This window comes from Rhodamnia argentea, chromosome 6 (assembly GCF_020921035.1).
Source record: "Rhodamnia argentea isolate NSW1041297 chromosome 6, ASM2092103v1, whole genome shotgun sequence".
Classification (NCBI taxonomy): Eukaryota; Viridiplantae; Streptophyta; class Magnoliopsida; order Myrtales; family Myrtaceae; genus Rhodamnia; species Rhodamnia argentea.
In genome coordinates, this window is record NC_063155.1 from 29,324,009 (window position 1) to 29,463,663 (window position 139,655).

Consider the following 139,655-nt stretch of genomic DNA (forward strand, 5'->3'; position numbering starts at 1 on the left):
GTGGAAGGAGACAGTCATGGAAATGGCAAGGTGGCGAGTGATGGTGGTGGGCAGGGATAGGGGAAAATTATCCAAAAAGTCCTAAATCTACCAATTCAGTTCTAAACTTTTTAATTTTATCAATCAAGTCCTAAACATTTTAATATTTTGCCAATTAAGTTTATCCGGTCAATTTTGTTCAGAAATTGCTTATGTTGATGTTGATCGTCCTAATTACCACAGCAAGCGATGATGTAAATAATTTTTTTAAATAATATTTCAATTTTTTTCATTTTTTTTTTGAATTTTTATAATCTTTTTTCTATTTTCCTCCTTTACTTTTTTTTTCTTCCTTTTCTTTTTTCTAGTTCCCTTTTTTCATCTACCGTCTCAAGAGAGGGACGCTTGGGCCGGGGCTGGCAATGGCTGCCCTCATCGGCCCTTGGTTAAGTGACCCCCGCTTGAGGCCCGCAACCTCCGGCGAAGGGTTGAAAAAAAAAGCAAACAAGGAAAACAAATAATAATAATCGACGAAATATTAAAATATGATTAAAAATTATCAACATCCGAGCCAATCGGGCCATGTAAAGACGGTCAACATTCACGTTAGTGATTTTCAATTAAAATTAATCAAATGGGCTCAATTGACAAAATATGAAAAAGTTTAAAACTCAATTGATAAAATTAAAAGGTTTATAATTGAATTAATAAAAGTACAATAGCATGATTGTTTGGAAAATTTTCCCAGAGCCTAGCGGTGGCCCGGTCAGAAATGTACCGAGAGGAGGAGTGGGAGACTGCAGTTACCTACAATGTAGAGGTGAGCAAAATGGACTATCCGGATCGGACCGACGGGTTTGGTCGGGTTCTGATAATCACCGGTCCGATCATCGATTCTTCAAGATGGAATCAAGTGTCCAGACAATCTAGCTCCCAATTCTAAGGGGCATTGGACAGATGGAGCGCCCATTTGGACTGACAAATTTTAATTTTTATATTTTTTAAATACACAATTTAATTCCGAAATTCTGACCACCTTGACGGGTAAATTGATTGAACTAGAAAAGGAAAAAAGAAAAGGGGTTCGAAAATGAGACAAACAGTTTCTGTTGTAATGCAAGTGGGAAGCGATTTAACTGTGTTTTGCTATCTATGTTATTTGAAATTCTGTCTTGTGGGCAGAGAGAATTATGATTGTTTTACTTATTATTTCCCTTCCACCGTTTTCATTGGGCTGCTCAAAAATCAGATCCGACCGATGGTCCGATCCTCAGCTCCTAAAATTAAGAACCAAGACTACCGTTCCCCTCCCCGATTCTTAAGAAAATCGGACAACCCATACCATGCTCACCCTTTTTACAATAGGTGTTGTAACGTGTAGTAAGAGAAGTGGTTCCTAGTTTGAACACATACTTTCTCCAATGATTGCGCTCAAAATCTTCATTAACTGTACGTAATTAACAAACATTCGATTAGAGAAACATTAACCACATATACCACCGAAATAGGGCAAAAGTATACTAGGAGTGTCAACATTTATATACAGCGCTCACTTTAGTACCAATATTTTTTTTATCACTTAAGTACCAAATCAAAGAAAAAATAATCACTTAAGTGTCAATTCCGGCCAAAAACGATTATTTAAGTGTCAATTCCGGCAAAACAGTACACGTAGTTTTTTTTATTAAATTTTTAATAGTATGTGGGATTTTTTTTAAAAAAGTCAGTCCACATGACGTCCACTTGGTAAATTTTTTTAAAATAATCAGTCCCCGTAGACGCCACGTGTAAATTTTTTTTTTTTTTTGCAAAATAAGCTAAAATATTTTAAAAAAAATTAGCTAAATAACTAAAGAAAAGAAAAAACAATAAATAAAAAAACAGAAATTTAAAAACCTCCTGTTGCAGCGGCTAGGGCTTGGAAGCCCTCGCCGCCGCCTCCACCCACCGTCGGGCTTCCAAGCCCTAGCCGCTAGACCACAAGCTTTTCTCTTTTTTTGTGAATTTTTTTAGTTTTTTTAGCTTATTTTTTAGTTTTTTTTTATTTTTTAACTTTTGATTTTTTTTTTTAATGCTGATTTGGAGACTCCGGCGAGCCACGTAGATGCCACGTTAGATTTCCGGCGAAGCTCACAGGAATTGGCATTGAAATAACCATTTTTTTATAAAAATTAGCACTTAAGTGATCTAAAAAAAATATTGATATTAAAATGAGCGCCGTACACAAATATTAGCACTCCTAATGTACTTTTACCCCGAAAATGTAAATGTTTTTGAGGCAGCATTCTAGCAAACTTAAACGTAACTTTGAATAGAAATTGAATAATTTACCGTGATTGCACTTCGAATCTAGAAAATAAGTCCAGAGAAGCACTTATTGCTAATGCTACTTAAAGAACCCTCCTTAAATCGCAAGATTTTATAAATTGCTACAGCTATTAGACAAAACACCATGGGAAATTTGAAGAAAATTGCCCCAATCCCGACAGATGAAAATGTTGATTCCTACACGATGGCTGTAGCTGTGTATGTCGAGACTACTAGTTTCTAAAGCACATTTTTCACACCTCCTACGCAAAAATTATTGAAACGTCAAGGACAATCATTTCAGGTCAAGGACAATCATTCAGACATAACTGGGAGTCGGAGAACAATTGATTAACAAACGCAAAAAAGCAAGCTTTCGTCCTAGCAAAAGAGAAAAGAACGAAACATTGGCAAAAGACTTCACGTGATGACCCGACCATTAACTTCCACTATAATTCAAAAGCTGATGGACTTCTCTTTAAACAGTCGATCTTCCACTCTTCTTCTTCGGCAAGCCAGTCAATTCCCATTCCTTTGGCTAACTATGCACTTAACTATCCTCAGTTTCCCTGGTTTTATCTTTATAAGTCTCCACAAAATTAATGGATTTTGCTCGTTCACACAACAAAAACTTCAGTCAGTTTACACACTTCTTAGGCATGACTTTATCAATAACAAAAAAATAGGTTTAAACAAGGAGATACGCGCTCCTACTGTAAGTTTTATGCTGTGACAGTGACATCAATGGGATATGCCAAGCAGTGATGCCATGCAAATCTTCTGCTTGGTCAAACAGAAAAATTCCCATAGCCAACATTCGTTGCCATACCTTCACAACTAAGATGGGTATCAGTCTTGATAAAGGTTGCTTCCAGAAAATTTTCTTCCCATGCTAATGAATGCAACAAAGAACCTTTCCTCTGGCTTGCATTGACAAGTTCCTAAGAGGAAGTATTCCTAGGTAAGGTTGCAATTTAGTTAATAATAATGCTTGGTCGATTCTCTGGGCAGGAGAAACAAAAGACCTATTGGTTAATGATTCCCATGATAATCCTACATGACATCAGATTGGATTAAGAATCTCCAAGACCTTAAACTCAGAAGTACATTGCAATGCATATTCATGAAGAGAAGGAAAAGCCCACCAGCTGCCTTAACTACTAAAACCTGCTACACCGATTTGAAATAGATTAAAATTCCATGTCCGCGAAAGGAAGTTAATGGAACAAAAGAACTCCATGCTAGAGAAGAAACGTGAATTGCAATATGGCCAACCAAATAGAGCTTAGTAGACACTAAAGAGGGCTTCATTTCGAAAGTATACCGGTAAGTACCTAGTGAATGAACAAGAGGGCACCCAAAGGACAGGAAGTACCTTTTCAGATTGACAACATTACTTCCCCAAACTATGTGGAATGCTACATCGGATGACGGTTCTTGTATGATACAGAAATTATCCTTCAATTGCCAGAAGAACTGGATAGCCCCATGGAGTAGAAACCAGCAAAATACAACATTCAGAACATAGCATAAGATGCAAAGATTCCCAAATGCGGAGATTCCCAGGCTACTCTTTATTGTCAGAATCTTGTTTGAAGATCAATGGGAATTCGTCATCTGCTTCTGAAAAACCATGTCTCTCGCCAATGATCCTCAGCGACTCGTATATTTGGTACATGGAAGGCCTATCCTTAGGCCTAGAAACCACGCAAGAACAAGCAACTTTCAGAAACTGCAGAATTTCGTCATCGTGTCCTCTCCCACTGATAGATCGATCGACTGCATCCTTGCTTCGACCACTGCTAGTTAACTGATTGACCCACTCCACAAGATTTCCCTTGAATACTTCCTCCACATTGCAGATTTCCAATGGCTTCTGCCCAGTCACCAATTCCAAGAGCACCACTCCAAAACCATAGACATCGCCCTTTAGAGATGCAACCATAGTGCTCGAGTACTCAGGAGCCACGTAACCAAACTCACCCAAATCTCCATTGCGAAATGAGCTGTCATTCGAATCCCGAGGATTGACTAGTCTTGCCAACCCAAAGTCAGTGATTCTAGCATCCAAATCATCATCAAGGAGAATCACACAAGAGCTAATATTCTGGAGCAAATATGGGGGCTGGCACCCATGGTGAAGCCAAGCGAGCCCTCTCGCTGCACCCACACCTATTCTAAGCCTGGTAGGCCAATCCAATGCACTATACTGACCGGTCGTGCCATGACCATTCACGTGCAAATGGGAGAACAAAGTCCCACCAGGCATGTGCTTATACACCAAAAGCTTTTCTTCCTCGATAACACAATAACCCAAAAGAGGCACCAAATTGGGATGCCTAAGCTGCCCCAATCTGTTCATCTCTGATTTGAACTGCTTCTCGCCAAGCGAACAGGTGCTAAGCCTCTTCACAGCGAGAGCCGAACCATCAGGCAACACAGCCTTATAAGAAACCCCTGTTCTCGTGGAAATCACAATGTTCTGAGGATCGAAACTATTAGTAGCAGCAAGAAGATCAGCCAATTTGACCTTCACAAGGGGCTTCTGAAACAGAGACACCTGAACAAGCTTATATGCTCTCAACCACTCAATCCAACTGCTATCATCCTTACCAGCAGCAGCGCCGTATCCTCTCTTCTTCCGACTAGCTCCACCAAAGTACCACCACCAGAGCCCAAACCCTAGCAACAAAGATCCTGCAGCTCCAAGAACACCCGCAGCGATAATTATAGCAAGGCTCTTCTTACTCAACCCCCCGCACGACCCAAGAGGCTTACCACACAGACCATCGTTGCCAGAGAAATCTTCGGAACCGAACCTCGACAGCTCCGACGGTATAGATCCAGAGAGATGATTGTCCTTGACAGAGAACTGCTTCAACCGGTCCAAGCGACCCACCTCGTAAGGAATGGAGCCGGACAGCTTGTTATCGCTCAAAATCAAGTAGTTCAAGAACTTACAGTCGGCGATCTGGCTGGGGATGGAGCCGGAGAGCGAGTTCGAGGAGAGATCGAGCCTGACGAGGTAAGGCAACCACTGGCAGATTTGCGTCGGGATGGGGCCATTGAGCTTGTTTTGGGAGAGATCCAGCGTCTGGAGGCTGTGACAGTTCTTGAGCGACTCGGGCAAGCCGCCGGAGAGCTCGAACCCGGTGAGCTGTAGGCTGATGATGCGGTTCTCGTTGAGGTTCCAGCAGGAGACGCCCTCGAGGTTGCAGATGTGGGAGGCGGAGGTGTTGGTGAAGGTCCACGAGCTGAGGGAGCCCTGCGGGTCGGTGAGCGAGCTCTTCACGCCCTCGAGGCAGAGCACGTCGTCCTCGACGGCGGCGGCGAACAGTAGCAACCAGTGGAGGGAGAGGATCGCCGAGGCGGCGGCGGAGGCCGACATGGAGCCGGGAAGGGGGTTCGGGTTTAGCCTGGGATCGGAGGAGAAGTGGGGGATTAAGGGGAGGGTGGGAGGAGTGGTGGTGGAGAATGAGCGGCCATTGACCGAGTCACGCAGAGATAGAGAGAGTTGAAGGAGGAGGAGATGCGACTTTTGACTGCACCCTCCCGTCGTCGTTTTGCTTCGATCGTGTTTTGTTTTTCGTGTCGTTTTACTTGACTTCTTTAAACTTTTTTTTTTTTTGGGGCCAAAAACCCAAGTCGATGGGAAGAAGACGGGAGAGGTGATGAAGAAGGAGGAGCAGGAGGAGGCGATGCGGTGTCGTTTTTCAGTTGCGGTGGCGAGACCGAATTAATTGAAAATTAGTCAAAGTTGCAAATGTTTGACCGAAGGGGAGCCTCGCTTACCAAATATTAAAATTAGCAACTTTGTTCTGTCGCTGTAGATTGGGTGGACAAATGTGACTTGCCCCCACACACATTGATTTCTCGTTATCTATCCCTTTATTTGTTAATTTTTTTTTTTTAGGTGCGCTTGTCAATTATTTTAATATTATCTTATAAGATGAGATGTGACGAAGTACGTGTCGAACAATATTCCTGCTATTGCCCCCTTGAAAAAAAGGGAACAATCGATCACTTTGTGAAATGGATAACGAAGAGTGGACGAAATGATAGCAATGACGTAAAAACGATGTGTGACAACACTTGATACCTTCACTCGGGGAGATCGCAAAAAGAGAGTCTAAGTCTGAGCCCATTACATTCGTTCAAAAGTTTAAGCCAATAATCATGAGCCAATTATGATATATTAACTGTTCCACGCCACATCAATTATCCAATGTAGGTCTTCTCCGAGACAACTCACGTGTGTATTGTAATAATTTCCCCCTCACATGTGAGCTCTGATACCATTTGTTGAGAGCGCGTAATAGAAGCTTTATACTTTCACCGAGAGATCGCCAAGAGAAAGTCCAAGTTTGAGCTCGTCAACATGTCTAATTAAACTCACTTTCACTCAAAAATTTAAGTCAATAAGTCATGGGACATATTAACCGTTCCACACTAGATCATTTTTCCAATGTGGGACTTCTTTAAGACAACTCACACATACATCCTAACATAAAACAAATAGAGTTATTAACAAATTATAAACGATCCATTGTTTTTTTTTTTTTTTACTTTTGTAACTCTTTGCATTAACTCTCTTTTTTTATAAGTTTCCCCACAGCGTATAATAATGACTATTGGAAATCTCTTAATTGTTATCAGTGCCTATGCATGACATTTCAAATTATACTTTACATTAATCTAAAATCTGAACTAAAGAATTCAATCTTAATTTTTCTCAAAATACGAAGATTCGTATGAAATAAAATAGAATTCGACTATTAATTTATACTAATGGACAGAAATTAATACATTCGCGAATGTGCGCAAAAATATATGCACATCTCTACACACACTAGAAGAGCCCGCACGACTTGATAAAATGTCGACGACATTATTTGAGAAATATTTTCCCAACTTATATAAATTATAGTATAAAAATTAATAACTTTTATTCTTGAATTCTCTTAAACAAATCATAGTGCTCACAGGATGGGGAACATTATATAAGAAAGTCGTGTAGAGTTGAAAAGGAAAATTGCGAAAATGTGAAAGAACAATAGCAATAAAAGTGAATCTTTTAACATTCTATATAAAAAAAAAGGGGGAGTTAATACCACAGAATGCTCCAAATTGGTACATTTGTGACAAATTTATCCCAAACTATTTTTTTAACCACAAAAAATTTCAAACCGATACACTTGTGATAATTTTACCCCAAATACCTCAAACTAGTACATTCGTGACAAATTTACCCTTTATTATTTTCCGTTAAATCTAACAGTTAAAGTGCTAAGTTGTGTAACTCGTAACAATTGACGAGTGTACCAGCTTGGGATTTTCACCTTCTATTTGTCACATGTATATCAGTTTATAATTTTTTTATGGTATTAACTTAATTTAATAGAAGGTAAATTTGACACGGGTATACCAGTTTAGGATTTTTCGTGATAAAAAAATTTATTTAAGGATAAATCTATTACAAATATACCAGTTTATGATTTTTTATGGTTAAAAAATATCCGCTACGTACTTATATTAACAGCCGCATGTCAAGCAATACTTCCATTCAATTTAGTGTCAGCTCTTAATTTGCAGGGGAACTGATGAAGGGACCTTTTTATTATGTGGTCCCAATAATTCTTTGGTTGAAGGTCCCAATATTTTTTTTTTTTTTTCGAAGGACTTACTTCATTCATTGCTTTAAGTAATACCATTATTACATGAAAAACGGACCTGTGAACATATTAAATCGCATAAGATTTTTGGGGGATTAGAGATCCAAGAACTAGAGAGCTCGTTTCATCCATGGATTTTAGAGATCCAATCCGCCACTAAGCGCGCTCATGGTAATACTTCTGATTTAGAAATCAACTTTTAACCAAAAGTTGATTTTTTTACTTATATTTAGAAGCATGAGTTGATTTATGATCAGAGAAATTCATTTAGTAACGGTTGAAATTTTCTACCTTTGGAGCATTATTAATACAAAATCTTCTACGACGAATTATTGTCGACAGCCGAAAAATTTCTACTTCATTTTTATTTTTTAAATTTTATTTAAAAATAAATTTGATTATTAAAAATTTAAAAAAATTTATTTATATTTTACTCCGGCGGCCGTAGATGGCGACTTGGTAGCGGAGGCAATGCCCATCAACAACGGTAGAAGGCGACAACGATTGGTAGCGGGTGGGTGTAGTGGGCAATGACGGGCAGTGTCCGCAAGGGGCCGCATGTGGCGATGGGCGGTGGTCGACAGGAGCGGCGGTAGTCGGCAGTGGTCGATGGAGGTCAGGGGGTGGCGGCGGCCAACAAGGGGCAATCGTGGGCGATGGTGGTCGGCGAGTGGGGGTCGTTAAGGAGCAATGGCGGGAGGCCACGGTGGGCGGCAATGGCCCGTGGAGGCCGACATTTAGCAGCGATGGCGGAGGTATGGTTGGGAGAGAGAGGCATAATGAAAAGAGAGTGAGAGCGTAATGAAAAGAGTGTGAGACGAGAAGTGCTTCTTAATTTGTGAAGTAATTTTTTTAACTTTTCGAATTGGAGGAAAAACAACTTTAGAAGTGAAAATTCACTTCAAAATTAAAATTTTCTTTCGAAAATAAAATTTTTACCAAACAAATTTCTACTCCAAAAGAACTTATAAAATAAAAATTTACTTCAGTGTTACCATGCACACCCTAAATTTTCCAATAATTTTTTGGTCGAAGGTCCCAATAATTAGAGATGTTTAAATTGAAAGGTTTGGTCCGGGAGATTTCCCTGACGCCGAGTAGTCAGCTCGGACTGAATGATTCTTAGTTCGGTCGGGGCTAATTGGATCACCGGGCTTTAGCCCGATTTGGTAACTAGGCCCAGTCTTTGGTCCAAGGAAAATGGCGATGGGCTTGGCCATACAAAACATAAGAGCACTTAAAAGTCTAAAAGTCTCTTCTTGTCACGAACTTTCAATTGGGTGGCGCTTTCCCTCGAGCTAGCCGGATCTAATGTGTAGTTGGACCCCCCGATCCGACTTGGCGGACGAGTTTCATCATAAGCAAAGTTTGTAACAAAAAAGTCATAAACCTATTGCATTCATGCTAATTCAATCTATTCGATCAATTGAGGCGTAAAATCGTTTATGTTGAAGCCGATAATCCTATATGCCATGAATGACAAGGGTAGTCGACCGACCTTATCGACGGCCTACGACCCTCGACAATGTTGACTTTTTTTGTTATTTCTTCTTTTTCTTTTTTTTTTACTCGTTTTTTTTTTTTTCGATTGAGGACCAACAAGGGTAGTCAGCCGACCTTGTCGAGAGCCTACGACCCTCGCCAAGATTGTGCATTGGCGCCCTCGCCAAGGCATCGTAAACCTCTTGGAGTTCGGGCGAGGGTGGCGATGCCTAGTGCCAGCGAGGGGTTAGTCGGGGACCCTCGCCGGCACTCAATAAAAATAAAAAATAAAAATAAAAAATATAATAATTTATAAAATATATTAAAAAATTCACGTCGGTAACGATCGTGTCACATAAGACAATCGGCATCCACGATTTTCAATCAAAATTGATTAAATAAACTCAATTGGCACACATGCAAAAGGTTTAAGACTAAATTGGCACGATCAATAAATTTATTACTGAGTTGGCATTAAAGCAATAGGTTAATGGTTTTACTTTATACTTATCTCGAGATTGCGAGAGTCAAATAGAGATGAGAGGCGGAGACGACGAGACCGATTGGTGGTGGTGGCGGCAAGCGAGCAAGAGAGCCCGAGGCAAAGAAAATGTCTGAGAAGGGGGAACAGGAGCTTGCAAATTAGGGTCACCCGGTTCTAATTTGTTGGCCCCGGACCGGCCCGAAGCGAAAGAAACTATTAGGCCAGGCAGTTCGACTCGGTCCCATTTTAGCCCAAAAAAACTAATTCGGGTCAATTGGGTGGTCCGAGTTGTTGGGACACCAAGACTCTTTTAACACTTCCTTCTAGCATAATGTGGGATTTTTAATGAGAAACCTCTGATTTTGAAATTGAAAGTTGTCCCAACGCACGGCCAACTACGCCAGCCCGTAAGGTTCGTGCCTCTTATCTTATGATGATAAAAGAACAATCTTCTTAGAGAGGGGGGTAAACTATGACACTATTTTTGTTTGACTTAGTAAATTAGTCATATAAACGAGTGCCTTTAGAACACTTGACAAACATACTAAATAAGCAGCAGTTTGATTTTCAAAGTATTGATCGCATATAACGTGAAAAAAAAAATCGATACATTAAAAATAGTAAACTGTACTTAGTTAGTTAACAAGTGTTTCGGATGACCTCCTTAGTGAAGTACAGCTGATAGCAGGTCTTTTCTTCTTCAGCTTTTCTATATAAGTGATAGGGTTTGTTGCATGAACAATATAATCTTGAAGACTTCTGATGGTAATAGAAATTAGTGATTACTGCCACTGACTCTCTTCTTCCGACTAGCTCCACCAAAGTACCACCACCAGAACCCAAACCCTAGCAACAAATTTCCTGCAGCTCCAACAACACCCACAGCGATAATTATAGCAAGGCTCTTCTTACTCAACCCCCCGCACGACCCAAGAGGCTTACCACACAGACCATCGTTGCCAGAGAAATCTTCGGAACCGAACCTCGACAGCTCCGACGGTATAGATCCAGAGAGATGATTGTCCTTGACAGAGAACTGCTTCAACCGGTCCAAGCGACCCACCTCGTAAGGAATGGAGCCGGACAGCTTGTTATCGCTCAAAATCAAGTAGTTCAAGAACTTACAGTCGGCGATCTGGCTGGGGATGGAGCCGGAGAGCGAGTTCGAGGAGAGATCGAGCCTGACGAGGTAAGGCAACCACTGGCAGATTTGCGTTGGGATGGGGCCATTGAGCTTGTTTTGGGAGAGATCCAGCGTCTGGAGGCTGTGACAGTTCTTGAGCGACTCGGGCAAGCCGCCGGAGAGCTCCAACCCGGTGAGCTGGAGGCTGATGATGCGGTTCTTGTTCAGGTTCCAGCAGGAGACGCCCTGGAGGTTGCAGATGTGGGAGGCGGAGGTGTTGGTGAAGGTCCACAAGCTGAGGGAGCCCTGCGGGTCGGTGAGCGAGCTCTTCACGCCCTCGAGGCAGAGCACGTCGTCCTCGACGGTGGCGGCGAACAGTAGCAACCAGTGGAGGGAGAGGATCGCCGAGGCGGCGGCGGAGGCCGACATGGAGCCGGGAAGGGGGTTCGGGTTTAGCCTGGGATCGGAGGAGAAGTGGGGGATTAAGGGGAGGGTGGGAGGAGTGGTGGTGGAGAATGAGCGGCCGTTGACCGAGTCACACAGAGATAGAGAGAGTTGAAGGAGGAGGAGATGCGACTTTTGACTACCCCCTCCCCGTCGTCGTTTTGCTTCGATCGTGTTTTGTTTTTCGTGTCGTTTTACTTGACTTCTTTAAACTTTTTTTTTTTTTTTTTTTGGGCCAAAAACCCAAGTCGATGGGAAGAAGACGGGAGAGGTGATGAAGAAGGAGGAGCAGGAGGAGGCGATGCGGTGTCGTTTTTCAGTTGCGGTGGCGAGACCGAATTAATTGAAAATTAGTCAAAGTTGCAAATGTTTGACCGAAGGAGAGCCTCGCTTACCAAATATTAAAATTAGCAACTTTATTCTGTCGCCGTAGATTGGGTGGACAAATGTGGCTTGCCCCCCACACACATTGATTTCTCGTTATCTATCTCTTTATTTGTTATTATTATTATATTTTTTTTAGGTGTGCTTGTCAATTATTTTAATATTATCTTATAAGATGAGATGTGACGAAGTACGTGTCGAACAATATTCCTGCAATTGCCCTCTTGAAAAAAAGGGAACAATCGATCACTTTGTGAAATGGATAACGAAGAGCGGACGAAATGATAGCGGTGACGTAAAAACGATGTGTGACAACACCCGATACCTTCACTCGGGGAGATCGCAAAAAGAGAGTCTAAGTCCGAGCCCATTACATTCGTTCAAAAGTTTAAGCCAATAATCACGAGTCAATTATGATATATTAACTGTTTCACGCCACATCAATTATCCAATGTAGGTCTTCTCCGAGACAACTCACGTGTGCATCGTAATAATTTCCCCCTCACATGTGAACTCTGATACCATTTGTTGAGAGCGCGTAACAGAAGCTTTGTACTTTCACTGGGAGTCGTAGGCCAACTAGAATATATTAACTTCTCCATATCACATCAATTATTCAATGTAGATCTTCTCGGAGACAACTTAATAATTTCCCCCTCACATGTGAGCTCTGATACCATTTGTTGAGAGTGCGCAACGGAAGATCTACACTTTCACCGAGAGATCGCCAAGAGCAAGTCCAAATTTGAGCTCGTCAACATGTCTAATTAAACTCACTTTCACTCAAAAATTTAAGTCAATAAGTCATGGGACATATTAACCGTTCCACACTAGATCATTTTTCCAATGTGGGACTTCTTTAAGACAATTCACACGTACATCCTAACATAAAAAAAATAGAGTTATTAACAAATTATAAACGATCCATTGTTTTTTTTTTTTTTTACTTTTGTAACTCTTTGCATTAACTCTCTTTTTTTATAAGTTTCCCCACAGCGTATAATAATGACTATTGGAAATCTCTTAATTGTTATCGGTGCCTATGCTTGACATTTCAGATTATACTTTACATTAATCTAAAATCCGAACTAAAGAATTCAATCTTAATTTTTCTCAAAATACGAAGATTCGTATGAAATAAAATAGAATTCGACTATTAATTTATACTAATGGACAGAAATTAATACATTCATGACTGTGCGCAAAAATATATGCACATCTCTACACACACTAGAAGAGCCCGCACGACTTGATAAATGTCGACGACATTATTTGAGAAATATTTTCCCAACTTATATAAATTATAGTATAAAAATTAATAACTTTTATTCTTTATTCTCTTAAACAAATCACAGTGCTTGCACGATGGGGAACATTATATAAGAAAGTCACGTGTGGAGTTGAAAAGGAAAATTGCAAAAATGTGAAAGAACAATAGCAATAAAAGTGAATCTTTTAACATTCTATATAAAAAAAGGGGGGGGATTAATACCACGGAATACTTCAAATTGGTACACATGTGACAAATTTATCCCAAACTATTTTTTTAACCATAAAAAATTTCAAACCGATACGCTTGTGATAATTTTACCCCAAATACCCCAAACTAGTACATCCGTGACAAATTTATCCTCCACTAATTTTCGTTAAATCTAACAGTTAAAGTGCTAAGTTGTGTGCCTCGTGACAATTGACGGGTGTACCAGCTTGGGATTTTCACGTTCTATTTGTCACGTGTGTATCGGTTTAGAATTTTTTATGGTATTAACTTAATTTAACGAAAGGTAAATTTGACACGGGTATACCAGTTTAGGATTTTTCGTGATAAAAAAAATTATTTTAGGATAAATCTATCACAGGTATACTAATTTATGATTTTTTATGGTTAAAAAAAATCCGTTACGTACTTATATTAACGGCCGCATGTCAAGCAATGCTTCCATTCAATTTAGTGTCAGCTATTAATTTGCAGGGGAACTGATGAAGGGACCTTTTTATTATGTGGTCCCAATAATTCTTTGGTTGAAGGTCCCAATATTTTTTTTTTTTTCGAAAGACTTACTTCATTCATTGCTTTAAGTAATACCATTATTACATGAAAAGCGGACCTGTGAACATATTAAATCGCATAAGATTTTTGGGGGATTAGAGATCCAAGAACTAGAGAGCTCGTTTCATCCATGGATTTTAGAGATCCAATCCGCCACTAAGCGCGCTCATGGTAATACTTCTGATTTAGAAGTCAACTTTTAACCAAAAGTTGATTTTTTTACTTATATTTAGAAGCGTGAGTTGATTTATGATGAGAGAAATTCATTTAGTAACGGTTGTAATTTTCTAACTTTGGAGCATTATTAATACAAAATCTTCTACGGCGAATTATTGTCGACAATCGAAAAATTTCTACTTCATTTTTATTTTTTAAATTTTATTTAAAAATAAATTTGATTATTAAAATTTAAAAAATTTTATTTATATTTTACTCCGGCGGCCGTAGATGGCGACTTGGTGGCAGAGGCAATGCCCATCAACAACGGTAGAAGGTGACAACGATTGGTAGCGGGTGGCTGTACTGGGCAGCGACAGGCAGTGGTCCGCAAGGGGCCGCATGTGGCGATGGGCGGTGGTCGACAGGAGCGGCGGTAGTCGGCGGTGGTCGATGGAGGTCAGGGGGTGGCGGCGGCCAACGAGGGGCAATCGTGGGCGATGGTGGTCGGCGAGTGGGGGTCGTCAAGGAGCAATGGCGGGAGGCCACGGTGGGCGGCAATGGTCTGCGGAGGCCAACATTTGGCAGCAACGGCGGAGGCATGGTTGGGCGAGAGAGGCATAATGAAAAGAGAATGAGAGCACAATGAAAAGATGGTGAGACGAGAAGCGCTTCTTGATTTGTGAAACAATTTTTTTAACTTCTCAAATTGGAGAAAAAACAACTTCAAAAGTGAAAATTCACTTTAAAATTAAAAATTTCTTTCAAAAATAAAATTTTTACCAAACGAATTTCTACTTAAAAAACACTTACAAAATAGAAACCCACTTCTAGAAGTGTTACCAGGCGCACCCTAAATTTCCCAATAATTTTTTGGTCGAAGGTCCCAATAATTAGAGATGTTTAAATTGAAAGGTTTGGTCCGGGAGATTTCTCTGACGCCGAGTAGTCAGCTCGGACTGAATGATTCTTAGTTCGGTCGGGGCTAATTGGACCACCGGGCTTTAGCCTGATTTGGTAACTAGGCCCAGTCTTTGGTCCAAGGAAAATGGCGATGGGCTTGGCCATACAAAACATAAGAGCACTTAAAAGTCTAAAAGTCTCTTCTTGTCATGAACTTTCAATTGGGTGGCGCTTTCCCCCGAGCTAGCCGGATCTAGTGTGTAGTTGGACCCCCGGATCCGGCTTGGCGGACGAGTTTCGTCACGAGCAAAGTTAGTAACAAAAATTTCATAAATCTATTGCATTCATGCTAATTCAGTCCATTCAATCAATTGAGACGTAAAATCACTTATCTCAAAGCCGATAATCCTATATGCCATGAATGACAAGGGTAGTCAGCCGACCTTATCGACGGCCTATGACTCTCGACAGTGTTGACTTTTTTTTGTTATTTCTTCTTTTTCTTTTTTTTTTTTACTCCTTTTTTTCGATTGAGGACCAGGCAAGGGTAGTCGACCGACCTTGTCGAGGGCCTACGACCCTTGCCAAGATTGTACATTGGCGCCCTCGCCGAGGCATCGTGACCCTCTTGGAGTTTGAGCGAGGGTGGCGATGCCTAGTGCCGGCAAGGGGTTAGTCAAGGACCCTCGCCGGCACTTAATCAAAAAAAAGAACAAAAAAATTAAAAATATATATAAATTTATAAATTTATATTAAAAACATTCACGTCGGTAACGATCGTGTCATATAAGACAATCGGCATCCACGATTTTCAATCAAATTTGACTAAATAAACTCAATTGGCACACATACAAAATGTTTAAGACTAAATTGGCACAATCAAAAAATTTATAACCGAGTTGGCATTAAAGCAATAGGTTAATGATTTTATTTTATACTTATCCCGAGATTGCGAGAGTCAAATAGAGATGAGAGGCGGAGACGACGAGACCGATTGATGGTGGTGGTGGTAAGCGAGTAAGAGAGCCTGAGGCAAAGAAAATGTCTGAGAAGGGGGAACAGGAGCTTGCAAATTAGGGTCAGGTAGTCCGACGTGGTCCCATTTTAGCCCAAAAAAACTAATTCGGGTCAATTGGGTGGTCCGAATTTTTGGGACACCAAGACTCTTAAGGTTCATGCCTCTTATCTTATGATGATAAAAGAACAATCTTCTTAGAGAGGGGGTAGACTATGATACTATTTCGTTAGACTTAGTAAATTAGTCATATAAGCGAGTGCCTTTAGAACACTTGACAAACATACTAAATAAGCAGCAGTTCGATTTTCAAAGTATTGATCACATATAACGTGAAAACAAAAATATTGATAAATTAAAAATAGTAAATTGTACTTAGTTAGTTAACAACTGTTTCGGATGTACCGTTTAATAAATCCTTAATAAAAAAAAATCTTATACACAAAAAGATGCAATAAGGTTCTAAATCTTCGAATCAGCACGCTAGAGTTTTAATCATTTTTCTAAAAATAAGCAATTAACTGTTTTAGTGTTGCCTACGTGGTAGTTCAAATTTTCTTATGGGGCGAACTACCAATCATTTTCAGAAATTAAATGACTAAATTCAACCAAGAAAGGAATCCGTTTCTGTTTGGAGCGCGAATGATAACCACTATGTTTTGGGAATCAATTTCTGGCCAGAAATAGGCTTTTTATTTCTATTTTTTTTACTAGTTTATGAGTAGATAAACGCGTTTAATAACGACATAAAATTTCTATTTCCATTACGTAAACTCGTTTGATAACAACATAAAATTTATACTATTGCCAATGACCGACGGACCAATGGACGACGGAAGGTGGATGGGTGACCAGCAGATTGGCGCACGGCGCAATAGGCAACTAGCACAAGGTGGAACCGGTGACCAACGACAAGGATGCGAGAGAGGGTGTGAGCAATGAGGAGAATTCTTATTTCTCATTTTTGTTCCATAAATAGAAATTTGAAAATTTTAACTTCTCACTTCTATTCCAAACCTATTTTTATAATAAAATTTCGTTATAAAAATTAGAAAAGTGAAATTAAGTTGCCAAATGGATTTCTCTTCCAGGTTTGGAATAGAATGGTTATCATTCACGCCTTTAGTAGTCCCGTTTTCACTGGAGTTGAAATGTTTGACCTTGACTTTCTTGGTTAGGCGCACTTTTCTACTTTCAAATCTAAAATTAGAGATTCTATTAGACACCGAGGACCCTTATATTAAACATTTTGAAGACATTAATAGAAGAAACTATTTACCCGTGATAAATATGGGAAAACAATTTTTTTTTTAGGGGCGAGTTACACTCATTGATTTTTATTTCCAAACACATAAAAGTTGATAAACAAATGCGAACCAATGATTATATGTCTTTGGAGAAATCTTAAGGTTAGATTACATGGTTAATGAAATTCCATTTTTTTTTCCAAACTAAGTATACGATAGCGGGTTGTAAAGATAATAACCCTTACGACGAGTGTTAGACTTTTATTGAATTTTGGGCACAAAATTTAAAAGATATCCTTTCTTTTTGTTTGCTTCTCGAAGAGTTTTATATTTATATTTCGGGAAAAAGCTACTAAAAACCCTAAACTATGCCCGTTGTGACACATTTACCCCAAACTTTTATTTGTGACACAAAAAACCCTAAACTTGTACGCATGTGATACATTTACCCTAAACTTGTGCTTGTGTGACACATTTACCCCAAACTTTTTGTTGTGACACTAAAAACTCCAAACTTATATTCGTGTGACACATTTACCTCAAATTTTTGAAGTAAATGTGTCGCACGAATATAAGTTTAGGATTTTTGATGTCACAAAAAAATATTTTGGGGTAAATATGTCACACGGGTATAAGTTTAGGATTTTCAATGTCACAAAAAAAAGTTTGGGGTAAATATGTCACATGAGTAAAAATTTGAGATTTTTGGTGTCACAAAAAAAAGTTTAGGGTAAATGTGTCACAATTGGCATAGTTCAAAATTTTTGGTGGTTTTTTCCCTTATATTTCACGTGATACAATTTCACTTCTTCTTTTTTCCTGATCCCTCTCCTTTTCTTTCTAAATTCTTCTATATATATTAGGAAGATAAAACCATGGAGATAGATTTCTAATGCCATCATGAAAACAAAACCATGCAAATACACTTATAGAAACATTTAGACAAGAATATTCATGGACAGATAGTTTATTTTCCTAAGTTGAGAGGCTCCCGAAGCAAGCCGGACCAACTGTACACCAATGTGGACCACCACCACGAAAACGACACCGCGTCTTCATTCCCACTTTGGTGTTTCCCTACCATTTTAGCAACGTTGCAGCCCAATGATTTGGTAATTCATGGTTACGTTCTTGAACCGTAATGACTAGACACCGCCTGCCGGTCGTCCGAGGGTATCGCCGCGGCGAGCTTGAGAGACAAAGGCTCTTCTTGGTTCTTACTCAACCCCCCACACGGCCCAAGAGGCTTACCACACAGACCGTCGTTGCCGGAGAAATCGTCGGAACTGAACTTCGACAGCTCCGACGGTATAGATCCAGAGAGATGATTGTCCTTGACAGAGAAGTGCTTCAACCGCTTCAAACGACCCAACTCGTCAGGAATGGAGCCGGACAGCTTGTTGTCGCTCAAAATCAAGATGTTCAAGAACTTGCAGTCGACGATCTGGCTCGGGATGGAGCCGGAGAGCGAGTTCGAGGAGAGATCGAGCCTGACGAGGTAAGGCAACCACCGGCAGATTTGCGTCGGGATCGGGCCGCCGAGCTTGTTTTGGGAGAGATCCAGGGTCTGGAGGCTGCGACAGTTCTTGAGCGACTCGGGTAAGCCGCCGGAGAGCTCGAACCCGGGGAGCTGGAGGCTGATGATGCGGTTCTCGTTCGGGTTCCAGCAGGTGACGCCCTGGAGGTTGCAGATGTGGGAGGCGGAGGTGTTGGTGAAGGTCCACGAGCTGAGGGAGCCATGCGGGTCGGCGAGCGAGCTCTTCACGCCCTCGAGGCAGCGCACGTCGTCCTCGACGGCGGCGGCAAACAGTAGCAGCCAGTGGAGGGAGAGAATCGCGGCAGCGGCGGCGGAGGCCGCCATGGAGGTGGGACGGGGCCTAGGGTTTAGCCTGGGAACGGAGGAGAATTGGGGATTAAGGGGAGGGTAGGAGGCGCGGTGGTAGAGAATGAGCGGCCATTGACCGAGTCAGAAAGAGAGAGAGAGAGAAAGGGTTGAAGGATGAGGAGGAGATGCGACTTTTGACGGCCCTCCAAGCCCCTCATTCTGTTGATTTTCCTCTTGTCGTCGCCATTTTGCTCCGACCGTGTTTTGTTTTTCGTGTCGTTTTTGCTTCGATCGTGCTCTTTGTTTTTTTTATCACAAAAAACTTTAAATCGATATCTGTGATAAATTTATTTAAATTAATATAAACTGATATATCAATGATAAATTTACCTAAATTAATTTTTTTATTACCAAAATTTCAAACCGATACATTTATGACAAATTTACTGTCAGTTAATTTTTCGTTAAAGATGACACATGGTATTTTTTTTTTTTTTGTGAGAACATGTGATAGTTTATTGATATATTAGTTTGAGGTTTTCACTCTTTGTTTGTCACAAGTATATCAGTTTTGAGTTTTTTGTAGTATTAAATCAATTTAACGGAAACTAACCGATGGTAAATTTGTCGCATGATGTCCCGGTTTGACCTTTTTAGTGGTAAAAAAATTAGTTTGAGGAAAATTTATCATAGGTATATCAGTTTGAGAATTTTGATGATTTGTCATAGATATATATTAGTTTAAAATTTTTAATGTTCAAAAAAATAATTAAAGATAAATTTATCATGATTGTACTAGTTTGGCCCGAGTTCGCTTTGAAAGCCGGATTTCCTTTTTCTGGCCAAAATCCCAAATTGATGGGAAGAAGACGAGAGGTGATGCAGGAGGAGGAGGACGCATGCGGCGTCGTTTCTCGGTTTAGTTTAGGTGTTCTCTTTTTTTTTTTGGTCAAACGGTTTGGTTTAGGGTGAAGAGGAATTTTGAGTGGTGGCGATTGAATAATTCAACATTAGTCAAACTTGTAGCCTTGCAAATGTTTGACCGAAGGAGCCCCTCACACCCGGATTTCTTGTTGCCTGTCTCTTTTTTTGTCATTATTTATTATTATCTTTTTGAGTATGCTTATTAATTTTTTCTATATTGTCTCGTAAAATAAGATACGACGAATTATGTGTCAAGCGATGCTCCCAACGATTACACTTGAAAAAAGCGGGGGAACGATTGATCACTTCGTGAAATGTTACTCCCTCTCTTATACGTTGGGAATACGAAGAGCGGACGCAGTGATAATATTGAAATAAAAGCGATGCTTAACAAGCTAATTTACTCTGGTTTGCTGACATGTAAAACTCCAAAATTGAAATATATTAATCAATTTCCTCGCGTGGAATAGTTTTATGCTCCTGCTCGTTTTGCTTCCAATTAAGAGTCATGCTTGGCCCATTTGATAACATAAGTTTTGTCCAATCAAGAACATTGATTTTAATGAGATCCGATGTTGTATATTAGCAGTTGTTGAAAATCTTTTTTGAAAGCACTTCGTATCAACTGTGCCTTTTGAAGTTATTTTTCTCTCGACATCGCGATAACGTATTAAATTTCCCCATGTCATATAACAATGACGATTGTGAATTTTCTAATTCGTATTGGCCCCCATATTTTTACATTGAGATTCAATCTTTATGTTGTTCAAAAAATGAAAGTTCATATGGAATAGAATACAATTCAACGAATATAATTTATACTAAAATATGTGTAATGATTTACAAAAAACGAAAAAGTCCGCGATTGTGCATAAAAATACACTCACGTATGTACACACACTAGACAGAGACCCGTGCCGATTGATAATTGTTATTTGAGAAATATATTCACAAATCAAATAGCTCGGAAATGATTCTCAGTTCGATCGGGACTTGGTGGACCACCGGGCTTAGCCCGATTTGGTAATGAGGCCCACTTTTTGGTCCAAGGAAATGGCGATGGGCCTGTCGATAGTCCAAGGGAACAGCCACAAAACAGTAGAGCACTTAAAATTCTCAAAGTCAATTCTGGTCACGGACTTCCAATTTGGTAACTCTTTCCATCTAGCTAGGCGGATTTAGCGTGTAGTTGCACCCCCGGATCCGGCGTGCCGGACGAGTTTCTTCATGAGCAGACTAAGAGATGTAAGAGCCAACTAGAGATGAGAGGCCGAGACGACAAGACCGATTGGTGGCGGCGGTGGTGAGTAGGCGAGTGAGAAGGCCAGAGGCAAAGAAAATGTCTGAGAAGGGAGAGTGGGGTGTGGTTCATACTCCCTATAGATAGAAAAGCATGCGGGTCCCGCTCACCGATAAGCAGGCGGGGGTCTAAGGGAGCATCATCCCTTATAAGCCGTAGGGCTTTTATAGTTTAAGTTAGTATTGTATTGGTAGTTTGGACTTAGACACATGAATAACTATTATTATATACATATATATACTCATTTAACTTGTAATTGAATGATATAAGAGATGTGTGGGCTACTAACTATAGTATAATCCATTATTTGATATATTCCTAGTTTAAGGGTGAATCAAGAAAAACCTTGTGTTTTGATTTTTTTTTCCTCGTTTTTACTCTTTACTTTGTTGTGGTTTGTACACCGAATCTTAACAAACTTGCAAATTAGAGTTATCCCAAGGCCTAGACCGGCCTGAAGAGAAAGAAACTATTCGGCCGGGTAGCCCCACTTGGTCCAATTTTAGCCCAAAAAAACTAATTCGGGTCAATTGGGTGGTTCGAGTTTTTTGGGATACCATGATTCTTTTAGCACCACAAATGGGGTGGCCCTAACACACAACATTTCCTTCGAGCACAGTTTGTGGGATTTTAACGAGAAACCTCCACTTTTGAATCTGGAATTGTCGCAACGCTCGGCCAACTACACCAGCCCTTAAGGTTCAGGCCTATGCCGTACGATCATATAAAAAAATCTCTTAAAAATGAGGGCAAACTACGGCACTATTTTGTTAGACTCTATAAATTAGTCCTATAAATGAGCGCTTTTAGAACAGTTGATAAGCACGCTAAATAAGGAACGGTTCAATTTTCAAAGTACTAATCACGCGTAACACGAGACCAATTAATACATTAAAAAACAGTAAAATTGTTGAAGTTGTTATTATCTCACATCGGTTGTGAATGGACCTTGTATGCTCAATCCGACTTGTAACGTGAGAGTTGTCCCACATCGGTTGCGAATGAATCTTGTATGCTCAATCCAGCTTACAACGTGAGAGGGGGTGTTAAAGCTGTTGTTGTTGTCCCATATCGGTTGTGAATGGATCTCGTATGCTCTTTATATTTATGTGATCTCCCTCTTTCTATTAGGTTAAGTTAAGGATATGGCTGTTCCAACGGATTTTCTTCTCTCGCATTTCAAAAGGTAGCTCAAAGGATGAGGTTATCCCAACAATCTCTCCCTCAAAAGCGAGGTTTTTCCTCTCACACATTGAGGTTGACAAGTAAAAAAGATGCAATAAGATCTTTAAACCTTTGAATCAGTACACCAAAGTTTTACACTTTTTTCTTAAAAAAGATGCAATTAATTCTTTTAATATTGCCTCCGCGGTACTTCGGCCTTGACTTTCTTGGTTAGGGTCACTTTTGTGCTTTCAAGTCTAAAGCACGAGAACAGTGGGAATTCACTTTTCTATTACACACAGAGGACTCTCGTATTAAAAGCTTTGAAGAGATTAATAAATGACACTATATACCCATGATAAATACGGAAAAACATATTTTTTTTTAAGGGGCGAGTTACACTTATTGGTTTTTAAAACCAGTTATATACGAACTGATAAACAACATGGACTAATCATTATATGTTTCGCGGGAAATGTTAAGGTTATTTTACATGGTTAATAAAATTCCATCTTTTCGCCGGAATAAGTAAATGATAGCGGGTTGTAAACGTAATAACACACTTATGACGAGCGTTGGAAATTTGTTGAACTTTGGGCACAAGATTTAAAAGATTTCCAATGAACGTATCGTCTCTTTTTGTTTGCTTCTCGACGAGTTTTATGTTCACATTCACGTGATAGAGCGCCACCTCTTTTCCTATCTCTCTATCTCCTTTTATTTCAAATTCTTTGAGAGGTCTCTTTCTTACGGACAGACGGATCACAACTTGCGCACATGGTAGAATCGAAACCCTAATAAATAAATAAAATAGAAAGAAGGAAGAAAAAACCATGGAGATAGATTTCTAATGCCATCATGTAACATATTGTACACCCAAAAATATTCTAAATAAAAAGGGAAAGGAAGCAGAGACTTATAGACAAGAATATTCACGGACACATATTTTCTTTTCCTAAGTTTGAGGGTTCCCCAAAGCAAGCCGGACCAATAACGGGACAGTACCGGGTCCTCTCCCATTTACCCAAGAAAGAGCAACCCGGACCAACTGGACCACCACCACGAAAACGACACCGCATCTTCGCTCCCACTTAGACGTTTCCCTAGCTTTAACGACATAAAATCTGTACAAACCAGACAAATTACTCCTACTTAACCCTCTTTTAAGTCTAAATTCTCTACTTTAATCTACGCAAGAAGATCCCCCCGCCGCCCACCATTTAGCGACGTTGCCGCCCAATCATTTGGCAATCTATGGATACCCTCTTGAATGACAATGACCCCGACAAGACATTTTGATTCCTCAGGCGACGCTGATGATGCTGTTGGTTGGGGACGAGTGCGGGGTTGTCGCCGGCGCCGATACCGCCTGCTGGTCGTCGGAGGGTACCGCCGTGGCGAGCTTGAGAGACAGAGGCCAAGGTTCCGCCGACTCCGGAGCCACGGTCGCCTTGTTGAGGTCGAGAGCGGCCATTTTCGAAGACGGAGGGATAGGGAGGACCGGAACCGGACGGATGGGCTTCCATGGGTGGCCCTCTTTTCCCAGCCGCAGATTTTCCAGCAGATTCTCGCCGGTTCCCGGCGAAACCGCCGGAGGCAAGGAAAGAGGGAAGCTTGGTACTTGGTGCGCTTGATGACCCTCCTCCATTGTAGAACTGGAAACCCCAAAGTACTGCAACAGAAATTTCAGGGGAGAAGCAATCTTAAGTTGATAACATACTGTTGATCTTCCTTGTCTTTTATGATCCTTTCCAAACCCTAGAGGAAAGATCGATTATTCCATTTATGGCACTGCCATACCTTTTATGGAAAAGAAAATCCAGAAAAAAAAAAAAATCAAGGATAGGATGTCGCAGCCTCTCATTCGGCATGTTCAACGCAGATAAAGACAACGAATCAAAACAGTTGTGCAAGGATTTGCGGATTTGGGTTGTTCATCAACAGCTAGGAACAACAATTAATGCTCTTGTTACTTCAAGATAGTGCAGATTTTCAGGAGAAAAGCTAGACTATCGAACTATTGATGCTGTGTTTACCGAGTCGGTGGTGATGTCGAAGAGGCTGGACCGCCGGCGGCGGCGGTTCTGGTTGATCCGCCGGAGGAAGTACTTCTGGGCGTGGCTCGCAACCTGGGTCGGCGTCCGCGTCTTCACGAAGTTTCTCGAGATCCCTCTCCAGTCCCCCTTCCCCACCTTCTGGAGCCCCAGCAAGAACAGCCTGTGCTCTTCCTCCGTCCATGGAACTCCTATAAGTCAAGCCCCCGTAATTAAATTAAATCACCTCGAGAATCTTACCAAGACCCCAGTTCACCTAACTAAAAAAAATCGTATAAAATCCGACGACCCAGAAACGGCTCATCGAACTTTGCAGTTTTATGAATCGTAGCGATTCAATTACCTCTCTTCCTCTCACGGCTGCGACCGGAGGGGTGAACGACGTCGTCGGAGGCGTAGCCGGCGTCGACGGCGTTGGAGGTCTCCAGGGTGTGCTCGTACTGAGAGAGGTTGTTCATGCTCGCGCTCTTCCTAAAAGCCGACTCCTCCTCCATCAGACGCACCCCAAATAGCATGATGCCGCCAGCCCCCTCCGCGGCGCCGCCGGCCCCTCCGTCCGCAGCGCAGGTCCGCGAGTTATGCCCGTTGTTCCCGCACTGCGAGCAAGTCCGCGACATCTCCTGGACTGTCCCTCCTTTCCACTCCACTCGCTGATCACACACGCAGACCGAGAGCCTGAGATATAGGGGGGGTGGGGTGGGCTCAAAGTTCCTCAGACCACGAAAGAGGAGGAGAGGGAAGCAGAGCGTTTCTAGAGAGAGAAAATGTGCGGGGAAATTGCATGGCGATGGGCGAAGGATTAAGAGAGTGACGGGGAGTAAATAAACGGTGGGGATGGATTGATGGACGGACGGCGCATGGCGGCCCGTTCGAATATTGAGCGATTCAAACGATGCCAGGTGTCCTCGGAATTTCACTTCTTTGAGGGTTGGAAAATATTCATTTATCGCGCCGTGACGATTGGGGTAACATTATCAAATTCTCGTGTAGATATTGTACAGCATCTGCATATGTATGTCGACATGCACCTTTGAGAATACTTTGCTCACACATTATCCAAATTTTAGCTATAAATCCTAGTAAATAGTTGCGAAAATAATGTTCGCTCCGATCGGTAGTTCGTCGAAGAGGGAAAGTACGGGAAAAGAGAATATCATCCCGAGCCAAAAAAAAGAAAACGAAAAGGGACAGTTTCTATTTAATGCCAATCATAATATAGTCTTCCTAATTATGTGCAAATATGTAAGGGAAGTATTATAACAATTTGACGTGACAAATTATATGGTTTGTTTATATCGGGTACTATAATATATGTCAATAATTTGTTTCGATTATTCAATGATCTCGACAATCATTCTGAACCTCTGACGTGTGCGTGATTAATTAAGTTAATGGCCGTGATTAGAGCTCGAGGAAAAGGTGGAGAAAATTGTCTGCTCGCCAATGGAAAGGCAATGGGAAGTGGAGGGCAAGCAATCTTTTGATTAAGTTATTGGAATGTGGGGTTGGAAATGGAACTGAAAGTAAGAGAGAAAAATTGGAAAAAGAAAAGGGGTGGTGGAGCAGCAAAAGAAGGGGGGGCGGGAACGTCTCCACCGTCGGCTTGGCATATTCGATTGGCCCCTCCTTTTTGGAAAGAGATTTGGTTCGTGTCTGTGTTGACCCCATCGTCCATAGTGAACGGTGACGGTGACGACGGGCGGCGGCGATGGTGGTGGTGGAGATGGTGGTGCGGTCTACCTTCAGCCACGATCCGTCTCCTCTTTTACCTCAGCCTTTCTATGTGGCTGGCTGCGTGTGCGGATTCCTTTTGCTTTTCCATCTTTTTTTTTTGTTTTTCGGCCTTTCTTTATGTAGTTTGAAGGTTTGGTGGGCTGCTGGCCTTTTTCGCTTCCGTTCTTTCCTTCCTTTCGTTCCGCCTTTTTTTACTTTTTTTTCGTTTCCCGGCTTTGACCTTTGGGAGCGAGAGTGGTGAGACGGGGTGGATTCTCCCATCTCCAGAGATCTTCCCTCGATTCGCTTCACATGCATGGGAGCTTTGCCCACAAGCCGACGAAACGCGTCGCCGTCCTGAGGCCATGACACGGATGAAGATAAGGAACGATGCGGTCGCGACAGATTGGGTGGGTGTTCCTACAGTCTTATTCTCGACGGTGATGAGACAAATCCGAACTGATTAGAGCTAGAACAATTATACATCAGGAAAGCGACGCGCTCGTTGCATATACCCCGCAGCAATGCCGTTCCCATTGTCTTTGGTGCCGTTGGACGATAAGGTTAAAATTCGCGGATCATAAGTGCGGGGATGCCTTTAATGTGGATTTGGAATTAGGCGAAGATCTTTTCGATGTTTCGATCTTGTTTATAATCCGTCGATCAGAGATAATCCCAATTGAAAAAAAAATAATAATAATCAAGGTGATTCCGACCCTTTAACAAAGCGTGGTCGGGTTAAAGCGCGAGTCGGCAGAGCTTAGTGAAAAGGAATAATCACGTGCCCGAATGGGGCAGTGTCAATAACAAGGCGAATCCGCGGTTTTCCTTTCCTTCAGGGTGGGTGGTTTGGTGTGGTTCACGTGCGCTAAATGGGCCCTTTTTTTTTTTTGTCCGGAGGGCGGCTTATTGGATCGGCACGTGTGGGAAGCGCGGCGTTTGTCGCGACGCGCGCGACATCGATCCGGCCACCTCGGTTCTCCCGAACTTGTGTGGCGGCTAAGGTTCCGCTCCTCCTCAGCCTACCTCTCTTTCTCTCTCTCTCTCTCTCTCTCTCCCTATCCTCTTTGGTCCTCCTTGCTTTCCTGCCCACCGAATTTTCGTCGCTCCAAAGACCAGAGCGGACAAGGAGGAGAAGTGAGCAAATAAAGAGAGAAGAAAGAGGAAGAAAAAGAGACACTTTGCGAACGTCACCTTGTCTCCCTTTTACTCCACGGAACGGAAAGCACTCGATTTTTTTATCCGAATCGGGCTACAGGCAGAGGGTTTTCACTGTGGTGAAACGGGGCTCGTGTGTAATGACCCGGCACGATCTGCTTGTACCCGACAGCCTGCGAGAGTTGTTCGGACGTGAGTGACCGCTCGAGGCGGTAAGCATTTTGGAAGTGGGCTAGCTCGGACGGACGGATCGAGTCACGGGGTCCTGAAGTCGATATGAGACTCGATGATGTATAACAAAACATTTTACCCACACGAAGTACTGATGGTATCCTCAATAACTCGGTCGGCTCAAAGCCTCGGAGACTCCATAGGTAGCTCTCGTTGTGCATACACGGCGATCCATGCGATCATATGAGCCTTACAAAATGAACCCTCAACTTCGGGGAATATGAGAAATCCAACTCATCCTCTTTCATATGCTCATTCCAGTGAACTTTTTAAGATCTCTTTTAGAATCATCCTAATATGAGAAAGAAAATGCACAACAACCGTATAATGGATCAATCTAGACGGTTAATTTGTGCTCTTGTGGTTTGTCAGCCTTGATGTGAATCTCGGTGCTCGTTCTCATTACTTTTATGGAACTTATTTCGCTATGGAGCAACATTTGCTTCTTAAAGATCATTGTCCATGTAAGTGCGTAGAAACAAAGTCTCAATACCAAAATTTAGGGCTTCGATTTCTTCTTCTTCTTTTTTTTCAATTCGTAGGATCATGTAAACCTCAATCTAATTTTCAAAAACCCCAAAATAATTTGATCCTAATCTCTTTAACCTTGCATCAAAGCAATTTTCCACAAGCACTCTTACTTGGATCTAGATCACAAGAGATAATATAAGTCATAGAACTTTTTATCTTCTGCGGAGTCGATTTAACATTCGCTCAAAGAACTCACTAAATTATTCAATGAGGTCCTGCCTACATCGGGGATAATCCTAAGAGATTCGATATCGATTTCCAGATCATCCCTGGCGGAGATACCCCCGTTATCAATCCTTGTCGTCATCGTCGTAGTCGCTCGAATTTGCTTTGACGTACGAAAATCATCTGTTCGTTCGCTGTTCTCCCACCTAAAGTTAATGGACTAATCAATCACAAATGGTTTTGAAAGGAAGGATAACCCCGTTTGCATTTTATGAGAAGTGGGCTTACTTGGAGTCCTCTTTGAAGGGCCCATGGGCCGAGTTGTCCTTGCCAAGTCCAACGCCTGCCCCGTGGCTGGGCCCGACCTCAGCTTCCTCTCGCAGGTGGAGAGGATCGAATTCCTCATATCCATTTACTAGCACAGATTCCATGCTGCTTTCCTTAGTTTTCCTTAAGGCCAACTCCAACCACCCCCAAAAAAAAATCCACTTACGTGTTCCTGGGATAACAAATATTCTGACTTTTCAAATGATAAAAAAAAAATCCGCGATTTTTATGCGAAGGAGGAATAAGCCCCCGGTCCATGCATTTGATGCGGCACATGACGTGGCTAACGGAGCTGACATGACATGCAGAAAAGGACACGTCGGCCTGAGAGGCACGTTAGCAAAAGAGTCGAAAACACTGTTTCTTACCATTTTCGATTTCTCTTAATTGGGACTAATCTGCCTCATGCGGGTTTCAGGATATCGATGTAACTCTTTTCTCTATTAATCCGACATTTTAAAACGTCGCCACTAGTAAAATGCCACATGCCATCATGCCATCTCGCTTCGATGGAAAGATTTAAAGGGCTAAAAGCTCGTCTGAAAATGAGAAGATTTCGCATTGGGCAAAATTCAGAAACTTGGTTAACCTAGACCTAATTAATTAGATATTATAGAGGAGACATCGACAGAAAGTTTGTGGCCCGATACTGATATTTCCAGCCTCTGCATGTGAATGCTCGAGCCGCGGCAACGTCGTTGTCGTCAATGAATAAGGTGGGGGGAAAGGGTCAAGATGGGCGACGAGTTCATTCACATGCAGAGACCAGATTTTACATGGTCAAGGAAATCGAAATGCAAAGGGTCGTTGCCATTCCATTCATTGGAGCAGGAGTTGCGTGCACCTTTCGACCTTCGAGTCTGAAAAGCATGGGAGCTCGAATGATGAAGAGCCAAGAAAGGAACTGCGCGGGAGGGGCTGAAGATTCTCGACGTCGGTCGCTTTCTTGGCCGCCGTCGTTATCCTCTCTTTGGAAATTGGTTTTTTTAGGGTTCCTTCGCGAAGACAATAACCTCATTCTGCTCCGTGGATGTACCGCAGTTCAGGATGGCGTATGCTCCTAACTCATTAACCCCACCTTCGCCTCATGGAAGGGGACATGGAATTGTTGCATGACGTGCCATTATTTTCCGGCCAAATGCGGGCATCCATCGAATTCAATTATCAGATACCAAAACTTTTTTTCTTGAGCTTATGCAATCGTAGCCCACGATGCAAGTTTTTCTCTACTAAAACCCAGTAAACAGATGATTATGCTCTGTTTTAGAGTTTCCTTTTCATCCCCCTATTTCGATAATAGAACCCGGCGCTAGAGGGAAGTCCACCTTGTTTGGCATGTGGATTTTCTCTATAACCTTTTTTAGTTATTGGAATCACGAGTGACTCTGTCAAAGTTTCTAGGAATTTATGGAGAATCACGAGCAAGCTTTTGTTTATCAGCTCAAGCAGATCGCTGAGAAGCGAGTTATCGCAGGTCAGCAATGTTAATGGCTTGAGAAGATGACCTTCTTTGGTTGCCAAAAGAAGGAACTGGGGGAAACTAGAAAACAGGTGACCTCCTTTGAATTTTTAGGGGTGAGTATGGCATTAGGGTACACACTGAAACATGAAATCGGACCAGGGAATGCTCCTTGCGTGCCATTTTGATTCTGTAGCATTCCGGGTGAGATGCCAAAGCCAAAGAGTGCCCCTTTTGCCTGTCTCTTCATTCGCACGGTGCCTAGTTTTTTTTTTTTTTTTGGTCATAGCACGGTGCCTAGTTGAGGATTTATATATCTAGCTATATCTTGCATCCGATTCAAAAAGCTTTCTCCATTGAAGTATTTAAGACGGGGCTTGAAGCCTTCGGAAAATCTTCTCCTTTTGCTTTTCTTCTTCCTATCGAGGTAGCTTCTCTTCTTACTTTGCTTAATCAGATGAGTGACGACGCACCTCAAAGGGGGCGGGCGCCGGGCCTTCTTTCTTTGAGTCACTCGCTCCGGGGATATCTTCTTTTCTTTCGTATGGATGGGACTAAATTGCCTAACCAAACCACTTCACTAGAGTTGCAAACATAGCTCAGTATTCTGCATCTGCACTGGATTTAGATACAGCATCCTGCTTTTTGCTCTTTTGGGAAAAAAGATAGTCTCAAAGGAAGACAAAAAGTCCAGGCTATTCAAAAAACGAAGTGAAAGGTTACGAACTCACTCTTCTTTACAGATTATTAAATAGAGTTATTACTAATTCTCTTGTTTCAAGAAATCAAGGTTCCAAAGTCACTCCCAATTCCACTTAAAAGAATCAACCTTATTGCCTAGAACCTGTAACAAATTTTTGTGTTTTTGTTGGTATATGTTTTCTCACGACCTCACATTATTCTATGGCGATCGATGAAGAATGTATAATCTGAAACCACTAGTCTAAATTTTTATTTTTTACGATATTTATGACCGATATTTTTTGCTTTCTTAGTTTTTTATAATTAAATGTGATTCACTGCAATCGCTCAGCATAAAATACGGGTGGTGTCTGAATAGATCCTCAAACCTGTGACAAGATAAATTCCATGTTCTAAAAAAATGAAAAATATATTCCAACGAGTAGATTCCATATTCTAGATAGAACATGTACTGAACCTAAAATTTATCACCCCTATGAACTATGATTGCCTAAGTACGCCAAGATGGAGAGAGAACAAAGAGAAAAATGGGATTAGGGTTTTGGTTAGTGAGTACGTAATTTTTTCACAAAAGGCGTGCATTTTGGCTAATTCAAGGTATTCTTGATGGTGTGACTTAATTGGGATCTTCCCGTTGGTTGCTAATGTCATGTGTGAGTAAGAACCTCCAACGTAAAAGTTACCAAATGGAGGAGTCTCCATATGCTATAGGAAAGATGAATCCAGTTCACAAATAATACGAAGAGAAATAATTATAATTAGTGATCATCATGGGACTCAATCTTCAAGAGTTTTCGACTCGCAATATACCATTACTTCAACAGTCACCCAAATACTATTATGCTAGCAAAATCCTAATACAAAATCTTCTTGACATGCTAAGATGACTTCATAGGGATGTCGCATAAAATGCGAGATATGAAACGCAGCACGGGATGTATCAAACTTGATTCTAATGTCATGTTAACCATGTTAAAGTGAGAGAGAATTTTCAATCGAAAGCCTAAATACGTCACATGGAGATTGGAAACATTCTTGAATTTGATCCTTACATGTTCTCTCTATGGAATGGCTTCATCACTCACTTTTGGTAATGTAATACTTTCACGTGGCCGGTGAACAGCACCGCCCAGAGCAGGTCTCACAGGCAGCACAGGCTCTCAGTGTACCTCAGTTACAGTGAGACTTCTTCTTCTGCCCTCGTTCTTCCCACCAAAACGCTTGGGGCCTCTCGTGTTTGTCAGAGAATCCTAAGCACCACCTAAAATTAAACCAACTTCTCACCCTCCTCCCCTATTTTTTTCTCTTTCAAAATCATCTCGATCGCTGTCGTTATCAGCAGTAGCTGACAAGAACATCGGCATGTCGTTCTTGTTTTCTTCTGCTAAAAGAGCTCGTGTTCACCTGCTGTTTTCAACCCACCGCGGGGATGTCGAGGTCACTCCCCGGCCACTTCATACTAAACGATGCCGCAAAGTTTTAAGTCGGACCTGAACAGAAACCCTGATGGAGATTACGTCGATAATCCAGGAAAGAAAAAACGACGGTATCGTGTTTGACAGAAATAATTAAAATGGCAAACCACACTTTCATCTTCCGGCAACTTAAATTATTAAAAAAAATTGACGGCGATTTCACAAAATCTTATATGATATTAGAGCGAGAGGTCATGAATACAAATATTTTCAGGTCTCCATTTATTCACGCTAACATTGTTCAACAAGCACCCGGAAGAGAGTAACTATCGGATACGTACACAACGATACACAAGTATCTCTAATTAGTAATTGCGTCTGATGAACATCGGGTGAACTGAATTTGTCTAAAAAAGATTTGCAGAACCCCCAAAGTTAAAAATTCTCCCCGCAGCTCGAAGTTGACTGTACACACGTGAACAACGCTATTATTGGAAGTTGGAACTTGCTGGTGTGGTCCGTACATCACTGAGCCCAGACAAAACAATCACGTTGAGGGATTTAAAAAAGGTGGCCACTTGCTTCCCGGACAGCAGTTTTTGTATTGGTTTCACTGAAGGATGTGCTCAAAGACCTATTGACTTCTATTTAATTGACAGTGTGGTGCCAAAATTGCTCGAGGCTCCTGTCCTAAAGCCAACAAATATATATATATATATATAGACAGTGTGGTGCCAAAATTACTCGAGGCGCCTGTCCTAAAGCCAACTAATATATATATATATATATATATATATATATATATATATATATATATATATAATATCTTTGCCGCCCTTATTTAATTAACACGCATCATTAAAACCCATCATCAAAATTAAATATAGAAAATGTGACTTTAAGGGTGAGTTCGTCTCGCGAAAAATGAAGGATCTGAAAAATATTTTATCAGAAAAAATGATTGTTTAAATCTTTTAGTATAACTAGTCAACGAAGAATATTTTCATCATTGATAACAATCTATGCCTAATTATTTTTATAGGCGATGAAAATATTTTCGTCTATTTATTTTTCTAAACTTTTCAAATCACTGTTTTTCGCGAAATGAATTTAACATGATTTTTTTTTTTTTTGTGGTTGTTGCTGTTGCTGTTGTTCCAAAGCGAATTCAACTGAATGACCAATTAAAGCAACGACAAATCATAAATAACAATCTATGCTTGATTATTTTCGTAAGCAATGAAAAATTTTCATTTCTTTATTTTCGATATCATCGAAAAATATTTTTTAATTAGTTATTTTTCGCGAAATGAAGGCGCGCTAAATGTGGAGTGATTTTTTTTTTTTCTCTCTCTCTTTCTTTATTATTATTTTGACAGAGTGGATTCAACTCCCAATTAAAGCAGCGAGAAACCTAAGGTGGGGTCTCGTGAAGTGATTAGGCGGAAGTACTCCCAAAAGAACAGGCACGTGCCACGTGGTCACATGGAGTTCTTTTTGGGGTAGTGGAGTGGGGGGAACGGGGGAACCAATCAGGTGTCAGCCCTGTGCCTTCTTCCACGGCCGGTCCCATCTCGGCCGTCCGCATCGATCACAGCTGGACCCTTCTGTACGTACAGCTGGCATTTCACTACTGGGAAGCGGAGGCAAGGCAACGAATCTCGCTCCCTCCGAGACAATCATCCCAACGTAGCAATGACATTTTGTCGTGTCTGAAGTTAATTTTGTAATTTAATTTTTTTTTTCTCGCATGTCAATTACCTCGTGATCAATATGTAAATTTAATTTTTCCGCTGGGCGATGGACTGGCTAAAAAGTCAGTGAAAATAAAATAAAAATTTAAAGAAATACTTAGTTTCATAAGTACGCATTGTCATTATTAGATATGGCCAAATGGAACCGGGAGTCTGGAACTGGCCCTCAAGCGCCTGTTCCAATTTCAACCCGTTTTTTTTTTAAAGGGGGGGGAGAAGGCCTGCTGGAAAAGAGTCGTTAGGGCCCGAAACCGGCAGTTCAGCCTTTTCTAGTAATCGGAACCGCCGATTCGGTCGAATCGGCCACGTCTAGTCGTATGCTTATGCCTTCGCCACTTTCGATTACATATTGTGCATGGGATTTTTAGATGAGTTTGGTGGAAATGAAACTCGACACATGAGGTGTTTCGTGTTTGTTAGAGATAATTAGGAATTATCTTTAGAATATTTAATAATTCTGTTAATTCTATATGTCTTTCAAGATTGCGTGTATTTCTTATTTTGATTGCATGTGTCTTGATTGATTTATATATTATATTATAGTGACATCATAAAGTACATAAATAAACCGATGTAATCTTCATTATGTATATCGAAATATATGCGAATTTCATAATTCTCTCTTCTACTTTATTATTCTCGACTCTGTTGATTGTTTGAAAAATCGGAATTCGCGTAATATGGTAAGTATTGAAGATCCGACTAATAGTTAAGTAATATACATATAGTGGAAAGCAATATATTACCAATTGCACATTTCAAAGCTTCCTAATAAAATTCACTATTCCATGTTTGATAAGAAACAATAGAATTAATTACTTGACATTTTTTATTTTTAATCAAAGGACTTTTCTATATTATGCATGTTTCTCGCTTGATCATTTTCGGCCATACACTTGCCCATCGATCTAACCGTTTGGTTTCGATAAGGAACAAGTCGAGCTACTCGTCACCTGCTCGAGATTGGCCTAGTTATTTCCAAATTTGAGAAGCTCGAGTAGCTTGTCGAGCCGAGTTCGACCCCATAGTATGTGGACTTACGATCGGTGCTCGAACCTAATTGACCGTTTCATTTTTTTACGTGTTTTTTCTATTTTGACGAGGAATGATGTAAAATGTAATATCACTATTCAATTATACGTTTACCCTCTAATATAAATTTAAGCACCAACGAAAAGGGCAAGTGCGAGTATTTCTAGCGGATTTGAGTTCTATTGAGCGAGAAAAGATTACTTAACATGTTTGGTGTTACTTACTTAAAGTAGAGCCAGACTCGAGTGCCCTAAGTTTTGTATCGAGTTGAGCTCAAGCAAAGAAAAGAAGCCCTCGATCAAGTTCGAGTCCAATTTCAAGCTTCAGTTTCATCTGGAGCCCGGTACTGTATCGGCTCGACTCGCCTCCAATTTTTCCGTTCTTTTCTACAATTATCGATTTCGATTGATTTTCCATGAAAGGAGATCACGGCATTGCAACGTTCCAATTCCCGTTTCGTCATCGTTCACGTGTGTTTTTTTTCTCTCTTTCTTTGGGGATTGAAATCGTTCACGTGTCGAAATGTCTAGTCATTTCCGAAATGGACGAGCCAACGAACAGTGGCCCCTTTGCCCATACGAGCTATGACTAAGACGGACCTTTAAATTAATTAATCTCGGGCAAACCAAGAGAAAACTCCAAGTCCCAATAACAATATTATTAATACACCGAAATTACAAACAGTGCACCGCATCTTCATTTTTCCAAAAAGTGCCATTAAGGGGGATTAATCGACTTAATTGATTGATTTGACCAAAAAGAAACTTAACATTGACCTCATTATCATTAATGTGTAAATCCACTTTAATTAACGAATATCTTACTAAACGCGTTCGATCATACGACCCCACATCACGGAAGAGAACTAAATGAAATCTTTTACTTCCATTTCCTCCAATACGAAATTTAATTTTCCTAAAAAAAAGGAAAAAAAAATTCCGGGAATTGCGATTTATCCGAACATTGCCAACCTGGGATTACTACTCATACGGCCAAGACAAGACATGTTGAACCGTCCGAACATTCTTTCCTTGTCCAAATAATAATCCTAAGAGGAAAAATTATAGAGACAAATTTATTCGTGTGGGGGTAAATTAGACATTTACTTGTCACGTATATAAGGAAGTGCCCAATTGGAATATCCAATTGAACCTCATGTCGAATGTTGCTTAAATTGCACGGGACCAAATTTGACAGAGATTTTAATAAAATTAGACCCCTGCAATTCCGGGCAGCATGCCACTATGATATTCAACTTCTTTTTCGCGTCATAATTTCGCTCCGAGAAAGCAAACATCGGTCATAAATTAGAACGAGAAATTTAATTCAACGCACCAAAGTCCGCTCTCGATGTCAAATGCGGGAAGGCAAAATGGGGGAAGTACGGCGCACGCTAAGTACATTATACCTTCGCTTCTAATTCATCCTTCGAGGACATTATAATAACGAATACGTAACATTAAGTCCTTCTCATTTTAGTTCCAAAAAATTTCAAAAACATTAAAAAAAAATCCGCAATTTTTTTTTCCTTTACCCTTTTGTTATTGGGATTTCGAGAGGGACGAGAAGATGCCGATCATCGTGGTTTAATCATGGCTCTAAGTAGAGGCTAAGTAGAATGTAATTTGCCTAATACCATCCGATTAGGCGCATCACACCCACCGCCCGCCAACCCGATAAATTAGAAGCAAGCTTAGGTGAATATTCCCCAAGGGGGGGAAAAAATTTAAAAAAGGGATCTTAATATTCTTTGCTTGCCACCTGTTTCCAAGTCATTTCGTTCTTTCCCCATCGAGAAATACGCACAAATCACCTAACTGGGAAATTAATCCTTTTTTGGGAAATAAATCGGCGAATATTAACATGTCAAAGCGACGCCAATCTTTGATTACATACCATGCTTTTGTCAAATTGCCATAAACCGACTTTTTACCTCGATCTTTACCTTCTCGATCCGATTCGCATTTTACCTCGACCAAGCCCCGATCCCCAAGAATTACTGCGGGCGGAAGGATCGAACCCGACCCGAGACCTCTCCGCTCCAATTTCAACCCGTCTTGGAAAGGAAGGACCATTCATGGCGAAGTAAAAACCTCCCATTTTCACTTCCCCTCGACCTTGCCTGCCCTCGCATTGACTCCATTCTCTCTCTCTCTCTTTTCAATCGAAGCCCATTCTTTAAAAGCCACAACCATCGTTGTCTCCTACCCCAAGAAGACCCTCTCCTCGCCGGCGATTTCTTGATCCCTTCCCCCCCACAACCGTGCCCTTCCATGGGCACTCCTCTCCTCCTCCTCCTCATCCTCCTGACCGTGTCGCCCTTATGCTCCGCCATCCGCTCTTTCCCGGCGGCCGCCGACGTCCCCCGGTTCGCTGAGGCCCCCGAGTACCGTAACGGCCAGGGCTGCCCCGCCGTCTCCCCCGCCTCCTCCTGTGACCCCTCCCTCGTCCACATCGCCATGACCCTCGACTCCGAGTACCTCCGCGGCTCCATCGCTGCCGTCCACTCCGTCCTCCGCCACGCCTCCTGCCCCGAGAACGTCTTCTTCCACTTCGTCGCCGCCGAGTTCGACCCGGCCAGCCCCCGTGTCCTGACTCGGCTCGTCCGCTCCACTTTCCCTTCCCTCAACTTCAAGGTCTACATCTTCCGGGAGGACACCGTCATCAACCTGATCTCCTCCTCCGTCCGCCAGGCCCTCGAGAACCCCCTCAACTACGCCCGCAACTACCTCGGCGACATCCTCGACCCCTGCGTCGACCGGGTCATCTACCTCGACTCGGACCTCGTCGTCGTCGACGACATTCGCCGCCTCTGGGAGACCCCGCTCCGCGGCTCCCGCGTCATCGGGGCCCCAGAGTACTGCCACGCCAACTTCACCAAGTACTTCACCGACGGCTTCTGGTCCGACCCGGTCCTGTCCCGGGCCTTCGGGTCGCGCGAGCCGTGCTACTTCAACACGGGGGTGATGGTGATGGACCTGGCGAGGTGGCGGGAAGGGGGCTACCGGAAGCGGATCGAGGGGTGGATGGAGGTGCAGAGGCGGCGGAGGATATACGAGCTGGGGTCGCTGCCGCCGTTCCTGCTGGTGTTCGGGGGGAACGTGGAGGCGATCGACCACCGGTGGAACCAGCACGGCCTCGGGGGCGACAATGTGAGGGGGAGCTGCAGGTCGCTCCACCCGGGTCCGGTGAGCCTGCTCCACTGGAGCGGGAAGGGAAAGCCGTGGGTGAGGCTGGACGAGAGGAGGCCGTGCCCGCTGGACGGCCTGTGGCATCCTTACGATTTGTACAGCAGGAGGGGCGGCGAATCCGGTCTCGGATCGGGTCCGGGTTCGGGTTCTGGCTCGGGCTCTTCTTGAGGGACGACATTGATCGGGGTACACGAGCTATTTGTTGTGAAGAATTGGAGGATTTTCCGAGAGACTCGATGATGATTCTTCGATCTTATATCTTTTCTTGCTTTCTCTCATACATTGTCCAGATTGATGATTCTTTGATACGTGTTGTACAGATTGGTTTGGCCACAGTAGGAAAGGATGAAGAACAATCTCTCTTTATTTTTTTTTTCCGGTGGGTGGTGGTGGTGGGGATTTCCATTTGTTGTGATCGCTGATCATTATTCTCAATATTTTTTTTTTAAGGGGGGTTGTTTAGGTTGGACAATTGATGATTCTTACAGCACTTTCTTCTTCTTCTTCTTCTTCTGTCATTGTCGTTGTCCAAATTCCATTTCGATTCACAAATTTTAGAGGAGGATGAAGAATAACAAACCATGTTGTTCTTTCTTTCTGCGTTCTCGCTTGTGTTGCCTATTTTCTTTTTTACCTCTTTAATTTTGCGGAATTTTTTTTTTAATTATTTTGGGTTTTCTTTTTTGATGTTTGAGTTAGGTGAAGTCCAATCAATACTGACACACTCCCCATATCTCTATCTCTAGTGGTTGGCTTTTGAGCTTGGCAGCAGCAATTAATCAAAGCTGCACTCTGTTTTGGACAGATCACTACTCTCATTTTCACAATGATCAATGAATGAAACCCCTAAAAAAAGGAGAATAAATTTCGCAAGTTGGAAAAAATCAATTCAATATCTACTTGTCCATGTCCATCGCTCTCCTCATAATTTTTTTTAAAAAAAAAAAAATATAACCCAGAAAAATAAATGAAAAATGATTTGTCCAGCCAGCTCGCACCGCTCGCGGGTTTCCCTTGGGGCCTCGAGGATTCCTAAATCCACACCTCTGCCCCCCCGGACATTAACATCGACTTGATCAAAAATATTCTTCAAAATGTCTTATGAAATTCGTAGCGGTTGCAATGTCCACGGTAATCCTCTGCTTTTCTTGTACGAATTTGCCACGCAAGCGACTGGGTTCTCTCCTCTTCTAGAGAGCTTAGGAGGAGCCTTTTTGTCCTAGGAATCGATTCCACTTAGCCTACGGCTCTGTAGCTTGCCTTGCTAGTTCGAAGTTTCTTCCAGTCTACGTGGCACGTCGAGAGGGTTCCAGCGCCGCCAGATCCAATGGTCGTTTGTACAATTCCGCCGCTGATTGACTAAAATCCGTCGGGTTTGCGACGACACCTAAGAGAAAAGCCGCCAAAAAAAAAAAAAAAGAAAAAGAAGCGAGACACTTTTGGCGGGTCGGCTGGGGACCCAACGTGCCTTAGCGGCTAATCTGGGATCGAAATCGAAGCCATAAATCGGTCGTCTTTTGACTTTTGGCGCTTCGTTACGTGCTTTTCACACAACTTGGGGTTCGATCTCCACATGTCCGCACAGCGCTTTCGCCGGCGCCGAGTGACTCGAACACCGAAATCGAATGATCCGCAGCAGCGATGATTGGGCGTCCGACTGGAGCGGATGATGACGATTCCGCCGTGTTGAATATTAGAGATTTCTGATTCGTTGACCTTGTTTTTTGCTGATTAAAAAAATGGGCAGATTTGGCCTCTTTGTTGGGTTAATTTTTACTTCGTATTCAGCAAGCGGCGGAGGCGGAGCCTTGTTCTCGACTGAACCTGGTTTGACTCCAACCGAAGCTTCGATGAGATCGCCGACGAACCCGAAGCAAAACTTAAATGGCACGTCGGAGACATTAAAAAAAGAAAAAGAAGCGTTTTTCCCGAAAATATAATGATATAAGCGAAGAATCTTTCTTATTTGTTTTTTTCATTTGCTCATCGTGTAGCAGTGAAAAGTCAAACGAGAACTTGCAGAGAAAGCTCCAGGTGAGAATGATACTCCTCTCTGCCGAGTTTCTAGGGCAACAGGAAGAAGAAGCCCGCGTCGACATCGTGTGAGCGTTCAAGATGGATCGGAAACCGCTACATTGGACCGAATGGAGAGTTGCGCCGTGTAAGGTTGTCGAGTTTGCACTGTTTTTTTTTTAAAGTTGCTATGTCCCGGAGAAACTAATTTTAATGAACATTCCAGATGATGCTTTGACAAACTCTACATGTTCTAATTCATGTCTGAAACAAGTGGGCTTTATGACAAGATTGTTGGACATACCTCATATTGTGGTGGATAATGTCAGAAACCAGAACAGAAAAAAAGAAAAAGAAAAAGGAGGAGTTGAAAAAAAAAACATTATTTTTCTTTTTGCAAATTAAATGGGCCCAAACACTCGTCAAGTAAAACACCATGGGCCCACCGCCCATCCAGGGGAAACTTGAGAGAGAGGCGAAAACCACTTTTCCCTTACGTGGAGACAAAATTACAAGAATGACCTCGGAACATGAGAAGCAAAGCGACTCCTGCCCTTAATGGGCTAAAAAATCGGGTTGCCTACTGACTCACTTGTCGGCCCAAATGAATGACAACAGTACGAGTACGGATTTGTTTGGCATGTGTTCGTCAATGGAAGGAGAAACACTCCTAACCACAATACTCACCCTTGATGTGATGAATGGTTAGAGACCGGGTAATGACTGCCGAATCAAATGATTACGAATAGACCTGGTCATGGATCTGGCAATTTGCGGGCTCGCCAAAGCTTAGCCTTAGCCATAAGAGGCTAAGACATTATTGATTGGTTTCGGCAAGGCCATCTAGGGAGAAAGCTTGGCCTAGCCCAGCCCATATTGAATTTGTGGATTATAGACAATTTGTGATGGATGGTCTAGGGCGAGAGTTTAGACCCGAGCTTAATGCTCGGGCAGGCCTCGGACCAACCAATTATCAGTTCCAGTAAAGGAGGCTGCTTGCAAACGATCTTAGCAATGTATGCAATCATCGTCTACAATTGGTGGTTAGTCCCTCGCGCCCAAACCGGACATTTCATAGCAAGAGACAGCAGACGGGTCTAAAGGTGTGCAAAAGCAAAGCCAAGTAGGGTATGAGCCAAAAATTTCGACCGAGGATCGACGATCCCTGAACCCCAACATCAAATAGCAATTAGGATAATAGGATTACCCAAAGAAGTACCTAACCTTGATATGTCTCCGAAGTGGTAGATGATGCTTTGTTAGGGATTTGATTCTAGCTGTTCTGCTTTCTAGATTGAACTGATTATTTCGAGAGAAGAGCATATGGGGTTAAGATAGGTTAGTGGACGGTTGACTATTGATGAGCTCGGTTGAATCTGGGTTGGTAAAGACTAAGTGGGTTTTAGTAGAGTGAACTCGATCCATCCATTCGTAACCAAACCTGTACCACTTCTATCTGCAGTTGGGACTCGAGACTTTCACGACCAAACTTAAGTTGCTAAGTCCTGGACTAGACCTAAGTTCCCACGACCGGAAACCCAACCCTTTGCAGCTGGACCTAGGTCTTGGGAAATCGGATTTAGGTCTCTAGTGGCCAGACCCCGGTCACCTGAAGGCTGAGCTCACTTGCTAACATTTATGTTATGGATTATACGAGATCCATGTCGAACAGCGATTTTGAGGCCATTTCTCTGGTGCCTCGGAAAACTGCCGGATAAAAAAGACCCCATGTCAACTGTTGGATCGTTCAATTTCGGATTATAAAAAATTCAATGTCGCCGGTTAGATGGGTCACGTTAAAATGGTCAGTGGAAGTTTTCATCGTCCGGTAGGAAAGCCCCTATTTCAGTCCATGGTCATTTTGCCACGAGACCTCAATGGTCGGAATTTTTTATTCCGACGCACGGAGAAATTGCATTTAGAGATCGGCTGCAAATCTGTGTTCACGCCATACAATCACGAGGGGAGTTTGGACGGCTACTCTGCTCCCATGGTCACGTTCCGATGCCTCCAACGACGTCGCTTTCGGCCTTTTGGACATTTCCTGACAATTATTGTTAACTGTTCTGGAGCAACCAAATTCAATCCGAGAGGGTCCACAGAGGCCGTAAGTAGGAGGAGATCATTCGATGGAAGACTTCCGTCACATGTGCCATCCCTCGCTCTCCGTCTCTCTCTCCCGCAGACACACTCTCAATGTGCTTTTCTGGGTGGGCCTTCGCCTTTGCCATGTGCTTTGATTGCTGAGCTCATCACTTCCTAGCTTCTAGTCTATTGGAACTCGTGGGGGATGCTTTGATCCTACTGCACTTATTGGCCTCGGAAAATGGTTAAAGAACTGTTGGGTTGGGGCCTTCCATTGCCGCAACTTCTCTCCTCTCGACTCGACATCGAGCGATCTCTCTCTCTCTTTCTCTCTCTCTCTCAGAGTCCGACTTTCCTCAGTTCCAAAAGAAGTGATTGCAAGATTGTAGTGGAAAAAGGTGGAAACTTTCCATTGAAACCTAGTTGGGTCGGGGGCCTCCTGCTACCTTTGCAACGGTTTCTTTCTCTGTCTCTCTTACCTTCATCATGGGTTTTTACTTCCGTGTAGATAGATGAGTGAGCTTATCATTTGGGGAGTTTCCAGAAGAACCGGAACCAGACAAGCCCCATCTCAGGACTGAAAATGACGAGAAGCAATAGAAAAGAAGAGGAGCACATGCTTATGCTATCCTCATCTCTCTCTCTCTCTTCTGAATCGGTTGCAGATATTAATCCTTTCCCTTTTGTCCTCATCCTGGATGGCTCATTACTTGGTCTCTCACTGTCTCTTAGTAGATAGATTGATGGACTTCCCAGCTGGGCTACAGGTGGCGATGATTTTCGCACAGCTTGCGTGGCTGGTGAAATAGCTCTGTGGTAAAATTTGAACTTTTGCTGAGGTATGGCTTCTTCCTCTTATGGATCTGTGAAAAGGACTCCCTTTTTGCCCTGTCTGATTAAATTGATTCCATTTTAATGCCTGTGCTGGCACTTCATAGTTGACTGCTCAAGGTTTTTATGCCTTGTCTGAAGTTGTTTTAGTTGGGGGTTGTCAATAATACTGGGATAAGGTGTCTGAGAATAGTGTGTGGTTCTCGATCTTCATGAAAGCAGATGGGAGAGACAACAGCTGCTTCAAATGCTGCTCTTCAAGTGTCGGTTTCATTTGGTAGGTTTGAGGGCGATTCGCTCTCTTGGGAGAAATGGTCGTCCTTTTCGCCTAATAAATACATGGAAGAAGTAGAGAAGTGTGCGGCGCCCGGATCAGTGGCCATGAAAAGGGCTTACTTTGAAGCCCATTACAAAAAGATCGCTGCTCAAAAGGCTGAGTTACTGGATGAGGAGAAGAGAATGATGGATGATTCATTGCGAACAGGTGAAAACAATGGAGATCTGAATAGGGATGATGATGAGGCCACTTTTGAGATCAATGCACACGAGGATCAAAGTCACTCTGGAGCAATTAAGCAAGAGATGAGCTTGTTAGCTGAGACAAATGTTTTGTACAGTGAAGACCCGAACGAGGATGACTTGATTACTATTGAATGTCAAAGCTCGTTGGTTGTGGGAGTGCAAGTAGAACCGGAGAGAAATCTTGAAATCACCGGCTTGGGTAAACCAGAGGAAATTAACTTGGTGAAGGAAGTGGTAGAAGTGCGCGACAACATTGAGAGGCCAGAAGAATACAATTTAGTGAAGGATGTGCAAGAAGTGGTGCCTCCTATTGGATCTCAAGATGATGTTAAGGAAGTTCAGCCACATTGCGAAATTGAGACAAAAGCCACTCCAAAATATGAAGTGAGGAGTGCAAAGTCGAACAAGCCAAAGCTCCCTCAAAAGGTACAATAAACACAATCTCTTGACCATCGTTGAAGGATCTTGATTATACTTGCTTTGATCATACTGCTGGTTCCCCTTTCTTTGTCTGGTCCAGATTAGCGGCGCAAGTAAGGAGCAGAACGCTGCGGTACGTAAGAAGAAGCCACAGTCACCAATGATGAAAGCCCCAAAAGTGACCACACCTCGACAGTTGAGGCCATCGGCTTCCACTACCCCAATAGCATCTTCATTGAAATCTTTGAGCAAGCCAGGAGTTAGTCCGTCTCCGGCCAAGGGCAAGAACCTTGCCAAGGGAGAGAAGAAAAATGCAGTTCCTAAAGCCTTGCACATGTCGATTGCTTTGGGTTCCACAAATTCTCATCCAGCTTCTCCTGCCACAAGGAAATCTTTCATCATGGAGAGGATGGGGGATAAGGACATTGTCAAGCGAGCATTCAAGATGTTCCAGCACAATTATGTGGGCCTGAAATTGTCTGGTGAAGAATCAGAGCAGGTAAGTTTTATGACGACGTTGATCTCTCTCATCTCAAACATACAACTTCTTTGTTGGAACTTGGAACTGATGATTATCATTGTTCAAAATCCTGTTGTTTGTAACACACAAAGCACATCGGTTCTAACTTTGGCAGGTGCTATCTGGGGAGGAAGAACCAAAGGCTTCCATTCCCCTAATTAAACAGAAGGAAAGCGGAGGGTAATGATTTAATTAATGACATTCTCCATGCATATTGCCCCAATTGCATCCTACCTTTTGTCTGAATTAATGCACGTGATATTTTCTGGCAGATGCTAACTTTTTCAGTTTGCAACTTTACTCTCTAATGCTGTTTAAAGTATTCTACCAGCATATTATTTGCTCGATCAATTGCAGTGACTTATTATACAACTAAAATTAGCTTGATGCAAATAAACAAATTTTTGTTCTACGTCTCGGAGCAAACCCAATTATTTCGTAATTTGTTGTGTGCCTAAGGAGCAAGGTTTTAACTTATCAGTGCATCATTAACATCAATCTCATATATCACTCTTCAGGCCACTTAAAGCAGGGAGTGGGGCACGAAAAGCTTCTCATCCTGCGTCTTCTTCTTATGGTTCCAGAAGTGATGAGAGGGCGGGAAAGGTTACAGAGGTTCCACTGGTGTGGATCATTTTATCCTTTTAGTCTGAAAATGTTTCTTTTGTATCCTTTACAGGCTTATATTTTTCTCGTCATCTTATTTCAGTTTATGAAGAAGCTGAAGGAAAGATCCACAGCTGTAGATAAAGGGAAGCCACAATATCCCACAAAGTTAAAGGTATAAACAACATATCTATTTGGGTTTGGGCATTTTTTGCATCATGGAATTTGTGAGAATTTTAGCATAACATCCTCCTTAAAGATCACATTAGTACAAGAAGATTGCTTTTTGTCAGGAAGAAAAGAAGGCAGGGCACAAAAACTCAATACCTGGTCTCACCCGGGGAGGCACATCCATATCAGGTCAGCCAAGGCATAGTAAATTGACAAACGGCCTGAAAAAGGTACAGTTCTTTCATATTAATCCATTCAAACCGTTCAAGATCGTGAAGTGCTTACATTATAAGGAGAGTTCGGTTGCGTGCCTTGGAGGAGAGCATATAATTGTGAAGGAACAATGTTTCTCAATTGTCTAGACTGAATGGAGCAGCTTTTCTGCCTGAGCATAATATGTTTATGTTATGAGTTATTATTGGACACGTCTGTGTCTAGGGGTCACCGGAGAATGCTGAGGGAGGGGTAAAAGGAGGTCATTCTTCTCATCATTAATTTTGGTACATCTTCATTTCCAAATGAGCCTTAAGAGTGTTTGACATGATGCTATCAACTGTCCCCTCTTCCAGCGTAAACCGGCTGATTCAGAAGCAGGAATCAAAGTGCTGTAGTTACCGCAGTTTTTCATTCGCCTTTCAGCAGTGTTATGTCTGGAAGAGAGACAGGAATGCGAAAGCACAACAACTTCATATAGCTTAACTTAATTTTCGCCATTGATCGTGTACCTTTGCTTCGTTCGGTGGACGTTTTTATTGTGGCCATAGCACTAACAATTGTTCAATCAATTTTACAGGTGGTTGACAAGGCTGAAGTTTGATATGATTATCTGAAAAGCATGCTTGAGGAAGGGTGCCGAAGAGGTGGGTCTGGTTTGGAGTACTTCAGAGGCATTCTGAGAGAAATATCCACATACTCAATGGTGTGTAAAGTCAGCGGATCACCACCAGTCATTTAGGAGACAGGAGGAGCTTTGAGATGTAGGTCAGATGTCTGGGTTATGTTGTCGCAAAGATAAAAGCAGTGTTGAGTTTAAGGTAAGGTAGGTCAGATGTTTCCTGAGATGTCGCATTTTTTTCACTCTCTATCATTACACATATACGCAGTGATTGTCTCAGAAACTTTGATTTATAGAATCATCTGAGAATCTGCACAAGGCGTTACTAGTCTCCACAGACCTCCCCCCCCCCACCTCCACACCTTCACTTACATAGGACTAGTTTGCAGTTTCTATACTTTATGTTGGAGACTTGTAGTATTTGCGGAAAATGTCGCATGCAGTTATATTTCCACTTGTATCTCTAGGGTTGGAAGCACAACTCTTGCTTTCTTCCTCGGCCCTCCTTATTCTTTCAAATGGATCTCTTTTGACATATCATGCTCCGAACAAGATGTCGAGACATGATCGTGTTATCACTCTATGGAAAGTGCATTGTGGTTTGGAGTCTTAGGATCCTCGTGATCTAGCGCATCAAACACCTGGCAACCGTCTAATTAGTGTGTTCGGAATCCCATCTTCTATGTGTGTCTCACTTGATTTGACAATCGGAAGACTTGTTGTAGTACGCATGTTTGGTTTTCCGCAAAAGTGACGTCTTTTCACGGGCTTTTCGGTTTCTGCAAATTTTGTTTCCTCCAGTGGATATCTCAAACGAAATGACTGCACGTTCTTATGTGTTTTGCATGAACTTAGCCATGGATGCAATTTTTTTCCTTTTTTTTCTCTCGTGTCCTGCAACAGTCGAATCAACATCTTTCCTTGAACTGGATCTTATATGGAGAATCCTCCACTATGAGTACTAAATGGTTAGAATGACGACAGACGACTCTTCTGAAATAGTTTCTGGGTCTGTCACATTTCAGAATCTGTGAAGCCTGGACAGATCTCAGGAATTGAAGGTTCTTCTCTACCAAAACACAGTAGTAGTTATCACTCGTGGAACGTGCACAAAAGACAATCTTTTCCTTCAATCATCTTGGACTAAAGAATAATGATCAAGCTCGACAATTGTATCCGGACTCGAGCAACGAGAGAGACAACATTGCAACAGCAAGTGATGAAAAAAACTGATATGCAGGATCATATTTACCAATAATTGGGAAAGAATGTGATGGGAATGAAAGAACGCTTGATGCGTCCTCGTATAGTACAGTTTCTACTATGCCTAAACACACTAGCTTGATCCCTTTCAAATATGAGCCGAATCAGAAATCTGTATCAGATCCGCTAGACGCGCTTCTGGACTTATCCGACAGGAAATGTGGTGGCAACTTTGGGAACCTCACAGGGGGTCTTGTTGCTGGAGATGTTGGCGGCGATGACCCCGTGCTCACTGCTGCCGTTCTCCTCCTCTGCTTGTCTCGAGCAATTTCGACACACGCCTGATCAACCATGTTCAGGAAATCCTTCACAATAACAAACAGCTGAAGTGGGTTTGCTCCTTTGTCCTTTGAGGCCCCTGCTTGGTAGTACTCAGTTGTCCTCTTCACCATCTCCGTCACAGCTGCCTGATCTTTCCTCAAGGCACTCAATTCATCTTGGGCGGCTTCGAGAAATCCTTGCATTACTCTCACGAACCCTCCTACATCCCCGGTGGCTTGAGACACGATTTGCCAGATTTCCTCCATACGGGACGTGAGAGCTGTGCATGAGGCAGCGAAGATTTCATAGTCAAGTGCTGCGGCTTTCTTCGCGTTAGAGAACTCAGTGCTGAGACCTCCTACGACAGGCAATCCTAACATCATATACTCCTTCTCTCTTTCCTCTCTCGACAACCGATTCTCAGAATTTGCGCTCGTGCTACTGCTCTGGCTGCTGGTGCGGCTCAAGCTACGGTTCCGGTTGGTGACGCAGCGTTTCCCCTCTGCTCGGACCACTTCTTCCACGACAAAGTGAAGCAAGGTAGTCTTTCCGTCAGTGCTTTTGACATCAGAGAGTTTTCGCAAAGAGGTAAGGTTGAAGGCTTGCGCATTTCCTCGGGAAGTGCCGGCATTCATGTGATTGCCGGCCTTAAGGATCGCTTCCAAAAGTTTCATGAAGAGTCCTCGTGATCGAAGCTCTTTGCACCCCGATTCAATTGTTTGTACAGATTCTTTGAGCTGTAGGATCTCTGATTCGTAGTTCAGCCTAAACAGCATGGCACCGAAACGAGTGAAAGCGGAGGGGACAGCTTTGAGGAGGTGGTAGAGGAAAGATTCTGCATCGGCGAGTCTTGTAGTGTCGCCGCCGAATCCAAGGATCTGGGCTTCCTCTTCTTTCGCGGGGGCGATCCTGTCGAGCTTTTCAAGAGTATCGGCATTTAGGCCTTGGCCTTCGGCGAGCGCATTGAGAATTTCTTTGCGCGAAACATTCAGAGACTTGAGCACAATCGTGATGTTCTGTGACCTCCGAGGATCAAGTATGAAGATCTGTCCTGATGGGCCCGGAATGATGGCACCAGGAATCGCTGAACTTGTGTTCCCTCGAGGAGATTTGCGGTTCGTGGCAACGGATCCGAATAGAGCTGTCATCATATCATCATCAAACCTGAGGCAAGTAATGGAAAATGAGCATGGGGTTAGAAACAAAAATGTATCCATGTCCTAGAGCTACTAGAATCCGCGAGTTTCTCAGAATGCGCTTACTGGAAAGAGCCACCCTCGATTTTGTTCCACACCATAGAATGTTCCGTGTTGGCAATGTTCACCTTATCCCAGTGCAGTGGCTTCAGCTTCACCTGATCTGTTCCGGTTTGAGCGCCCCCCGATGACGAGTCCCCTGGTTTATTGGCGCCTGGCATTGCTTTCGGCAACGGCGGTGGAGGTTTTAGTGATGAAGCCAGACCGCCTGCCTTAGGAGGCGGTGGTGCTTTCGTGGCTGGGATTGGTGGAGGGGGTGGTGGTGCGGCCTTTGTATTGGTTCCGATTGCTGATGAGGTGAGTACCTCCGTTGACCTTTTGGGTGGTGCTAATGGTGGAATAGGTGGTGGCGCCACCGGCGGAGCAGGAACATTTGGCGGGCGAATTGACGCGGTGGATATCTCCAAAGCCTCTAGGAGGAGCCCGGCAGGCGGAGGAGACGGAAAAGCGGGCACGACATTCTGAACCGCGTCGTTTGCTTCAGGTTTAAGTGGGTCGTAGGAAGTCGTGGACTTCTCTCGGAGCAAATGGATTTCCTGGATGGGCTCGGAGTTTCCTCGGCGATCTCTTCTAGGCGCCCCGCCTACCTCATCCGTTTCTCCACCTCCTCCTTTCGGGCTCCGCAATGCCTCCTTTTCGAAGTTGTTCTTGCCGCTGCTCCCCTGAAGCTTCCTCCAATAAAGAACATCCAGTCCATCCTCATCCACTATCAGTCCCCTGACATTACCATCGAACCGCGTAAAGCCGTCGCGTGAGATGGTCGGGAGACCGCCGTTGGAGCCGCTCTCCTCCTTCCTGCGCCGCGAGGCCGCGTGCCTCTTGAGCAGGAAGAAGAACAACCCGGATATCACCAGCGTGCTCGCCGCGGTGGCCGCCACCGCCGTGGCGATGGTCTGCTTGTCTGATGTAGGAGGCGAAGGGGGTGGCGGCTGCGGCGGGGGCTGCAGTACTACCTGAGGTGGTGGCGGCGGCGTCGACGGGGAGGCCGGGGGGTTGGTCGGAGGGGTGGGGGCAGGGGTGGGTGGTGAGCTCGGATAGAAGACCTCGATGTTTTGCTGGGCGTTGACGAGGCGAGTGTCGGGAACAATCCCAAGGAAGAGAACCGACATGAGAAGGAAGAAGCTTCGGTTCTTCACCGAAGCCATGAGAGTCTGTTTGCCGGATCAAAGTTGCAGAGAGAGAGAAACGAAAACCCGGTCGCTTGTCCTCTGTTTCGCAAATGAAGGAGGAGGAGGGGGAGGTCGTCAGTTGCTGTCTCCTTCTTTCGCTTTTGGTCTCTAGTCGCTGACAGTTTCTAAGGAGGCAGTTGGTCCAAGGTTTCTTTTCCCCGGGGTTTTGCATCGCGCAATGACCGAAATGGGCCCCCCCGTCCGCAGCTGGGTCGGCCGTGCCGACCAGGGGCGATTTGGTCCTTTCGCTAGAAATATGTAATAAAAGGACGAAACCAGAGCTCGGGGTTACATCCTGGGGTCAAAGACCAGGTCGGAGGAGCGTTGAAACGGTACTCTGCCAAAAACTTATCTTAATCGAAGCATAGCATGGTCTGTACAAATTGATGGGAGAGTACCAACGACAATTTCCTGTTTAAAACTTCAACAATTAAATATAATTAACACGCTAAATCTAGAGGAGGAGGATTACCCACGAGCGCAAGTTGGAGAAACAAAAGGGAAAAAAGTCCTGAAAAGGAAGACTTTTTTAGTTACATCGGACATGGGGGGATTCACCTAAATCATTTGCAGCGGGAAGTTAATTATGTGGAAGGACACCAACCCATCATTTTCTTTGCACGGCATGAATCGAGAGAATGGGCAATGGACGCCGATGGGATGATGTCCGGTGCGGGGCCCGACAGAGACAAGAGGGTGTGTTGGGGTTGGGCGGTTGGTTGGTTGACGGGGCTTTGCGTTGAAACCGGGACTGGGATTGCAGTAGGTGAACATGACCAACCGCCGGGGGTCTGGCCGGAAAAGGGCAAAAGGAACGAATCTGGAGAAAAGACCCCGACGAGCTTTTGGGATTTTCCGCCCGGCTTGTCGGTTTTGACTTCGGAAGGAAAAAGGTCGCATCAGGAGAGGGGGGGAAAAGTTGATTTCAGATCTTGGAGATTGTGAAGCGATTGCAATGGCGTAGGTTTAAGATACTTGAAATCTCGTACGTTGAAATTTTAAAAAAAAGTAGAGGTGAAAAGGTGAGAATCAAGAGTCGCATGTGAGAGAGGCTGTAAGCAAAACCAGAACCGGCCCTAAAGCACGATGAAACGGACTTTAGCCGTAACAATTCGGCAAGGGTGTGTCGGGTCGTGGAGTGTGATGCTTTAGAAACCGAAAATACCAAAGTCGGAAGCTCGAAAGTCCAACACCACCGATAATACCGAAGGGATAGTAAAAATTGGTTTCGTGCTCATTGTCGCTACTGATGCCATTGAGAGATACTCGATCTAAATCGAGCCGCCGTCCGATACAAATCAAGACCCATGCTAAGAGAAATTCTAGTAGGCCTTGTTGTTACGGGATATCCATCGTGACGGTAATTTAGCATCGAGCACTACCTTAATCAGTGGACTGCACCTTTAATGTTTGCTTTTGCTATTGTTGATTGAACCTTTTTTTTTTATATAACTCAAGGGTAAAAAAATTGCACCAGAAGGCGAGAGGTATATTAGGTACATTTCTTCCCTAGGAGCACCTGTAGGCCGTTACGTGTTCTCAAACTCAACTTTATTTTGACTTCTTCCCAGAATCAGATAAGGAAAGGTCAGATCTTGTCATCCAATCAAAGTCCTTGGATTAGATCCCCAACACTTTTTGCCGCAACCAATCCAAAACACCCAAATTGGTAAGTATCATACGCATCTAGGTTTTCAGATTTCGTTGTTCATCCTTTGTCCTGGTCGGAGAAGATATCTTTCGGGACCAGATTTACATTTGAGTTGTTGCAGGAAATTGGACTGACCTCTCACTGTCCGACATGCGATGAAGTGAGACAAAAGATTGAACCTAAATTGACAAAGATTGAGTTGTGGCTTGCGCTTTTATTGTTTCAATGAGTTTTTATGGTTACCGTTTGCAAGTATTTGATGATTAACACAAGAGACCTCCGAAAAGAGTAACCCGTAGTACTGCGAAAATAGTATCATGCGGAATCTGCCGGATAAGGATCCTTTACGATGTTCTGTGTCTCTATTGATGTCTCAACAAGATCGAATCATTGATTACTTGTTGTAAATTCCATACATATCCTTAGCCATACGGATGAATGTTTTGGATGGATGAGACACCGAATGGCGAGACCAAAAGGGTAGATGAGGTTAGCTTGTGTAATCGATCCGGAGACTTGCGAGTACATAGGATGTCGAATAGGTCTTAATAGATGGTGAGATACTAGGACTAGATCATCCATCGCTTCTAGTTTCTCGAAAAAAAAAAAAAGTTTTATGAAGTTGAGCTTTTTTCTCATCGACAAGAATCCTTTGTCACATACAACGTGTTGGGGTGTAATTCATACTCCTTATCTACAGGAAGACACAGATGTAACATAGTGTTATAAGGTGCTAATTATAGTTAAATTAAAATGTTTAGGTCTCAATTTGCAAAATTGACCAGATTTACTTAATTGGAAAAATATGAAAATGTTTAAAACTCATCCGGCAAATCGTGAAAACGTTTAAAACTCAATTGGCAAAATCAAAAGTTTTAAGATTAAATTAGCAAAAGTATAATAAATTTTAAGGAGTGTAATTTATACTCTCCATTGACAAGAAGGCAAAGGAAGGAACTAAAGTTCTCTAGCCGTATATCGTAAAAGAGGCTATATTCTAAACAAAATTCTTATCAACTATCAATAGGAGATTAGCATGAGGGAGTTTTCCAGATTTTGTTTTGATAATTTTGACGATTTCGAAACACCACAAGTCGGGTCTCGAGCTCGCCTTCTGACGTCGTAAACGGCACATGGCAAATGACCAATCATTTCACATGCAAATCACGTAGATTTCTTAACTTTGGATTTTTTTTTATTGGTTGAAAATTCGGAATTTATTAACGAGTCAATCACTTGAATTTTAAGATTTCAACGTATGCTTCTTCACAAGGATCTTGTTAACGAGCATCTCAAAAGCACCTCTTAAACGATTAACTCGAACAACTTACAGTTTTCAACGCGGCTCGTGTTTTGCGTCACATAAAGTCACCTCTCATTGTCTTCTTCAAATGTGAATCATGAGCTTTTTTTGGAGGCAATTGAAGCGTTCATTCTCTCGGTCCTACCGCGTAACACCCATTCCACCACGTTGCTTGAGAAGTCTCCTCACCCAATTAAGTAACATCGGATTGAACATGTCGTACAATTTCGCGCATTGTCCAGACCTTCCGTCCTTATCTAACTTCCCCACGTTTAACAATTCAACGGAATTTGTTCTTCGACATATGATATTGATGATGGCATGCCCGACGGCGACAATGGAACGAACACCTTACAGACATTACAACGCCAAAAACCAATATAAAAGTCCGAACACCTTACAGATATTATCTATTTGGAATTTGCGATGATTCCATTAGATTTCGGACAAACCATTAACTTTGATTACAGGATCTCTGCATTCTTTTTATCCGCCGGATTAATTATCATTGATCTGGATAAAGAATCGGGTGAGGGCACATATTTAACTAATGGGTATGAAAATTCATTGCACGAGTCGCTTTCTCTTTTCCAAACATCAAAAGGGTATGAAATTCGTTTAATCATGTTTCGGGTTGAGCTGTCGGAGGGAATAGAGGAAGGCCGGCAAGTTGGGAAAGGGACGAATGTCCGGGACATGTTGGCATGATCTTGGGCCGTAAGGCTCGGTTACTGGCCCATTCAGACAGAGGGGAAATGCTACATAACATGCCCCTTGAGCGACAAACCTTGGTTTTGGTATAGTATCTACGGTCAGATTAATATGATTTTTGCAACAATTTCGTCGATGAATCTATGTTGTGAAGAACTAGCCGTCGCACGATTGTTGAGAAGATCAATTAGCCGTCGAAGTGAATCAATGATAGTTCCCGTAGAATTGGTCGCCCATACAATCAAATCTTAATATCCAGAAATTGAGTAGTTTATCGATGAAAAGTACGGTGCTTTCATGACGATTTCCAGTCCACAAAGATGTTACCCGTATCTAGAATCTTTTAGTTAGAGTAAGGGCTGTCCTCATAGTTTCAATTTATCCCTTCATACCTCTCGAACCTGTAAATGTGAAAGTCAATCTTATAAATCTATGTAATTCTCGATGCTCTCTTGCTTGTACATTTTTCCTTTTGTGGGCAATTAGCATCAGTTGAGCATGACGGGGTGCTATATATAATTGTGTCTGATGGGGTTTCGGGATTGTCAAAAGCACAGTGGAATATAAATCTAAACCGAAACCCTAGGCATGATCCATGCGTATATTGAAGTCCATAGAAGTTCAAGATGTACCTTTTGAGAATCGAAGTTAAATTGATAATTGGATGTGTCCGGATTAGCGCCCCAAGTATTGCGCCTCTACCGGTATCCACACACACGAACCGAAGTCTCCAACGATCCAAGTGCTAGCTTACACATCTTGGAGCTCCTATTGCTTGATTGTCTTTTGATATTCGAGACTCTCTCAAAGATCTAAAAACAGAGAACGACTCTCTATGTTTTTTTATTCTCCTCCACCTCTCTAGGGTTTTCTCCACGTCTATATATAGCCTAAATATTTACGCGTAATAAAAAAAGTGGGGCCGGGCAATTCGGGCCCGCCAAACCGTCTATCTCCAATCGTGCGTTTCATCGTTATCTAATAACATGCACGATCGCGTAAATATTTATAATAGGAGAATAAATCAAAATCCACTTCTTAAGTAGATCAAGGCATATAGAAAATATAAATTCAGTTTGCTATTGTGTGCGACCTCGTAGGTTTACTAAATATTAGCAGTGTGCTCAAAACCCTTTTTGACCCACAAGTCATAAGTGGTCTCTAGCAACACATTATGACTAGCTAAGTATAGTGAATGTCGTTTTTCGACATAACCTATCCACAACCGATGTTAGAGCATCAACCTTGATTAGTTCATAGAGCAGATCGCTAACGGTGTTCTCACCGCGACGACGGATATTTCAAGGGGATATGCCTTAATATAGCAACGTACATGGAGCGTTTCCCTATTAGTACCCGAACTTTTTCTTCAATATGCAATGGCATTCTCGGACTTTCAATTGGTTCATTTGGGTCTTCAAATTTGTTCAATCGGATCCCTACAGTATATTCGCTTACTAAGGGTGCGTATGGTAACGTTTACGTTCCCGGAACAACTTTTGGAGCGAAACACTTTTTTCTCGTTTCTGTTCCGGGTTACAATTTTTGGGAACGTAAACGTGTTTGGTAACTACAAAAAAAAATGTGTTCAAAAGCTTTGATAAAAAGTCGTCGTCTTTGAGAGTGTGAAGGAATAGTCCAGGAACAGAGGATTGCAAAAAGTGTTCCTCTTACGTTATAAAATATGTTCAAAAGCTTTGATAAAAAGTGTTCCAGGAATAAAGAAACAAATATTTTTTGTTTTTCGTTTCTGCTCCAAAAGTGTTCCCGTTTCTGAAAAGTGTTTCCGGAACACTTTGGGAACACTTTTTTACCATACGCGTTTCCGTTCCCAAAGTGTTCCGGGAACACTTTGGGAACGTAAACACTTTTTCGGGAGCGTTACCATACGCACCCTAACCTCACAAACTAGCATTGACAAAATTTGCTAAAACTGGACATTAATCTGACATGTCCACCTGACTATTGACACGTGATTAAGCAAAACTAGTCATATACATTTAAATAGGGACTGCTCAAAAACATATTTCAAAATTACATATTGATGTGTATATGGTGCCGACTCCGATAAACTCACGTCAAAATTTGAGTTCTGCTCTCCCGTACTTTCTTCAAGGAGCTTTAAAGGCCTAAAACCCACTGGGAAAGCCGAAACAAACTCAGCCATAATATATTTACGAATCATTCTTACATATATACTTATATGACGAATTTACCACCAATGATCATTCACTCTACGTCGGATTTCAAGCAATGTTTTGCTGAAGGTAATGTCTGGGGGACACATTGCAACTTGTTTTTGGAAATTCAGTGGGCAAATTACAAGAAATGGAAACGTCGGAATGACTTGCAGCAATGGGCAAATATATATAATTTCTCCAGAAACTTCGACGGGAAAATAACGAAGTCTATTCACGAAATTAATTCCCCTTCAACACCATATTCAAATCTTCCTTTCCATCTATTTACTTCCACGCTTGCGTTACGCCAAAGAAGGCAAAGACACTCCTCTGTTCTGTCAAATGCACAGGAAAGAAATCCAAGGCAAAATTGCATCACTCATCCCGTGGCCCTCTAATCACAGCCGTTCATCCTCAGCCGTCTTTTGTCCGTGGACGTTGCCGAGGATGGAGCCGAAGCGGAAGCGGCAGCAGCCTTGGAGGGCGACGACGGGGAAGACGAAGAAGTCGACGGTGGCGACGACGAGACAGAACAAGCTGGCGGCGATGGCGATGGCGACGACGCCGAGAGATCCGAATCATCGTAATCGTCGTCGTGGTCCTCCTCTCGCAGCTTTCTCTTGGGATTCACCTTCGCTGTGTTTTCGGTTTCGGTTTCGTTTCTCTCTCCAAAATCTCTCCTCATGTACGCTTTCAGTCGCTTCACGTCCGATAGCTTCACAGGCTTCACGATGAACTCCTCTGCTCCTTCCTCCAAACACCTGTTCATCAATTTCCAATTCAAATCACACCCACACGAAGAAAAAATAAAATAAAATCTGCCAAATCAGGTGAAAGAAATTAAGGAGAAATGCTGAAGAATACCTGTCCATACGTGCCAAGACCTTTTCGGATGACATGATCACAACGGGTATCTCTCTCAAAGCAGACGATTCCTGCCGTTGGACAGACATTGGGTAGATTTATTTTCATGAAAAATCCAACCTTTCTTTTTCTTTTTTGGTGAAAGAAAGAAACTTTTGATAAGTAAAATAACGACCTTGATTCTTTTGAGCAAATCATATCCACTAATTCCAGGCATGCAATAGTCCGTGATGATCAAATCCACCTTCAAGTTCAACCCCTGATAACCAGATGCGACTACGGTTTTGTTCAGGCTCATTCATAAACAGAGTAATGGCCTCGCCTCACTTCCATTTTCAGCCAAACTTTGCAAAGAAGAAAGCAATACATACGAAATAACACTGAAATGTCTTGGAAAAGAAAGTGAGAGCTTTTCGATTGCCACTCACATTGAAACGACCGGAGCTTTTGTCATCGTCCAGACCCAGAAACTGCAGAGCTCTGCTTCCACTTTCCACAGTGGTCACTACGAAATTGCGACACCAAACGTTCATCTCTCGAAACCCATAACTCTTTCTCTCCATGAGACGAAAGGAAAAGAGCACGTTTCGGCTCCCTCGAGCAAGAGGTTTAAGACACGCGATTACCTTTGAAGGAAGAGATTCTGAGCAATTGCTCGATGACTTTCCGATCGACGAAGCTGTCATCGACGGCCAGGACGTGAGCCTCTCCGGAATCAGGGGGCTGAAGCGGATCGAAGGCGTCGACGTCGCAGGTCCTCCTCCGCCACGAGACGACGTCGTCTCTTTCCATCACCAGCTCGCTTCGGAGGATGAAATTCAGCTGGTTATGGAGCTAATAAAAGATGCAAGTCTCCAGCTTTTTTGCTTTTTCACTTGACCCAGAGAGGCAAAAACGAAATGGCTCCTGTTCTGCACTCTCTCTCTCTCTACAATCACCATGGAATTTGCATTGCTTTTGTTTTGAGGCAGAAAGGAGAGAGGAAATGCGTTGTCTGGTCCTCTCTCTCTCTCTCTCTCTCTCTCAAGCTTTTGAGGATTGAAAATGAGACCAAATCTTGCTGTGTCGAGGAGATCTCAAATCTTGGGATTATTTTAATGGATTTGAGCTTCGCAGGCGAAAGATTCTGACATCGACTTTTGGGTGTGACATCCACCCAATTCGCAGCCGATATCTCGCGATACACACTCATCAGTTTTTTGCCTCCTCTTCTTTTTCGTCAGTTGAGTGGTCAAAGTCTTTTGACAGCGAGTCAAATGGAGGAGGAGGGGGTTAAAGACGAGCGCGGCCGCATCAAAACGAGAGAAGCAAACCTCACAAGGCTTCTCAAATATGGGATCAAAGAGAGACTGAAGTATCAAAGACATGCATGAGTTTTCAACGATGGTGGAATGGAACATACGTACATCTCTGCTTTGTAAATTTATGAATTTGATACCTCAATTTAGCGTAATTGCACAAATACCCGCGGAATATGCCATTTTCCTTCTCTCCACGGATGAGAGCCAAGTCAGCTCAATTCAGAGAATGGATCGAAACAGTATGGATGGATCGATTTAAGGGCGATTCTAAGGATAACCGGTTCGCTTCCCGATTCCACGATCCTAAAACTAGACCATGACCGATTCGATTTCCGACTATGAGATAGGAATAGTGTCAGCAAGGCGGTCGAAGTGGGCGGAGGGCGGTGGCAATTCAAAACCTACCCAATTATGCAAATTGATTTTACATTTTACTCAACTTGAATTACACGACCGACACGTTTTGATTTTTTTTTTAAATCCAAAATGCTTGAAACTTTCAGAATATTAAGATGTCGGACCGCATGTATTTCTGCATCATTTTGCAAAGTTCCTAAGATATTGATGGGAAAATGAGAAAAATGTTTTTCCACAATTGCTCATTCATCATCGAACAAGTGAAGTTGAAAAAAGAAGCTAAGTTAAAAAATAAAGGTCCTAGGACAGTACGTCAAGTATCATATCCATGATTCGAGCTAGACTACCGACATGTGCACAGTTGAAATGGCCAAAATTGAATTGAATTAGAAAAGAAAAACAACCGGTCAACAGAATCATATCAAATTCGACCAAAAAAAAAAAAAAAACAGAATTATATCAAAAGTCAAGCCAGTACTCAATTAACGGAGGTTGAATTGATCAACTCAAGTTCGATTTCCATCTTTTTAACTTTTTAACATGCATATTCTTTTTACTGACATCAAGGTGCCTTCAAATTATTTTTTTATTAGGTTGACTTTTGGTTTTCGATAATGGATTTTATTATATATTAAATATCTTAAATCTCGCTAATGAGGCGTTGAACGAATTGATTGAGCTTCCTGAGCCTTACACAATTAAATTGATGAGGTCTCAAATTTGACTTTCAAATACCACGTCTTGGGGTCTTATCCGATGGCATTGGCACACCTCCACCACTCCGATGAATAGTTTATTGCATATAGAAAATCTCAGTTATCAAAAAAATTATATCTTAAATCGCTAAAACAGACAACACCTTTTTTGTTTATTTAGATATTTTGTCAATCTTTTTCTTCTTTTTTATTACAACAATATATCAGAAGGCTTATGGGGAATTCTTTTAGCCCGATTTAAAAAAGCCCCTAGACTTTTCAAATGGGGTTCAAATTCTGTCTGTTTTTGGCACTCAACTGATGGTAGCTTTAGTAAGGTAACAAATCAATATGTGCTCTTCTTCGTTGTTTAAATCCTACAATGTGTTTGTCGTAAGGGTGTCAAAAAAGCCCGTCCCGGCCCGATTTGGCCCGAAAATTCACCTAATTTTCGAGCCTTTTCGGGTCGGGCGGCTCCAGCTTTTTTTAACGTTTTCTTTTTAGTTTAATTTATTTTTATTTATTTTTATATTCTTTCATTTTATGGATTTGTGAAGTTATTTTGATTTCAAAAAATAAAAAAATAAAAGAAAAAAATCTGACCCTACCCGAAGAGTTGGGGCACATGTAATTTGGGCTTGGGCTCGGTAATGTTAAGTTTTGGGCTTGCTCGGGCCGGGCCGAGACTCGGCTTGTTGACACCCCTAGTTTCTCGTGTCGAAATTTTATTAAAACACAAGCCTGATTTGCTTAAAAGTGTACTAATTGCCCAAAAAAAAATGTAATGTTTTTTATTATCGAAATCAAAGCTCGGTTTCAACCAAAAATAAAATAAAATCGAAGCTCCGTAATTATATTTTTAACAAATATTTAAGAATTTACACTCTCCCTATTTCGTGATAGTTTTCTGAAGAGTGAGAATCGAAAGGAAGAAGCTACGCATGATTCTCACGACAAGGTGCGGCTCTTCCTCCAAAAGTTGCCGAATCTTCTTGACCACCGGTCTAAATGCTTTCCCGTGATTCGACGGATTTTGGCTGCCTTTCGTTGTCGTTTGGGAAAATACATGGAATTTTAAGGTTCCGTTTATTCTGTAAAAAAAAATGATAAAAATATTTTTTTAAAAAATAAGAGTTCGTATCGTTTGAAATAACTAATAATTTTTCTTTTATAAGCGACAATAATTTATATTTAAATATTTTCATGGAAAATGAATATATTATGTTAGATAAATTTCGACAACAAGGATTATATTATTTTCGTTGAATATATTATTTTCGATAACTTTCGACGGCAAGGTGGTTGGCCCTCGCTCATGTACAAATGGTGAGTGAGCATATGCTACCATTGCATGAAGGGCCTTGTGGTCGGGGCGAGGGTCACTAGTCCTCAAAAAGGCCTTGATGAGAGTCGGCAGCCCCCGCTCTCGCTAGCTAAGATGGGGGCATCGCCATCGCTTTAACTTCATCGACGAGGCTCGACTATAATTTCAAGAAATTAGGAGCAGGCACTCGCGCCATGGCGGTGGGATTGTTTGCCACCATCGCATGAGGGTAAGATGGACCTAGCAATTGCCACGTGATGGTGTAAGCCAACCCTCATATGGCGGCAGCTGCGATCCCGCTACCGCCGTACGAGGTCCTGGGAGCGTCGATTGTGGTCGAGCGAGGATCACTACCCCTTACCAAAGCCGGCGAAAATGGGGCACTGCCCCCACACCACATTCATCCCCTCCCCCTAATGCAATCTCTCGCTCTCTCGTCCAAGTTCTGTGTTCTTGTCTTTTATTCACCTTCTTTAATTATGCCAACATTTTTTGACATAATTACTAAAACAATCATAAATTTATTGTAATTGTGTCAATTCAGTCTTAATTTTTTTTTTCAATTTAGTTCTAAACCTTTTGCATTTATATCGATTCATTGCATTTGACAGGCCAGGACGTGATCAATTTTAAATAATATTTTATTTTATATTTAATTATTTTTATTTTTCTTTGCCGGAGCTCTGAGGCCACAAAACAATAGGAAAGAAATTACAAAGAGAGAGAAACAAATAAGAAAAAATATTAAAAAATATACACGTCAATGCCGACAGGCAAAGTGGATTGAATTGGTATAATTGCAAAAAATATAGGATTCAACAAGTAAAATAAAAAAATTAAAATTGAATTAATATAATTGCAATATATTTAGAATTTTTTTGATAATTTTTTCATATTTCTTTCGTCACGTGAATATATCAGTAGTAAAAAACTTTTGTCCAAACAACGTTTTCCCTTAGCTCCCGAAGTTCCCATTTCTCCGCTCCAAGGACAGACAGGACCGGGCAGTATCGCAGAAGCTCCAACAGTCCGAACCGCCATGGAGTGCGCAGGGAAGGGAAGGGGGACGAGGTGCATCGGCCCTGTCAAAAGGCGGTGCGCTCGCTGCGGAGCCGTCGGTTACTGCTCCGTCTCTCACCAGGTGACGATCCATTTACTTCTTCTTATTTTTCGATTCGTCACTTGTTCTCGTCGTCAATTCTTGCTCCACCATCCGAAATTTACATAGGAGCCCAGCGAGTTCATCGGTTTTTGTCCTTAGCCTTGTGGAATATTTCCCTTGGTTCGGTTGATTGTGTGCGCGAGGGTTGATTAGTCGGTCAGCACTTCATTGTTGGCACTGGTGTCACCGATTCGACCTGCACGCCTTTTGTTGGGGTGGGGTGGGGTGGAGGGTTTTGGGGGGGGTGTTGGGTGGGTTGCTTTGCGAACTCACGCCAAGTGAACAGAAAGAGTTTTGTGCTCTGTAGTGCTGGCGTAGTTTAATGCCGTGTAATCCGAACTATGAACAACGGGCAAATGGTGCATGATGGAGATTTTGCATCTGGTGATGTGTGATTATTCAAGAGGTGAGTGGGTCTGAGACGATGGACAACGCAAGTGCAGCCGCATCCCTGTTTCGGTGTTTGATTTTTCCAGCAGAGCATTTGCTCAGCAGGTCCAGTGTTGCTTGCTAGACCGATCATAACTTACATGTTTTAAGTGGATCATTAGTTGGTGGACTTGGAGGAAAATGCAAATTATGAAATTATGATCCTCTCAATCACCAAAAGCTCAGACACCTCTTACAGCCTCTCCTTGCACTGGCAGGCACGGCTCCTACGTCGCATTATTGGCTCTCATGATATCATGTAATGAAAGTTCATTTGCTGAAACTAGAAATTATGCCATGATTTTCGATTGGGAAAAAAAAATCAAGGCTGACAGAAGGAATAGCAATCGGTTGGGTGGTGGTTGGACCCAGTGATTAAATGCACAGGGCCGAGCCCTTGAACGGATAATTTATCTTACACAACAGTAATATAATATGTAATGCTTGTGTGGTATCATTGAGCCAATCATGTCCTCCAATTTTACAAATTGAAAATTTGGGTGGTTATTGTGTTTGCTTGTGCCTAGGTGGTACAGCGTTGGCAGGACAAGTGGTATTACTGCGATTCTGCCACATAAAATGCTCTCTCCGTGTAAAGAGTATCTAGAGGCAAAGCATGCCGATGTCATGATCAGAATTTGTTCAATTGAAATATCTTGATCTGATATCTATCCAAACTACTAATATGTTGGGCTTGTGACAAGAGGGCTTTTTTTTCTTCTTCTTTTTCCCTGGTGTTCCTCAGATTTCTCATTGGAGTGCTCACAAAGAAGAATGTGCAAGGTTAGAGCAACAAATGACGCATGCTGAAGCATTGAATGTTTTTCCTTTCACGTACTGTCAAGAAGCCACAGTTGAGGTGACTCTCGTTTTCCTTCAGAATATTTCTTGCCTTTTCTGGCTTGTTGTGGGAAACTAAATTGATGATATTTGTTTTAGATTTGTCAAAAACGAGTCGGCAGGTGTTCGTTCTTGAACAAAAGGGGCATTCATCAGGTTGGGATGTGGATGTATGAATGCAAGTGCCACCCATCGAGCAATTCTTTCGACGACTTGAGGTTCTGTGGTACTCCTTTAATCTATATATTCATTATTGGCATTCTTTCTGAGTTCTTCTCTTCATTCTGGGATCTTACTTTGTTGTGTTCTGGTTCGTGCTTCTGGTTATGAGTTTATTTAGTGTAAACTTGTTCTGGTGTATGACTATGGGGGTATCTCTTGTATGCTCCTAATTTCTTGAAATTATAGTATGCTCTGTTTGGCTGGGATGTCAACCAACTGATGTTGTATGGGCCAAATGTTTCTCAAACAGGCAATTTTCTGGTGCTTGTACACCTTGACCAGGACAACGAGAAAAATGCTTCTGTTGCTGAAAGATATGTGATGGTTCCGTCTTAAATCTCTTAGCGGATTGTTTCACCCCTCTCTTTGTGTTTAATGGAGTTTAGTTTAGCTGGTATTTGATTTTTAGCTCCAACACTTTCATACATGGCTTTGCTAAGGAACTGTAGAAAATTTTTCCTGTCTCCATCTTATTAGGACCAGCATTTATTGCATCTTATGGAAAATATAGGTCACCCTTCAGTTATTGATGTGTCAGCCCATTGTAGGAGAATCTGTTTGTGATTTCTTATGGATCCACCTTATTAGCACTAAGCTTTAGCTGACTGAGCTACATGACGTTTCACCTGTGAATTTGCTGTATGTGTTGATAAAGTAGCATAAGAAGGATCTCTTATTCTTTGCACTTTTGAAGTATTTGCTGTGACAGTTATGGGAATCAAGAATTGGCATGGCCTAATTTTTACCGATCCGGTCTGGTGAATGATACTATCTTTGATATCTGCTTACAAACTTTATTTGGCGGCAGGTTTCACAATAGTTGGGATCTTCCGAGAATGTTATGCCCATGTAGAGGTATAACCAATGGCTTCCAGCTTTACTAAGTTGAGCCTTAAAAAATACTTGACTAAAAAATTGTGCAGGCCCAGTGTCTCCAATGTCAGACCATCTAAGTGGTTGGGAGGACTATTATAGGTGGAGGCATATACCGTTTAACTCACCTGTTGCTTTACTCCTTCAATGGGTACTCATGTTAATTCTTACCCTCTGTTGTGAATCATTATGCATTCTGCTTATTGTATACCCCTTGTTACATCTCTTAGTATGTTCAAACAAGCTTGACCTTAGCCATTTGGATGGTCTTTTATCTAGAAGTTGGGCATTTTGATGAACAGACATCTGGTTTTTATCTTCTCAACTCTGAGTCCATGGAAAACTTGTTGTATATAGCAGAAAGAGATTTAGTTGGGTTTGCGGATGTTTGGAGCTTGGGCTTTGAAGTGTCAAATTAGTATTTTACATTATTAAAATGATTAGCTTGTCCAGTACATTAAATGATTTTAATCAATGCCATTAAAGGTAGACTTCTGTGTGAAACCAAGAGGTGGTTCAGTGCCCTTCTTATTAATGAACAATTACTGCACCACCAGGGTGTTATGTGAAAATCAGATTGGTCCAAATGTCAAGATCTTTTATTGCACGCAGAAATGCGACTATGTTCTCTTCCACCAGATACCTCGTTGCCTACAAAAGTTGATGCATGCATATTTATGCATGTTATACGTGTTTTAAGCTATTTACTCCTCTATTTCTCTCTCTCTCAGCCAATGTTGATATACCATGCCATTCATATTACTAGTGCAAGGATTTTTCCTATTGGCGCTAGCAAGGAACTGCGTGTCCACTATGTTGGTAATTTCTAGCCCTGAACATTTTCCTTCTCGGGAATGCTTTTTTGTGGAGAACTTCTCTTCATTTCCACTGCTTATTTATATTGTTCTCCTGTTGACTTAGGCTAACATAAATGTAGAGAAGATTTCTCCCCTAGCCTTATTGCTACTCTGTTCACCGATGCTAAATGAAGACCACTTCGGCCATATAAAATGTCCTCATTCTGAACCTTGGATGCAATCCTGTCAGGGACGTCCGAAAACTTTGTCTCTACTTTTGAGGCACTTGTCAAACATGAGTAGCTAGCTTTCTACGATATTTTGAAATGGATAAAAAATCACAATAAACAGCTGATGCATCAGTTGCCTTGATGCCTCTAATCATGGAGACGAAGTTAAGCCTTGTACAAGAACATACATGCATAAATTCATGTGTGTGTGTGTGAAATGGTAAAGCTTCACACTTAACTACTAGTGTCCTGTAGGGCCTGAGAAGGAGCTTCTACAACTTCCGGCCTTTGGTGAGTTGCAGGCACTTTTTCCTGGCTTGCGGATTCATATTGTGCTTGTTGGACCCGCAGTTCCAGAGCATAGGTGACTCAATTCATTTTTTTGGGCTTGACATGTATTCACTTATTTACCACGTACTTTTTGATCTTTCTGGTGGACTTTTGCATGATCTTATATATAACTGGACAAATTGTAACCCTCTTCCATATCTTCTTTCTTCCCTCGTTTTTTTTTTTTTTTGGGCAATGAATAGGGATGGTGAGACAATTAAAGTTGGTGGTTATGCTCAGTGTAGTGAAACCGACTGTGACTGCAAATCCACAAGTTCTCATGAGAGCGAAAGTTTAAACACTGCCTATGACTCCACAGTTATCTTGCAGCTCCGGAGAGGCTGTTATCATGATATCTACAGGAATATATCAGAAGTCTCTCTCTCTCTCTCTCTCTCTCTCTCTCTTTCTCATGTAAAATTTCTTTCTCTGTTTGGAATTTCAATGTAATTTTTTGATAAGTTCTGTTATGTCGACAGGAGTCTTTCCCTAATTTGATTGTTGCTCCTAATGCTGGCATTGCTGCTTATAGGTGCTGGTTACCTACAATTGTGGGTCTTCTATAACTCCATGATACATTTGTCTCCTTTTCCTCTCGTAATTTTTTTTTAAAATTATTCTTTGGATATTTGCAGGAGCTGATACAAGAAATGAATGTCCCTGCAGTTTTTTCTGATTACTGTGAAGAGGCTTGTCATCTTGCAGCTCATTGCATGAACACTGTCGCTGGCATATCTTTTTCTCTTCCAGTGTGTCTCATTTCTCCTCTTTGCGTGTTTTGAAAAGCTTATTTCCGACAGCACAAACTTAAGCAAGCTGTGATTGATGCTTCTGCTGCTTGTAGATCCAATTGAATCCATTCAGGCAGCCGATGGCGGTGGAAAACAATGCACTTCTTCTTCCGTGCTATTCAAATTGCTTCCTCTTTGGAATATGAACCACTGAATTGAGAAGTAATGTATTCGTCAAAGATCATATTTAGTCATTCGGAGATGGTTCTGTCGAATGATGGAGCATCTGGCTTTGGTAAGTTTAGTAAAGTAAGTTTTTTAGGCTAATTTAAAAGGTTAAACTGATTGTGCAACTTGTATTTACCCACTCGCCAGGTACTTGAGATGATCCTCTGCTTGATGTTTAGCCGCACCAATCCAACCTGAATTGGATGGGGAGAATGAAAACTTCAAGAGGTATGACTTCCGCATAACGAGGGTTAGTTTATGTAGCAACAGTGAAGTTCATCTTTGCGCAATGGTGACTTTGGACTTGCTCTAGGACTGGCCCTTGGTCCTCCATTTCCCTGTCACACACCTGATTGACATTCAGTAATAGAGGGACTCGGCCAAAAGATTGCTGCTGTGAGAACAAGGCAGTCCATCGAGTGTAAGATATCCATCGAGCGTGAGATACAACTCTGCCATGGCAGTCCCCCTTGGTACGTTGAATGCTGAGGAATACTGGATAGCTTAGCTTCTTCAAAGCTAGGAATACATTGCTAGGAATACTCTTTAACGAAGTCGAGCTTTATTGGATTAGTGATGTCACCATGATGCCACGATGGTGCTTACCAAAACTACTTTTAGGGCACGTGTGGCAGCGATTCTGATTCTTTAATTGTGTTCTCGGAAAAAAAAGAAGATGAATCCTATTTGATAACGTAAATGATTCCGATTCTGTTTTTAGAAACAGTTTTGGAGAAAAACAAGAACAAAAAAAAAGTTGGTTATGAAAAAAAGAATCACTTTTGGGAATAACAAAACAGAATGAATTTTCATATCTTTCATTTTTTCTTGTCAATTCTCTCGACCTAAAACAGAACAAGGTCTCATTTTCAAAGAAAAATATATAAGATAATAAAATATAAAAAATAAAAAAATTTGAAAATATCCCTAAGAATAGAATAAGCTTGTATTAGGTTAGTTTGACCTAATTTTCATAAATTTGGACATAGATTCCCTAGATTTAATATATTTTGTTCTTTTAAAAAAAATCATAAACACATTTGTAATTAAACTCGAACCACATTTCTCTAAGCCCTTAGGGCTTCATTAGGGTTTTATGATACGATTTATCAATGCCATGATTCCTTGATTCCGCACTTGAATTCATTGGTTGTGATTTATCTAGGTTTATGTATTTTTAAACTTAGTCTAGTTTTAGAAAATTTTGGAAAAAAGACAAATAACTATTGTGAACACTTAGCAAGCTGTCGTACTTAAGTTGTCGATGAATTAAAACTGAGATTTGATTTCCTAGAACCAAAAACGCACATCAATGCAGGGCAAGACAATGCATTTTCCTTGCGTAAATGAGGGTGTTGCTCGTGTCGATTGTTTGCTCGCTTAAAAGAGTTTGATAAAGCCACACAATAAATGACGAAAATAACTCGTGATGGTTCTTGATATTTATTTTTACATTTCAATATGTAATATGTTATATAAGCAAATTAATATGAATTAATCTTCGATTAATTTGAAATGTAGGATGAAATGTCACAAAGTAACTACGTAATTATTTGATTTAAATGACAAAAATTGGGAAACGCAGTTGTTTTCGAGAACAGAAATTTTGTATAGTTATCAAATATATTTTTGTTCCAAGAACATAAATTTTAGATAGTTACCAAACGCGTTCTGATTCTCTAACATTTATATAGGAAGCAAAATCAGAAAAAAGTTATTTTAATCAGAATTATTTTTTCAAGTCATCAGGATTGTCATACTGGCTCTTAGCATTACAACTCTCGCTTGTGGGCCTTAAAATGTACTCCCACGTTCTAGGATTTTGGCAACTGGCATAAACAATTTGCAAGATTTATTTCGAGTCCTTATGTATTGAAATGCGATGTAACGTCAAAACTTACCATTTAGTACAATTTTGAAAACCTATAGCAAAGAAAAGGAACGGAGCATTCTACCTTTAACATACGGTTGATACGACAAGATTCGTGTGTCTCGATTAAATATACGGGTTGACAGGTAAATGCGATTGCATACGAAATCAAACCCCAGCATGAGTTTGACACGAAATATCTTTCACTTTTCGTGAAATCATTTACAAATCAGAATAATCCGTCAACAAAATGCCATTGGATCCAATTAAAACTGATATTCATGACCAATGAGACACCGTCAATTTAATATTTCGATAGTGAATAGCATGCAAATAGTAGTTTTTATTTAGTCATGTCTAAACTGGTCACGTACAAGTCTTTTCAACGCAAACCCGCCAAGTTAGATTGGTTACGTGGTCAATTTTTGTGTCTGGTGAGTTGAACACGAACCCTGACACGATTATTAAAACCACGTCTAGCGGGTTTGACAAGGAATTGATCGAAGCCCGATTAGCCTCGTTAACTTCGTGTCACGTTCTGATCGTATCATCTTAGAAATTGCCACCCTCAACCCCGCACTCGATTCTCAAATGATTTACCCTCGTGTTAAAGAATAAAACCATCAACATGCTACGAAATAAAAAATAGCAAGAGGGGCGTAAGACTCAAGGCTGTGATTGTCGTGTTAGAGCAATTAGGGCCGGAGTTCATTTAAAGTTCCACAAATGAAGGTCCCCACAAAATCACCTATCTACGTTATCGACAAAGGTCATGATGTAAATTGTACAATTTTAAAAAGGGAAGAATGTAATTTGACAACAACGCACTACATTATAAGGATATTTATGTTCCGTTTGTTTTGCAAAAAATAAATAACTTTGCAAACAATTTTTTATAAGAGATCGCTCGTATTGTTTGGAATAATTAGTACATGAAAGTTTTTTTTTTCTCATTGTAAATAATTTATATCTGAATATTTTAATATAGATGAAAATATTTTTAATTTGTTTATTTTTATCAGTGATATAAGTGATCACTTAAAAAAATCATTTAATTATTTATTTTTTGCAAAATAAATTCACTTTTCATTTTTTTCCCTTTTTATCAAATATTTTAGGTTAATATTACGAAAATCCCAAACTAGTGCGCCCGTGAGAAATTTTACCCTAAACTAATTTTTTGACCATAAATAATCCCGAACTAGTGCACATTTGACAAATTTATCCAATTTTTTTTTTTACCACCAAAAACCTCAAACTGGTAGATTTGTGACAAATTTACCTCAAACTAATTGTTTGACCACTAAAAATCCCGAACTAGTACACTTGTGAAAAATTTACCCTATGTTAATTTTCGTTAAATTTTACAGTTAAATTGCGGAGTTAGATGTCATGCGACAATTGTGAGATGTACCAATTTGAGATTTTTATCTTCTCATTGTCATATATGTAGTAGTTTGGGATTTTTTGTAATATTAATCCAATTTTAGGAAACTAACAAAGGGTAAATTTATCACAAGTTAAGGATTTTTGGGGGTTGAAAAATCAATTTGGAGTAAGTTTATTACAAGCATACCGATTTGAGATTTTTGGTAGCCAAAAAATTAGCTTAAGGTAAATTTGTCACATGTATACCAGTTTGAGTTTATTGTGGTCGGAAAAATTGTTTGGAGCAAATTTATTATAGGCGTATCAATTTGAAAGTTTTTATGAATAGAAAAATAATTTAAAATAAATTTGACATGGACATATCAATTTGAGGTTTTTGTGATATTAACTCGATATTTTATTGGCGAGTATCCGGTCAACACTTAATAAGCGACTGAGAAATGTTTCCAATTTTGCGACGTTAGTGCTTTACTTTTATCATGCGTAATCATCCTTGGGTCCGACCAAAAAAAGGGCAAAAATCATGACTGGCGAATTTTTCCTTTCAGTGTTTCCGACAAGTGTTATGGAATATCCGATAAGACCTTCTTCAATAAATAAACCTCAAATTCATCGAGAGTTCGATGGGGGGAAATTCCAAATGCGGGCCCCACCAAGCGCCACGTCATCGTCGCCCTCCAGTCCAGTCCACGAGGGTGGGGGGAGGGAATATTCTACGTTAACTCCCGCGGTTAGCTCTCCGTAAGTCCGCTCCCAACTCCATCCCCAGAAAATCAAGTATCCTCCTAGCTCGCGCAAACCCTCCATGGCGGACTACCCATTTCCCCTCCGTTTGTGACGAAAAGCGATTCGATAGTCCTCCCTCGGAATCGTCACCCCTCCGATTCGCAATCGCAGTCGCAATCCATGCCTCGCGCCGCTCAATCCCCATGCCGATCCCTCTTCCCTTGGCTCCTGATTCTAGGGTTCCTCGGTGATTCGGCCCTCGCCTTCAAGGTCCCGTTCAAGGTCAAGGACGTCCTCCCCGTGCTGCCCCGCCAGATATCGTGGCCGGTGCTCAACAACTTCCACAGTGCGGTGGACTTGTTGCCATCCTTCGTCGGGTCCGTCGCCCCGGGCAACGGTTCCGTCCGGTGGAACGGGGCTTGCTTCGATGGCAACGAAGCCCGTCTCGAGTTCAGCGAGGGTGATCGCGATGGGCCTGGCTTGGGCGGCGGCGTTCTGTACTTGAAGGTTCGTCTTCTATGCCTCTGTGATACCGGTCGGGTACAGAGACGCTGGTGCGTCCCGTTAAATTGTTCTTTAGTCTATATTCTACTTGCGAACGAAATTCGTAATATATTGAACTTAGCTTGGTGAAGCGGTGCTCTGTAGGTTTGCTTAGCGCAAATGGAGGTTATAGGTGCTGGTGAGTAGAGTCTGGATCGTAGGAGATGGACTTGACATTACATCTGTCATCATTCTTATCGGTTGTGATGACGTTTTTGACTGGATTTAACATTCTAGTATCTTTTGGTATCAAATCTTGTTAGGAATTGGCGCAAAACAATAACGAAATAGAAATTTAAAGCGAGAAAGACAAATGGAGACACATCCGACGGAGGAATTCCATTATAATTAGCACTCGCACTTCTCTGTTGCATCACTCTATCGCAAGCGAAACATAGTGTATATATAACAACAACTATTTATGGTTTTAAGCCCAAATTACCAATAAAATATGGATTCAAATTATAAAAACCTTATGGCCTCCAAGGGGTGCTGCCGCCCAAGACTCTACCGGGACTCCCGTGCTTTCCTGTCAATGGGGGAGTGAATGACAGCCCAATAAATGTGACTTGTTATTAGTTCATTAGTTAAGGTAGAAACGATTGTGGAAACATGAAAAGTGTCTCAATGTCTTTACTCTGCACTGGTTGTATGGAGTCAATATTTGGGTTGGATATGGGTACTGGCATTAAACGATTGATTAGGTTTTACATACAAAGTTTCCCAAGCTCTTGCCCTTGCGTGTGGTAGAGAAAGTTTAAGTTAATTGCTTGAATGGCGGCTGCTTGTATTCCAGTCTCAAATGGTTTAAAATGGTTCTAACTAAATCGCATACCATGCCTCTTTAATACAATTAGATTATCACTCGAATTTTGGGGTTTCTTCACTTGCTGGTCGCTTCCTTCACTGCAGATTGAATAATTCGATATTTTCTTGCTCTCTCCTTGCAGACATCTGAACCACATAGCTGGACGTGCATGGATCTGTATGTTTTCGCAACACCATACAGGATCACATGGGACTATTACTTTTCTGCTAGAGAGCACACGTTGAAGTTTGACTCATGGGAAGAACAAGCAGAGTTGGAATATGTATGCCTCATGTGTTTGATTTAGTTGTGAATTAGAAATCTCATTGTTGCATCAGAATAACGTTTGAGTTGGATGTTGAGCAGGTAAAGCAGCACGGAATTTCTGCGTTTCTTATGCCATCAGGAATGCTGGGCACATTGCTTTCTCTAATTGATGTATTGCCCCTGTTTTCTAACACTGTTTGGGGTCAGAATGCTAATTTAGCTTTCCTGAAGAACCATATGGGCGCTACATTTGAAAAGCGTCCTAAGCCCTGGTACACAACTATTAATCCGGAAGATGTTCATACTGGCGATTTTTTAGCAGTGTCCAAGATCCGTGGTAGGTGGGGTGGTTTTGAAACATTGGAGAAATGGGTAACTGGTGCTTTTGCGGGTCACACTGCGGTTTGCTTGAAGGATGAACATGGTAATTTGTGGGTTGGTGAATCAGGACACGAGAATGAGAAGGTGTGTTTTTCTTTTTCATTTTTGGATTTCTCTATACCAGTTTCTGACGTTCACAAATCAGTAAAACGAAGTTCGATTGATCTAACATAGGGATTGAGGTTATGTAAAATGAACTGTACGCACTTGAACTTGACACCAAAGAGTAGAAACATGAAATCTGACCATCACTTGTTGTGTGGTCTCCTGCGAATTATTCCAACAATATAAACTTCAGAGCCGGTTTTTGTCTTGCCTCTTGCTCCTGCTGGGGAATGTATCCCCCTTATTGTCTCGGTTGAAAGAGAGACTTATGTTTTCCCCTCCTAACATCGTAGGATTTTGCCAAGAATCTTTTTGTTGTCTATTAAGTTTGAGTGTCTAGAAGAAAACAATTGTTTTTCTTGCGATTTTTCTTGGGCTTAGAACAACGAAATTGTTAATAATGAACACAGGTATGATTCGTGTGACTACGTTTTGATATATCCTTCCACCATATTGATCGCATTTTGCTCATTCATTTGCAGGGGGAAGAAATTATTGTGGTTATTCCATGGCAAGAGTGGTGGGAATTGGCTCTAAAAGACAATTCCAATCCCCAGATTGCCTTGCTTCCTTTACATCCAGATGTGCGTGCAAAGTTTGACTCCACGGCAGCGTGGGAATACGCTCGAAGCATGTCAGGGAAGCCTTATGGTTATCACAACATGATTTTCAGTTGGATTGATACCATAGGAGACAACTATCCTCCTCCTCTTGATGCTCACTTGGTATGCATTCTCCTTATTCATTTTGATCTGTGTGGATATGTGAAGTTGTGGGAAGTGATTTTATTAATTGACTTATCTTCTGCATCTGTTGCAACCTTGTTATTCAGAGTAATTATTCTGCAGCGGATCTGATGGTAGTTGGTAATTTGTTGTTGCTATTTCTTTGGGATTGAAAATGGGAAGTTTGAGATTGATGAATCTCCTAGACCTGCTCAATGCAATTGCTGTAAGAGGGGAATAGTGCTTAGCATGTGCTTCAAGTAGCATTTTAAAATTGAAATATGCATGTTTCTTTTCTTTTGAAATATGATCAAGAGAGTTTTTACTTTCTGGAATTGCTTTGAATTTTCCAACCTTTGTAACAATTTGGCTTTTTTTTTTTTTTTCTTTTTTTATTCCTAGTGAATGAAGAGCCATATTCTTTTGCAGTGTGGCATTTTTTGGTTCAGGATAATTTCCGGAATTATCAATATGTTTCCTGATATTTTGGAGCTTTTTGATAGGTTGTTTCTGTCATGTCAATGTGGACGAGATTGCAGCCAGCATATGCTGCAAATATGTGGAATGAAGCTTTGAATAAGCGCCTTGGTACTGAGGTATAGCTGCTGTCTGGTCATACTTCCAGTTCTGGTTTTCTTTTTTTAATTTCTAATATTTGCTTATTTTATCCTTTGTCCTAGCATCAGAAACAATTTGAGTTTTGTGGATTTAATGGCAAATTCCCTTAATGAGGAGTTGGTACTAACTGTATGGATATTCTGGTCTGTTCATATATCATCGGAGATCATAGATGTTCAAATCAGGGAAAAAGAGAGGAAGCAAAAGAGTGGTGGTGTGACTGGTATCCTGGTATCGGTTGCTTTCTTTAAGTACATAATTTGCATAGATGAAGCATGGGTCTTAGGCATTTGGCTAGTCTTTCTAATATGGATGGACAGAAATTCCTTTTGACATCTTGTTTGTCACCAAGTCCAAGTGGCTGCTGTCTTTGTGGCATCTCATTCTTGTGAGCTGGAGAGGTGGAGGAGTTGAACCTCATAATTGGCGTTGTGTACTTGTCTTGTGGAGACAAAGTGGCTCATTACTGCTGTTTGGCTGTTATTTGGCACGGGGAATGGGGATGGGAAGGAGAAAAGAGGAAGAACGAAGAAAGAAAAAGAAAAGAGGGGGAGGGGGGTGTTATATTGAGGTCGAAACGATTATCTTGTGATTCCTAATTCTTTTAAGGACAGAATTTTCATCATTTACTGGCTGGTTTCTCCGACAGGGTCTAGCATTCACAAAGATCATGCATTTGTGGCTTTGTCGCAGGAATTGGACTTATATGGGTTACTAGAAGAGACTGAGAAGCGAGGGATATCATTTGATGAACTACTTACTACTCCTGAACAAGATGATTGGATGTATAGTGATGGGAAATCAACCACATGCGTTGCCTTTATACTCGCGATGTACAAGGAAGCTGGAGTATTTGGTCCCATTTCAAGTTCTGTTCAAGTAACTGAGTTCACGGTGAGTCATGAATACCCTATTTCATGATCTACTCTTATAGTTTTGTATCCCAAAGGTCATCATGGAAAATTCGTTACGGCATATGACCCAACTTTTCTTTGATCTCAGATTCGTGATGCTTACATGCTGAAGATTTTTGAGAATAACCGTACTCGTCTGCCAAGTTGGTGCAGTAACAAGGGCGGTAAACTTCCGTTTTGTCAGATTCTTGGGGAATATTGGATGGAATTGCCAGAGTATAACACCATAGAACCCTATGCCAACATGAACGAGAACTGCCCTTCGCTGCCTCCAAGTTATGAAAGGCCCAAAAGATGCTAAAGTCGTGCTGATCCATTACTGCACGAGTAATCCATTCTCAAATACTTGTTTCCTCTTCCTAGGGGGCTATTTGAGCTCCACAGCATGTCTGGTCATACGAGATCTGTCTAGAAGCAATGATAAAAGCATTTATATGATCGACTTATGTGACATCCGCGTTTTGTACATATCTAGTCATGAAATTGAATGGGCAGTGCATGAAATATCTTGCTTAAATAGACAACTTGCAAGGCTGGCTTGTTGACCGTCTACGTTTCATCTGCGAAATCTGACGCCCGTTGTACTTGTATGAAATCACTCGTGCTGTTAGAAGGTATGGTGTAATTTTATAGAAGTTCCAGGGTATAATTCCACATACTTTCAAGTTCCTGAAATCGTGTATGGCTTTTGGAATCCAATTTAGCGACTAAATTGTGTGGCTCCGAGTAAAATTCTTCTTGGAGCATTGAATAGCAGTGTGTGTCCTTCAGGTTCCCGTTTAATGTACGAGCAATTTTTAAAAGCCTTGCAGGTTGAAGACCTGTTTTGGTGGAAATTTCAAGCTACTTTGTCTAGTTGAAATTGAAAATGTTCCGGCAATTTGGTGCCTCTTCATGCGAGCCCCAATAAAACTTTATTACGACTTTTCTACTAAATAAGTTTCCTGCTCTCTGGATTCAGATCCATTCATTCGTTACTACTTGCCAACAAAAGAGTGTGGCACATACAAGACCTAGTTGTAAGAAGTGTCCTTCAGTTCCCTCGGCTGCTCACAATCCACCATCCCAGAGCTCGGCAAATGTCCGGTAAGGCCCGTGCTCGGAGATGTATTCTTCCCCAAGGTATCCTCTGCTCTGCGGGATCTCGTCGATCTTCCTCGATTCTTCCTCCGTCAATTCCCAGTCGAAAATCTCAAGGTTCTCTTTCATCCTCTCCTTGTTGAAGCTCTTGGCGAGTACACAAACCCCTTGTTCATATGCCCATCTGCGACAAATCTGTTGTCACCACCAAACAGGCATCAGTTATCTCCCAATACTCTTCTTGCTCCTTACATGAGTCTAGGTATGAGATTACATCTTATATGATTGGTGCTAAAAGACTCAAAGAACAAGAAGCATCAGACCTGGGCAACAGTTTTCCCTTTGGCCCTAGCGATCTCCTTCAGCTGCTTACAGTCCATCACCTTATTGCTTCCTCCATTGCTTACTACCGCTCCTAAAACAGAGTAAGCAGTCAGCAGAACCCCATTGGCCTCGCAGAACTCCCGAAGCTTCTTTTGCTGCCACAATGGATTAAACTCTACCTTCAAGATTTTTAACATGTTCGGTCAAAATCAACCCGAAAAATTCGGAAAAATCTTAATTCAAAAGTCCGTTGGAGAAAGCATGATGCCCTGAATAAATGGTTGTACTCAACTGTTTAGACACGGAATTGACCTATCTTGCATACTATCATTCAAGATTTTCACTCCGAAACAATAGCATCTTCACTTTTTCATCATCGATTTAGACGTGACAGGAATCAAATGAATGGGGTCAGTTCTTTCGTAGGACTTCTTCAACTTGTGAAGAAGTTCACCTGGTTGACTTCAGGGGGTATCTGTGCATTGGCCAGGATGAAAGAGAGCTTTTTACAAGAGAAATTGCTGACCCCAATGCTTCTTGCGAGTCCTTTTCTCTGGCACTCCTCCATGTCTGCCCAAACAGCTTTGAAGTCCATGGGCATGAAATGTTCTTTCTTCATTGGGAACTCGGAGGTTCCGGGTTTTGTACTCACAGGCCAGTGGATGAGATAGAGATCTATGTAATCCAACTTGATATTTCTGATGAGAATATTCACAAACTAGAGGTTATCAGAAAACTTTTGACAGGGTAAGAACGGGTTGTCATAAGATTATCTGGCATATCACAGTTATTGGTCCAACAAGTTGAGTATTCATATGACAAGAAAGGACCAGGTTTACAAGATAGCTGAGAAAAGAGAGAAATTTACTTGAGGCTATTCTTGAGAGCCGGTAGGACAAGCCCAGGATGAGCATCGCTGCACCAGAGCTTGGTGGTGATGAAGAGATCTTCTCTTGATTTGATCAGCCCCTGCGAGACCGCTTCAGCGATGGCTTCTCCAATTGGCTCCTCCGTGTGGTAGAGAGTTGCAGTGTCAAAATGTCTGTATCCCAGCTTAATTGCTCCAAGAACTGCCGCCTTCGTGACTTCATGATCCACATTCGGAAACGCTGCCGTGCCGAATCCCAAGAGTGGGATTTTCCGGCCACTGGACTTCAATGCCGCTGCCGGAATGCTAGCCGGAGTAACGTCAGATTTGGTTTTCATCTTGGATTGTGCAGGAGATAGCAGATGATGCAGGGAACTTTTGCCTTGGTAATCTCTTTGAGATCCTGAGTGTGATGGAGCAACCACTCACGCAAAAGGACGTTCAATTATGTCTCGAGTTTGAGCCGTACACATACACGGAACCCAACCCTAACCGGTTGGATAAACATCAATATATCCAAGGATGAGCACTTCGTTGTGGATGAAATAAAGCTAATGGGCAAGTCACCTGCCATTAAAGGACAAACGAAGGGGCTCACATTCTTTGTTTAATATATATATATATATATATGTGTGTGTGTGTTAGATTGTGGGTTTTTGGTCAGAAACAGGAGCAACTTGTTTTTTTTGTTGGTCGGAAAAGGAGCAACTTGTTGACTGGTCTTCTTTTGAGGCAGAAGGGTTTTGACCTAGAAAAGAGGTACATATACGCTCTTTATGATCGACGACCGCACGATAGCTCTCTTCCATTTGCCGCACAGTGAAGGTGAGAGAGCAGTAGCAAATGGGTTTGCTCTCAAAGTTGACATGACCCCACAGCCAAGGCTGGCCACGCACAAGAAGAAGGGAGTACATGGCTGCAAGGTGAACTCCTCGAATCCGTTTGGAAAACACTCGAACGAGCGAGCGATTTGTAATCTTAAATTTTTCTATTATAATAGATTATTTGCGACTGGCTCTTCCTATGAATATAAGTTCGGACATTCGGACGGAACCACGTACACCGTCAATGTCCTTTGTTATTCCTTGTGCTAATTTTTCTGGCTCTCTCCCATTGACATTTAATTATAAGATCTTGGTTAGCTTCGGCGTATTAATTACAACAAAGAAAAAGTCTTGGTCTGTGCGTCAAAGCTTACATTATATGATGTTAGGCACATGACAAGAACTTTATAATATAAAATTGAGGTGCTACAGTGAGTGGATTGGTGAGGAGGAGAAAGGAAGTTAAAAGTTGATTTTGGTGAGATTCCTTGATTAAAAAACTCAGAGACGCGCTTATAGGGAGAAAGAATTCAGAGGAACTTGCTCACGTATTGTCTTAATTCGTTCTTCTCTGCCAATAATGCAGATACCGCATCTGAGCTTCATATAAAACTCTGTATCTACGATTTGCAGCTTCTGTAAGGGAGCCATGGGCTGCCGCTGAAGTGGGAATGCATGTGCTTGTCAAATGCATTTACCATGGAGTGTAATTACTCCTTAGGTCCAATTGGTCATCTGAACTGTCATTAGCTTCTGCAATTGACCTTCTGTAAGTGTCGCAACGAAATTGTGACCGAGATGATGTTTGTCTTAGGTTTCGTAGAGGCTAAAAAATTGCGCGGTATTTGTTTGTTCGAGTCCATCTTCTACGTTGCATTCTGTGCCGTCAAATGAATCTTTTTAGTTGTTTCGTTCAGCCGTCTGGATAATTGAAAGCCTTCCCATGAGGCTATAAACCACATATTGCTGAAAGCCCCAGGGTGAAGTGCAAAAGAACATGTCACAAAAGCTTTGCGAGTTGAAAACCTGTTTGAATGCAATCTGCAACATTGTTCTCAATGATTCCAGGCATCTGTTGAAACGCGTTTCAGATTCAAAGCAGTTGAAGTTCAAAATAAGCACACTTCTTCAGGTTGGAATCAAGCTGCAAAAACCTGATCAGATCCATTCACGAACAGTGAGGTTTCAATCCTAAGAATTCAGGTGATGTCCAGCTTTTCTTCCATACGAAGAGAGGTAGGTACATTCACAATACTCGGAACTGCCCAGAAAGTGTTCTGACCAGCCTTTATTGCTCACATCTCGCCATCCCACAGCTCCTCAATCGTCTTGAAAGGCCCGTGCACCGAGATGTAATCTTCTCCAAGACAGCCTCTGCTTTGGGGGAACTCGCTTATCTTCTTGTTCTCTTCCTCCGTCAACTCCCACTCGAAAATCTCGAGGTTCTCCTTCATTCTCTCCTTGTTGAAGCTTTTGGCCAGTACAGACACTCCTTGCTCATATGCCCATCTCAGGCAAATCTGTTTATCACCACCCGAAACATCAGACATCTTCATGCATCTAAAACTGGAAGATAAAATCACTAAAATAGGGCCGAAGAACGCCTGACCTGCGCAACAGTTTTTCCCTTGGCCTCAGCGATCTCCTTGAGGTGCTCGCATTCTATGACCCTATTGCTTCCCCAGATGGTTCCTTTAGCGCCTAAAGCAGCATAAGCAGTCAATAGGATCTCGTGTTCTCTGCAGAACTCTTTAAGTTTCTTTTGCTGCCACAGCGGATTGAATTCCACCTTGCCAGAGACAACGCATCAGCGTCGAAATGACGTGATACCAACATCTAGGACATACATCAGAAGAATCAGAGAAATTCACCTGATTAACAGCTGGAGGTACTCGCGCAGTAGCCAGAATTTCCGAGATCTTTTTACAAGAGAAATTGCTGACTCCGATACGTTTAGTTAGTCCTTTCTTTAGGCACTCCTCCATGTCAGCCCAAACGGCCTTGAAGTCCATGGGTAGAAATTCTTCCTTCTTGATCGGGAACTCGTACGTTCCAGGTTTCGAGCTCACGGGCCAGTGGATGAGGTAAAGATCTACGCAGTCCAACTTGAGATTTCTGACCAGAATGTACACAAGCAGAGATCATCAGGAAATGTGCAAGAGCAAATGACTTCCGCAGTCTTAGCTTTATGTCATTGTACAGACTCATATCATCTGCAATGCATTTACCAGCTAAGGCTCCACAACAATTAGTGCCACCAGTTTCAAACACTAACCGTTCTCCGTATAGTTCAGAACTCAGAGGATGTCTCCGAAAAGGGTAACTAGTTAAATAAGAGATCTTTAGATACGGATTTACATAGTTCGTGCGCAAATTAACGTAATCACACAGTCTAAACTAACCCATATTTACATGCTTATGATGCAGAGAATCTTTACATATCGAAACGTTGAATGTACGTCTTGAATCGAAGGAAAAAAGCAAAAAGGGACTTGGGTGGAGATTCCTGCTGTGTAATTACTTGAGGCTTTTCTGGAGAGCAGGGAGGACAAGCCCCGAGTGAGCGTCACTGCACCAGAGCTTGGAGGTGACGAAGAGCTCCTCTCTCGATTTGATCAACCCCCTCGAGAGGGCTTCGCTTATGGCCTCGCCGAGCGGCTCCTCCGTCCCGTACAGAGCCGCGGTGTCGAAGTGCCTGTAGCCCAGCTCCACCGCCTCCAGGACGGCCAGCCTCGTCGCCTCCGGCGCCACCGGCGGAGACGCGGCGGTGCCCAACCCGAGGAGCGGCATTTTCCGTCCGCCGGACTTCAGCGCCGCTTCGGGGATCTTGGACGGGGCGTGGGCAGAGAGGGCGTCCATTCCGGGTCGGGTTTGGGGGAGGAGATCAGAGTGCAACTAGCCGGTAAAGTCTTCTCCTTGCTCCGTCCGTTTTCTTTAAATTATAGTTGCGCCACGACGATGATAATGACGGAGAGTCGTTGGGAAGAGAAATGACAGAGAGAAACGGACGGCCGTTTGTTTATGGGTGCTACGATGGAGGGAATCCGAGAGGGAATCGGCAAAGTTTTGATTGATTTGGTCAAGGTCTAAACTAAAGGGTTGGTCAACCCAAGGAAAAAAAAAATCCCATGACTAGCTCGATGCTGATGTGTATTAGATCTAGGTTCGGTCGTCTAGATACTAGTCAGGATAGGATTTCGCGTGATAAAATATGAAATTCAAAAAATTTGCTGTATTTTATACATCAATCATAACGTTAGATATTTTCACATTCTATTTCACCCATTGTTTGGTATGAATGAAAAATCAGTATAAATAAACTTACAAGTTGCATAAACGGATATGGTAAGAACCTCTCGTGACGCACTTGGCTGCTTCATTTCTATTACTTATTTTTTTTTTCTTATTTTCTTTTGTTAATTTTTTCCCCCTTCCATTGCTCTCTAATTAAATTTTATTGAATAGTAAACTATACTGACAGTCCAAAAATACTAAAATACCTAGAATATGTAATAAACATAAATGTAAATACTATATATCTCAATATATATTACAAAAGATATGCAAATTATAATATAAATAAAATAGGAATAAATAATAATGAAATTGTTGTTACTTTTTTTTTTTGTTATTTTGAATTTCTTATATTAGAATTTAAATGTTACTTATATTCCAATACTATTTTAATTTTATTAGTTTGAGAAACTTGTTATTTGAAAAAAAAGGACCTTCGCATTATGAAAATTAAAAAATCTATCCACCTTTATCCCACCTCCTCCATGAGATAATTTTATGCGGACTATATCCCTTTTGTATCTCACTTTAACATGCCTCGAGCGGGTATCAAACACATGATATGATAAATTTCATCGCATCCTGGATCTTATCCCGACCGCGAAACGCAGCCTAAAATTTTTTACTCATATTTTGAAAATGACAAGCTTTTTTGAATCGTCTCCAGCTTCGAGCCTTATTGGCTTAGACTAATTAAATGGGTTCTATTTCCGTTAACGATGCCGCCTGTGGAGCGTTTGCTAAGCAATAAAACGAGGAAGTTTGCATGTTGTGATCATTACTTTTCTCGTTTTATTGGCGTCTCACGAGACCGAGCGAACTTATTTATCAGATTATTTATAAACATTGGAAAGACAACATAATTACATTCACAGTGTGCTGTCTGCCGCAATTTGTTCAAATGGACGGTACTTTGATTAGGAAAATTTGCCAAAAAAGTCCAAAACCTTTTACATTTTTATCGATCAAGTTCTCAACCGTTTTACCTTTTACCATTTCAATCATATTAGCTGAAAATTACTGATGTGGATACCGGTCATTTTTAGTGGCACTGTCAATGTTGACATGGATAATTTTAAATAATATTCTAACATTTTTCACATATTTTATTATTTTTTCTGTTTTTCTTTTTCCCTTTTCCTTTTTTTTTGCCTCCCTCACTCGGCCCGAACCTCTGTCGGCCCCAGGCTAGGGCCCCTGCTGGCCCTTGCTTGCCTTGAGAGGGCTTCCCTGTTCGGGGGTTGAGGTTAAGCCGGGTGAGGTAGGGAAAAAACTAAAAGGCAAAAAGGGAAAAAAAGGAAAGGGAAAATGAAAAACATAAAAAAAAAGATAATAAAAATATTCGAAAAATAAATTATTAAAAATTGTTCATAGCATTGGTAGTGCTACGTAGGACCGCCGACGTCCATGTCGGTGATTTTCGACCAATAGAACTAAATTGATAAAAGGTGAAAAGTTTCAGGATTGAATCGATAAATTAAAAAGATTTAGGACTAAATTGACAAAAGTGTCAAAGATTTAGGCCTTTTTTGATAATTTGCCCAATTTGATTTTTTTTTGTTTGTTTGGCCAACCGATTTGATTAACATGGCCTTCTCAAAAGAGAGTTTGCCCGATGAGAATTCTTTAACAACAGCATCTCCTAGATGGGAACAGAAATGAGCCAGATTTAATCGGGTTCTTGATCCATCCCAGCACCAACAACCTTAATGATTTTTGGACACTTTTACGTTTGAGGGACACGCTCGATATCTCATTCCCTAGAAAACCCAGGGAAATTTAGAATGCGAACCCCCTTCGTTTATAGCTTGAGGATCCAAGCAGAATAGACGTTATGCGAGATTGTGAACCTCGTCCTCTTCTTGAGAATCCTCGTTCGGGTTCCCCGGCGCCATGCCGTGAAACTTCTCTAACCCCCATCATGGTCCGCGACCAATCTGTCGGAACCCGGATCCAAAAGTGACCCAACTCCCTTTTCGAGCTAACCGGGTTGGCTATGCCGTCAAGCACGTGTTCTCGAGCATAGGAAAGCATTGGATTCATGCCTGCAAAACTCATCAACAAGCTGAACAAGTGTAATCACCAATTAAATCGCAAGAGAACCGACAGTTGGAAGGTCGTTCCAAGTCAACCCAAAAGGACATCGAGTGACACAGCAATCAGTCCCCATCCATCTCTGCATCTAAGCACAGATTCAATCTGGGTAAGGAAAAGAGAAACGTAGAAGCGATGGAATCCATTGGGATCCTCATCTTTCTCCAAAGCTAAAAGGACTACATACAATTATCATGAAGAAGAAGAAGAAGAAATTATTGGGGGTTGTGGAGCTTGTTCTTGACCCACTGAAGACCTTGTTTGATCTTATTTCCAGTTTCTTCAGCTCTCGCTTTGGCCCTCTCGGTGCCTTCTCTCACCTTCTTCTTCAGCCGAGCCCTCTTGCCTTCCGCGGTGGCGCCGGCGATGGGCCATGGACCAGGAGGTCTAGAAGGGAGGGTGTAGCGTGGAGTCTCTCCGCTCTCGCAGGCCGGATCCATTCGCACCAGAACTGCTTCTGCCTTTTTCGTCCCCGGATGGAAAACTACCAGCAAAAGAGGACGATTGTCGGGTTGTTCCTTGGCCTCGTATGCCCCCACATGGTTCATATAGAGTGACGGTATGTCCTCATTGGAACATGACGGTATGACCTCGACAAACCGCGTTCATGTTCTTGATTCAATGCACGGTCAAGAGTCAATCCGTTCTCGGTCAACAGATTCCTGGTTAGCCTCGATGGTTCAAGACACGCTTAGGCTTCGTTTATTGAATAGTCTTCCCCATTGAATCTTCTGATTCCATTCCTACGAAATATCCGAGAAGAAGTACTCGCGCAGCCGATTCCAACTAATAGTATTGCGATTATACCATAGGGATTCTTCTTAGAAACACTATCAACAAAAGAAAATTTCTCAGCACGCGGTTTTCGTTACCATTGACGCGTTGGTGGTAACCATCCACTACTTAGAGGTGTTAAGGAGGTGGATTGGGCCGAATTAAATAAATAAAATACGGATCGCCCCATTCAGACCCTCCTTATCTAATTTAAAGCCGTTAATCCAAAGCTAAATAAATTACGGAAAATTCACACCCGCCCATTCAACCTCTTTAAACCTAGTAAATCTTTAGACAAAAAAAAAAAAAAAATAGTAAATCCCTTCGACACTGCCGATGCTTCTGGCTTGTGCTCCATTCCTACGTATGGGAGCCAGAGATGGCCATAGAGTGGAAGACCATAACAAGCTGCCTTCCCCCTTCCGGCATCTTCTCTTTTTGTCTCAAAAAGTCATCATCATTTTGTTCGTTCGAGTTTGAATGTGTCGTAGCAATCTTCTTCAGATACCTGAGAACCGCTGCATCGCGGAACTACGAGGTGGCGGACATGGCCTTCGAGACTATGCAAAGCAGGAGATATAGTGGTCCCGACATGGGATTTGCCGCGTCCGGACCAAGCACTCAATCCGTTACACGTCCAAATCCATGCGTGCTAAGATAAAGACACGGATTTTGCTAGCATAACATTTTTTTCTTTGCGACCATGACAGTAACGACATGTTGTGGGCCATAAATTCGACCCCACAATAATTTATTATTTATATCTTTGTGGCCCTAAACAGGGTATTAATCTCGTAGTAGATTAAGGGCAATCACAAAATCCAGTTCTCATACGTTAATTACCCAACAATAGGCCTTTAAACCAATAATACCTTCAGAGTGCTGATTAACTACTTAACGTGCCCTTGGAACCATTGAGCTGCTCCGGATAATATCTTTTGGGTTATTACTACCAAAAATCCAAAATAATATACCAGTAACAAATCTACTCCAAATTATTTTTTTGACCATAAAAAAATTCCATACTAGTATACATGTAGTGAATTTACCCTAGACTATTTTTTTATCACAAAAAAATCCCAAACCGATACACCTGTAATAAATTTACCATAAATTATTTTTTTATTAGAAAAAAATCCCAAACCGGTACACCCGTAATAAATTTACCATAAATTATTTTTTTATTAGAAAAAAATCCCAAACCGATACACCTGTGATAAATTGATCCTCTGTTATTTTTCGTCAAATGTTGCTGTCAAATTGCAGAGTTGGATAGTACGTGACAATTGACGGGTGTACCAATTTGAGATTTTTCGTGTTGTAACCCCAATTTAACGAAAACTAACATATGGTAAATTTGTTACAAGTGTATCGACCTCAAATTTTTTGTGGTAAAAAAATAGTTAATAGTAAATTTATCACAAGTGTACCAGTCTATGATTTTTTATGATCAAAAAAATAATTTATGATAAATTTATCTCATATGCATTCTTTTGGTATTTTTTTTTTATACTAGTCCGACGTGAGCCACATGAATAAAATCTTCTCTAACTCGATTTGGGATTCAACAGCTCTACCAAATCGAGTGCAAAGCGAAAAAGCCGAAAGGCCCATTCCTCCTCCCCCCAACTTGCGTCAACCCACTCTTTTTGAGCTGTAAATTTCTCATAGATGTACCTGTTTGAGATTTTTAATTGTCAAAAAATAGTTAGTAGTAAATTCATCACATGTGTATCGCCTTGAGATTTTTTATTGTAAAAAAATAATGTGTGATAAATTTATTTCATGTGTACTAATGTGATGTTTTTTTATACCACACTGACGTGAGCCACATGAATAAAATCTTCTCTAACTCGATTTGGGATTCAACGGCTCTACCAAAATCGAGTGCAAAGCGAAAAAGCCGAAAGGCCCATTCCTCCTCCCCCCAACTTGCGTCAACCCACTCTTTTTGAGCTGTAAATTTCTCATAGATGTACCAGTTTGAGATTTTTAATGGTAAAAAAATAGTTAGCGGTAAATTCATCACATGTGTACCAACTTGAGGTTTTTTATGGTAAAAAAAAAATGTGTGATAAATTTATTCCATGTGTACTAATTTGATGTTTTTTTATACCGCGCTGACGTGAGCCACATGAATAAAATCTTCTCTAACTCGATTTGGGATTCAACGGCTCTACCAAAATCGAGTGCAAAGCACTCAAAAAGTCGAAAGGCCCATCCCCCCACCCCCTCCCCCAACTTGCGTCAACCCACTCTTCCCTTTTCACAGAAGAAGCTTCTGGTTTTATCTTCGACAACTGCTGGCGTGGCCGCGTAAAAGGTGGTCGCGCTCCCTCCGTCGAATGTGCTCCAAGAAAACTGCCGTGCGGCAGACAACTTTTGTCCGTAATCGATCGGACCGCCTCAATTCGAGATGCTTGCCCAAGTGGCTGTCGGAGTCATGGGCGATCCGAGCTTTAGGATTGACAGGTACATACCGCGCGCGTCTTTTTGCTACACTTCGAGATCAAAGATCCAAAAAGAACCGTCAACTTTAAGTGCGGAATATCTACGTCCTAATCTGTCAATCGATTCAATTAAGTCCTAAATCATTGTGAAAGCAGCACTGTTGAGTCCTACACATCTCGATTGGTTTACTTAAGTCTTTAATTTTTGTTGAAAAGCGCAACTGCTTTGAAAAGAGAAATGAAATTTATGGATCCAATTTTTAAACGGCACAAAAAAAGAAGAACTTGATTAAGTTTTTTGGAAAAAAAAAGGGATTAAAAATTGAATTAATTCATGTGAAAGGTTTAGGACTTAACCATGCATTTCATAGACAAAGTTTAGGATGTCGATTGAAGATCAATTTAGATGCGTGATGCTCTAACCAAATATATATATATATATATATATATATATATATATATTATATAGAAAGCATAAAAAAAGTCATAAACCTAATGCATTAGTACCAATTGAGTCCTAACTCTTTATACGATTTGTCAATTCAATTTATCCAGTCAATTTTTGCTAAAAAATTGCTAACGTGAATGTTGGCCATCTTACGAGGACAATAAGTTTAATTTTTAAACATTTTTTCTTTTCTTTTCGTTTTTTTCCCCGACTCTCTTCCCGATCACATGCGAGTGTCAATGATCCTCGCCGACACCCTTGGCCCTCGTCGACACTCGCTTGACGCCCTTGACCCTTGCCTACTACAAGCGAGGGCATTGGGTCCTCGCCTAGACCAAGCACAGGCAGCTATTCCTCGCTAGTCCATAGTTGAAAAAAGAAAGGAAAGCAAAAAAAGAAAAAAAAAAGAGGTAATAAAAAGTAATAACAACTTAGAAAAAATCTTAAAAATTGTTTACGTTATCTTTAGTTATGCCAAATAGGATGACCGACATTCACGTCGGTAATTTCTGACCAAAATTGATTGGATGAACTAAATTGTCACAAATACAAAAGGTTTAGAATTAAATTAATCCAATTGAATGGTTTAGAATTAAATTGGTATCAATGCAATAGTTTTAAAATTTTTAGATATTTTTAGCATTTCTTAATTCTAAGTACATTACTTGTATTGGTGACATAGTACACTATAAATAGCCAGCCACCCCATCAATATTCCATCTTGTAATTTAACACCCCCTCTCCCTCTCTCTCTCTCTCTCTCTCTCTCTCTCTCTCTAGATTGAGAAAGAAAGACATGGGACTTCTCCCATGTCCCTTGCCTGGCGACTCCCACGCCACCAACTCCTCCGAGGATCAGTCTACCCTCTCCATTCACCTTCACTCCAAATCCTCAAGCTCCCTCTCTTCCCAATCCAGCCTTCCCACTGTCCCTTCCCTGACCCCTCAACAATCTCAACCCCTAGACCAATCTCCGACTCCCGCCCACCGCTGTTGCGTCGCCACTCTCTCCGGCCACTCCTCCTACGTCTCCTCCCTCGCCCTCGCCGGCGAGTTCCTCTACAGCGGCTCCTCGGATGGGGAGGTGAGGGCGTGGAACCGAAGCCCACCCGGATCCGACGCGGGGCACGCTGTTGCGGCGGCCGCCATCAGCACCAGCGCGGTCAAGAGCGTGGTGGCGAGCGGGGACAAGCTCTTCACCGCCCACCAGGACCATAAGATACGGGTGTGGAGGATCGACGCCGACGGGAGGTACAGGCTCGCGACCTCGCTGCCCACGTTGGCCGACCGCTTGGCGAGGCTCTTCTTGGCGAAGAACTACGTGGAAGTGCGGCGGCACAAGAAGTGCACGTGGGTCCACCAAAATGAACCATAGCCCAACAAAATGCATGTAAAACATTCGTGTCCACTTAAATTGAGGGTATGCTTAGAAGCTGGTTTGCCAAAGGGCTTTGGGTTCTAAAGACCCTTGGACAAATACAAATGCCTTTCAACGAATATTTTGGTGAGTTTTAAGAAGATACAATTGCATTTTCAAAAGCCCTTACATTTTTGTCCCAAGGGCATGTCTGGAAGTGCTTTCGAGCTTCAAGCATTCGGGATGCGAATACCAACTTTTTTTTTTCCTTTTCAACTTTGCCCTCGCTCAACTTTCATATTTCTCGGAATGTCCCCAGCTCACTCGACCTCACCTGCGAGGAGCCGGTGACGCGAGATCTAACTACTGGCAAGCCGGCTCGGCGCCGACCTACGTCGCCCAAGTCGCACGACCCCAAACGAACTCCGCCCTACTTAGGGTGCGTTCGGAAACACTCCGGGGAAAAAGCCTTAGAAAAAATATTTGGCAATTACCTCGTGGGGGCAACCATGGCAATCCCATATATCTTATTTGATTGAAGTAAATGACGTATACTTAGAATATTTGGCCCCAGCAATGAGAGTCTTTTATGCCATCGTTGGCTAAAGGTTACATTATCAATAGCAGGCTAGCTACTGTAATTTTTTTTTCCCACTAAGGTGTCCCTCTCTAATTTAATGAAAGTGCCAACGCTTCACTCGTCTCTGAATTATTGCAAGCTATGATAAAGATGGGCAGGTGCGGGAAAGTTCTATTCGGATTGAGTTTGGTGTAGAAAATTCATTACGTATGGGAACCGTCTGTCGAGTTAATTCTCGATGGAACTCTCGAATTGAAAGAATTCCAATTCTCATATGTTGTGATAGACTTTTTTTTTGTGACCATGACAGTAACGACATGTTGTGGGTCATAAATTCGACCCCACAATAATTTATTATTTACATCTTTGTGGCCCTAAACAGGGTGTTAATCTCATAGTAGATTAAGGGCAATCACAAAATCCAATTCTCATATGTTAATTACCCAACAATAGGCCTTTAAACCAATAAATACCTTCAGAGTGCTGATTAACTACTTAACGTGCCCTTGGAACCATTGAGCTGCTCCGAATAATATCTTTTGGGTTATTACTACCAAAAATCCAAAACTAATATACCAGTGATAAATCTACCCCAAATTATTTTTTTAACCATAAAAAATTCCATACTAGTATACATGTGACGAATTTACCCTGGACTATTTTTTTATCACAAAAAAATCCCAAACTGGTACACCTATAATAAATTTACCATAAATTATTTTTTTATTAGAAAAAAAACCCCAAACTGGTATACTTATGATAAATCGATCCTATGTTATTTTTCGTCAAATGTTGCTGTCAAATTGCAGAGTTGGATAACACGTGACAATTGACGGGTGTACCAATTTGAGATTTTTCGTGGTGTAACCCCAATTTAACGGAAACTAACATATGATAAATTTGTCACAAGTGTATCAATCTCAAATTTTTTGTGGTAAAAAAATAGTTAACAGTAAATTTATCACAGGTGTATCAGTCTATGATTTTTTATGATCAAAAAAATAATTTGTGATAAATTTATCTCATATGCATCCCTTTGGTATTTTTTTTTATACCGAGTCGACGTGAGCCACATGAATAAAATCTTCTCTAACTCGATGTGGGATTCAACGGCTCTACCAAAATCGAGTGCAAAGCGAAAAAGCCGAAAGGCCCATTCCTCCTCCCCCCAACTTGCATCAACCCACTCTTTTTGAACTGTAAATTTCTCATAGATGTACCGGTTTGAGATTTTTAATGGCCAAAAAATAGTTAGCGGTAAATTCATCACATGTGTACCAACTTGAGGTTTTTTATGGTAAAAAAAAAATGTGTGATAAATTTATTCCATGTGTACTAATTTGATGTTTTTTTGTACCGCGCTGACGTGAGTCACATGAATAAAATCTTCTCTAACTCGATTTGGGATTCAACGGCTCTACCAAAATCGAGTGCAAAGCGAAAAAGCCGAAAGGCCCATTCCTCCTCCCCCCAACTTGCGTCAACCCACTCTTTTTGAGCTGTAAATTTCTCATAGATGTACCGGTTTGAGATTTTTAATGGCCAAAAAATAGTTAGCGGTAAATTCATCACATGTGTACCAACTTGAGGTTTTTTATGGTAAAAAAAAATGTGTGATAAATTTATTCTATGTGTACTAATTTGATGTTTTTTTGTACCGCGCTGACGTGAGCCACATGAATAAAATCTTCTCTAACTCGATTTGGGATTCAACGGCTCTACCAAAATCGAGTGCAAAGCACTCAAAAAGTCGAAAGGCCCATCCCCCCATCCCCTCCCCCAACTTGCGTCAACCCACTCTTCCCTTTTCGCAGAAGAAGCTTCTGGTTTTATCTTCGACAACTACTGGCGTGGCCGCGTAAAAGGTGGTCGCGCTCCCTCCGTCGAATGTGCTCCAAGAAAACCGCCGTGCGGCAGACAACTTTTGTCCGTAATCGATCGGACCGCCTCAATTCGAGATGCTTGCCCAAGTGGCTGTCGGAGTCATGGGCGATCCGAGCTTTAGGATTGACAAGTACATACCGCGCGCGTCTTTTTGCTACAATTCGAGATCCAAGATCCAAAAAGAAACGTCAACTTTAAGTGCGGAATATCTACGTCCTAATCTGTCAATCGATTCAATTAAGTCCTAAATCATTATGAAAGCAGCACTGTCGAGTCCTACACATCTCGATTGGTTTACTTAAGTCTTTAATTTTTGTTGACAAGCGCAACTGCGTTGAAAAGAGAAATGAAATTTATAGATCCAATTTTTAAGCGGCACAAAAAAAAGAAGAACTTGATTACGTTTTTTGGAAAAAAAAAGGGATTAAAAATTGAATTAATCCATGTGAAAGGTTTAGGACTTAACCGTGCATTTCATAGACAAAATTTAGGACGTCGGTTGAAGATCAATTTAGATGGCCAATGCTCTAACCAGTATTATATATATATTAGAAAGTATAAAAAAAGTCATAAACCTAATGCATTAGTACTAATTGAGTCCTAAATCTTTCTACGATTTGCCAATTCAATTCATGCAATCTATTTTGTTCGAAAATTGCTGACGTGGATGTTGGGCATCCTACGTGGACAATAAGTTTAATTTTTACACATTTTTTCTTTTCTTTTCATTTTTTTCCCCCCGACTCTCTTGCCGATCACATGCGAGCGTCGGTGATCCTCGCCGACACCCTTGGCCCTCACCGACCCTCGCTTGACGCCCTTGGCCCTTGCCTACCACAAGCGAGGGCATTGGGTACTCGCCTAGACCAAGCAAAGGCAGCTATTCCTCGCTAGTCCATAGTTGAAAAACGAATGGAAGGGAAAAAAAGGGAAAAAAAAATGTAATAAAAAGTAACAACAACTTAGAAAAAATCTAAAAAATTGTTTATGTTATCGCCAGCTATGCCGGGTAAGACGACCGACATCCACGTCGCCCACTTCCGATCAAAATTAATTGGATGAACTAAATTGGCACAAATACAAAAGGCTTAGAATTAAATTAGTCCAATTGAATGATTTAGAATTAAATTGGTATCAATGCAATAGTTTTAAAAATTTCAGATATTTTAAGCATTTCTTAATTCTAAGTACATTACTTATATTGGTGACATAGTACACTATAAATTGCCAGCCACCCCATCAATACTCCATCTTGTAATTTAACACCCCCTCTCCCTCTCTCTCTCTCTCTCTCTCTCTCTCTCTCTCTCTCTAGATTGAGAAAGAAAGACATGGGACTTCTCCCATGTCCGTTGCCTTGCAACTCCCAGACCACCAACTCCTCCGAGGATCAGTCTACCCTCTCCATTCACCTTCACTCCAAATCCTCGAGCTCCCTCTCTTCCCAATCCAGCCTTCCCACTGTCCCTTCCCTGACCCCTCAAAAATCTCAACCCCTAGACCAATCTCCGACTCCCGCCCACCGCTGTTGCGTCGCCACTCTCTCCGGCCACTCCTCCTACGTCTCCTCCCTCGCCCTTGCTGGCGAGTTCCTCTACAGCGGCTCCTCGGATGGGGAGGTGAGGGCGTGGAACCGAAGCCCGCCCGGATCCGACGCAGGGCACGCGGTGGCGGCGGCCGCCATCAGCACCAGCGCGGTCAAGAGCGTGGTGGCGAGCGGGGACAAGCTCTTCACCGCCCACCAGGACCATAAGATACGGGTGTGGAGGATCGACGCCGACGGGAGGTACAGGCTCGCGACCTCGCTGCCCACGTTGGCCGACCGCTTGGCGAGGCTCTTCTTGGCGAAGAACTACGTGGAAGTGCGGCGGCACAAGAAGTGCACGTGGGTCCACCACGTGGACGCCGTGTCGTCGCTTGCGCTGACCCATGACGGCTCGGCGCTGTACTCGGCCTCGTGGGACCGGTCTTTCAAGGTGTGGCGGGTATCCGACTTCCGATGCGTGGAGTCGGTCGAGAGGGCGCATGACGACGCCATCAACGCTGTCGTCGTGTCCCGCGACGGCCTCGTCTACACGTGCTCCGCGGACAGGAAGATCAAGGTGTGGAGGAAGGAGAGTCACCAGAGAAAGCACGCATTGGTTGCGACTCTAGAACGGCACAGGTCCGCGGTCAACGCTCTGGCGCTGAGCGAGGACTGCTGCATCCTCTACTCTGGCGCCTGCGACAGGTAAGCACTTCAATTCACTATTCATTCCATTAGAGCTATTCAATAGCGCGTTAAAAAAAGGAGTAAATTCACAAAGGGGTATTTTCGAATGATAGGTCGATCCTCGTTTGGGAGAGGGTGCAAGACGAAGGGCGGAGGGGCAAAGGAACTGACGGCGGCGTGGAGGGCGAGCATTATATGGCGGTGGTGGGCGCGTTGCGAGGGCATACAAAGGCAGTACTGTGCCTCGCGGTGGCGGGGGATGTGGTGTGCAGCGGGTCGGCGGACCACACGGTGAGGGTGTGGCGGAGGGAGGGAGAAGATCGGAGTTATTCCTGCCTGGCCGTGTGCGAGGGACACGCGAAGCCGGTGAAGTGTTTGGCTGCGAGCGTTGACGTGGACGGCGACGGGGAGGGCAGCGGGTCCCCCTCCGGGAGCGGGACGAGATATATGGTCTATAGCGGCGGATTGGACTGTAAGATCAAAGTATGGAGAATTTGGGTTCCCCCTTCTTTGACTCTTCTCACGACTTCAATATGTTATGCTTAGGAAAGAGTAGGTGAGGGTTAGGTTGGACATTTCCAGCTACTCATCGATCTCTTTTTCTCGATTCTATTTTGGCTTCTTTTGTGCTTCTTGGCGATTTGTACGTAACAAAAAATGAGAGATTTTTCTGTCCTCTTTTCTTCTTTTTTTTCCTTTTCCCATAATTTGTTCCTCCTCCTCGTTCGTCACAAGAGGACCCACTGAAATAGTCCCGGCAAATTCTAGGCTAGACATTGCTCTACATGATACTTATTATGCGGTTGCCTATTTTCATTATGTTCATTTACTGCCTACACCTACGCTCACGAAAGACAAAGACGCTCACGAATCTGCACGTAGATCTTTTGACAGTTGGGATGGACTTTTGGTTTTGGGATTGAATTCAAGCTCGGAACTTCACTAAAAGCAAGAGAAAGAAGTGACATCATATAACATATATAAAGAAAAGGACTCAAATGCGAGCTCCTCTAGAACTGTTTTCAAGTTTCCGAGCCAATAGTGAGTTACATATGGAGTTCGAAAAGGTCAAATCTTAAATAATTCCATCATACATGATGGAGTTGCGAAAACTTCTGGATAGGTACCTTATATTTGAATTGAATTCTTTCTAGTTGATCTGGAAAAATTAGGAGATTCTCTAGAAAAAATATGGGGTTCTGCTTCTGGTGGTAACATGCTATGGGGTAGTGGTCTGACTCGAATTCCGAAGTTCAAATTTCTGAAAAGGATAGTTCAAACTCGTCTTTTTCACAATCATCGGAAGTAGAGAACAACGGTTCCAGCCCAACGAAGGAATGAATCCCATACCTCAAGGAGACTCTAGGTCCACTGGGGATTTTAGTAAGGGACAAGCTCGATCCAAAAAAAAAAAAAACATTCTTAAACTTAACAAATTGGCATATTTTGGCCGGGAATTCTTCAAGAAAGACGTCATAATTTAGAAAGGAAACACCCCCTAAAGCCAGAACACAAGCGCCGCCCTCTTTGCCACCGGCACAATTAACTAAGAGAAGATCACGTCCTCGAGGGTGGTGATATCACCGAAGAGGGCCCGACAAGCAAGAAGTTCTTTCATTATAGCTACTCCGAAATATTGAACTACCACCTTATCCAGGCCAGAATGTTGCCTCCTTCACTGCGTTCTTTACCCAATTCCATTCTGCAGCCAGATCAGCCTTAGGTAAAGATCAAGATAAGAGGAATATTGAAGACTTTCCCTCTTATTTTTTCGTCCCTTTTATCCTCGACTTTGTACGAGATCCAACGGCCGACATTGAAAGTTTCTAATCTGATGGTGTCGGGTTCACGCGGCCTTGTCGTGCGGACCGTCATGCCGCCAATGAAACGCCCCGGAAGCCGACAGAAGAACCAGGACTCGCTCTCGTTGACCACAGGTGAAGTGAAGGCCGAAAGGGAGTAGAATCTAGAAAGTCAACGGTAAAAAAGGGATCTCCAATTTTCCAAAATGTACCGCCGTAGGGATGTTCAAAAAGCATCTCCTGGTTCCCACCATTTCCAGCTTCTAAGGCGACGGCACAAAGGGGATGCTCGTTCAAAGAGGACGACCCTTCACCTAATTTTGCTTTGAAAAGAGAAGACTAATGATTTGCGGGATCGATGCAAAGGATCTGAGAGTTAAAAAGGGCAAAGAGAGATGGATCTGGAGAGCTTGTTAGGTGCTCTAGTGCTCACACAATGGGAAGAGCTTGTTAGTTGTTTGATATTTGAAGACTCTTATCAATGTGAACGATAATATCCGGCCAAAGAAGTCGTCAACCGTCGACGTGTATATTTTTTATAATATTTTTATTTTTATTTTGTAATTTATTATTATTTTTTTTATATTGATAGGCGAGGGGTTACGGCCCTAGCCTAAGGCCTTCATGGCTCTACCGACGGTGGGCAAATTGGCCCTCGCCCTGTGACTAGCCAAGTTGAATGGGGAAAAAAAAAGGAAAGAGCAGAAAATTCATTTTTTTTTAAATTGTACAAAAAAAATGTCAACGTCGGCCCGACTGTACCGCATGGGATAACCAACATCCATTCAACTGTTTTCGATCAAAGTTGGCTGCGTGGACTGAATTGATACAAATGCAAAATGTTTAAAACTAAATTGATCCAACTCAAAAAGTTTGGTATTGAATCGGTATCAATACAATAGATTTATGATTTATTTGGTACGTTTTTCCTAATATCAGGAGTCAAACTATACCGAACCATGAGGTATCCCTGAAGTTCGGGTCTCCCTAATTCAAAATAAATTAAATGTTTTTATCTTATAAAGTGATTATGGTTGGTGCAAAACAAATCGAGAAGCGTCTCTCTTGTTTATCTCCATTTGATTTTGGGAGATGTTTAGATTCCACACCTTCCGCATAATCAACAGTAATCTAGCTAACTTTACTGACTTTAGGTTTTTTTATTTGGTAAATTCTTGAAGGGACCACGGCCTTACGAAATCACACGCACAGAAAGCAATCATTTTTAAAAAATTGCCATTACAAGACTTAGCTGCCAAAAAAAAAAAAAAAAAGACATTCTCCTTCTCACCTTGTCCTTTTTCTGGAGAAACCTACTTTCTCATCAGACACCGGCTACGTGGGAGATCATGTCGCAGCCACGTAGCTACGAGTTAATCAGCAGGTTTGAGCTTGAGATAGAAGTGGATTTACCCCCCCCATTATTGCTTCGAGACGAAGTTTCCTTCATCTTAAACTTGTGGGTGGGCCTCGTGGCGGAGCACTTGTAAGAGTCTGCTTAGCTCAGTTTTGATTAGATTAACCATCGTTTGCTTTTAGGTCTCGGGGTAAGCCGCTGATCTGACGTAGTGTTCGTAAATTAATCGTGATTAGCAGCCGAGTCATCCTTGCTCTTGCATTTGATGTGTTACTCTAGGACTTGGTTGCGTGGCTAGTGCTGTCGGTAGTATTACGTGTTCTATGGTTTGCATTCCGACATAGCGTATATTGTCAGTATCGGTTTGACTTTTTCTGAAAGATACATGCTTTCAAAGGAAGAACAAGTAACATGGGATTCGGCAACTGCAGAAGAGTATGCGGTGTCGATCGAGACAAGTAAGGAAGCTATTTGGCTCATAGGTTTGCTCGGTGATGTTGGATGGTAGCAAAAGAAGATTGTTGCTTATTGCGAAGCGCAGAGGGCAATACATTTGACGTCAAATCATCTGTGTCGCCCACTGACGAAACACATGGTACTAAGCACCACTTTTATTCGTCCTAAGACATTCAATAATTAATCTCCTGGACACATGTAGACAGGCTATTCCATATAAATCCTAATCCACCTACATACACGCGGACACAAATTCAGTTCATCCCGCTAATTTAGATCGAAAATTACTTACGTGGCATTGCTGGCGAGGCTTGACCTCGCTCTCGCTAGTTGGCAGCCGCCGGACTTCACCACAGGCTGGAGGAAAAATATAATTAAAAATTGCCATGTCAGCTATTTTGGTCAAAATTAGACGGATGGACTGAATTGACAAAAATGAAAAAGGTTTAGGAGTGAATCGAAAAAAAAAAATTTAGGATTGAATTGGTACAATTACAATAAAAATTGCCACGTCGCAAGATGTCCTAGGGGCCATCACGGCATTGCCGACGCCCTAGCATCTACATTGTTTGATATATGTATCAACATTTATTCATAGCATTTTTCTTAAAAAAATCTGTAAGTTTAATTTATCAATCTTTTTTTTTTTTAAATCTTTGAGTTCGCTAAGTTTTTTAGACATGTTTCTTTAGTTTTCTATTCTTTTCAACTTGCTGCCAAAGATGTGAGTCATGTATATATGACTTCGGGCTGAAAGCGAAGTTGACCTTATATTCATCCAGATCCTATTTAAAAAAATGAGGGTGACATGAGTTAAATGAGTCGATTTGGATCATACCTATTTATGATCCGTCCAAATTTAATCCCGATCCATCCGTTCAATTACACAATTTTACTCTTGGGAAAAAGACAGCTTCTGTATCTTTTGAATGTCCCAAAGGTAAGTGAAAGTCGGTATTTCAGTGCCATTTGACATGATAATCTTCTATGTGACTCCTAAAGCTGGGGAGCACCCCAAGGCTATGCATTTTTTTTTCCCCTGCAACCTGAGCATGGTGAGAAATTGCCCTTTTCACTACCATCTCTCCTCAATTTTCCCCTCTTGTACATCCGTGTTTGCTCGTGGAATCTCGACTTAGCTTGACTAAGACGATGTCGTTAGGTTAGATTCAGCCATATTTGGGAAGTCAGATTGTCCGCCGATGGCTAGGACAAGTTACCGTAAGAGGGTTAAAGAGTTGGCCAAAAGAGTCGCATTTATGCTGACGGGTATGTTGCAAAGTATCGATTCAACAGGTGCCGCCCTGATTTAAAGGATTACGAAAGTTACACCGAAAGAAAAGGCCGAAGGACTCCAAAGTGCAGCTGATAGCATAAATTTGCGGACGTTGATATCGAATGACCAAAAGATGAAACATGCTTGAGCAGTTTTGGCTTATTTTAGTCATTGCAAGATGCAACCAGATGCATCTGAAGCAATTCACACACCCCTACATTTTGGTTAGGAAACATAAACTCTTCGCTGCACCTGCGATGACGCAGCATATGAACTGTCCCTATGAATCATAAAGGAGGACTCCGATTCGCTGCCAGTAACACCATGTTTATGGTACAAGCCGAAAGCCATGGTTTTATACATCAGTGGAATGAAGAATCTGAACCGAGTCTTTTGAGCTTCACCATGAAATTATCCGCAGGTTTCGGTTGAGGGAAGTAGTTGACGGGGCACTTAGGATTAGTTCGCTCGACCCTGCACGATCAAAGCGTTCATCTGATATTGGAATGAGTGATTGCATAAGCATCTACTAGTCTCATTCTATCAGAACTTTAATCTGTTCGAGCCTCTTCTTATTTGCAGTTGTCATATTGTCGTATGATATTCATTTGATGACAAGTGAAATTATTTCTCGTGACCTGGTATTTGAAAACTTGGCAAGAAAGCACTTCAGTTGAAAAAGCAGAAAAGATAGACAGAGAAAGCACTTACTCATAGTTAAGGAGAAAATAGTGTAGAAAGATGGACATCTGAAGCTTGGCCAAGTACCTTCCTGGGCAAAGCCTGCTTCCTTCTCCAAACGGAATGAAAGAACCTCCCTTCTTTCTATGATTCTGCTTGCGAAGAGCGAGCAAAGGAGATATCAAAACGCGCATACGAGCTTGAAAATGCAGAGTCGAAAACATCTCGGATGAGCGGGAAAAGATTTCTGAGCACAGATTATAGTGGACGCAAGGCAAGATGGTTCTCTTACATCCCATCTGGAAGGATTGAACTCTTCTGGTTCAGCGTAATTTGCCGGATCCATATGAACAGCTCTGAGGCAAATTAGGACTCTCCACCCCTTTGGTACGATATATCCTGAGATGAACAATTCCTTTCCAATGAGAAATGATCAGTAAACAGAAGGGACGTGAAGGAAATTGTGCGGCTGACCATTGATAGCGACGTCTTCTTTCGCCTTTCGAAGCAATGAAAAACCAAAACTAACCCTGCGGAGCATCTCATCGATCACCTACACCCACAGAGCGCATCGAGAAATTGCATGATACCCACTTGCATGAACAATGATCATTTCATCGAATGTAGAAATATCTTTTAGATGCTCTGTTTGGTCTGAATGTGTCTTTTCCTCGCTACATTTCGTATATGATAGGTCAAAGGAAAAAATTGGAGACATACCTTAGCCAGATACTCCATCTGTTTGATCTCCTGGTAAATTAATCCTTTCTGCGTTGGTTCTCTTCTTTTCAGGATCTGAATTTGCTCCTCCTGAAAACAGACTTCAACTCAAAACTACTTTCCTGAAAAGGTTTTATCTTCCTGCTTTACCATGAGAAAACTTCGGCGATTCGATTTTAATCACGCAGACCGTACCTTCGCTTTCTGCAAGATATCTGGATTCTCGTAAAAGTACAGGAGTATCCACGTTGTAGCCCCAGCGGTTGTGTCGAAACCGGCTACAAGGTACACGTGTATGATGTCAATGATCACGTCTTGCTTATTGCTTGACCATCCTGATCTTCTGCCTCCATCAGCAAATCAAGCATACCTTTGCTTCCTGTGTATGCATCATTTTTCTTCATCGACTTCCTCGTATCCACGACTTCGCTAAAGATCTTTTCCAGTTCTCTCTTATCCTTCCATAAATTAATGAACAGTAGTATGTTATTACAATGTCATCCTAGTAGCTCATACATGGGGAACCGGTAATTGATTGAATGGTGCTATCCAGGTTCTCACTCTTACCTTGATTGCTCGATGAAATTGGAAACCGGGGAGATTTATGGCCAATGAATTTATCCCCTTGCTGATTTCACCAAACAGATTCGTGGTCCTTGAGATGAAGGAATCATCGGTCACTGAACCGAGGAAGACGGGAAGACCGGACTTGAAAACGGCGTTCCTTATTTCCTCAAACAACTCGATCGGACGGTCCCATTTTGCCCATTCCTCCAGTGAACCGATCACGACCTCTTCGGTGTGCTTGACGTACATGGACAGGGACTCGCTGCCGGTGATTTTAGCTGCCGTCAGGTGGCAAAAATGCTCATGTACAGCGCCCGACATGCCCTGGAATTACTTCTTCCCTATTATTTCTTGGGTGGTTTCAGGGTAACCTGGTTTGAAGTTCACTTCATCTGTCAGTACTCGGCTGCAAGTCTCAGGCGTGGAAACAATAATGCTTGGCTTTCCAAACATTAGGGTCCTGTACATCCCCGTCCCACCATATCTGTACAACAAAATACAGGTTTAAATCTGTGTCATTGTATTACTAGGAACAAACATTTGGCTTTTTCTTCCTACAAATAGCTGTATCTTTTTGTTTTTTTACTGGGCAAAAGCCAAAAAAAAAAAAAATTCACATTATGTCAATTGTGACATATTTGCCCTAAAATTTTTCTTATAACACAAAAAATGCCCAACTTGTACTTGTCTGATACATTTACTTTTCGTCAAGGTTCCGTCAACGAGCACCGTTAAGAATTTGACTATATGGACGCCGGAAAGTAAACGGTGTTGACATGGCATTTATGTGGCTTAAGTGAAATAAATTTTGACTGAAAAAAATCATCTGCCGCATTCTTAACAGAGAGTAAATACGCCACATAGTTACAAATTTTAGGATTTTTATGTCGCAAGAAAAAAAATTAGGGTAAATATGTCACAGTAGGTACAGTTTGAGGTTTTTGACATAAAAAAAAAAGTTCAAAATAGATGTGTCACAGTGGACATAATTTGAAATTTTTGGTAGTTATATATATTCACTTATATGTTTCTTTTAGCCTGTGCAAGTGACCCTTACCTGTAACATTGCACGTAATAGGTAGGACTTGAACGTAAGACCTAATTTTGCACGTAATAAACATGATTTGAACATGTGACTTCTAGTTTCTAAATTGAAAACTCCCTGACGCTCCGACATCTATAACGCAGGAGTTTGCTTATGTACTTTTCTTGTATGATCGCTATGCAAGATATGGTGTGGTCCTAAACCTTTGACGATTTGTCAATTGAGTCTATCCGGCTAATTTTGGTCGAAAATCTACTTGATGCGACCGCCGCCGACGTAAATATTTTTTAATAATATTTATATTTATTATTATTATTTTATATTCTTATCTTTATTTTTCGGGGGGTTGAGGGCCGGCTATGGTGGCTAGCGCCGGGCGACAACATAGTAGCCCTCGCCGGCCTCCGCCAACGCGGCCTTGCTCAAGGTCGGCGAGGGTCTCGATGTCGTCGTTAAGCCCGGATCTAGTTAGGGGCCGAGCACCCTCGCTTTGGCCGGCGAGGGCGTCGAGTGAGGCCTACAACGCCCTCACCCGGTTCTGGCGACCCTAGTCGGCCCCTAAAAAAAAATAAAGAGGAGAAAAGAAAAAAAACAAAAAATTCTAAAAAAATCAAACGATTATTGAAATATCATTAAAAATATCAACGTCGTTGCTCTGTAGGCCGATCGGTGTCCACATCATTAATTTCCAGTCAAAATTGACTGGATGGACTTAATTATTACGGTTGAAAAGTTTAAGACCGAAGCATAAATGAAATAGGTTCAAGACCTTTTTAGTGCCTTTCCCTGCGAGTTTTACCTCCACCTATTAGATGAAGCCAACCACCTATAAAACGAATAAGTGATTCTCATTTCGCGATTATCCACAAGAAAAGGGAAATCTCATGCAGTTTTGTGCATTGTTTATCGATTTCTTCTACCGCATCATTCACAGAGCAGAACTACGTACACAATGTCCTTTTTCTCTTGAGTTGCTGAAAGCAAAAAGAAAATGAAGAAAGACCACGAACAAAGGCAGTTAAACAGGAAAGACCTGGAGATGACGCTAGCCATGAAAGAATCGGGATGGCCGGACTTGAAAGCCCTGAAGAAGGTGTCGAATATCTAAATTCGATCCTATCAATGATACAAGAAAGTAATGAAAATTTGCACAATACAAGAATTTACGTTGTTCGGCAGCGGAGATATTCCGTCTACCTACGTCCACGGAGAGATGAGATCTGTTTCACTAATAACATAGAAAAGTGTACATCCACTCTTTTTCACACCCTCTCTATATTAGAGACCTGTTTCGTCCTAAATATATATATAGCGAAACCCTACATGGCACAAATTACAAAATTGCCCACATAGCCTAAAATATTTAATTTTCCCATAAAATACAAGACATCAACCTCAACAGAAGGTCCGCATTTGGCCGATCAAGGGCCACCCCATGTCGCCAAGAGGCAGCAGAGAAGCTCTCCGCCACCCCAAACTGCTCACGTACACCCACTCGTTCACCCTCTTCAGAAGCCCAAACATGAGGCCGTAGCCACACACCAACGCCGCGACAACCACGCTCGCTGCTTGAGCCGCCTCCATCGATTCCGACCTCACTCTACACGCTTTGAGCTTTCCCTCTGTGAGGATGTGTACTACTGTGTCTCTCATAAATAGTCCGTAAGGATTCAGCCATCATATCTTTAGTCATCGTCATTAATCATAAATAATGTTTTTGTGAGAATTAGAGATTAGAGATTAAAGATTCTTATCGCATCATTTGTCGTCGCTTGCAGGTGCAAGTAAAGATTAAAGAGCTGAGCAACACGTCGGAGAACATACTCTGTAGAAGATTCGGTCCACCCATGCTTCCATGCCTCACCCGTTTTTTCTACAAGGGAAAACATCGTTTGTACCTAACACGGCTTTATTTTTATTTTTTTCTTTTGGTAAACTTATCTGCATGGCTTGAATATATTTATAAACCATTCGATTCATATGAAGTTGCCTGTCTACACGTGTCTTGTCTTGGAGATTAGTTACTAAATATCTTATGCTTGAAGAAGAGTGTCGTCGATAAGCGAGGAAAGATGTTGTCTTAAATAGATATGTCAAATAGGTGGATCGAGTAGGGTCGAAAATAGTGACGGTTCAAATTGATCCTGTTTATATGGAATGCGAATTTAGTGACCCATACCCAATTTATATTACTAAAACATATCCATTTTTAATCCAGATTATGAAAACCCCGTGGCCACCTTTTACTCTATGCTATTTATGTATGTATATTATTTGGACAAATATTTTACATCAAATTATGAAAAAACGTTAACATGATAAAAAAAAATTAGTATATAAAGTCAAACACGTAAATAAAAAATGTAGATTGAAATACTTATAAAGAGCTACAAAAATGTGCATGCACTGCAACAACAAATGAATTATTGAAGAAATATTTAATTTTAAAAATAAAATAAAAATGTTCACGTCAACACCAGCCACGCCAGGTGAAATGGTCGGCGTTCACATCATTGATTTCTTGGTAAAATTAGCTGGATAGATTGAATTGATATTAATACAAAAATGTTTATGTCTAAATTGGTCCAATTAAAAGGTTTACGACTAAAATTATACTAATGCAATAGGTTTATGATTTTTTTTTTACTTTTCCCCGCTATATAGAGGTGGCACATAAGTTAGACATAACACTTTTGTATATAATTCTTAATCCTCATCAATGTAATGAGCACTAAATTAGATTTCAAATCTCTTTCTCATAAACTTTTACCACACCACATCTTGTTGTATTCCTTGATATGTGCTTCACATTGGGTTGAGGTAACAAAGCTCTCTAGTAACCTCATGCTCTACAAAAGAATGGGTGTAAAGGCGTATGATTATTGATCTTGCTGGCTTCCTCTAAACAGAGCTTGATCACGTCGTTCCATGGAATTTTCAACATTGGCCTCTCCATTAGGACAAGTTACAAAATGAGGCAACAAATCTTTTGTAGGGTGATTGGTTCCCGGTCCGATCCGATTCCTGCAGGATTCAATTATTGGACTGATCGCTTTTTTTTTTTTTTTTCATGATTTGTCGTTAAATTTTTTTCGTTGACATATTCACCTTGTCAAAAAAATTTCCCGTTAACGACATATTCACCGGACCATCTCTTATTAATTGCATCGCGTTATCGTTAAACCTAAAATCGTATTAAGCATCCTAAGCATCTTAAGTTTAGGTGTAGGTTTACATTGGGATTTTTTTTAAAAGGGTGTTATTTCGTCTGGTCTAGTTCCCCCGAAATCGGGAACAGGAATGACCCTAACAGGTTCCAATTTTATGGAATTGTGAACCGAAGCAAACCGGCCGGTTTGCTTCGATCCGGGCGATTCCCAATTTGGCCGGTCAATTAAGCTCGACCCTAATCTTTTGTTCCGTGGCTAGCCATGTAAGTTAGTTATCACCACTGACACTTAACCTTTTCTCTTGCCATCCTAATCTATGATTTTTTGTATCAAACCAAACAATCGAAGTGCATCTTTTGATGGTCTAGAGCAAACAAAATTATTTTCTCATCCAAATGAACTAAGGATATAATTCTGCGTCTCTCGGATTGTTAGGTAATTGAATATTTTTCTTGATCCTCGATCCTCATTAGATCTTGACATGTCAAGTAATTAGTTAGAAAAAAACATGAAGTAGAACAGGTTGTAAATAATGAGAAAAATAGATAATGTATCATATCTCTATCAAACATTAAATCAAACAGTTGGTGGTGGTGATTCACATCCCCACCCAATATGAATTACGGATTCTCTTTTAAATGGTGACGAATGCGTAACACTTTCAACAAATTTTAAAGTCCCAGCAAAGTTCAAGTAATGTACAATCCCTATTGGAAGTAAAAGAGCAAGGTAGCAAAGAGAGAGACGGGTACCCATTCAGAATTTCCTCGGCTGCTGAGCAGGAGTGATAATAAGTTCCCCGGACCGGAGCACCACATCATCACCTTCCGCTGATGAATTCCGCCGGTGACGGTATCTTACTTCTAATTTTTTAAGAGCTAATCAAAGAAGATTTCCAAAACCAGAGTCCAGAGTACATGATTCATACAAGAGAGATGCCTACAACAGACAAGTGTTGAATCCTATCATCAAACAATAAGGACAGCTCCATCTAAAATGAAGCAACTTTAATGAACAGGTAATCTCCTCATGATCGCCAAGATATATTGAAAAGAGATTATACGCATCCATGACACACGGTGCTCATAGTCCACAGCTTGTTTAGATATACTCTCAGTATTATTTACCTAATTAAACCAGGACTCGAGTTTCCCTCGAGGCACAAATTTCCGCTATTAAGAGTACGATCAAAAACAACATTTGGTCGTTGTCGCGCTCCTCTCTCTCTCTCTCTCGATCTCTCTCGATCGACCATAGATCTGCGGCAATGTAGTTGGTCGGGTCCTCTGTCGATTAGCTCACGTGCAGGTTGTGGGATGGTAACGGTGGTGGCAACGTATTAAAGATCGTTGGTGATGGAGAGCGGTGGTGACTGATGGCAATATTAGTGGCCACAGGAGCACAAGCAATTGCGATGCGGGCCTATGTCGAAAGGACGACAAGGGGGAAAAAAGGAGTAGCACTGAGGATGAGCACGGTTTGGGTGGGTACGTTCTAGATCTAAAACTTGAAACCTACCATGTTATAACCGGTTTTCAATTTTTGGAACTTAGAATTTACCATGTTTTTTCGGTCCGGCTCTATAGTCTACTCGAGAATTTATTTTTCTTTTGTTTCTTTTTCTGATTTCATTTTTTTTCTAGCAAAATAATATGAGTAGCGACAAAACGATTCAAAGTAAAATATGAATAATAAGACTTACTATCCAGCGAAAGCAATAATCCCTAATATGAGTAATAGAAATTATAATCCACCAAAAACAGAAAAGGTGAGGCAAGCGAGACTAGGATTTTTTATTATTATTATTATTATATATAATAGTAGCTAAAAACCTGTCCAAAAATCGGTCCGGTTCACGGGTTGATCTTCACTTGAAACTAAGAATCGGACCGGTTCCCAAAAATCAAAACCTGTTACCGGACCTATTTTTCGAGTGGTCCGGTCCGGTTTCGGGGCAAACCCCGTCCGGTTTCCCACCCCTAATTGCAGCACACCTCAATCGGAAGCATTGACTTGTCAACATTCTGATGTGTCCTTTATTTTATTTTATTTTTTTCTGGTCGAAAATGTGTCACTCTCCAAAAAGGATTCCGTCTCGTGATGAATAATAAGTGGCGGCGACAAAATGGGTCCACGATCCATTTTTACCTCGTATTTGTCGGCCCAGTACATTAGGTGTGGATAATTCTCTTGTCGATTACGCAGGTGAAAGTGGGTCAGAAAACCAAACCAAACAACGTGGGCCTAATGAGTTGCATAACAAACCTATGTTTTTTTTTTTTTTTTTGGTTAGGCAAAATTCCAATGGTGTTTTGAGAACGACAAACATTCTAAGTGTCATAACATGTGCAGTTGAGTGTAAAGAAGTTACTTGCCTCCATCTATATACCTTTTACCATATGCAGATGGTGTTGGCAAGAGGATATCTAACAGTGTAGACATAAATATGTTTCGCTTTTTTTTTTTTTTGGTTAATATCATGAAAAACCCCAAACTGGTACATCTATAATAAATTTATCTCAAATTATTTTTTTGACCGCCAAAAATCCTAAATCGATTGCTTGTAACAAATTTACCCCAAATTGGTATACCCGTGACAAATTTACTCTTCGTTAGTTTTTGTTAAATCTAACCGTCAAATTGCTAAGTTGGATGGCATGTGACAGTTCACGGGAATACCAATTTGGAATTTTTACCCTTTATTTGTCACGGGTTTATCAATTTGAGATTTTTTATAGTATTAATCCAATTTAGTGGAAGGTAAATTTGTCACATGTGTACAAACTTGAGATTTTTCTCAGTAAAAAAAATTAATTTAAGGTAAATTTATCACAAAAGTATCAGTTTATGATTTTTTGTGGTAAAAAAAAACAGTTTGGGATAAATTTGTCACATGTGTACAAATTTGAGATTTTTCCCGATCAAAAAAATAATTTCGGGTAAATTTATCACGGGTGTATCAGTTTGAAATTTTTCATGATATTTACCCTTTTTTCTTTACTTTTTCATATGTTGTTCATTGAAGATATCTATTTCCGTATATGCAGGATCATTCCTACGGTACCAACCCATGATCTACAAATTGTCCACCACTTAATAACGGAAAAGTTTCAACTTTCCGTGGACAACAAATTCAACCCCGCCCTTGATTGTTCGTGTCTAATCCATTTATCATATTTTAAATCAATTAGGTGTGAAACTTAAAATAAATGTTAGCAAATAGAAATTATATCGCCAAAAGGTCGCAAAATTTTGGTTCGAAATCATACGGAAGGAAGCCATAATCCACCTACTCAAAGACGAGTCCAATGATAGGGGCGGTGCACATCATTTGTGGTGGTGGTGGTCGTCTAAGGAAGGCGATGGACGCAAAGGTGGTGTTATTGTTCACCACCGTCGGTGCAGGCTGCCGTCCACCGTTCGCGGCAACTTGTGTGACGATATGTCTTGGCAGCCGATTGGATCTCTAGTGATCCATAGTTTTTTTGTTTACTTCTATCCGACCGATTTAGATTTTTTCAATAATCTGTTAATTTAATTCGTAATTTTCATTTTTGTACTCTTTTAGCTCTCTAGACTCGGGAGATCTGTTTATATGTTTTTTTTTTTATTGTTTTTTTCATTGGTATGTGTACGGATATGGGCTGGAAACGAATTTGGCTGGATGGAGATAATTCAAACTGTACTCTAAAAGTCGGACGAATATCAATTAGATGAGTGAATTTGGACTATGCTCATTTACGTCGTATCCAAATTCGATCCGATCCGATTGCCCAATTTTACCTTCAGAAAAAAGACAGCTTTCATATCCTGCGGTCGTCCAAAAGGTGAGTGAAAATTTGGTTATGCCTCGGAAGACGGAATTTGAATCATTGCAATGTGTTCCAAAGCTTAAAGAGCAACCCCACGGCTATGGATTATCTTTCCCCTGCAACTTTAGCACGGATAGAAAAAGTCAAAGTTACGGACTTGCCCAACGACGTCAGGTTTACCTCACCTTTACATCATCATCATATAGACACAAAAAATTCAATCAGAAATTTAAAACATGAATAACTTAAGCGTAAATCAAGAATTGACCGTGGAATTCTTGTGCTCTGGCTAATGATCCTCTATTGCACGATGAACCACTCAGGGTATGACGAACAGCATTTCCTCGTTGACAATTCTGGAGATAGATTCAAATCGCTCCATCCACCTACATCGAGTAAAGCTCCGCCTTGGGGAGATAAACCGGGACATGATTTATCGATTAGGTGCGTTGGAAGTCCTTAAGTTTCTGTATGGAACGAAGTCGAGTTCTAAATGTTACGCAAACAAGAGGGGTCGAGTATCGTTGGCAAACAAGATCGGAATTTCCTCGTAGCGCTAACGAAATTCGCACATTGCAGTTACGTTTCCAAATATATTTTGAGTTGATGCGCGCCATCATCTTGCGGAGTGCTCTTCTTTTCGATCCCTTGAAGTTCTTCTAGATGTAATTTCGAGGCTTCACGGCTGCTCGCACGTGCACCAAACACGAGTACAAACTGAGTCTATGAAGACGATCCAATGAGATCAAGCAATAGGAAATTATAATTGCTAATATTCCCGAAAGAAACAGTGTGTGCAAACGATAATACTCATTTTCTTTCGCTTTTGAATATTCATGATGTTCACTTTAATTTTTAATGTTGGTTGTCTTCTGGAAGGGTAAAAGATAATAAACCTAGTCTTGACTCTATTGAGCATATGTGCTGTCTCTCTCTCATATGCTAGGTTTATCATTAACATCACCAGGTTGAGGAGGCAGCAATCATCAAGATTGTGGAATTTCACGCAGTGTTTCTGGGATTCTTATCTCTTCATTCAACGAGGCAGAACAACCTGAAGCAATCATCATGTCCTCTACCCTCCTCCTCCCATCATTAACCACCCCTCACTTTTGTCCGCAGCACAACGCCTTTCACCACTTACCAACCGCACCAGATCAACTCTCCATCATCTCAGCTCTCGGAGGAGGAAGAAGAAGAAGAAGAAAGAGGAAGAAAGAAGCGTAGATCGGAGAGATCATGGAAAGGAAGTGAAGATGGGTTCGCTGAAGGAGAAGAGAAACCCTAGTTATTATCCCTAGCCTTTTGGGGTTTTTTCTTCATATAGTTTGTGTGCGACTTCTGAACAAAACTAGGGTTACGCCTTCTTCACGACAGACTTTGATCTGTCGATGTTCCTCGTATCTTCACTCCTCTCAACCTGGGAATTGAAGCATCACGGTCCGAACCTTGGAACAAAGATTCGAAGCTTTTATCTACATGGATCTTTCCAAGATCTCGCTATATTAAAGTAAGTATGCTTGAGGTTTGAGTTCGAGATTTGTCTTGAGTGTCTAAAAGACATCGTGATCGACATCACACAAGCTTTCTCTACATCCCTTTCCTTCGGTTGTATGTCTCTGTGGTTTTGTCCCCCCCCTTCTTTTTTTCCGTGAACTTGTTTTTCCGGGATTATGAAAACTTTGGACCTATCTGTTCGTGTATGTATGAATAAGTTAGTGTTGAACTGCTGCAAGAAGTACTGCTTTATTCTGTTGAATTACCAAATCACAGATTAGGCTCCACAAAATTAGCTTTCCTTCTTACGTCTCTATGCTAATCATTTCCAATCCACTCGATGATGCTTGGTCTTACATCGGAAGCCGATGTTAATGGCAAGATGTTGTCTGTTTGGCTGTTGATATTCGAGCTTCTTCTTGTTAGCTTTTTTTTTTTTTTTGGGTCGAATATTTAGCTGATTTGTAGATCTTGCAAGAACGAAGCGCATAAACCTCACGGTTTGAACGTGGAAATTCAGGGCTGTTGTCACAAATACGCACGACCATTCGACTATGTTTGGTTAATGAGTGATTCGAGGGGAGGAGAAGAGATTTCATTTAAAGGAGCTTGGTGTGCATATTGCTTGGCAAATGAAAACAGTTGAAAAGATTTGAAGGAACACACTTTTTTTTCCTGAAAGGCTGATGTAATGAACTTTTAATCCCTCCAAAAGCTGATGATTTCAAAGGTTTGGAGAATTCATGGTGATATAAGTTCTTTATCCCATGCTCTTGCTTGATTTTCTTCATCTATACTTGGGTTCTCTTCTGCTCATCCAGACCAAAAAGAAATCCTTTTGGTGGCTACAACACTCTCCGGACTTATTGAGCTAACCGCAATTTCCACACATTTATTTTTTCTTGTTAATTTACCGAAATAGCCCTCTCTCTCTCTCTCTCTCTCTCAATTTACTGTTTCTTTTTTTATTAAGGCTAATCCACAAAACTACCTTTATTTTTGTCATCTCTCTGGTTAATTTCACAATACAAAGGCTCCATTACACCCATCAATAACCAATTCACCATATCTCTTTATTTTTTATTCCGTTTTAGTTTATGATCTCATATTATCACTCGCAATAATTTTCTATTTATGACAGCTTATGAATGCTCGATGAATTGCCTTTTTCTCGAATAGTGCGAGTGAACCATATTTGAAAGTTGAAAATTTAAAATCCAATTTAATTATTTAGCTGATCTTGATAAAAAAAAATTGAAAAGAAAAATTGATCAAATATGAAAAAGGTTAATTTGTTAAAATCATGATCAAATGTCAAACATATTCATATTGAGAGCATATCTAAATATTAACAAAGGATAAACACATAAAAGAAAAAACATGACTTCTCGTTGTTCAACTCTTGCTATGAAGAAAGTAATTGCTATCACTTGTAAATTCATTCTCATAGCAAGTGGATCAAAACTTTAAAATATGCTTAAAACTTTCTCCTAAAAAAAATTGATGCGATTTTGAAAGTGCAAAATATGTAAATAAATTTTCAACCCCATATTGCAGTTCATATTAAAATGTGAAAAACTCAAAAGAAACCTACAAATTTATTGCAGAAAATCACCCCCAAGGTCAAGATCCGCTAGATAATTAGATTGAATTTTAATTTTCAACTTTGAAAAAAATTTCTCTCAAACTCTTTCGTAAAAAAAAAGGCAATTAATTGTGTGTTTATAAGTCGTTATAACTAGAATTTTCTAACCTTTTATACAACTTTTGTAATTTAACAAAGATGAGACCATAAAGTAAAAATAAAGACCTTCTCTAGGCAAAGTAATAACATGATGCATGATAAAATGATGTTTTAGCGGTGTATTTTGACACTTATATTGTGAAATTGATAACTTAAGAGAGAAAATATAAATAAAGGCAGTTATGTTGGTTAGGTTGATAAAAAATAATAAATTGAAGAGAAAGAATGGTATTTCGATTTGTTAATTAAAAAAGAAGTGACTTAGCCAAAATGAGGGTGAACATAGCGCCGCCCTAACTTTAATAGAACTTCCGACCAAAAAAAAAAACTTTAATAGAAATAATTAATCAAAATGAGAAGTGGATAGTATGAAAGTTGCCATTTATTGAAATTGTATTGCAGCATATTATCATGAAAATACAAGATTATAAGTATTAAATAATACAATGATATTTTATTACACCCATTTTATTGTTTGGATTTGGCGCACAACCATAACGAAGTAAAGCGTAGTGAAAAAGAGAAAATCAAGACACTAAATTTTATCTTGATTCACCCTTAAATTAGGGCTACGTCTTGTTGAGGATTCCACCATTATTAGCGCATCGCATTTCTCGTTTCGTCACTCAATTACAAGCGAAAAATATTATATATAACAATAGTTATTCATTTACCCAAACCAAACTATTAATGAAAATTTGGGCTTAAATCATAAAAACTCTCTGGTGTTCAGGGGGCGCTGTCTCCTTAAGACCTCGCCCGTTCAGTGTGGAGCGAGATCCACGTGCTTTCCCGCCATTGGAAAGTATGAATCACACCCAACATTTATGTCATTTTCTATTTGTTTTTTCATTTCCTCGCTTCTTCATATCAATGCGCTCAAGCTGAATTAAAAAAAAAAAAAAAAAGTATGATGCGCTTGAAACTTGTTGGTATAAGTGAATTATCTTAAGTTGTTATCATAAAGAGTTCACAACTTTAACCAAAGAATTTCTTTAAGAACAATTTGAAATACCCGGATCTTAGACGATTCCCAAACATGTAAACTTCTTTGATTTCAATAGAAGAAGAGATAAGACAACAATATAGGAAAGGCCAATACAAATCATTAGATTGGTTGAAACCACTTTTATCTATCTAACAATTAATGAGGTCTCAATGATGACTATTTTGAAACATTTAAACTTTAGGGTGCGCCTAAAGCTATCTGAGGGCTGAATATGCCATGATCCTTTATAGATCATTTGACTTTAATTGTGTCGTAATAAGGGATATTTAGAATTTCTCAATTGATGACCAAGCATGAGCTTGGTTGCATGACCAACAATGCATCTTTAGATTTAGGGTCACATTCTAGACAACACTTTTCTGAGTTCGAAGCAATGCGCACTTTTGTATTCTAACTCAAATGAGGTAAGATGAGCATGTGGTAGTGCATTCGCATAGAATTTCGGCATCACATCGAGAGACCTCTCACAGAGAAAGTGGTATCGATCCTTGTATGCTAGGGTAATACAATATAACCAAATCCCAGTTATAAAATGTCCAATTTATGCAAACTAGTGGCTTATGTTTAGGTTTGAGCCGTTTCTCCTATATCATAGTTAGATCTTGATAAGTTCCTAACCAACCCTAAAAGAGGTTGATGGCGACTTTAATCATCAATTGACGGGTTCGGGCCGGGCTTTAACAAATCGGGCCTAATTTCTTGCCCAGGCTCATCTACACGAATAATTTGTGCACAAAATTCTTGAATTGGGTTCTATAACTAATTAGCATTGTCCAAGCCACCCAATAATGCCTTTCGAGCCCATGTTGCTTGGTGCGGGCCTGACCGAGCCCATGGGTCGTGACTGCCCTCAAAATTCAGTAAAGCGGGGACTTCTAGATAGACAAGTGATAGGAGAAAATTATTAAAAAAAATCATAAACCTATTATATTTTTTTTTTCAATTTAGTCCTAAACCTTTTAATTTTTTCAATTCAGTCTCAAACCTTTTGTATTTGTGTCAATTCAGTTCATCCGGCTAATTTTGGTCGGTTGGCGCCGATTGAATAGATAAGTAGAGTACATTTTCAGTTATCCACATATTCATTTGAAAATTAAAGATAATCATTTTTTTTTCTCTGTATTGCCAAGGAGAAAAAAAAAAAGGTTTGAACGTACTTTTATCATATTTTCATTAAATTGATTTTGACAATTCAATTAATTTCCATTTTATGTCATTTGTCATCGGTCTATCGTACATGTCTGGATTCGTTCTTACTCTCTATCCATTTTCATTTTTCTTCTTCACCTTGTTTACTGAAAATTATCAACTTCGGCTGTTAAAATCCACTTAAAGTCTTTGTCATCAATTGCAAGAGATTTTTCTAATCGAGATGTAACCTTGGAGAGATGATAGCGAACAAAAAAAATAAAAAATAAAAAATTGAAGAGATGCTAATTACAAGTTTAAATGTGAAATTTATCCTACTTCAGTCAATACGCCGAACAAGATACGTGTTTAATATTTGGGTAAAAGTCATAAAAAATGACAAATTATGCCCATCGCGACGCGTTTATCCTTTTTTTTTTTTTCCCGACACTGAAAATATTGAACTCACACCCGCATGACATATTTACCATAACCTTATACTAGTGAGTCACATTTATCCTAAACATTTTATCGTGTCGTAGAAAAAAAAAACTTAAATTTGCATCTATGCCACACATTTACCTAAAAGTTTTGGGTAAATGTATTACGCACCCGCAAGTTTGAGGTTTACGATGTCCCAAAAAAATAATTCGAGATAAATGTGTTACACGGGGTAGAGGCTCGAGTTTTTTTGGTGTCACAAAAAAAAAAAAACAAAGCTTGGAGTTAATGTGTCACACGATACAAGTTTGAGATTTTTGGTATCATCAGAAAAATTTTAGGGTAAATTTGTCGTAATGAACGTAATTTATGATTTTTGACGGCTTTTTCCTATCGATATATTTTGACCAAAATAAAATTGGATATGAAAATAGCTCTGCTCAAAAGAAATTAGAAAAATAAATCGAAAAGAAAAAAAGAGAGAAAAATAGAGGAAAGGGTAACAAAAAGAGCGGCAAGGGTTTCCTCCCCCGTCAGCTCCAGCAGTGGCACGAGGAATGCGTTGTATAGCTCTCTCATCCGACTCCGTTCGAGCTTCTTCTCCAGCGATTTCCCTGACCGCCCACGCTCTCGACATATTCTCGACGCACTTCTACTCCGGAGCTCGTCATCGGCGGTTTCTTTAACTCCTCCGGCGTCGTCGTCGTCGTCGTCGTCTCTACCATGGCGTCTATAGCCTGACAGAAACGCCGGGCCCGCCGTCGCTCCTCCACCGCTGCTGTCGCACCGCCTGCTCCGTCGTGGAATCCGCCGTTGAGTTCTATAACTGCGAGACGTCGTCTACAGGCACAGCCCGTGTGATGTTTAGCTGATTGGGATCGCCTAGGGTTTCTTTTTTTCCTTGGATGCGGAAATGACCGAGGGTTCGAGAGGCAGAGTTACCATCACTCTCGGGCGAAGTGGCCAGGTTAGCTTCATCGTTTCGCGATATCTCTTTTAAGTTTGGGAAGTGAGGGTTTGCTTATGGTTTCCCTCATCGTTGAGCTTCGGAATTATTCTTTCAGATTAGCTCATTTGGGATCTTCGAATGTTGTTTAATTTGGTTTATTGGATGTAAAAGCGAAGTCCCGTGGATTGTTTGGTCGGTTTGCTCGTCGTGCTCTGTTTCGTCTTGCTGAGAGAAAAAAAAAAAAATTACTGTTGGCAAGCAAGGTTGACTGATTTTGGGCGGTTTCTAGTTGAAAGTATAGAATCTCTAATATAGTAGAGAAAGAAAGCAACATCAAAGTTGATGTTGGTCTCGCCCTTTGTAATTTTGACAACCGACCATGCTCTTACCGAACTGAGTTGAATGAGAGATGTTACTCTGGTTGGAATGTATAGGTCAATATTTTGATTGACATTAGGTCACTTTCCAGGTGGTGAAGAGGGCAGGAGCTGTTTCAGATACTTCATATGCTGATTCGGTGCCAGCCATCGGGAATAAGCGCTCAATCAGAGATAGATTAGGCAGTAATGCTGATAGTACCCTGTTGCATGGAGAAAACCTTGGTAGTAAAAGGTGCGTTTATTCTCATGGGACTATCTATCCCGGCTTGCTTTGGCTTGTTTTGTTCAGCTTTTTATTTAGCTACATATCTTTTGGTGTTGGTCATCAACACATCTGCTACTGCTGTTGATTCTGCAACCTTTCCAATTCCCAAGAACATCATCTTTCACTGTTTGATTTGGTTAGTTAGTGTCTAGTAGAGCAGTATGCTGACAGTAATGCTGATAGTACCCTGTTGCATGGAGAAAACCTTGGTAGTAAAAGGTGCGTTTATTCTCATGGGACTATCTATCCCGGCTTGCTTTGGCTTGTTTTGTTCAGCTTTTTATTTAGCTACATATCTTTTGGTGTTGGTCATCAACACATCTGCTACTGCTGTTGATTCTGCAACCTTTCCAATTCCCAAGAACATCATCTTTCACTGTTTGATTTGGTTAGTTAGTGTCTAGTAGAGCAGTATGCTGACATGTTGGCATTTTGCAGACATCGTGGAGATATTTCCATGTCAAGTAGAGGTAGTAATGGAGTAGATGGTAATTAACCTTCTCTAACTTTCTTGAGATAATAGAACTTCTATTTATCTTCTCTAATTGATATCTAACTATAGTCATCTGCTGATGGATTACCAAGACATGCGAATTGGTAAAGGCGACCTTCGTTTGAAGCTTATGCAAAAGAATTCATCTCGAAGAACTCTAAGTGATGACGAACGTGATGCCGTGGACCTCCGCGAGCAGCTGTCTAAAACAGTTCGCACCCCAGCAGCTGCACTTGATTCAAGGCAGCGGATGCATGAAAGGAAGGATAATAGTTTCTTGGGTCGAATTCCTCCATCAAGAAGTACAAATCATTTGCCTCGGTCTGAGCCTCTTAGAAGTTCTTATCCTTCTTTTGGTTTGGAGAGTTTGAGACGAAGATCCCCAGAAAGGTATGTTGCCAGTTATAGGGGCCTCTCCCCCCGAAGGAGCCCAGAGGATGTTCATAGAAGGTTGCCAATGAGGACATCGGATGAAGTCAGGTCAATTGCTTATATGCGAAAAGATGCGCTTCCTTCCAGGCCTATGAGTAGTAGTGTGCCTTATGTAACAAACTCAACACGTCCTTCTACAAGCGTAAGGCCTGCAGCAACAGTTCTGGGTCAGTCTCGTCCTCCGAGCAATGTCGTGCAGAAATCCTCATACTTGGTATGCAGCTTCTTACCTTTTCTATTTCACTGTACTTGTATTGCTCCAGCTTTTACATGGATAATTGTTTTCCGGTTCTTGTTTTTTGTGGTATCATAATGTCTGTCTTATCAGAAAATAAGCTTTGGTCTGTCTCCTATACTGTACCATCAATGAATAAATGCCATATTTTCGTTCTACTTCTCTGTATAAGTATCATATTTGGATGGATAGTCCAATTAATCTTGGATCTTAGTACACACATGTGTAGCTATAAGTGTTTTGATGATCTTACCTTAAAATTTTCAATATTTGGATCCGCTACCCATGCTTTGATAAGCTAAAAAATGTAAGATTGGACAACCAATGAGAGCATTGCATCTTTTGGAAGCTGAAGGCATTCTTTTTCAGTTGAGTCCTCCTCGCATGCCTTTATTCCCAGAAAAGCAAGACATGCGGGAATCTACTTGTTTAGTGCTTGATTGGTCTGCTACCCACTTAAGCTTCCTCCTATCTTTGGCCCCCTAAATACAAAAGGACTCTATTCTCCGAACGTCTGTGACGTGTTCCATTTTATGCTACATCAATTATTTGACACTTGGAAATAAATGTTCCCAACATTTTGATAGGAGATCTTTCATACATTCATGTATATAGTGGTATTTTGCTTCTAGAAAAACGCTTTAAGTCTTTAACTAAGAATTTCCCCTATTTTTATTTGGTTTATGAGGTATGCATTAAGCTAATATTACTATTATCATCCCCAATGCACTGAACACCTCTATGTTATTCCAATATAGACAGAAGCCTACCCAGGCTGCACCACTATTTAGATGAGGAACATCCCATTTTTTAGTGACATTGACCTGGTTATCATGAAAAGTTAAGTTGATTTGAAGGAACTTACATGAGCTCAGTGTCGTCTAAATTGAGACCAATCATTGTTTTTCTCTGTCTGATGCAGTACTGTTGACCATTGATAGCTAAATGTAATAGGCCAGGTGCTTGTAGTTGAGTTGGATTGTGGAATCACAAGAAGAGTATATATGATCAGGGAGCAAGCGAATTAGGATTGAATTGTCACTGGACAAGCATCATCCTGAGCGTTTGGGTTATGTAGTGAGAGAAAACAAAAGGGTTTTTCCTTTTTATGTCAAATTGTCAATATCTTTCTTTGTGCTGATTGTTGTATTTCGTAATCTTGTGAAGTTTTTATGAAGTATTGTGGTGTCTTCTCTCTTTTCACCGTTTTGCATGCAAATTTTCTGAATTGATGTTTCATTTTAACCTCTTTATGTTCAAGTTGGTGATCACCAGAAGAGACTGAAGATTCCTTCTTTTTTTCTCTTTTTTAACAATCTTCTGCAAGTGCATCAAAGATATGCATGCTTTGTATTATCCACATGATTTTAGAGCTTGTCAACTGCTTCCAAACATGATTGGATTGGCTGTCAGTAGCGGTAATATCCATTAACGGATGTTTCTGCTGAGGATTACCATTTTGCTTTTGCTACATGAATCTGGCGTACGTTAAAATATTGATATCAAGACTGAGTTATGAAACCTTTAATCACCTTGCCTCATACTGTTTATGAAGTTGTGCCTTGGTTCATCCCTACTCTGTATAAATTGGTTATATAGATTACCTTTGAGATTGTTGCTTCTTGGAGCAACTTACGGTCATAGTTCTTAATCATATCTATTATTCCAACTTTCCTAGTTTTCTCGCTCTAATCACGTAAGAGATCATGTCCATTCCTTATGATGATCTTCAATGCACAATGTTTTTCACTGAGGCTTAGAATATTGCCCCTTTTTTTTACTGCAAATCAACAGAATTGCTGATCTCTTATGACCCTGACATTGTTTTGGCTTCTTATTTTCTAGGGTGATGAACATCAAACTGTTGATGGCTTGTTGCAATCATTGGGTTTGGCAAAATATGCCATTCAGTTGAAGGCTGAAGAAGTAAGTGAGAAAAAAGTTGTTTACCATCAGGTTGTTGAGCTTCTTGCATGACCATGCTTTGTATTACAAACTAAAACTTTTAAGGAATATAAGGTTGGGGAGTGGGAATTGGGTAGAAGCTAAGAACAAGGAAGTGAAAATTGATGCAAATGGATGAGTTATTGAGTGACAGTAATCAAAGTTAGAACTTAGAATGGTTGCTTATTAGTTTTGTCGATTCTGTCATCCAAAGTTGTTCTTTTCATTTCCTGCTTTCGCTGCATTTGCTCACTCTAGAGAGAGGATCTATAAGATGCATTATTGAGGTGCCCTTTAATCATCCACCTAATATGTTTTAGCTGTGGCTGCGATTCTAGGCTCTGTTGTTTGCTTTTCTGAAGCAGGGCCGTGAAGTTTTGATTAATGATTTTTTTCCTTTTATATCAATGTATTTGGCAGGTTGACATGGCAGCGTTGAAGCAGATGGGTGAACATGATCTTAAAGAGCTTGGAATTCCTATGGTATGACCTTCAGTTTTATTTGACCTCTAGTGAAAGAGTGAGCTTGATCCATTTTGTGGAACATGATAATAATCACTTTCATGGGGGCTTAATTTCCTAAAAAACCCATATTTTAGGTTCAATCCTAATTTTATCCTGAATTTTTTTTTTGTATTAAAAATTATCACAAACTCACTTTGGTCCTAAATCTGCCCCCATTAACCCTCCATCCAAAAACCGCCACTGGTTTCTTCAAAATTATTACTATCAGGAAGCTGCTGTTGTTCCACGTGAGGGTGACCTCAAATGGCCGTAATGTTGATAAGTTTGAAGAAACCGGTGGCGGTTTTTGGACGGAGGGTTAATCGGGGCAGATATGAGAAAGTAATGTGATTTTTTTTTGGATGAAAAAATTCGGGACAGAATTGGAATTGGATCTAAAGCTGGGTTTTTTTAGGGAATTAGGCCCTTTCATGTGCAACTCATCATTCGCCAATTTAAACATTTATAGAACAAAAGATGGCAACATCTTGTCTGCACATTGATTATACCAGGGCTACCCGAAATTTGTATTTTGAGGTCTTTGATTGAAGCTTCATGTTTAATTAGATGCCGCGTTGCTACAAATATGAAGTTTGATCACAAGTTTATGTGATGATTTTCTGTGTGATACGCATTCCTCGAGGTGACATCTTGGTCAAGCAGTACTATTGGTAGAGTCATGACAGGACCTAATATAAACTTGAAGATTGATTCAAGAAACTCTTATTTCAGGGACCTAGAAAGAAGATTCTTCTGGCTCTCGCGCCTCCTCGTTCCAAGCGGCAAATGTGACATCAATTCTTCCAAAAGTGAGATTTTAAGATTACAACTACTACATTGGAAACGGAGTAGTTTGGAAATGCAGTTTTGCTGATTTCACATATGTTCGAATTGTCTTACGACAATGTGGCCATGAGTCCTTTCACACTTCTGTCTCGATTAATTAGATAGTAGAGGAAATTTGAGATATGGACATGATCACCCTTCAAATTTCGTGCTTCTTAAGAGGGTCTCTTCGTTATCATTTGGCTATTTGGCTGGATTAAGCTGCTTTTCTATTTCTGCTCTCTTTCTTATATTGGTGTTGGTTTTGAGTGCTAGACTTCCCTTTCAGTGCTGGCTACATCAACTTTTTCTATCTAAGCTGTGGCGTTATCTATTCTTGTCTGCTCATACTATCTAGAAACGTCAATGGATGAGTAGATCCGGGTGTTGCTTGAACATAAATCTATAAATCGTCCATGAAACGAGCCCCATTTGCCTATTGGTTTTATTTGCATTTAATTTTTCCGCTAATGTTTTGACACGTGATGTAGACAACAATAACACTATGCTGGACCTCGACTCTGAAGAAGGTTTCGATTTTGAAAACCTGTAGATCCACCGGCCTTAACTCATACCTCAACTCTGAGGACATTAAACTACATAATCGAACACCACTTGCGACCGGGCTAAAGTCGAGGAAGTATGTAGCAACAAAAGGCAGGACCTCCTACATCCGCTGGCCGGAGCTCAACTCGTAAAATACTTACTCTAGCTACTCAAACTCAATGAGAGGTTAGACGAGAATAAGCGAAGATCATAAAGATCGCGAACATGAATTTTCCCCGCTGGTTGCATGCTACATAAATGACACCGCAGCTACACATCTGGAGTTTTATCGTAGACTAGATGTTAGGATTGTAAAATCGAGTTACATCATAACCGTCCAAAATTTTCAATCCAACACTGATATCTTCACCAGCGCCGCAGTCATTGTCCTTTTGGCCATTGAGCGGAATTGTCAAAATGGGTCGCAAATATGAAATCTATATTTTAACCTATTTTTATGGAAGTGGATGATAAATGGATCATTAAACTTTAGATATGAGTCATGATGGGTTCTATAGTTAAAAAGTCATGTGGGTCTTGATAGATTTCAAACAAACCCATTTTCAACCTAAAAAACTAATTAGCGGAAGAAACAAAAAACCCTATCTTCTTCTACAGTAAAAAAGGGTCAATACCAAATGTATATCAATTTTAGCATTTGTTCTAATTATATCCAATTTTTTTTGTCTCATAAAATATCTCTGGCTTTTACTTTTGTCCCAATTCTACCAGCCTCAAACCCTAAAAAATCCTCAACTTTTAATTTTGTTCTAATTCTACGGGTCTAATACTAAAAAAACCCCAAGCATTAGTATGTATCTCAATTATATCCAATTTTTGTTTGTCTCACAAAAAACCCCCAACTTTTACTTTTATTCTAATTTAATTACTGTTAGCCTTTCGTCCATAATCATCGTTAGTTAACTCTATGTGGCATTTTCATGTCATTAATGAATTATAGCTCAGCAAAGTTGACATGAAAAATCCCAAATTTCTCTTCTATTATCTCCTTCCCTCACACATTGCCAAGAGATATAGCGCCACTCAAAACGACGCATTTCGTATTCTCCTCGGTACCCAATAGCTCACAGAACGGTTAGACGTGGAGATTTAATTATTTGAATGAACGATCTCAAATTTCGTCGTCCATAAAACCCGTTGTTTCCTAATTTTGAAAATTCTTTGGTAAGTTCGGCAAGAAATTCGAACCACGTAGGATTAACGAACGGTAATTATGGATGAAGGTTGATAATGAAAGAATTGCGATAAAAGCAAAAATTGAGGGTTTTTTTTACGAGACAAAATTTTTTTTGGATATATTGGGACATATGTTAAAGTTAAAGGTTTTTTAGGTATTATGCGGTAGAATTGGGACAAAAGTATAAGTTAGGGGTTTTTTATGAGATAAAAAAAAGTTTTGGATATAATTGGGACATATGTTAAAGTTAAGGTTTTTTTGGGTATTTATGCCCAGTAAAAGGCCTTTTTTGATAGAGGGATTACGCTTCGCTTCTCCGATGAGTGCCCTCCACTTGTCTCCGGCAATGCTTTTGAGTCCTTGCCGGCCAACATGCAAGGTTGTCGATCCTCCCTTGGATCTAGGCAAGGGTCTGACACCCTTGCCCGGATCTAGGCTTTAGTGTCTCTTGCCGGCCAGAAATGTAAAAGAAGAACAAAAAATAAAATAAAATAAAACAATTAGAAAATATTATTAGAAATAAAAAAACTATCCATGCCGTTACCAGCAGTGCCATGTAGGATGACTGATGTCTATGTTAGCGATTTCCGATCAAAATTAGTCGGATGGACTCCATTGGTAAAATGTGAAAAATATGGCTCAATTGATAAAATTAAAAGGTTTGTCACTGAATTGGCAGCAATAAGTATTAAGTTTAGAATTTTTTGGACAATTTTACAGATCTACGGGTCTCTCACCATCTTGTTCTCCGTTAGCAAGCAAAAACAACAAACCTGGTGTTCCAGGCGGGTTGCAGGTTTGTCTAGAGAAGGAAATGGCGATCTTGCGGATGAAGAGGGTGGTGACTAGAGTGCTGCAGTAGTTCAGGGTGGTGCCAGCATAGAGGAAGGGGCGAAGCCGATGGCGAATTACTATGTAAAATTTAGTAAATGATTGATGGTATAGTTAAAAAAATGAGAGTTATGTGGGTGGGTATGGGTTAAGTATGGTTAAAGTCTGAGTTGAGATGGGTTGGGTCTGGGTCAGTTAAATTGTAACATGGGTCAATATAAGTTAAACGGGTAAATTCGAGTAGAATCCATTTGTGATCCACTCAAACCCAATCCAACCCACCCATTTATCACCATTGCATTGGAAACACACTTCGTTATCAATTCATGGCAACTTAGAAAATATTTTGCTGACAAATTACGTTTTTTAGCTCGCGCACGCGCGGGACTTCACATAGAATGTACAAGAAAAGCCAAGTGAATCGGGTCCAGAGGTTCTAGACTCTGTCCAAAGATGGTGAGGTCGTGTGCCGAATAATCAATTCATAACTCATTGACACTTATCTGCTTTTCTTTGAATGGGTTGTTTTATAATCGTCTAATGATGTACCGGCTTACTTGGTGCCCCAAGGTCATATAAACAACACGGATCAAGGAATACGTCTCACCTTGCTTGATAATGGAATAAATATATGGGCCTCGCTTCACCTTTAAATTTAAACTAATATTTTGGATTGAACTTTCTAAGACGGTATAGAGTCAAGTTTTATCGCAGATCCATTTCGTGAATCCGTCCGCCCCATATCGGCAGATTCCACGTGTTCTTCGGAGAATTTGTTTTCGGGTTTTCGAAAAGCTTCAAGTTTTGCTTGCGATTTGTCCGTTTAAGAAAATCCCCACAAAAGAATGGTAGATGAGATACTTCTCCTGCTTGCCAATGCCGACAGCAAATTTTCCAAATTAAGAATTAGCAAAGAAACTTGTATTTAAAAGCAGCTCGAAGCTTTTTTTTACCAACTGATGCACGAAACTAATCATCTTCCAGAACGCTTAACGCAAAGTCCATACAGCTGGCGACAAAAGTATACTGCTTCAACCGTGTAGAGGTCAAAGAATTTGGTAAAATAGAGGGAAATCATTTGGCAAGAAGATATGTTTTTGAAAACAATTGTCACTAGATTCAATCAATCGCACGTGAAATCCATACAAACCCCGGAGTAATTAAACATAGATGTTATATTATTTCTGTTTTCTCCATCGTATTCTCTGACATCACATGGTGTAAATTCTTGAGTTATGTACTTATTTTGGACAGCAATTGGAATCTTCAACTCAAACAAAAGACAAGAAGATAAGTGAAGCGAACTAATGGATTATCCTTTCAAGATCAAGGAGTCTTGACTGGCCTATCGGAGAAGATGATCCACCTTGTAATTTCTTCCTCCCTTCCAAAACCCTCCCTTTCCTCCTGAAGTCAATTTTGGCATTCTGTGTGGTCTCTTAAAGCGCCTGTCGCGTTTTGTCAAAAGGGGAAGGAAACGAAAGGCGCTTGTACGTTTGGGGGACTTTTCAAGAATTGGGTGTTGTAATGATTATGTATGCCACAACATTCTCTCGTGGTTCTGGCTTTCGGAATGATTGGCTAAGGCGCTCTCGATTGACAACTTATCCAACGTTTCTCACGGCATCGATGCCTTTGGAGCAATAGGAGCTTTTAAAATGTGATAAATTGTTCATCTAACATGCACTACGATTCTCTTCTAGATTACATTTGTAGAATATCACTTGATTGCAAACTCAAGTCAAAGAAATAGTTGTCAATGATCGAACAGATTCTATGTCATTGGACATGAATCAATATGTCAAAACTCTAGACAAGTCTAAATGAAAACCTAATGATGTCGATATTACCACATTTACGTAGACCAACCAACTATTTTTTTTGGTTATTTCCTACACGAGGGTGATTGAGGAGGGGCCCCCTCTATGATCTCCCACAAATCAAGCCTTTGAAAAAATGAAACCACTTGGAGTAGAATGATGTGAAATGGGCTGAAATCAATCAAATCACCCCAACCCACCCACAATCCTAAGCCACCATTAATTTAATCAACGCCTTTATGTCATTTGATTCCCTGCGTTAGGATAGTGAAATTGCTTGAGGACAGCAAGCCTAGTTGGAATTCTCCTTCCATAGCGAAGAAAGCAATTTAAACATATTGCAAAAGGGTCATGGAAAAATCAAAAATTGAGTGGGAACTGATTAGCATTAGAAAGAGAGAGAAGAGGGATGACTGGTGGAAGAAAGTCCACCAATGCAATGGATCTAATTTGGTGCAGACAATGGAATATTTGACACAATGTAAATTTTTGTTAGTTGTCTTGCATGTCCCCAAAGCTACAATAGGGTGGGTCCAAACCATAACAACTGTCCAACACAAATGCTTCCCACACTCAATACAATAATAAAACACTTAGCTGACGGCTTGATTCACCTGGCAAACATATGCATCTTTCCATGGGGCTGATTGAGATTAATTAGGGTTTTCCTGCTGTCAGAAGATATGCCCAGATCTCATGAAGACCTTAATTAGTATATATGCTTACCTCATCGCCCCACTTCTTATATTCCTTAGTTTAGCAACTACTCTGATTATTCTAATGTTCTTCCCCAGAAACACGGTCAAGGGTGGACAGAGTTGAGGCCAATTCTTTAATCCATTGTGGGTTGAGATAATTGCTGAGAACCTTCCCTTTTGCGCTGAGTAATCACATCTCCATAAGTCTCAAGATCATTGGGAAAAAAAAAAAAAGTCTTTTCGAGTGCTGTAGCAGATTGGACAAGACACCCAAAGTGCATGATTTGCGTTTAATCTGTTCTTTTGCTTTGGCATTATTTAATGGTAACTTTTGGTAGAGGACAAGTGCATGAAATGCACCGAGTCATATGTGGGTCTAGAACTTAGATGAAGCAAAATGATTAAATATAACCATTTTCAAGTACAGTGGATGATTTGTTGCAAAGTTAGATCCTCCCTTCTTTCCAGGTGATTACATATATCTCCTCATCCTTCTTTGACTTTTTGCTAATGTGTACTTCCTACAATAATTATGGAACAATAGTATTTTTATTTGCGCCCGTTTGAATATGAAAAGAACATGGACAATTAGTACCATAATGGTAACGTTTCATTGGATTCTTAGGTTAAAAAACTAGTCATAAACCATGAATTTCGTCCTTAACACAACTCACACTAAATCATCTTTGACGGATAAAGTATATGGTGTATATACTATAGTATGAAATATTTAAAGATAAATGAAACGAAGTTAGTTCATATCATTATAAAATGTTTGCATGAAATATAGGGGCTACTCTAATCTGACTAATCTTTTCGTACCTCTATCTTTCTTTCATTTTTTATTCACACTCGGGTAAGTTTATGCTGTTCAATGAATATTAAAAAAGAAAAGAAGAAAAAGGAGTCTTGTTTGAGATGCAATGCACTCGTTTGGAAAAACCACAAAAACTTACTATAAAATGACGAGAAACAGACTCAATCCTGCATCAGAAAAATCATCAAGAAACGTACGTAAATTATCCACTTCGGCTTCCTCCAATGTCAAGAGATCAGATAGCCAGGGAAGTCTCGAGTTCCTCCAATCTCCTGTCTCACACATGGGTCAGCGAAAATGGCGGTTCGAGCGGATCTTGCGCCGAGAAGAAGCTGAAACTGTTTGGGTTCGAGCTGAATCCACCCAAGAACGACCCGAGATGCTCGAAACTGGAGTCCCCCGAAGGCGATGAAAGTGTCAACTCATCGAACATGGTCAAGGAGAAGAGCTCAGCCAGAACGGCAAGCGATCATCATCATCGGGCAGATGATGATAGCCACGGCAAGAAGTTCGAGTGCCAGTATTGTTTCAAGGAATTCGCAAACTCGCAGGCGCTGGGGGGTCACCAGAACGCCCACAAGAAGGAGAGGTTGAAGAAGAAGAGGCTTCAGATTCAGGCCAGGAAAGCCACCCTCCACCAATACCTCCACCCTCTCCAAAACAACCTCCATCTCTTCAATTTCCAAGGCTCAACCAGCGCTAGTAGCACTGGCCCTTGGTTCTTCTACGACCCCTGTAACAACAGCTCCGACCATCAGTTCACTCTCTATGACGAATCTCAGATCAGCTTCAGCCCAGCTCTTGACCAAGATGCTCGCTTTAGTGGGTTCGACTCTGATGATCATCATCAGGTGCTGAAGTATTACCCTCCCAACAATTCTTTCCAACAGGACTCGTGTATGTTCGCTCTGACCCGTGAGAGATCCGAAGGAAGCAACCACCTGCCCGTGGATACAGCGGCGTCGGCAGGTTCGAAGCAGATCAGCTGTAAATCCTTGGATCTTCAGCTAGGTCTTAGTCTCCAATCGAACATACCAGGTTGACCATAGGGTCCTCTAGAAGTAGGGGTTTACAAATGACAGATGAATAGTGAATTGTGTAAGCTTAGAAATCATTGGGAAAATGGGAAAAAAAAAACAGTGAATGGAAATTCTTGTCGTAGCAGATTTTTCTCTGCTCTTTTGATGATAAATTTTATGCTGTTGAATATGCATCATGTTCTTGCATATCTCATTATCGAAAACAAACCGTACCTTTCGCAAAATCACTAACCCAGGAAGTTCAAGAACACGAACACCAAAGTTTCCTGTTCTTGTTTAGTTTTCTGATTACGGAAGGGCGGTTACCGATCGATGATTTATTCGGATTGTATTGTCTGGTGGTCGTCTGCTTATTTAGATCTTCAATGACAATAATGTCTTTCTTATCCTGAGTTGGTCGTTTTCCTTGGAGGACTGCGTTATCATAGTCAGGAATAACTCCCTTTTCTTTAACATCAATCACAAACCCTATTGACAATCTTAGCAATAATCTTTTGCGATGGACTTCAAATTGCTTGTTTGGCTTCCTAATCATGTTTGTTTCTTTGCCTAGACATCGTACTACAGGATCGAAGACTTCTGTTTTCGATTGTTTATACTCGCGAAGCAACCATCTTCTTCTTGTTTTATATGTATGTTTATGAAGATGAAAGAGGAATAAAAGGTTGCGGTCATGTTTTCAACGTGAACTCTAGAACAAGTGCGCTCATCTTATCTTGTGAGATTTTCTTTTTGTTTTCTCCCAGGAACCTTGTCTCATGAGATTATAAGGGTCGCTTTCTGGAACCTCTAAGAATGACTCGATTAGCCCACTCATAGTAAGCATGTCCAAAAAGTCATAAACCTATTTTACGGTGGCCAATTCAGTTTTCAACCTTTCGGTTTTGTTAACTTAGTCATAAACCTTTTAATTGTGGTAATGTAATCCTAAACTTCTTTACAATTAGTTAATGTAGTCTTTTCGGCCAATTATCAAAATAACATGTTTAGGACTAAATTGACAAAACTTGAGAAGGTTATGACTAAATTGATACGATTATAAGATCTTAAGAATGAATTGGTTTCATAGAAAAGTTTAGGACTAAATTGGCAAAACTTTAAAAGATTTAGGCTTGATATGTTTGTTTTTTCAATTTCCACAAGCTTGATCCCAATATGGACTAAGTCCACAATATTACTTGATAAACACAAAGAAGATTGATAAATCAGCTCAGGTTGGGATGAACAAAATTACACCAAAACCTGGAGTTTCGATGGCTCATTGTTGGGGTGTGATTCATACTCCCCAACAATAGGAAAGCATGCAGGCCGAGGTTCGGGGGAGCCACCCCGATGGGGGTTTCAAGAGGGCATTGCTTCATGGACACCAGAACGCTTTTATAATTTGAGCCATAATTTTTTATTAGTAGTTCGGGCTTGAACCCATGGATAGCTACTATTATATATACTATTTTTCGCTTGTAATTAAGTGATGTAATGAGAGGTAATAGGTGCTAATTATAGTAGAATCTTCTGAGTGGATGTAGCCCTAGTTTAATGATGAATCGGGATAAAAATCTTGTGTCTTGATTTTCTCTTTCTCGTTACGCTTTACTTTATTGTGATTGTGCATCGAATCCTAACATTTTTGAAGTACTTTTATTACGTGAAACCTTTTATCGGTGGATGACTCAAAAAAGATAAAATTGTCTAAAGTGATTTTTGTTCGGGACAAGCTAAAAAAAAGTTGAAAATCATCTCTGGGTGGCAATTCTCGACCTGGTATGAAAACATGACTCGAACCCAACATAAACTTTTATTAAGAGAGAATCTGAACTCAGCACGAATGAAAACCGACGTGTCTTCGACTATTTCATGAACCAAACTTTACAGTTATATTGAACTATTTTGATGACGACACGAAATGACACGATTGATCGACATTATGAATATTAATCACACAATATGTGTTGCCACTGTCCAACTTTTTAACAAATTACATAAACACGAGTAAGACTTCTACTCCTGTGGAGCTTATATCTGTTTCGATGAAAACAGTTTGTCCAAGTGCAATTACAAAAGTGGGAATCCTAGGACCAATCTTTAACCAATAACCGGCTAGTTTCCTTGAAGTTCAATCGGCTTAATGGGTCCCAGGGGAGATAGGTTTGGAACTTAGATTTCATCCACATCCAGATAAAGCAATCTTAGACCTAATGTTTCATTAACTTGGAGGGGGAATTGCAGTCGCTAAGTCCATATTCTGAACAAATACGAAACATACCAACCTGCTCACCAAATCCAATTGTCTATATAAATGCCCCCAGAAAATAACTTATTCTAATAAAAATATTTTTTTTTTTCATTCTTAATCGTGTGCGTTAGGTGAACCTGCAAAGATTATGCATGCTTTTTTTTTTTCCAATTGATCTATTTATTTATGCAATTTTTGAGTTCTGGGTTACGTGCATGGGAATGTAAATGCCGTCCAGACTCAAACATATCATCGTCTAGCAAAAGCAAGATTTAGTACTACTAAAGAAAGCACCCTAACCCCGGTCGTACGCCAACACCTGACTAGAATTATCGCGAAAGGGTAAATTGCAATTGGACCTCCTTTCTAATTGACCGGGCTGTTTGGATTGAGCAAATGTTTTTCACGTGGACTAAGCATACTTATATCGAAAAGCGAGCCGCCAGTACAGTATTTTCTTACGAGGACGCTCCTCAGATTAGTACACGTGTTCATCAACATATTTGTCATTTCATTTTTTTGGTTTGCAGCAGTTGTCCATCCTCGCGTTAATGAGTGAACGATTGACACAAGGAAAAACAAAAGTTGGTCATATGATTAAAAAAAAGTGTTGCTTCTGAGAAATCGCCCTTACATCACAGGAAGTCTTCCTTGGTGCAGCATTTTCAAATTCACGAGGTAAGATTTAGTCAACGTGACTTTCCAACCCCAGCAATCAATCGAAACTTCTGGTGACTACAAAAGTATTTCTGACTCAGGAAAAACAATTAATAATTAGTTTCGGCATGAATCCTTCGGTATCGAAACTTGTAAGTTAAAAATAAGACATTGACATTGACATCGATGAGTTGATGGATAATTTCGACTTGGCAGATGTTTTGAATCTGAGGATCAAATTATTTCTTATGACTTGGCTGCTCAATCCTTATTGAAAAAGACTTGTGTTTCATGAGTAATTGAGTTAAATAAGAGTTTTCTGGGTTCCATCTAGACTGAGAAAGATGTTACTGAAGATTATAAAAAAAGATTGAATTATGAGGTAATCTCGGTTGAAATTTGGTTTTACATGAAAGGGGGTCTTTAGCAACCAAATATAAGATGACCCAGTCGCTCAAACAGTGAAAAATTATTAGGCAATTCAAAATTCAAATTGATTTGTCATTTCAATCCACATGCCTCCGTATGTGGCATCAAATGATTGATAACTAGACGATGTGATTGCGACATGGGATCCTATAGAGCGTAAGCTGGAGCAAGGATGATTGTCAATGGAGAAACCATGTCGATTCAACTCAATTGTGGCTTAGAGAAGTGGATTTTTAACTGTTCAGGTAGGTTTTTGAAAAAACAAAAGGTAATTGTCGAAATACTGTTGATAAAAGAAGTTATCAATTAAGCGATTTCTCGAAATTTTGCTAATAACTTACCGACCTTTCTATGGATTACCAACTCTTTCTTAGAGTTTGCAAATTATCAATCGTTCTTATTTTTTACAAATTTTTATTTGTCTTTTTTACGACGCCTTATCTACCAATATTTATGTAAGTGACTTTTCAACTGTTTTTTCCTTATTAAACCTTCCACTAGATTTGTGTTTTCAAATCTCATTTCAATTACTTACCATCGTTTATTTCATTTTTTGCGGAATTTGTGAACTTGTATTTATCATTTACCAACTTTGGCTTTGTCTTCTTGCAAATGCCCTAAATCTATCAATTCTTGTAAGAGTTTACCAATTTATATTGCGTCAAGCTGGTTTTTTCCAATTATATTGCTAACGAATTTTGGTTTATTAAGTCTTTTTAGCATTGTTTACTAACGCTTAGTTGGGTTTTTTTCAACGAATATTTACCGAATTTTATTTGCAAAAGAGAAGAAAAGATGGTAATCAAAATAAAATACACTTGGTAAATAACTCAAATGAGGAGTTGATAATCCAATACTAGCAAACAAATTTAATTAGAGAAAAGTTCATAAGCCACTCTAATTACGATCGGCAATTCCAAAAAAGTTGACAAACTTAAAGCATTGTTAAGGAACACAGATAAGAGTCCGTAAATGAATAGGAAAGCGGAGGATTTTGTCAAATAAAAACAAGAATAAATATTGGTAAGTAACTTAATTGAGAGCTTGTAATTAAATCTTGGGTGTTAATTTAATGGAAGAAAAATTGGTGAATCTTGCTAATTTAAGCTGGTAATTTTTTAAAAGAGTAAGTAAATGTAAAATCTGTAACTCGATAGAAAAGTTGGTGACTGAAAAATAATAACCGAACGTTTATAAGTAACTCAAATGAGAGTTGGCAACCCAAAAACAATTAGTAGTTTAACATGAAAAATTGACGAGTCACTCTACTTTAGATTGATAATTTTCCATAAGAATATAGGACCAAACTCCGCATCAAGAAAAGGTAAAGAAAATTATATCGTGTAAGAAAGATGGTACTATGCACAAAAAGAAAGAGAAGAGGAAATCATTCCCATATAAATCTAGGGCAACCATATTTTGGTAAAGCGCGTCTAGATCTTCAGGAGGCGGGCCTAGAAACTTGCTTGTGACGTTGGATTCTTTTCTTTTTGGTCCTACTATGATTAGGTCAATGGCCATTAGCTTAAATTAAGTGGATGCTTTATAAAGTAGGAACAATGTTTACAGTAAAAAGAAACAAAGCAGGAAAGAGACAAAGGGTAAAGTACAAAGTGGGAAATTGTTAGGATAAGTCTTCATGACGACTTCTTAGAACTTGCCACCAGCCAAACACCGAAAAATTATCTAAAAAATCATAAACCAATTATACTTTTACCAATTCAATTCTAAATTTTCCATCCCCAATTGAGTCCTAAACCACTTCACACTTGTTGTACTACGTGGCACGTCCGGCACCGACGTAGATAATTTTTAATAATATTTTAATTTTTAAATTTTAAATTTTTGCATGTTTTATTTTTATTTTCCAACGTAGGACGACCGGAGTCCACGTCGGTGATTTTCGGTCAAAATTGGCTGAACGGACTCAATACGCAAAATGTAAAAAAGTTTATGACTTAATTGAGAAAATTAAAACGGTTAAGAATGAATTGACAAAGCGCAATTAGTTTAGGATGTGATTCTCTTGGATGACCATGAATATTCATCGTTGTTCATGCTACCACTCGTTTCTCCTTCCAAGTCCTCTTGTGAAAAAAGCACATCAATTTCTGGATTTAAACTATTTTCTCTAACATCTTATGTTAAAGCGACAAACTCATTTGACAGTGATCGGAGTACCCTTGGAAACACACTCGTTGTCTAGTGTATGGGGGCGATTTAGGTGCATATTGTCGATTCGAGATCGGCCATTACTTGAGAAATCTACAGGTGAATACTTCGCAAGGCGCACGGTTGCTTGAGAGGTGTTGGTTCGTCTGTTTTGATGGATTCTTCCGAAACTGAGTTGGATGTTGAGTTGAGTGGAATCTGATCTCGAAAATACGTGTTGATGAGGATAATCGGCGTTCGAATGTCCACCTCAAAAGCTTAAACCGAGAGGTGAACAAAGATCACATGATATAGATCCTGTAGACAAGTGACATGTGATGTTTTAACAAAACATTTCTTCTTGATTAATGATAGCTTTGCACTTTTGGGATTGTTTGAGGTATAAGCTATACAGATCTTGTAGAAAAAACTTGGAGCCATGGAAAATAGAGCTTCGCAAATTTAAGCAAGGATAAGTGACACAGCGTACATGTAATGAAGAAATATGTTTATTAGACATAGCGTACATGTAATGAAGAAATATATTTATTATAAGTGTAGACGAAGCACTCGCGAAGCCAAGATAATCAGATTATACTGTCAGAAAAAGTAAAACACTCGAGCACATCAAACGACAAATTGTGTGACATATAGACTAGGTCCCCGTTACACCGTCTCTCCGACGACGAAGAAGGAGACGATCAAAGTGAGAAGTCCGGCCGCCACCGATGGAAGCTTGAACAAGCCATTGCTCATCGTTGGCATAGGCGCCATGGGCATGCCTGGTGGCATTTGGTTGCTGTCGGCGTCGGGTGTTGAATCACCGTACTGCGCGGCGACTGCCATGACCGAGACGAAGAAGCAAAGAGCCACCAACCCTGTTTTGAGGAGGGCAGCCATGTTCGTTTGGCTCACGATTGTAAATCTTCCCGGGGCAGAGTCGACGAGTTCACCGTGGCTATTGTAGCTCTTCAGGCCCCAAATATATATCTCGGACATGCGGAAACGACGACTGGCGGCGGGCATATCCGTGGGGTTGGAGGCTGGAAGGTTTTGTCTCCATGGAGACGTAAAAATCGAAGATTGTACCTATTTTATCTGTGATCTCTATGTTTTTTTTTGTGTTTTTCCTCTTCTTTTCCTTGGCAAATTCGAAGAAGAGTTGACTCTGGGAATATTCTTCCACGTAACAATGCACAATTTATTTTAATTCGGGCATGGTAATCAAACGTGCCTGATAAACATTCCCTAACGTTGGGATGAGTCACGTCGTAGAAATCGAGGCAGATGTTAATGAGCGTAAAACTAATATGTTGGACGAATTATTTCGGCATATTCAACTTAAGGGAAACGATCAATTCCAAATAGCATATATACGCTACACGTACATCGGCATTCCTTTGGTGGCAACGAGGAAGATATAGGGTTTCATGTGCCAGCAAAGCTCTTTGGCCCAATTCTATGCAGATTGTCTTGCTTTAGACATATTTTATATTATGTCCCTCTCTAATTCCGGACGCCCGAAGAGTGCTAAAGTCATTGCAACAAAGAGAGCGAGTATACATCTATATAATGCTTCTATCGACCTTTACAACTTGGCCACACATCATCCTCCCAAGAATCTAGTAATGACTCAGAAGTTGTCAGACGGCATTGTTGGAGGACAATTAGCCAATATTTTAGCACATGTGGGAGCGTCAAACATGTGATCCTGATCGAAAATGGCCCGACTCAAGTTGACCCATTTAAATAATTTTAACAACTCATATCCAAGGGGGTGGGGTTATGAATGGGGCCGTGAAGTTAGTGGTTAAGCAAAGGGTGGTTTATCTTGCCCGGGTGACGAGCAACACCTCCATGTGAAACACCAATATTGTTCAAGATGTTCATATGAATAGAGAATTGAAGAAACAAGCAATTATTTTGACACATCAATGTCTCGCAGCCTCGAAGGGGAGATAAAACAATCAAATAACATAGATGGTTCCATCGGAATACTTGATTGCACATTTTCTACAAGTTTTAAAATTTGATTCGAAAGTTTTATGACTTAATTACAATTTAGTATAATCTTTTAGGTTTTCTGTGCATTTATTCATTCCTTTTTCAAAATCCATTAACGAGGCCTTCAATGTACCTGTCAATGCCATAGCAGTGCTGTTATTGCTTCAAAATGATGGTGCAATTTCAACCACACTCCCTTTCCTTGTTTTTCCATGCTGACCTCACATGCACTCTTGATCTCCAGCCCATCTTTCTCCTCAGAACTTTTTATTGTCCGGGACAAATCTTTATTTCCAATTTTACGATGTATAAGCTTAATTGCTATGCAAAGCTTGTGAAATTCTGTGAAACCGCTGCCAATTGTTCTAAAAGTTTAGGCTGTTAGATGAAAGCGTGATTAAATATTTTAATTATTCTTATCAAATATTATTTTCCGCCATTGCGATGAAAAAGGAAATTGTTCTTCTTGGAAAATACTTCTCGTCAGTAAGTGACGAGCGGCCAAGACTGGAAGGGATCTATTGGGGGCAGGTTGGCATCCGGTGGCGGCATTGGCAAACGACAGCGCCGGCCACCCTAATGACCGCATAAACGTGCTATGCTCACTCCTTCACGTAGCCCTACCTATCTGTCAAAGGGAGAGAACGGATTTGGTTTCTCCGTTTATGTAAGGCTACCGAGGATCAAGATTTTGGTGCAGGTTGAAGACGGGCCCCTTTTTGCCGACACGAGAGAGGGTCCACAGAGAGTAATTTCACGAAAAAAGTTCCAGGGATTCTGCAAAATCTTGGGTCCAGGAATCGTCCGACTTGAGAAAATGACAATGGTCCCGTAAAGTCTTTTCAGGTTTAGTAGTGGTTCAGGCTGAATAAGCAACCGCCAGTTTCATATGATTCACGCCATGGCCAGATGGATGGCCCAACACATTCCAACATCAGAGTGAAAAGATGCTTGAGTTCCCATCCGGGGTCGTCGATTTGATCCTTGATTCTCCTTTCTTCGTTGCAAGAGGCGTGCTTTCCGAGCCACAAATTATTCCAATCACATTTTCTCCCTGAGTGCCTCCTTGTGTGTGTGTGTGTGGCTAAGCAGCATGAGATGTTCGGTGCGGTGTCTGAACTCGTGGGAGTTACTTTCGTTTCGTGAAAAATGAGCGACTCGGGAAATGTTTTCCTAGAAATGATGGCTTGCATCACTTGAAATTATAGTCATTGAAGAATGTTTCTATTATCGACGACACTTCATGTCTACACATCTTCACGGACGTTCTGTGAATGATACGAGCTATCGCTTTAAAAAGGATATTTTTCAAATCGGTCATTTTTCGCAAAACAAACATAGCCTGAAAAGATGTCGTATCTGCCGGTTCGGTTCTTTTGCCAACTATAGGCTGATACATGGTAACTTTCTATCAACAAATCCAAGCAAGACTCTCTTCTTTTCCTCGATTAAATTACCGTGCTATCACTCAAGTCACGGGGGCCATCTTCAGCACATGGGAGCTATGTTCCCTTTTATGTTACAATGCAATGATTATGAAGATTAGTGCATTTAGATTTATTTATGCCCGCCGACTGTTTAATTGTCTACTGTGAGCTCGTTTTGCAACTTGAAAGTATGCACATAATCGGAAGCATAGGTCGTCTAGTATTTGCAAATTTGAAGTTGATGTTGGCGTCTTGTCCTTGTTAAGTTCATGAAAAATGTGAGAGCTTTGAGGAAATTTATAGCCTGACTCTCTCCATTAGAATTCAATATCCTCTGATGTGTTCAAAATCTCGCGTATTGCAAAAAAGAAAATATGAAAAAAGAATGTAATGAGCAGATAGAAATGATCAATGAGTGCATCATTTTGCTTACAATGATATATGTGTGAAAATAGATTCTGGAAATCATGTCAAGATATGAAAAGTGTTGTTGAAAATCTAAATTGCGAGACGCTTTTCCATACTTTCCGCATTCAGTTCTAGCTATTTTCAAACTTTTCGATCGACCTGAACAAAGGGAGGCAAAATACCTTTGCCCAACGTGGAATACATCGTACAATCGTTTGCCCTATAAATTAAGACCCTGTCGATTGAGAAACACAGTTAAATTTCCAATGAAAATGGAGGATGAGCTGCATAGAGCCCATGTTGTGGTTCTTCCATACCCCAGCCAAGGCCACATCAACCCTCTCCTCCAATTCGCGAAGCGTTTGGCTTCCAAAGGACTCAAGGCCACACTAGCCACAACTCGCTACACAGTCAAGTCCATCGATGCTCCAAACGTCGGGGTCGAACCCATATCCGATGGGTTCGACAAGGAGGGGTTTGCTCAAGCCCGGAACACAGCCGCCTTCCTCAAGTCGTTCGAAGAACACGGCTCGAGAACATTGTCTCAACTTATCGAGAAGTACTCGAGCACCAACACCCCCGTGGCTTGCGTGGTCTACGACTCCTTCTTCCCGTGGGCTCTCGATGTGGCTAAGCAACATGATATATTCGGTGCGGCATTCTTCACCAACTCGGTCGCGATTTCGAACATATTCTGCCGGTTACACAGTGGATTGCTCAAACTGCCGCTTGAGTTACATGACGGGGCACTTTTGGTTCCCGGCTTGCCTCCACTGAACTCGCGGGACATCCCGAGTTTTATTCGGTTGCCAGGAAGCCACCCTGCTTACTTAGCCATGAAGTTAAGACAGTTCACTAACACAGACAAGGCTGATTGGATTTTTGGAAACAGCTTTGAGGCATTAGAATACGAGGTATGGGAAATTCACATGACAAACATTGCTATTGTCCTCCTAATTCTCTTGCACATTGATTTGAGTTTCGTCTACCACATGGTGGTCGATCAGGTTGTAAGGTTGAACCCTCTTTTAAGATTAAGTATAATACAAAAATCCGTTCCACTAAGAATCTTGAGTGCGATCAATTCGTGTGCCGGATAAATATCTTCATCTTTCTAATTAAGTTCTTTGTTATGCTTATGTTTCTAGGAAGCAAAGAGCATATCAGACGTTTGGCCAGCAAAGTTGATCGGTCCGATGGTCCCGTCTACATACTTGGACTGTCGCCAAGACAAAGACAACGCGTACGGGGCGAGCTTATGGAAGCCAGTAAGCTTCGAGTGCATCAATTGGCTCGAGACGAAGCTGCCTAAATCGATCGTATACGTCTCCTTCGGAAGCATGGTTTCGTTGACGCCGGAGCAGATGGAGGAGATCGCATGGGGACTAAAGGAAAGCGGCTTCCCATTCCTATGGGTGGTGAGGCCTTCCGAGCTCGATAAGTTACCACAAGGGCTGGGAGAATCGGTTCAAGAAAAGGCCATGATCGCCACGTGGTGCAACCAATTGGAAGTCCTGGCACACCGAGCCACGGGGTGCTTCGTGACGCACTGCGGGTGGAACTCGACCCTCGAGGGGCTGAGCATAGGGGTCCCGATGATTGGGATCCCCCGGTGGGCCGACCAATGGACCAATGCCAAGTATGTGGAGGAGATTTGGGGAGTGGGAGTGAGGGCCAGGGAGGATGAGGAGGGAGTGGTGAGGAGAGAGGAGGTTTCGAAGTGTGTGAACGAGGTGATGAGAGGGGAGAGAAGCGACGAGATGAAGAGGAACGTAAGGAAATGGAGGGAATTCGCTAAGGAAGCGATCGGCGAAGGTGGGAGCTCCGACCGCTGCATCAGTGAGCTCGTGGAACGTTTGACGTCTCATGTGAGCGGAGGCAGGCAAGTGGGTTGAGGGGTCATTGTCATTGTCAAGTCTCAGATTCAATGATTGATTCTAACGTCTTTTCATGTTCTCTATCGTTTGTCGGCATTGTCATTTGCCGTTTCCTTTGCTTGCTGTCCACTAATTTCATCTATGAAATGGACAACTAAATTCGAAAGCATTACAACTTTGAAATTGTTGCCTTTTACTTCTTAACATCGGCACCATTTTGTACTGGAAAGTTACATATTGCGTCCTACTTATAGCTTCTAACAAACCCGTAGTAAATAGGTGGGCGGAGACTCTTTAGATTTTTTTAAATGAATAAATATGAAAATTAAAATCGTGACAGGTAATACTTGGAATGTCGTTCTAACGAGCCATAAGCATTCGCATTTTGCTTAGTCTTCCACACGAAGCATAAGCATTCGCAAAGCTTCGAACAGGTATGCAGTCGAACTAGGGAGAATTAGTTCCTTGTGTCTACAAAAGGAAGAATAAAAAAAAGGAAGGTGAAAATTGACTAAAGCGGGTTATATAATGGATTCCAGGAAAACCTAATGATGGTGGAACCGGAGCGAATGAACAAAGAAGGTCGCGCGAGTCACGAAATCAAAGAGAAAGAGAGAAGAGACCGGCGAACAAAGACCAAAGTGGACTAAGCCTAATAATCTATTCATTAAATGGGTTGAAAGTGGATTTATAATAGATTCACCAGAAGCCATCTGTTATGGGTTTTAACTTTAAAACCAGCTATAATCCATATTTCAAGTTTAAAGCGATCAATTTAAATAAATATAGGTTAGAATATGAGTTTTTGACCATATTTTGACAGCTTTCTTACTAAAACTCATGTGCAATAATTCAAGCCGATTAACACAAAGGCTTTATACCATTCCCACTGAAATGATATTTTATTTTTATTTTCTAGCTTTCAAGTGTATATGTTGGTTTTTCAATTTTTTTCGCGAGCAAATACATCAACCTCTTTTGAAGGAAATAAGAGAAAAATCATATTTACATATATAGCTCCATAATATGTGGACTTATAGCATTCATGCATTCCTTTTTCTTGGTACTTCTTGAGGTCCTTTCTAATTTTTTATATGATCCTCTGGAGAAAAAAATAGGTTGGATTTGACGAGATCCACCCAAATATATGGCCTATTAGGTTTATTATTTAATTAAATATATTACGGATATATATTTGTTATAGATTTATTAAATCCAATTGAGCTTCTAGAACCCTTATCTTTAAACCTTGATGGACGTTTGAGATTTGGCAGCTTTAGCATTGGTCCCATCACTTCTTCTATATAAGATCTCTTTTTGTGGAGAACGACTACTTTTTTTTGCGCTTCATCATTCTTACGCTTCCGCTTCTTCCACAAAATCACAAGAGAGAAAAGAATGCATATTCCATCATAATTATGATAGAGGAGAGCGGTGAAGATCCTTACCCATAAGAAGACATCTTCTCTCTCATGGGATCAATAATGGCTTCTTTTGATTCAAATATGTTTATTTATCAACTTATGTTCATGTGATTGAAAGATCCAATAAACTAACATTTGGTATCAGAGCGATGGTTCACTCACATAGTTATAATGTTTATTATGATCTTTCATCTCCTTTTATGATTGATTCATGGTATTTTGTTGATGATGGAATAAACATATGACAATAATTGATTTTCCATGAATCTCATGCAATCATATATTTTATTTTGTTTGTAACAACAAAACACCAGAAATCGCTAAATAGTGTTGTAAATTTTGGTTATCATTTCGGTGATCCGGCCATTAAACGACCTAATTCTGTGTTGTTCCCTCTTTTTTTTTTTATTTGGCAAGTATTGCTAATGGCATAAATCTGTTAGAATCATCGTGATTG

General features: G+C 41.0%; 15 protein-coding genes and 1 pseudogene across 25 annotated transcripts; 8 read left to right on the top strand and 8 right to left on the bottom strand.

Moving 5' to 3' along the window:
* Positions 1-3,650: 3,650 nt before the first annotated feature.
* On the bottom strand, positions 3,651-5,847 carry LOC115756419 (probable inactive receptor kinase At1g27190). The gene has a single exon (XM_030696187.2). It carries the CDS (start codon positions 5,672-5,674, stop codon positions 3,854-3,856), a length of 1,821 nt encoding a protein of 606 aa, XP_030552047.2. The 5' UTR covers positions 5,675-5,847; the 3' UTR covers positions 3,651-3,853.
* Positions 5,848-10,699: 4,852 nt separating this feature from the next.
* Positions 10,700-11,476, bottom strand: LOC115732804 (probable inactive receptor kinase At1g27190). Its single transcript, XM_030663492.1, has one exon. The coding sequence runs from the start codon at positions 11,474-11,476 to the stop codon at positions 10,700-10,702; it is 777 nt and encodes a 258-aa protein (XP_030519352.1).
* Positions 11,477-18,369: 6,893 nt separating this feature from the next.
* LOC125315555 (probable inactive receptor kinase At1g27190) lies at positions 18,370-19,107 on the bottom strand. The gene has a single exon (XM_048280765.1). The coding sequence runs from the start codon at positions 19,105-19,107 to the stop codon at positions 18,370-18,372; it is 738 nt and encodes a 245-aa protein (XP_048136722.1).
* A 4,173-nt stretch (positions 19,108-23,280) lies between these two features.
* On the bottom strand, positions 23,281-25,405 carry LOC115756420 (transcription factor MYB1R1). Of its 2 annotated transcripts, XM_048280119.1 has the most exons (4): positions 24,857-25,405; positions 24,496-24,704; positions 24,066-24,131; positions 23,281-24,005 (listed from the first exon to the last, which is right to left on the bottom strand). In XM_048280119.1, the coding sequence occupies exons 1-4, from the start codon at positions 25,128-25,130 to the stop codon at positions 23,763-23,765; spliced, it is 792 nt and encodes a 263-aa protein (XP_048136076.1). In that variant the 5' UTR covers positions 25,131-25,405; the 3' UTR covers positions 23,281-23,762. The 2 variants fall into 2 exon arrangements, with proteins under 2 accessions (XP_048136076.1, XP_030552048.1); XM_030696188.2 differs by having other exon boundaries at positions 23,281-24,131; positions 24,857-25,396.
* Positions 25,406-37,157: 11,752 nt separating this feature from the next.
* On the top strand, positions 37,158-38,795 carry LOC115756422 (probable galacturonosyltransferase-like 9). The gene is made up of 2 exons (XM_048280003.1): positions 37,158-38,357; positions 38,418-38,795. Coding segments are annotated over exons 1-2 (1,086 nt in total). The 5' UTR covers positions 37,158-37,273; the 3' UTR covers positions 38,420-38,795.
* Positions 38,796-42,626: 3,831 nt separating this feature from the next.
* LOC115756421 (protein WVD2-like 7) lies at positions 42,627-46,509 on the top strand. 6 transcript variants are annotated; one of them, XM_030696190.2, is made up of 9 exons: positions 42,634-42,745; positions 42,834-43,128; positions 43,343-44,068; positions 44,163-44,561; positions 44,698-44,762; positions 45,101-45,206; positions 45,292-45,363; positions 45,467-45,589; positions 46,153-46,509. In XM_030696190.2, the coding sequence occupies exons 3-9, from the start codon at positions 43,343-43,345 to the stop codon at positions 46,174-46,176; spliced, it is 1,515 nt and encodes a 504-aa protein (XP_030552050.1). In that variant the 5' UTR covers positions 42,634-42,745; positions 42,834-43,128; the 3' UTR covers positions 46,177-46,509. The 6 variants fall into 6 exon arrangements, with proteins under 6 accessions (XP_048135955.1, XP_048135957.1, XP_048135958.1 ...); XM_048279998.1 differs by having other exon boundaries at positions 42,627-43,128; XM_048280000.1 differs by having other exon boundaries at positions 42,627-43,128; positions 45,101-45,188.
* A 678-nt stretch (positions 46,510-47,187) lies between these two features.
* On the bottom strand, positions 47,188-57,932 carry LOC115756428 (formin-like protein 8). The gene is made up of 8 exons (XM_030696202.2): positions 57,479-57,932; positions 57,281-57,357; positions 57,028-57,111; positions 56,853-56,923; positions 56,391-56,749; positions 55,886-55,947; positions 48,981-50,137; positions 47,188-48,882 (listed from the first exon to the last, which is right to left on the bottom strand). The coding sequence occupies exons 1-8, from the start codon at positions 57,642-57,644 to the stop codon at positions 47,562-47,564; spliced, it is 3,297 nt and encodes a 1,098-aa protein (XP_030552062.2). The 5' UTR covers positions 57,645-57,932; the 3' UTR covers positions 47,188-47,561.
* A 3,574-nt stretch (positions 57,933-61,506) lies between these two features.
* Positions 61,507-66,853, top strand: LOC115756446 (zinc finger MYND domain-containing protein 15). 3 transcript variants are annotated; one of them, XR_004017228.1, is made up of 12 exons: positions 61,507-61,670; positions 62,866-62,979; positions 63,060-63,178; positions 63,991-64,037; positions 64,106-64,206; positions 64,787-64,874; positions 65,338-65,446; positions 65,616-65,787; positions 65,892-65,963; positions 66,048-66,161; positions 66,257-66,438; positions 66,519-66,853. XR_004017228.1 is itself a non-coding variant. In XM_048281063.1 (12 exons), the coding sequence occupies exons 1-11, from the start codon at positions 61,569-61,571 to the stop codon at positions 66,347-66,349; spliced, it is 1,131 nt and encodes a 376-aa protein (XP_048137020.1). In that variant the 5' UTR covers positions 61,507-61,568; the 3' UTR covers positions 66,350-66,365; positions 66,519-66,853. The 3 variants fall into 3 exon arrangements, 1 of the variants encoding a protein (XP_048137020.1); XM_048281063.1 differs by having other exon boundaries at positions 66,257-66,365; XR_004017229.2 differs by having other exon boundaries at positions 61,533-61,670; positions 63,083-63,178.
* A 3,509-nt stretch (positions 66,854-70,362) lies between these two features.
* Positions 70,363-75,234, top strand: LOC115756423. Its single transcript, XM_030696194.2, has 7 exons — positions 70,363-70,863; positions 71,850-71,990; positions 72,074-72,439; positions 72,943-73,185; positions 73,689-73,781; positions 74,497-74,697; positions 74,806-75,234. Exons 1-7 carry the CDS (start codon positions 70,537-70,539, stop codon positions 75,016-75,018), a joined length of 1,584 nt encoding a protein of 527 aa, XP_030552054.1. The 5' UTR covers positions 70,363-70,536; the 3' UTR covers positions 75,019-75,234.
* Positions 75,235-75,490: 256 nt separating this feature from the next.
* On the bottom strand, positions 75,491-78,423 carry LOC115756424 (non-functional NADPH-dependent codeinone reductase 2-like). Its single transcript, XM_030696195.2, has 5 exons — positions 78,362-78,423; positions 76,990-77,392; positions 76,576-76,819; positions 76,121-76,300; positions 75,491-75,992 (listed from the first exon to the last, which is right to left on the bottom strand). The coding sequence occupies exons 1-5, from the start codon at positions 78,417-78,419 to the stop codon at positions 75,768-75,770; spliced, it is 1,110 nt and encodes a 369-aa protein (XP_030552055.1). The 5' UTR covers positions 78,420-78,423; the 3' UTR covers positions 75,491-75,767.
* A 459-nt stretch (positions 78,424-78,882) lies between these two features.
* On the bottom strand, positions 78,883-80,781 carry LOC115756403 (non-functional NADPH-dependent codeinone reductase 2-like). Its single transcript, XM_030696156.2, has 4 exons — positions 80,335-80,781; positions 79,685-79,928; positions 79,423-79,602; positions 78,883-79,333 (listed from the first exon to the last, which is right to left on the bottom strand). Exons 1-4 carry the CDS (start codon positions 80,670-80,672, stop codon positions 79,109-79,111), a joined length of 987 nt encoding a protein of 328 aa, XP_030552016.1. The 5' UTR covers positions 80,673-80,781; the 3' UTR covers positions 78,883-79,108.
* Positions 80,782-87,627: 6,846 nt separating this feature from the next.
* Positions 87,628-93,583, top strand: LOC115756435 (protein JINGUBANG-like). 2 transcript variants are annotated; one of them, XM_048280819.1, is made up of 3 exons: positions 87,628-88,227; positions 92,584-92,924; positions 93,020-93,583. In XM_048280819.1, exons 1-3 carry the CDS (start codon positions 87,670-87,672, stop codon positions 93,450-93,452), a joined length of 1,332 nt encoding a protein of 443 aa, XP_048136776.1. In that variant the 5' UTR covers positions 87,628-87,669; the 3' UTR covers positions 93,453-93,583. The 2 variants fall into 2 exon arrangements, with proteins under 2 accessions (XP_048136776.1, XP_030552072.2); XM_030696212.2 differs by lacking the exon at positions 87,628-88,227 and having other exon boundaries at positions 91,970-92,924.
* Positions 93,584-98,118: 4,535 nt separating this feature from the next.
* LOC115756436 lies at positions 98,119-102,446 on the bottom strand (annotated as a pseudogene).
* An 11,652-nt stretch (positions 102,447-114,098) lies between these two features.
* Positions 114,099-119,915, top strand: LOC115756426 (ankyrin repeat and SAM domain-containing protein 6). Of its 2 annotated transcripts, XM_048280872.1 has the most exons (7): positions 114,099-114,578; positions 115,030-115,172; positions 115,644-115,693; positions 115,791-116,344; positions 118,211-118,291; positions 118,730-118,792; positions 119,546-119,915. In XM_048280872.1, the coding sequence occupies exons 1-7, from the start codon at positions 114,525-114,527 to the stop codon at positions 119,603-119,605; spliced, it is 1,005 nt and encodes a 334-aa protein (XP_048136829.1). In that variant the 5' UTR covers positions 114,099-114,524; the 3' UTR covers positions 119,606-119,915. The 2 variants fall into 2 exon arrangements, with proteins under 2 accessions (XP_048136829.1, XP_048136830.1); XM_048280873.1 differs by lacking the exons at positions 114,099-114,578; positions 115,030-115,172 and adding an exon at positions 115,365-115,424.
* Positions 119,916-125,707: 5,792 nt separating this feature from the next.
* LOC115756404 (zinc finger protein 3-like) lies at positions 125,708-126,673 on the top strand. Its single transcript, XM_030696157.2, has one exon. The coding sequence runs from the start codon at positions 125,773-125,775 to the stop codon at positions 126,589-126,591; it is 819 nt and encodes a 272-aa protein (XP_030552017.1). The 5' UTR covers positions 125,708-125,772; the 3' UTR covers positions 126,592-126,673.
* A 9,448-nt stretch (positions 126,674-136,121) lies between these two features.
* On the top strand, positions 136,122-137,975 carry LOC115756430 (UDP-glycosyltransferase 74B1). Its single transcript, XM_030696206.2, has 2 exons — positions 136,122-136,811; positions 137,046-137,975. The coding sequence occupies exons 1-2, from the start codon at positions 136,164-136,166 to the stop codon at positions 137,790-137,792; spliced, it is 1,395 nt and encodes a 464-aa protein (XP_030552066.1). The 5' UTR covers positions 136,122-136,163; the 3' UTR covers positions 137,793-137,975.
* Positions 137,976-139,655: the final 1,680 nt, after the last annotated feature.

Excerpts from the sequence above, each read along its gene's own strand:
- LOC115756419 (XM_030696187.2), bottom strand. The coding sequence starts at position 5,674 with ATGTCGGCCTCCGCCGCCGCCTCGGCGATCCTCTCCCTCCACTGGTTG.
- LOC115732804 (XM_030663492.1), bottom strand. The coding sequence starts at position 11,476 with ATGTCGGCCTCCGCCGCCGCCTCGGCGATCCTCTCCCTCCACTGGTTG.
- LOC125315555 (XM_048280765.1), bottom strand. The coding sequence starts at position 19,107 with ATGGCGGCCTCCGCCGCCGCTGCCGCGATTCTCTCCCTCCACTGGCTG.
- LOC115756420 (XM_030696188.2), bottom strand. The coding sequence starts at position 25,130 with ATGTCGCGGACTTGCTCGCAGTGCGGGAACAACGGGCATAACTCGCGG. Across the intron at positions 24,705-24,856 it reads CAGCCGTGAGAGGAAGAGAG|GAGTTCCATGGACGGAGGAA; the intron begins GTAATTGAATCG and ends CTTGACTTATAG. Across the intron at positions 24,132-24,495 it reads TCGACATCACCACCGACTCG|TACTTTGGGGTTTCCAGTTC; the intron begins GTAAACACAGCA and ends TTTCTGTTGCAG.
- LOC115756422 (XM_048280003.1), top strand. The coding sequence starts at position 37,274 with ATGGGCACTCCTCTCCTCCTCCTCCTCATCCTCCTGACCGTGTCGCCC.
- LOC115756421 (XM_048279998.1), top strand. The coding sequence starts at position 43,343 with ATGGGAGAGACAACAGCTGCTTCAAATGCTGCTCTTCAAGTGTCGGTT. Across the intron at positions 44,562-44,697 it reads CTGGTGAAGAATCAGAGCAG|GTGCTATCTGGGGAGGAAGA; the intron begins GTAAGTTTTATG and ends TAACTTTGGCAG. Across the intron at positions 45,590-46,152 it reads TGACAAACGGCCTGAAAAAG|GTGGTTGACAAGGCTGAAGT; the intron begins GTACAGTTCTTT and ends TCAATTTTACAG.
- LOC115756428 (XM_030696202.2), bottom strand. The coding sequence starts at position 57,644 with ATGGAAAGAGACGACGTCGTCTCGTGGCGGAGGAGGACCTGCGACGTC. Across the intron at positions 57,358-57,478 it reads CAGAATCTCTTCCTTCAAAG|TGACCACTGTGGAAAGTGGA; the intron begins GTAATCGCGTGT and ends GCAATTTCGTAG. Across the intron at positions 48,883-48,980 it reads ATCGAGGGTGGCTCTTTCCA|GTTTGATGATGATATGATGA; the intron begins GTAAGCGCATTC and ends TACTTGCCTCAG.
- LOC115756446 (XM_048281063.1), top strand. The coding sequence starts at position 61,569 with ATGGAGTGCGCAGGGAAGGGAAGGGGGACGAGGTGCATCGGCCCTGTC. Across the intron at positions 64,875-65,337 it reads ACTGCGTGTCCACTATGTTG|GGCCTGAGAAGGAGCTTCTA; the intron begins GTAATTTCTAGC and ends AGTGTCCTGTAG. Across the intron at positions 65,964-66,047 it reads GGTGCTGGTTACCTACAATT|GAGCTGATACAAGAAATGAA; the intron begins GTGGGTCTTCTA and ends GGATATTTGCAG.
- LOC115756423 (XM_030696194.2), top strand. The coding sequence starts at position 70,537 with ATGCCTCGCGCCGCTCAATCCCCATGCCGATCCCTCTTCCCTTGGCTC. Across the intron at positions 70,864-71,849 it reads GCGGCGTTCTGTACTTGAAG|ACATCTGAACCACATAGCTG; the intron begins GTTCGTCTTCTA and ends CTCTCCTTGCAG. Across the intron at positions 71,991-72,073 it reads AACAAGCAGAGTTGGAATAT|GTAAAGCAGCACGGAATTTC; the intron begins GTATGCCTCATG and ends GATGTTGAGCAG.
- LOC115756424 (XM_030696195.2), bottom strand. The coding sequence starts at position 78,419 with ATGAAGCTCAGATGCGGTATCTGCATTATTGGCAGAGAAGAACGAATT. Across the intron at positions 76,820-76,989 it reads GCTCTCAAGAATAGCCTCAA|AAATATCAAGTTGGATTACA; the intron begins GTAAATTTCTCT and ends TATTCTCATCAG. Across the intron at positions 75,993-76,120 it reads AAGGGAAAACTGTTGCCCAG|ATTTGTCGCAGATGGGCATA; the intron begins GTCTGATGCTTC and ends TGGTGACAACAG.
- LOC115756403 (XM_030696156.2), bottom strand. The coding sequence starts at position 80,672 with ATGGACGCCCTCTCTGCCCACGCCCCGTCCAAGATCCCCGAAGCGGCG. Across the intron at positions 79,603-79,684 it reads TACCTCCAGCTGTTAATCAG|GTGGAATTCAATCCGCTGTG; the intron begins GTGAATTTCTCT and ends GTCTCTGGCAAG. Across the intron at positions 79,334-79,422 it reads AGGGAAAAACTGTTGCGCAG|ATTTGCCTGAGATGGGCATA; the intron begins GTCAGGCGTTCT and ends GGTGATAAACAG.
- LOC115756435 (XM_048280819.1), top strand. The coding sequence starts at position 87,670 with ATGGGACTTCTCCCATGTCCCTTGCCTGGCGACTCCCACGCCACCAAC. Across the intron at positions 88,228-92,583 it reads GGCACAAGAAGTGCACGTGG|GTCCACCACGTGGACGCCGT; the intron begins GTCCACCAAAAT and ends AAGTGCACGTGG. Across the intron at positions 92,925-93,019 it reads TACTCTGGCGCCTGCGACAG|GTCGATCCTCGTTTGGGAGA; the intron begins GTAAGCACTTCA and ends TTCGAATGATAG.
- LOC115756426 (XM_048280872.1), top strand. The coding sequence starts at position 114,525 with ATGACCGAGGGTTCGAGAGGCAGAGTTACCATCACTCTCGGGCGAAGT. Across the intron at positions 115,694-115,790 it reads AGGTAGTAATGGAGTAGATG|ACATGCGAATTGGTAAAGGC; the intron begins GTAATTAACCTT and ends TGGATTACCAAG. Across the intron at positions 118,793-119,545 it reads AAGAGCTTGGAATTCCTATG|GGACCTAGAAAGAAGATTCT; the intron begins GTATGACCTTCA and ends CTCTTATTTCAG.
- LOC115756404 (XM_030696157.2), top strand. The coding sequence starts at position 125,773 with ATGTCAAGAGATCAGATAGCCAGGGAAGTCTCGAGTTCCTCCAATCTC.
- LOC115756430 (XM_030696206.2), top strand. The coding sequence starts at position 136,164 with ATGAAAATGGAGGATGAGCTGCATAGAGCCCATGTTGTGGTTCTTCCA. Across the intron at positions 136,812-137,045 it reads TTGAGGCATTAGAATACGAG|GAAGCAAAGAGCATATCAGA; the intron begins GTATGGGAAATT and ends TTATGTTTCTAG.